Consider the following 144,179-nt stretch of genomic DNA (forward strand, 5'->3'; position numbering starts at 1 on the left):
GCGAAGTGGTTGATGAAAGGTATAGGTTATTATTAGTCAGGGCCATTCTTTTGTAGGTATTACAGAAAGTCAGATTACGTTGCGCTATAAATATTGTGTGTCAGTTTATTGATGAGCAGAATAAGTAAAGAGAGAAATGTCTGAGCATGTTCAGTTTTCCTCACTGTTTGAAAATCAAATAACGTAAGGGGTTTACCAGCACAGTAATTCATTACTTTTTCTAAGGGGACGTATCACCCTTCTAACCGGAAGCAAAACCGCAGTACATACCGTGGCATGGCTCTGAGCACTATGGGACTTAACATCTATGGTCATCAGTCCCCTAGAACTTAGAACTACTTAAACCTAACTAACCTAAGGACAGCACACAACACCCAGCCATCACGAGGCAGAGAAAATCCCTGACCCCGCCGGGAATCGAACCCGGGAAACTGGGCGTGGGAAGCGAGAACGCTACCGCACGACCACGAGATGCGGGCCATACCGTGGCGCCACACCACCTCCGATGAAAAAGTTGAAAGCTGTACCGTCAGCTGTTACTGTCATGGCGATAGTCTTCTGGGACTCTGAAGGGATTATCCCGGTTGATGTCCTTCGTCATGGTGCAACGATCAACTATGAAGTACTGTGCTACCTCAGGAAATTGAAGAAACAGCCTTAGAGTGTTCGTCGGCATAAAAATGCAAACGAACTTCTCCTTCTCCATGACAAGTCTGTACACTCAAGAGGAGGTCACAAAAACTCATTGAATTCTTATTCATCCACTCCATAGCCCGTATCTCACACGATCCGTCTTCCATCCGTTTGCCACAGTGAAGGATGCACTCCGCAGGAAACAGTACATGGACGATGAAGAGATTATCTATGCAGCAACAAGTTTCCTCCGACGTCGACCAGTAGAGCGATACCATGCGGGCATAAACACCCTCGCAATAAGGTGGCGTAAGGCCGTCGGACTGATCGGAGATCCTTTTAAAAGTAGGGTTTTACTGCCAAAAGAGTAGGGAATAATATGGTGTCCTGGAAACCTGAATTAAAACAACCTGTTTCCAGGAGAAAAGTGTCGCGTTACTTATTGAACACCCCTCACAGGGACTGATAAAAGTATATCGACTCTTTTACATGCAGGCGACCAAATGACCTCTGGGAAAACAGGGGATGTTCTGCAGATCTTGGTACGCTGGGTTCCCCAAATTGCCAGTAAACGTAACTGAAGACGAAAGTAAAGGCATTCAGGGAAAAAAATGAAGTGAGAACGTAGCTCGTCATTTACGGAAAAATATTATGTAGGATGTGCTAAATCGTACGATAGAAGCACTGAAGTAAAGAACAAATTAAGTATATGCTTCTGCGTGGAACCTTAAGAAGGACATTAAAGAATATTCGTAAAAAGACTTCAGTGGAGCCGGCTGGTGCACCCGTCGGTTCTAGGCCCTTCAGTCTGGAACCACGCGACCGCTACGGTAGTAGGTTCGAATCCTGCTTCGGGCATGGATATGTGTGATGTCCTTCGCTTAGTTAGGTTTAAGTAGTTCTAAGTCTAGGGGACTGATGACCTCAGAAGTTAAGTCCCATAGTGCTCAGAACCATTTGAACTTCAGTGGATTTTTGCATAACAACAGTAGTCCCTAGTTTAATGTATAATAAGGAATCACGGGTAAAGTGAAAATAAGAACAATAAACACATGCACTGGAAATGTGATATTTAAGATCGGTAAAAGGATGTTCAAGATAGTACAGAATAAGGAATGACTATACTTGTCAGGAGCTGAATGACAAAATAATCGATTACAGGAAAAATGGGAAAATCACATGGATAAAATATAGAAAAACTGACTGCCCAGAGTAGAGTGATTGCACGAACCAGGGGGTGAGAGAGACGTCGATCCACCGAGGAAAAGATGAAAGGAGGCCGGAACGGGTGAAACGCCCTGTCCTTGAGGGAAAGTACAAGAAGAAGCTGTGGACCTATTCTCAGGACATATGTTGACTTCGATGCAGCAGTACAAGTACGAAACTTGATGCACAGTTTAGTTGCATTAATGTGATTACCGCCTATGTTCGACATCAACGTGGAGTAACCACAGTTGGCAAACACCAGCAGTAGAGGATATGCAGGGTGAAGAAAAATTCACGTACTCGGACATCGCAGTACGATTCCTCACATACTAGCAGCACAAAAATGTCTCTCACAAAATTTCGCCTTACCCATTTTTCCGTCAGTAAGGTAGCTACACATATCAGGAGTTACCAGTAGCTCTGTGCAGTTGGTGCAGGGGACAGCGTTTTTGGTTTGCATGTAGGGGGCCGAGGGTTCGCTTCTGTCTGGAGGCGTGTTTGTTTTAAATTGCTAAATGTAGTTTGCGTGGTAAGTTACCTGGTGTCTAAATCGTCATACAGCGATTACAGTTGATCTTCTACAAAACATTTGCACTTACGTACCACGAACACAGAAATGGAAGTGTAATCGTTTTCTTTGCCAGGTTTTAAAGAAGTCTTTCGCACATTGTGGACGCGAGTTGTTTCGTACCACTGCATCTGCTAGTTTCCAAACCAGTTTTTTGTTTACCCTGCCCCAGTGGTCCCATCGATTAATACCAGCTATTAGTCTTGTCACGTTCAGGTCCATTACATTTCGTTAGGACCTTACGTCACCAGTATAGTGCCTTGCAAGTAGTCTCCAAACTCGGTTGCCATTTCTATGTAATATCACCCAGGAACCTATAAATATGCCTTTCAACAATGTACAATGCATGCTGTTTACTATGTCCATGCGTTTCTACCATTATCACTAGAATTATTAATATTACTATAATCGATGGATATGAGGAAACATCACTTCCATTCCCTTGTAAATATAGAATAGGTGTGGGTTATGAAACACTGTGTATTACAGTACTGCATCACAGAATGAAATTGGCAAATAACAACAAATACGTCCTGATCCAGACTCGAACCCTCAATATCCTGCATGCAAACCCGGAACACCATCCACTACACCAACTGCACAGACCTACCGGTCTCTCCTGACTAAAGCAGTAGCCGTACATGTGATTACGGTATTGCCGGGTCTCCAGACTACAACGTAGATATACTGGCGGAAAAATGTGCAGCCCGAAATTTTATGACAGACGTTTTTGTACTGCTAATATGTAAGGTCAAGAATAATATAATAATTCCAATCCCAAAGAAAGTAGGTCTTGGCAGATGTGAAAATTAGCCGGCCGGTGTGGCCGTGCATTTCTAGGTGCTTCAGTCTGGAACCGCGTGACCGCTACGGTCGCAGGTTCGAATCCTGCCTCGAGCATGGATGTGTGTGATTTCCTTAAGTTAGTTAGGTTTAAGTAGTTCTAAGTTCTAGGGGACTGATGACCACAGATGTTAAGTCCCATAGTGCTCAGAGCCATTTGGCCCAGATGTGAAAATTATCGAACTATCAGTTTAACAAGTCACAGCTGCAAAATACTAACGCGAATTCTTTACAGACGAATGGAAAAACTGACCTCGGGAAGATCAGTTTGGATTCCGTAGAAACAATGAAACACGTGAGGCAACGACTCACCATAGAAGAAAGATTAAGGAAAGGCAAGCTTACGTTCCCAGCATTTGTAGACTTAGAGAAAGCTTTTGACAATGTTGACTGGAATACTCTCTTTCAAAGGCGGCAGGGGTAAAATACAGGGAGCGAAAGGCTTTTTACAATTTGTACAGAAACCAGATGGCATTTATAAGAGTCGAGGGGCATAAAAGGGAAGCAGTGGTTGGGAAGGGAGTGAGACAGGGTTGTCGCCTATCCTCGATGTTATTCAATCTGTATATTGAGCAAGCAGTAAAGGAAACAAAAGAAAAATTCGGAGTACTTATTAAAATCCAGAGAAAAAATAAAAACTTTGAGGTTCGCCGATGACATTGTAATTCTGTCAGAGACAGCAAAGGACTTGGAAGAGCAGTTGAACGGAATGGACAGTGTCTTGAAAGCAGGATATAAGATGAACATCAACAAAAGGAAAACGAGGATAATGGAATGTAGTCGAACTAAATCGGGTGATGCTGAGGGTATTAGATTAGGAAATGAGACACTTAAAGTAGTAAAGGAGTTTTGCTGTTCGTGGGAGCAAAATAACTGATGATGGTCGAAGTAGGGAGAATATAAAATGTAGACTGGGAAAGGCAAGGAAAGCGTTTCTGAAGAAGAGGAATTTGTTAACATCGAGTATAGATTTAAGTGTCAGGAAGCCGTTTCTGAAAGTATTTGTATGGAGTGTAGCGAGGTATGGAAGTGAAACGTGGACAATAAATAGTTTGGACAAGAAGAGAATAGAAGCTTTCGAAATGTGGTGCTACAGAAGAATGCTGAAGATTAGATGGGTAGATCACATAACTAATGAGGAGGTATTGAATAGAATTGGGGAGCATAACTTGACTAGAAGAAGGGACCGGTTGGTAGGACATGTTCTGAGGCATCAAGGGATCACAAGTTTAGCATTGCATTGCAGTGTGGAGGGTAAAAATCGTAGAAGGAGACCAAGAGGTCAATACACTAAGCAGATTCAGAAGGATGTAGGTTGCAGTAGGTACTGGGAGATGAAGAAGCTTGCACAGGATAGAGAAGCATGGAGAGCGGCATCAACCCAGTTTCAGGACTGAAGAACACAACAACAAACAAACAGTATGTAAAGAATAGTGCTGCGAAGTCCGAGTTGGCGAATTTGTCTTCACCCTGTTTTATGAATGTCTTGGGTGGGTGCGGAAAGCAGTGCAGTCGAATGAATTATCTGAGTCCAAAGGGGCACGGGCACTGACGTTCGAGCCACGGCTGGAGGCATTTCCGAAAAAACCGGCTCGGAGGCAACTGTGATGCACTGAGGGCCACAGATGACAGGGGATGAACGATGACTGTGGAGATGGGTAAGGGAGAATAGACGTGGAATTTTTCGTCAACTTACGGCAAGTAGAAAAAGACAGGCAGGGAGAGAGAGGGTAATGTATACGTGTGTGTGATAAACCCTTTCCCCCGAAAATTTCCCTCATTCATACCTCCTCTGTGTTACCGCAGATGACGTGTCACTGATCTCATTTGCACTAAGATTGCAGTACACGCGAGGTGTCTACTTGCTCCCACCGCTCTGAGTTGAAGTTCTAATAAATGTTCACGAACCTGCAGTCTTGTACAGTTGTTGTCCCCTGCGCAGAAAACAGCACGGAGGTCGTGAATCCGTTAGCTTCAGCCTGTAAGAAACTCTTAGCGAGGAATTGATATTATGTCAAATATTAAATTTCCAATTTGTTTGTATGGGATGCCACTCGCTTCTTATTGGCACAGCAGGTGAAACTTCAAAATTACATTCCACTTTAGAGTCACAAATAATTTCCGTTCTTCAACAAAATAATGAACTGCGTACTTTCGAAATTGGTATCGCACTGTTCCCAACTGTAAGTTCTTATAACCTTACATTGCTAATAAAGTCTTAACCTGATGCCGAACCAGCTGTGACCTTACAGCGGACCACTTTGCCCACCATCAAATTCAGGCGCGATACGAAGAACTCCGAAGTGCTTCGTCTGCCTTTTCGTTTATCAGTTGTTTGTTATTCTGATGGTTAGTGATACATGTGAGATGATGGAAAGACAACACGCTATTCAGAGATGCTTTAATATGAAATGCAAGTAAATACGCTAGTCAGTTTCTCTGATATTAATAACGGAAGATTATCATTTTGGCGTGCAGCTTCCGAACGCAGTAGCCAACCGCGGAGTAGGATCACAACTTAGGCGGTCTTTCCCACGATACCCGTACCGCACAAACCATCTGTCGTCGGTACCTCACACCACATCACGTCATATTGCCACTGCTGTCTTCTCAGCAGCTCTAAGAAGAGCTCCTTGTACCTCAATATTATGGCTACAAAGCCTGAAATATTACAAAGTGATCGTCCAGATGAACAAAGGGGCTACTGACACGGTCTCCTCAACGAGCGTCCAGGAAACGTGGCTGCGCGCGTGCCTCCGCAGCAGGAAACTCGTTCACGCAACCATGTTGACAGCTGGTCATCGCGCGGCGGAGGCTACAGTGTGCACGCCATTAGCACAACTGGAACTCCACTGAATTACGACAGAAGGCCTTTTCAGATGAATCACGTTTTATGCTCATCCGACATGTGGCCGTTTGCGTGTGCTGCCCTGCAACAGTCGTCGGAACGGTCATGACCGGCGGAGGAAACGTTGTTGAAATTCGTGGTGAAACCAGTAGCTGTATTTATTGTGCGCAATTCGACACTACTTTCCGTCAATGACTATTATTCAAGATAGCTGGCATAAACGGCAGAAGAGATATACCATAATTTGAACAAAAGTAATTTGCTCTTTTAAGACCACCATAGTACGTAAGGATATCAATGATACGATTCGCTGATGACATTGCTATCCTGAGTGAAAGGGAAGAAGAATTAAATGATCTGCTGAACGGAATGAACAGTCTAAGCACACAGTATGGTTTGAGAGTAAATCGGAGAAAGACGAAGGTAATGAGAAGTAGTAGAAATGAGAACAGCGAGAAACTTAACATCAGGATTGATGGTCACGAAGTCAATGAAGTTAAGGAATTCTGCTACCTATGCAGTAAAATAACCAATGACGGACGGAGCAAGGAGGACATCAAAAGCAGACCCGCTATGGCAAAAAAGGCATTTCTGGCCAAGAGAAGTCTACTAATATCAACTACCGGCCTTAATTTGAGGAAGACATTTCTGAGGATGTACGTCTGGAGTACAGCATTGTATGGTAGTGAAACATGGACTGTGGGAAAACTGGAACAGAAGAGAATCGAAGCATTTGAGATGTGGTGCTATAGACGAATGTTGAAAATTAGGTGGACTGATAAGGTAAGGAATGAGGAGGTTCTACGCAGAATCGGAGAGGAAAGGAATATGTGGAAAACACTGATAAGGAGAAGGGACAGCACGATAGACCATCTGCTAAGACATGAGGGAATGACTTCCATGGTACTAGAGGGAGCTGTAGAGGGCAAAAACTGTAGAGGAAGACAGAGATTGGAATACGTCAAGCAAATAATTGAAGACGTAGGTTGCAAGTGCTACTCTGAGATGAAGAGGTTAGCACAGGAAAGGAATTCGTGGCGGGCCGCATCAAACCTGTCAGTAGACTGATGACAAAAAAAAAAAAAAAAAAAAAAAAAAAAAAAAAAAAAAAAAAAAAAATACGTAAGGAATTTCTCACAATAATAACTGAATACAGCCGTTTTCGTCAAGAATGAAGTCCACATCGACAGCTAGTAACACACTGATCGTTATGGGAATTTCTTCGTGGCATTTCCTACGTGGTGTCGTCATTTTGGAAGCCACAATGGAGCAATACAAGTATGATTCTATCTTTGGGGACCTTGTTCACCTTTTGCTAGTTGTTGGGAGCTCCAAAGTTAGGCGCGTAATGGGGCCTCTTAGGAAAATGGCTGCCAAGGAAAGGAAGGAAACCAGTGTGCACTCCGTGTGCATACCGGAGGGAAACATTTCGGATGTGGAGAGGGTGCTTCCGGATGCCTTGAAGAGTAAAGGGTGCAGCCAACTGCAGGTAGTGGCTCATGTCGGTACCGATGATGTGTCGCTTTGGATCGGAGAAGATTCTCTGTGGGTTCGGGCGGCTAACGGAAGTGGTAAAGACTGCCAGTCTTGCTTGCGGGATTAAGGCGGAGCTCCCCATGTGCAACATTGTCGATAGAACCGACTGTGGTTCTTAGGTGCAGAGCCGAGTGCAGGGTCTGAATCAGAGGCTCAGGCGGTTCTGTGGCCGTGCAGGCTGCAGATTCCTTGACTTGTGCCATCGCGTGGTGGGTTTCCAGGTTCCGCTTAATAGGTCAGGAGTCCACTACACACAGGAGGCGGCTACACGGGTAGCTGGGCCTTTGTGGAAGAGACTGGGCGGTTTTCTAGGTTACAGGATTTCAGGAAACCACAGAAAGGGCGTCCGTCTAAAAGGGGACAGGTAAAACACTGTTAGCTGTAGAAGCGATCGGTATTGTAGTTAAAATTGTCGCAGCTGTGTTGTGAAAGAACCAGAGCTCCAAGCCCTAATAGAAAGCAATGAAGCTCAGATAGTTATAGGTACAGAAAGCTGGCTACAGTCGGAAATACAGCCGAAGGATAGATTAAATACAGTTGGTGTTGGAGTGTTTATTGTTGTCAGTAGTTTGCCTTGTCGTGAAATTCAAGTAGATAGTTACTGCGAAATAATGCCCCCCCCCCCCCCCCCGCTCACCCCGCGACTCAGAAGATATAGTTGCTGAACATTTCAAACAAAACTTGAGTCTCATTTCAAATAGGTACCCCAGTCATACAGTTCATGAGCGCCCACTCGAAGTGTAAATGGTTGCGATACCATACTTGATCTCTTAGCAACAAATAATCATTGACAAATAGAATCGTGACGAATACAGGGATTAGCGACCACAAGGCAATTGCTGCTAGGATGAATGCCGTAACACCTACAACCATCAAATAGAAACGCAAAGTATGTCTATTTAAAGAAGCTGATAAAAATGCTCTTAACGTCGCTCTAAGACACAATCTTCACTCCTTCCGATATGATCACGTAAGCGTAGAAAAGTTCTGGAATGATTTCAAAGAGATAGTATCGACATCAATTGACAGATGTATACCAGATAAATTAATAAGTGATGATACTGATCCCCCGTGGTACACAAAACGGGTCAGATCGCTGTTGCAGAAGCAGCGAGAAAAGCATGTCAAATTTAAAACAACGCAAAATCAACAAGACTGGCAAAGTTTTACAGAAGTTCGAAATATAGTGCGTACTTCAATGCGAGATGCTTTTAATAATTTCCATAACGAAACTCTGTCTCGAAGTCTGGCAGAAAACCCAAAGATATTCTGGTCATACATAAAGCACACCAGAGGCAAGACGCAATCAATACCTTCACGGTGAAGTCACTGATGACAGTGCCACTAAAGCAGAGATATTAAACACGGTTTTCCGAAACTACTACACCAAAGAAGACGAAGTAAACATACCTGAATTCCAATCAAGAGAATCTGCCAAGATGAGAAATGTATAAGTAGATATCCTCGGTGCCGCAAAGTAGCTTAAATCACTTAATAAATCCAAGGCCACCGGTCCAGATTGTATACCAGTCAGGTTCCTCTCAGAATATACTGATACAATAGCTCAATATTTAGCAAATATTTACAACCTCTCGCTCACAGAAAGATCCGTACCTAAAGAGTGGAAAATTGCTCAATTAACACCAATACCCAAAAAGATAAATAGGAGTAATCCACTGAATCACAGGCCCATATCACTAACGTCGATTTGCGGTAGGGTTCTGAAAAAAAAAACTGTATTCGAACATTATGAAGTACCTTGAAGAAAACGATTTATTGACGCATAGTCAGCACAGATTCAGAAAATATCGTTCTTGCGAAACAGAACTAGCTCTTTATACTCATGAAGTAATGAGAGCTATCGACAGGGGATGTCAAATTGATTTCATATTTTGAGATTTGCAGAAGGCTTTCGACACCGTTCCTCACAAGCGTCTTCTAACCAAACTGGGTGCCTATGGAATATCGCTCAGTTGTAAGCTGGATTTGCGATTTCCTATCAGAAATGTCACAGTTCGTAGTAATAAACGGAAAGGCATCGAGTAAAACAGAAGTAATATCCGGCGTTCCCCAAGGAAGTGTTATAGGCTCTCTATTGTTCCTGACATATGCCAACGATATAGGAGACAATCTTAGTAGCCGTCATAGATTGTTTGCAGAAGATGCTGTCGTTTACCGTCTTGTAAAGTCATTAGATGACCAAAACGAATTGCAAAATGATTAAGATAAAATATCTGTATGGTGCGAAAAGTGAAAATTGGCCCTGAATAAAGAAAAGAGTGAAGTTATCCTTATGAGTACTAAAAGAAATCCACTAAATTTCGATTACACGAAAAGTCACAGAAATCTGAAGGCTGTAAATTGAACTAAATATTTAGGGAATAAAATTACAAATAACCTAAACTGGAACGATCACATAGACAATGTTATGGGAAGATCAGACCAAAGACGGCGATTCACTGGCAGTACACTTAAAAGGTGCAACAGGTGTACTAAAGAGACTGCTTACAACACGCTTGTCCGCCCTATTCTGGAGTATTGCTGTGCCGTGTGGGACCCGCATCAGGTGGGACTGACGGATGACATCGAAAAAGTACAAAGAAGAGCAGCTCGTTTTGTATTGTCACGAAATAGGGGAGATAGCGCCACAGACATGATACGTGAATTGGAGTGGCAATCATTAAAACAAAGGCGTTTTTCGTTGCGACGCTGACTTCTCATGAAATTTTAATCACCAGTTTTCTCCTTCGATTGCGGAAACATTCTGTTGGCAGCCACCAACATTGGGAGAAATGATCATCACGATATAACAAGAGAAATCAGGGCTCGCACATAAAAATTTAAATGCTCGTTTTTCCCGCGCGCCGTCCGAGAGTGTAACGGTAGAGAGACAGCTTGAAGGTGGTTCATTTAACCCTCTGTCAGGCACTTTATGGTGAATAGCAGAGTAATCACGTAGATGTAGATACATGCGGTTTGTTTTCTCCTTGGCGCAATGGCATCTCCAGCAGGACAATGTAACGTGTCACACAGCTCGGGATGTGCGTGTGTGGATCAACGAGCACCAGGGTGAGTTCACCAACGCACTCTCCTTGCCACGAAACTCCTCGTGTTTAAACCTAATCGAGAATCTGTGCAGTCAGTCCCATGAGGCTGTTCGTGCCAGTGATCCTCAATGGGGAAACACAGCGCAGCTGGTCGCGGCACTGGAGTCTGCATAGCTCCACATCCATGCGGGTAGCTTCCAGAATCTCACTCCTGCATGCTTTTCCTGAGGTCTGCGCTGCAAAGGGCTGTTTTTGGCAGTTGGTCATAGTAATGTGACGGGACAGTATGTGTATTACCCATGTTTCTAACCGACCCGCACAAAACCGAGGTGCTGTCACACCGCCGTCCGGTGTGGCCGAGCGGTTCTAGGCGCTTCAGTCTGGAACCGCGCGCCCGTTGCGGTCGCAGGTTCGAATCCTGCCTCGGGCATGGATGTGAGTGATGTCCTTGGGTTAGTTAGGTTTAAGTAGTTCAAATTTCTAGGGCACTGATGACCTCAGATGTCCCATAGTGCTCAGAGCCATTTGAATCATTTGCCGTCACACCGCGGCTGGTACCGGTTGCTGGAAACCTTCGATCCAGTGGTGCCGGCCTTGGCACAGCAGGTGCAGTGCGACCTCCCACCATTTGGCACCCACGCTGGTCCACCCCCACCGCCGCCCTCGCTCACGGCGGTGTTAATGACTCTCAGGTCGGCGAGTGGGCCTGCGGTTTTCGGCGCTTGCCCCGTGTAATCTCGCGGCCGCAGGCGCCACGACGCCGAGCCTCCTGTTCAGAAACGTGACGACCTCACGAATCGAGATCTCCGCCTATTCCGTCCTCCCCAGGGAGGATGGGCCACCTCTCGCCCCCGCTGTTCGTGACACCACCTGATGCTCCTACCACCTGTTTCCGTTAGCAGGAGTCCCTCCATCTGGAACACCATTGCGAAAATCGCACTGTACTTGAGTGCACGGGAAGGTGCGTCAATTTCCTTGCACTCTGGGTGCATGTGGCTATCGGAGAAAGGGGTGAGCTCGTGCATGCAACGGTGCAAAGCAACGGGCGCCTTCGACTCGTGTGCAAAAGTCACCGTGGGCAGGCGCAATAGTCTCCGCATCCCGAGTGGCGAGACATGTGTCGTGAATCAACCTTATGCCGAGCGGCGGTTCTGTTCGTACAGTGATTTGAAAAGTGGTATCTCCTGAGGTGGGCCACCATGAATCATCTTCCTGTGCCAATCTCTTCATTTCAGAGCAGCATTCGCACGCAATTATTTGTTGGGTGTTCCATTCTCTGTCTTCCTCTACAGTTTTGACCCTCTACAGCTCCCTATGGCAGCATGAAGTTATTCCCAAATGTCGGTGATAAATGTCCTATCATCCTGTGACCTCTCGTTGTGACTGTTTTCCACATCTTCGTGTCTTCTCTGAACTGAAGAAGAACCTCCTCATTCCTTATCTCATCATTCCTCCTAATTCTCAACATCCTTCTGTAGCACCACATCTCAGATGCTTCAATTACTTCTGTTCCGATTTTAACAAAGTCCATGTTTCACTACCATACAGTGTTCTCCACCAAATACACATTCTCAGGAGTATCATCCTCAAATTCCGGCCTATACTTGCAAACCAGCAGATTTCTCTTGGCCAACAATGCCCTCTTTCCTGCGCTACTGTGCTTTTCATGCCCTTTCTCCTTTGTTTGTCATGTGTTATTTTCCTTCCAAAGTAGCAGAATATCGTAACTTCTTCTTCTTCGTTATCACAAAATTTGACGTCAAGTTTCTCGCTATTCTCATTTATGCCACTTCTCAATATTGCCGTCTTGCTTCGGTTTACTGTCAATCCATATTTAGTATTCATTAGACTGTACATATCCTTCAACTGTCATCAGCGAATTTTATCGCTGATAACCTTTCACTCTGAATTTTAACACCAGTCATGATCCTTTTTTTTTATTTCCGTCATTGCTTATTCGATCCATACTTTGAACAGTAGGGGCGAAAGACTGCTTCGTTGTGTTACACTCTTTTTAATCCGTTCACTTCGTTCTTACATCTCCAGTCATACGGTCACGTCTTCGTTCTCACTTGTGTGGCCTGTAATCCCAGAGTGAAGTGGAATTGTCTTCAGTTATGTGTCCCACTCCGAACTGAGCCCCAATTAACAGAGTAGGCGTGTCTTCAGACGCCCTGGACAGCAGTGGATGCCAACCAGACTGTCGCCACCACATGGCCCACGCTTCTCATAGCAGGACCCCCTTGGTTGTCATCCGTGGGACCCTAACAGCACAGCGGTTCGTCGACGATATTCTGCGCCCCGTTTTGTTGCTATTCTTGGTAGGCCATCCTGGGCTTACACTTCAGCAACATAATGCCGGCCCGCACACTGCGACAGTTTCTACTGCTTGTCTTCGTGCTTGCCACACCCTGCCTTGGAAAGCGAGGTCGCCGGATCTCTCGACACTTCAGATCGTTTGGAACATTAAGGCTATGGCCGTCCAACCTGCTCGGGATTTTGCTGATCTAATGCGCCAGTTGGACAGAATTTGGTGCAATGTCCTTAACCCAACAACTCTGTCAATCAATGCCAAGCCGAATAACTGCTTGCATAAGGGGCAGAGGTGGACGAATTCGTTTTTCACTTGCTTCAATAAATTATCTTTTTTCCGAAATTGTTATCATTTGTGTGTCTGTACATAATGTATGCCGTAACTACCCATTTCCGTCCCATTCGGATAACTCCTTCGTGGTGCGTCGTTTCTTTCTTTTATTTTTATTTGTCTTGGAGAATATGTGGTCGCATGTTTAGTGCCAGTGTTGGTGTGCTACGCCATCAAAATCATTTCCACACCTGAATAACGATGCAATAAAAGCAGTACAGAAATAATATGGAAACTGCGACACATGTACACTGAAGCGGCAACAGGTATAGGTATGCGTATTCAAATAAAGAAAATGTAAACAGCTAGAATGCGGTGCTGCGGTCGGCGACGCCTATATAAGACAACAAGTGTCCGTCGCAGTTGTTAGATCGGTTGCTGCTGCTACAATGGCAGGTTATGGAGATTTAACTGAGTTTGAACGCGGTGTTACAGTCGGTGCACGAGCGATGGGACACAGCATCTCCGAGGTAGCGATGAAGTGCGAATTTTTCCGTACGGCCATTTCACACTGTACCGTGAAAATCAGGAATCCGGTAAAACAACCAAATCTCCGACATCGCCGCAACCGGAAAAAGATCCTGCAAGAACGGGACCAACGGCGACTGAAGAGAATCGTTCAACGCGAGAAAAGTGCAACCCTTCGACAAATTGCTGCAGATTTCAATGCTCGGCTGTCAACAAATGTCAGCGTGCGAACCATTCAACGCAACATCATCGATCTACATCGATATCTACATTTATACTCCGCAAGCCACCCAACGGTGTGTGGCGGATGGCACTTTACGTGCCACTGTCATTACCTCCCTTTCCTGTTCCAGTCGCGTATGGTTCGCGGGAAGAACGACTGTCTGAAAGCCTCCGTGCGCGCTCTAATCTCTCTAATTTTACATTCGTGATCTCCTCGGGAGGTATAAGTAGGGGGAACCAATATATTCGATACCTCATCTAGAAACGCTCCCTCTCAAAACCTGGACAGCAAGCTACACCGCGATGCAGAGCGCCTCTCTTGCAGAGTCTGTCACTAGAGTTTACTAAACATCTCCGTAACGCTATCACACTTACCAAATAACCCCGTGACGAAACGCGCCGCTCTTCTTTGGATCTTCTCTATCTCCTCCGTCAACCCGACCTGGTACGGATCCCACACTGATGATCAATACTCAAGTATAGGTCGAACGAGTGTTTGTAAGCCACCTCCTTTGTTGATGGACTACATTTTCTAAGGACTCTCCCAATGAATCTCAACCTGGCACCCGCCTTACCAACAATTAATTTTATATGATCATTCCACTTCAAATCGTTCCGCAGGCATACTCCCAGATATTTTACAGAAGTAACTGCTAAAAGTGTTTGCTCCGCTTTCATATAATCCTACAATAAAGGATCCTTCTTTCTATGTATTCGCAATACATTATATTTATCTATGTTAAGGGTCAGTTGCCACTCCCTTCACCATGTGCCTATCGGCTGCAGATCTTCCTGCATTTCGCTGCAATTTTCTAATGCTGCAACTTCTCTGTATACTACAGCATCATCCGCGAAAAACCGCATGGAACTTCCAACACTATCTACTAGGTTATTTGTATATATTGTGAAAAGCAATGGTCCCATAACACTCCCCTGTGGCACGCCAGAAGTTACTTTAACGTCTGTAGACGTCTCTCCATTGAAAACAACATGCTGTGTTCTGTTTGCTAAAAACTCTTCAAAAAATATGGGCTTTCGGAGCCGAAGATCCACTCGTGTACCCTTGATGACTGCTCAACAGAAACTATACGCGTCGCCTGGGTCCGTCAGTACCGACATTGGTCTGTTGATGACTTGAAACATCTTGCTTGGTCGGACGAGTCTCGTTTCAAATTGTATCGAGCGGATGGACGTGTACGGGTATGGAGACAACCTCATGAACCCATGGACCCCGCATGTCAGCAGAGAACTGTTCAAGCTGACGGGGGCTCTATAATGGTGTGGGGCGTGTGCAGTTGGAGCGATACGTCTTGATACGACTCTGACAGGTGACAAGTACGTAAGCATCCTGTCTGATCACCAGCATCCATTCACGTGCGTTGTGCATTTTGGGCAATTCCAGCAGGACAATGCGACACTCGACACGTCCAGAATTGCTACACAGTGGCTCCACGAGTGTAAACACGTCCGCTGGCCACCAAAGCTCCCGGACATGAACATTATTGAGAATATCTGGGATCCCTTGCAACGAGCTGATCAGACGAAATCTCCACCCCGTCGTAATCTCACGGATTTATGGATAGCCCTGATAGCCCCTGAGCTTTCAGACCTTAGTCGAGTCTATGCCACGTCGTTAGCGGTGGCTCGCGGGGGCCCTCCTCGACATCAGGCATGTGTACCAGTATGTTTGTCTCTTCACTGTGTAAGTCAAAGACGACGATGTACCCTCTACCCAACACCAGAAGGTGGCTTGCCCAGTGCAGATTCACATACGAAAGTACAATGATTTCACACAGGCACAGCAAGTACTCCCAGCCACAAAGGCCGTAATAATCCACGACGAATCCTCGGGAAACTTCTCAGCAATCTGCGCACTATTTGGTGAATCGCAATGCGGCCGCGAAGACGGACCTGAGCGGACAGCACGCGTGACTCGGGCGGGAGTCACTCGACAGCGGCGGGTGCCGGTCGCCGATCACGCGGACGTCGGCGCGCCCAGATCCTGGTGCCGGTGACGGACCGCCAGCCGCCGCGCCGGCTTGAGCATTCCAGGGGCGGCGCGCTGTCAGCGGTCCCTCCGGCTCCAGCAGGTTGCGGTTGAGGCCTCTGCGTGGGCGCGACGTAAAGCCGGCGAGTGACGGCGACAGGCGTCCGATATGACGGCGCCGTCATCCTCCCAGCCGTCAGGCGGCTCGGGTCGTGACTGCTCGCAGAGGTCACGTAGCGTAGCGTAGCCACCGTGCGAAGGCGGCGGCCAAAGCGCCAACGCTGGCTGCGAGCGCGGTCACACTGGTCGTACTAAGGGGTGGTCGCCGAAGGCGCACGGTGCTTACGTGCGACGCGAACGCAGTCTGGGGATCCACTACTCCCGTATGGTGGGTCCAGGCGTCGCCGAACTTACAACTGGTGATCATCATCATCAGTTATCTGCTATATTAGCAGGTCCTTTGCCTCTCCATTTTCTGCGATCCATTGCTTCCTTCTTAAGGCTGCTGTACCGTCCATCATGTCATCCAGTATCTGGAATTCTGTCCTAGTGTTCCTTCCTCGCTGCCTTTTCCCTTCTACATAACCTTCTAAAACTGTTTTTATCAGTCCGTCATTCTTTCTTAATATATGCCTAATCCAATTCCTTTTTCTTCTCTTTATTACATCTGGTAACTGTCTTTTCTCTCCCACTCTTCACAGTACCTCTTCATTTTTTACTCTGTCCATCCAACTTATTCTTTCCATCTTCCGCCATGTCCAGATCTCAAAAGCCTCCAGCCTTTCTCTGTCTTTTTTCCTCATAGTCCATGATTCAACGCCATATAGAAGAACACTCCAAACAAGACATTTTATGAGTCTCTTTCTGAGTTCTCTGTCCAGACCGCTGCAGAAGATTCTCCTTTTCTTATAAAATGCCTCTTTTGCCATTGCTATCCTTGTTTTAATTTCTGTGGTGCACTTCCAGTCGGTGTCTATCCTGCTTCCAAGATACTTAAAATTTTGCACCTGTTCTAGTGTTTCTCCATTCAGCACAATTTTTATTTCCTTATTTCCTCCTATTGCCAATACTTTTGTTTTATTTGTGTTAATTTTCATTCCATATTTTTATCCGTTAGTTGCAATGGTGTCCACCAAATCCTCTAATTCTTTTTCCCCTGTGGCTAGAAGGACCATGTCATCAGCAAATCTCAAGCACCCTACTCTTCTTCCTCCAATTTCTACTCCTTTGTCATCTAATGAGCATTGGTCAATCATATTTTCCAAGTACAGGTTGAAAAGAGTAGGTGGTAAACAGCATCCTTGTCTTACTTCTTTCCCTAGTCTGATCCAGTTTGTACTTTCTCCTCTCACTTTAACTGAAACTTTTTGATTAAGGTATAATGAGTTTATAAGTCTTATGGTTTTCCAGTCCACTCTCTTTTCCCTCATAACAGTCGCCTGCTTGTCCCAAACCACATTGTCAAATGCCTTTTCTAAATCGATGAAGCACATATATAGGTCTCTTCCTTGTTCAATAAACCTTTCTCCCAGGATTCGTAGGAGCCCTATTGCATCTCTGGTGCCCGTATTCCATCTAAAGCCAAACTGCTCCACGCCGAGATTCTCCTCCATTACTTTTTCAAGTCTTTTATTAATTATTCTTAACATCACTTTGGTTGCATGTGAAATGAGGCTGATCGTCCTGTGCTCGCTGCATTTCTTGGTTCCTTGTTTTTTAGGTAATGGAATCATTACTGGTGATACGGCCCTTTAAATTGAGCTTACAGGTCGAACACAACCACTATAGAGCCGAAAAGAGACGCTGTTTACGTCTGCATCTGGAATTGCGTGTCAACCACTCCCATTGTAGGCAAGCAGGCGAATACACTACACTCCTTCGACTTACAGCAATACAACACATACAGGGTGTTTCCGTAAGAGCGAGCAAAAATTTAATGGGACATAGCGGATGCTCCACTGAACAACTAGAAGTAGGGAAGCTGTCAACAGGTGACCTTTTCAAGTGAATCACATTTTATGCTTCATCAGACAGAAGGCCGTCAACGCGACAGTCGTCTGGCGTTGAGGTCTGGAGAATCTTTCGTGGCATTACCTGGGTGATCTGATCATTCTGGACGGTAAATACACACGTATCCTTGGGGACCACGTGCGTCCCTCCATGCAGTTTGTTTTTCCTTGACACTATGCCTTGCGAAGACAGTACTGCCATTGCACAGTTACTAAATACAGCCTTTCGAAATGCCTTCACAAAAGGAGCCGAAGTAAATATTCCAGAATTCGAAGCGAGAACAGCTGCCAACATAACGTAGAATTAAATATTCTTGTAGTACTGAAAGAACTTAAATCACATATTAGGGACGGTATAGCCACCATTGTTGTGCCCCTCTCATCTCTTTCTTTCTCCTTTCCATCATAGCTTCGAATTTTACCATTCTATTTCTTTTCCTCTAACCTTTCTACCTCTTCTATATCTCTTTCACCCCCATTCTATCGTCTTATGTCTCTGCTCGATGTGAATAACTCACAAGCTGCAAGAACATAACGAGAAAATTCCCAACTATCAATAGGACTGACATTCATACAAGAAAAATATGTTTACTTTCATATACATAGTCATTACTATTATTATTATTCTTGATTGTTATAATTTTTTATTGCTATAATTATCATTGTACTACTGTTATAATCCCTATTTTTTCTGTAACATTAATACTGTATAACACGTTATATGTCCTTAATGTTCTGTAGAAACTGAAATTCCTTCAATTTGAATATGCCTGGTTAGGTGTAAGAGAGGGCCTTAAGGCCCTAATCTTGCCAGGTAAAATAAATGCATAAATAAATAAAATAAAATAGTAGAAGCAAGTCTTCTGGTCCAACTGTATACCAATTAGTTTCCTTTCGGAGTATACTGATGCATTACCTCCATACTTAACAATAACATGCAACCGTTCGCTCGATGAGAGATCTGTACCCAAAGACTGGAAAGTTGCACATCAATATTCAAGAAAGGTAGTAATATTCAAGAAAGGAGTAATCCACTAAATTACAGGCCCATATCGTTAACGTCTTATATGCAGCAGGATTTTGGAACATATATTGTGTTTAAACATTATGAATTACCTCGAAGAAGACTGTCTATTGACACACAGTCAACATGGGTTCAGAAAACATCGTTCCTGTGAAACACAACTAGCTCTTTATTCACATGCTGTGTTGAGTGCTACTGACAAGGGATTTCAGATCGATTCCGTATTTCTGGATTTACGGAAGGTTTTTGACACTGCACCACTCAAGCGGCTTGTAGTGAAACTGCGTGCTTATGGAATATCGTCTCAGTTATGTGACTGGATTCGTGATTTCCTGTCAGAAAGGTCACAGTTCGTAGTAATTGACAGAATGTCATCTAGTAAAACAGAAGTGATTTCTGGCGTTCGCCAAGGTATTGTTATAGGCCGTTTGCTGTTCCTTAAGTATATAAACGACTTGGAAGACAATATGAGGGGTCGTCTTAGGTTGTTTGCCGACGACGCTGTCGTTTATCGCGTAATAAAGTCATCAGAAGATCAATTGGATTGTTTTGGGGGGGGGGGGGGGGGGAGAAGACCACACAGCGAGGTCATCGGTCTCATCGGATTAAGGAAGGACGGGGAAGGAAGTCGGCCGTGCCCTTTCAAAGGAACGATCCCGGCATTTGCCTGGAGCGATTTAGGGAAATCACGGAAAACCTAAATCAGGACGCGGGATTGAACCGTCGTCCTCCCGAATGCGAGTCCAGTGTCCAACCACTGCGCCACCTCGCTCGGTATCAGAAGATCAAAACAAATTGCAAAACGATTTAGAAAAGATATCTGCATGGTGCTAAAATTTACAGTTGACCCTAAATAACGAAAAGTGTGAGGTCATCCACATGAGTTCTGAAAGGAATTCGTTAAACTTCAGTTACACGATAAATCAATCTAATCTAAAAGCTGAAAATTCAACTAAATACCTAGGTATTACAATTATTAATAACTTAAATTCGAAGGAACACACAGAAAATATTGTGGGGAAGGCTAACCAAAGACTGCATTTTGTTTGCAAGACACTTGGAAAATGTATCAGACCTACTAAGGAGACTGCCTACACTACGCTTGTCCGTCCTCTTTTAGAATACTGCTGCGCGGTGTGGGACCCTAACCAGATAGGACTGACGGAGTACATCGAAAAAGTTCAAAGAAGGGCAGCACGTTTTGTATCATCGCAAAATATGGGAGAGAGTGTAACAGAAATGACACAGCATTTGGGATGGACATCATTAAAGGAAAGGCGTTTTCTCCTCACGAAATTCCAATCACCAACTTTCTCCTCCGAAGGCGAAAATATTTTGTTGACAACGACCTACATAGGGAGAAACGACCACCACGATAAAATAAGGGAAATCAGAGCTCGTACGGAAAGATGTAGGTGTTCTTTTAGCACGCTATACGAGATCGTAATAATAGGTTGTTCGATGATCCCTCAGCTAGGCACTTAAATGTGATTTGCAGAGTATCCATGTAGATGTAGACGTAGATGGCGTCTAAAAGTAGGACAGCTCAAACAGTGCGCTTGTTGTTCGAAAGGACAGGCGTACTGCCCTCCCTGGCGACCAGTCTTCCGGGATTTAAACGCAGTCGAGAACCTGCGGGACCACCTCTATCGGGCTGTTCGCGTCATCCATCCTCACGCGAGAGACCTGGCACAGCTGACCACGGAACTGGAGTCCTCGTGGCTCCGCATCTCTATCGGTATCTTCCAGCACCTCATTGGCTTTGTTGTTGCACCGCGCCGCCAAAGGTGCTTATTCAGGTGTTTTTCAATAGCACATAATTGTTGCTGTACGGTGTAATTACAAACATTAAAATGTATTTTGTCTTTTCATTGTGAACACTAATTGTATGAAATATTATGAAACAAATTTATGGCAGTTATTTAAAAATACCCCCCCATGAACTATGGACCTTGCCGTTGATGGAGAGGCTGGCGTGCCTCAGCGACACAGATGGCCGTACCGTAGGTGCAACCACAACCGCGGGGTATCTGTTGAGAGGCCAGACAAACGTGTGGCTCCTGAAGAGGGGCAGCAGCCTTTTCAGTAGTTGCAAGGGCAACAGTCTGGATGATTGACTGATCTGGCCTTGTAACACTAACCAAAACGGCCTTGCTGTGCGGGTACTGCGAACGGCTGAAAGCAAGGGGAAACTACGGCCGTAATTTTTCCCGAGGGCATGCAGCTTGCACCAAACCAGTCTCAGGACTGAAGACCACAACAACAAGGAATGCAGTAGACATTTTCGTAAAGTCTTGTTTTTTGCTGTGTATAATAATCTCCAACCTGTGGAAACATCGGCATGGCACTATCATCTATTATATGGGAGAGTGCTCACACACAGGAATCGAAAATTGTTAGTAAGTGAATTCGTAAAGGAAGTCGTACGGGAGTAACTGAGAGAGCGCGCGAAACTTAAGTGTGATAAGGTAATATGATGATGATATTTGGTTTGTGGGACTCTCAACTGCGCGGTTATGAGCGACCGTACAAATTCGCAATATTTTCACAACCCAGTTACGCCACGTTCCTTGAATGATGATAAAATTTTTAGAACAGCACGAGCACCCAGTCCCCGGACGGAAAAAAATACCCAACCCGGCCGGGAATCGAACCTGCGACTCGGAGCTTCGGAAGCAACAACGCTAGCCACTATACGACGAGCTGCGGGCTATAAAATAAGAGGCAAAGCCGTATGAAGATATGGAGCAACAGAATGGGCCACAGTACAGTAAATATTTGGGATGATTTTCAAGGGTCTTAATGGAAGAAGACCGTTGTGTGGCTACATATATTTAATTCTGCTCGTAAGAAGAAAAAGAGCGTTTCTGCCTAGCAATAGATTCCAACAAATCATCAAGCTGCGCCTACAGCAAATCCACTTCAAAGTGAGACTCTGCCATTTCAAAAATTTATAAATACAAACGACTAGACAGCGTATTAGAATCAGCGTCTGAACGTTATAGATATGATGACATTACATTTTGTCTGTGCCAGTAATTATCCTAAGCCGTCACTATCAACACTAGAAGGGTGTTCATATCGTTGTAATAACCGAGTGACACATTATTGAAGAATACTTGCATTTTAAATTCATGAAAGAAGCACAAAGTAAATTTAAAAGTTTGGCACCTCAGTGAAAAGAAAAATTTCACAATTTTACTGACAGTTTTAATTAATTTCCGCAAATTTTGCAACTTTCGTTACCTTTTTTAAGAGAGATACTTATTATTCATTCACATCAGTTTGTTTGGAAAAATTGTAGTACGTAATTTCTTGCAATATTGTTATATCATTTTATGCAATTATTTACGTGTTGCATGATTTTTGGCTTTCGCACGTTGACATCTACCAAGAAAAACAAACTGTGAAGGGGGTGGACATGGTTCCCAAGGACACGTGCATATTTGCATACTGTGGGATTGCCTGTGTGGCTTGTTGCCGTTTGTGACGCATTCAGTGTTCAAGGGCCAGAGGTGGACCAACCCGTTTTTGACTTGCTCAATTTCCGAAACTAACTGACGTTCCCCGACGAGCCTTTTGTGTGTACAGGTCGCTTGAGATCATACTGCCATTACTGATTATATTTCTGGTAAAGATTTTTGCTTGTTAGGAACAAATTGTTAGTGAAATCTGAAGAGAGTAAACATCACAGTGAAGCAACGTTTCCCCATTATTACGGCGTTACGTGTCAATCTTAGTGTGATATCAGCGTCCGATACCACACTTGTTATGGGTTGCAGATATCGACCGCGGTCCGTAATAGATATCGCTGGAACCGCGAGTCGCGACTAGCGCCTCTAGCGCCGCGCCTCGGCTTGTGACAAGCAACCTCTAACAAGGCGCTTAGTCAAGTATGGAATAAGTAATGCCTCTCTAGATGTCTGTCTGTAATTGTATGTATGCCGGATATGAAGAAGCCTGTAACACAAGTTAAGTACAATATATATTATTTTTTACCAACGACTACTAATTATTTGAGTCGTTGCAGATACAGACTATGCAGCCAGCTCCTTACCGAGTTCACTGCCAAAGCTGCAATATATGTTTCTGTTTAGCATTTTCCACCTGTCATCACAACAACTGACGACGAGAATCATAGCACTTAGTAAATGCTTTTGAATTGTTACAAAGTATTCGGTGTGATGTTAATGAACTTTCAAACATTTTAACACGTTTTGTAATTTCAGCAGAGCTCTCGCTAGTATACTGAACGTTACTGTCTACAGAAGTTTCAGCGAATGTCATCAGAATTCACTTTTTCACTCAACATAATCAGTTTCATTACTATTGCCCACACGTCAACCGGCGACAGTATTATTTCATCAGTTTCATCAAACAGTTACAGTTTTACCAAGTTTCGTTTAAAAATTACTAAAATTCTTGTTAACTACTCAAAATCAATTATCACTGTTATGTATTTTTCTCTGGTTTCGATTGTTATTAGCCTAACGTGTTTCGTTGACATAATGAATTCCAGTAAAACACATATTTCCATTCTGACGATACAAAATTCGGCATAATATATGTCTTTTCTGAAAATTAGATGTAGCAGATCGGGGGGAGGGGGGGGGGGGAGATGCCCAACTTAAGGTCTGGATGATCAAAACGTTAGTTATAATTAGAAGAGTAGATTCGACATTAAATTGACATTCCCTGAGTAGCCTTTTATGTGTACAGGTCGGTTGACATCATAATATCATTACTAACTATATGCGTTTTGAATTTTTTGATGAATAGTGTACTTTAGGCATCTCGCACTGAGCGTCTTGGGGAGATGTCAGTTGTATCGGAAGCAGACACTGTGGATTTACTATGCAATGTAGCTAAATAGATAAATCGGAAAGAAAATTTAATGGATTACAAAGACGAAAATATAAAACAAACATATAAATCTATTTAGGAAACTAGCAAATAACACGATTGCTTCCACATTAAATCAGAGCTATTTTGCACAATTATTCTCCTGTACAGGTTTGTGCAACCACTTTTAACACGAGACACACTGAGTCCGGTCTACTCGTGTTCCACTTTCTTCGTAGTAGTTGATGGCACACTGAGCACAATAATCACTGTCGTTTTGTGACCGGCCTAGTTCCATAAACCTAGATTGCCTTGCCGTGGATTTCGTGCATCTAGACAGAATACTCTGCGACCTAGCTCTTCCCTCTTTAATTCGACTGTGTTCTGTGAGAACTTCATCTGTTTTCTTTCTGCCCTTAGATAATAACAGGTCCAAGTTAGGCACAGGAGTAACGTCTTCAAAGGACGTTTCTGGCATCGGGTCATAGTCAATCTCTGCTTCAAATGTGCTGTTGTCTGTCTGTGGGAGAATAACTCGAGCACATCCTCTGCTTACCTCCAACATTCCTGTCAGAAATTTGCAGTGCCTCCTATACAATTCTTTCTGGGTTGAAAGCGTGCAAGCCACAAGCGTAAAACCCAGATTCGGCATTGTATGGAACTGCAGCTTTCCTCCATGCTTCACTGAGGACGAGCGGGAACTGCACTCTTGAAACTTTACGTACAGGATGAGACGATGTCCAGTCGCGCACTGCCCTGTAGAAGGTTTGTTCAGTGATTTGAAAACAGGCCTATCAGCGGGCTGAAGATAGTCCGTTGCACGTGGAGTTAAACAAATCAAGATCACTTCATTATCCTTAGCAAGCAACAGCACATCAGGATTAATAGAGTGTAAGATTTCACCGTCGAGAAGAAAAGGACAAAAGAGGTTTTCCATTAATGTCATGAAAATATCAGAGATGGCATACCCTAATTTCTCATTCATAAATACAACTGAGCCAATCGTACGTCCACCCTCTCTTTCAGGAATATTTATTTTGCTTTTAGAAATGCACGCCGGGGAGTGAAGTTGTCTTTAGCACTGTGACAACTGTTAATTGTTATGGATTCTCGTTTTCCTCCAGAAGCTATTTAGCAGAATACAGTAGAACCTCTTTCTGGTATTTGTCTGGCCTGTATCTGAAAGCCAGTTTCGTCCACATTTTCCAGTCTTATCCAGAAACGAATTTGCTTCCAGTACATGCGGAACTAAAGAAAATAAAGCTGTAGTTACGTCCCTGTTCATTGCCATAGTCCTGTCAATGCTGAGACCTCGCGGCTTTCTGGTAGCTAGATGTCGCCAACGTTTCAGAGAGGACTATAACCAGTCCTAACCAGCAATTCTTTAGAAAGTCTATGACGAATTTCATTTATTTCTGCAAATTATAATGCCAGCCTGCACACAGTTGATGGAAATCCACACATCTGCAAATTCTGTATGTATCAATTGTTTCTCGTTCTCTTCACCAAGGCTACCTGGATATAATAATAATAATAGTAACGTGACAGTTAATCAACACTGAGAAATGTTTGCAGAAATTGGAAACGTGAAGTTCGAAGAACACAGTTAATGTCATAAAAATATGACTTGGTATTTTTAATTTAATAAAATATTACGATTAAAGTCCGCCTGCTTTGCTGAATGGTAATGTGTTTGCTTTCCATGCAGCGGGCCCGGGTTCGGTTCCCCGCGGGGTTGTAGGTTTTCTTCGCTCGTGGATTGGGTGTTGTGTTGCCCTCGTCATCACTTCATCCTCATCGCCGGCGCGTGAGTCGCCCACTGTGGCGTCGACTGCAGTAAGACTCGCACTTGGCGGCCTAACTTCCCCGGATGGGGCCTCCCGGCGAGCATGCCATACGCTCATTTCATTTTTCATTACGACTAAAAACTGGGCTCATCTTGCTTCCTAATAAAGTAAAACATTATAATTAATCTAAGATTACTTACTTTGTGGAGCCCCTTTTTCTTTTTTTCTTTTTTTTTTTTTTCACCGTTCTTCACCAGATGTCGTCTCAGATTTCTGCAAGGGATGCCATATTCTTGGGAAGCTCTAAAACAGTTCATTCCACCGGAGGACCACATTCAACAAATGACCAAAAAACGCGAGGCTCAAACTACTCTATCCTATGCTTAAGGGGCTCCGGAACGCCCTATACTTGCAATGTTAAAATAACGCTTATAAATTACATCTTTCCTCACAAAGTATTTGAGGTAGGAAGTTGAACTTTTTACAGATTATTTATTGGAATATGGGCTACAACTTAACACAGGGATTTTACAAAATTTTAGTTCAGTTATTAAAGATGAATTTTTTTCAATTGTAATGAAAATTCACAAAAATTTTTTGCAATTTTTTATTTATATATTCAAAAATATACAGTTTTTTGGAAAAAGGCTGTGTTAAATTATGCCGAAGGTACTGCGTAACATTTACTGAAAGTTTGAAACAAATATGTTTGGAAGATCCTTAGAAAACATGTAATTAGTATGAGAAAATAAAAGTTTTGGGAATCGAGCGACAAAGATTGGGTTAACTTTTTAGTGCATTCCAGGTCCATAGGATGGATTATCTTCATCCTCTGCAAACTCCTCCTCCAGCTTCCTCTTGTTCCTCCTCCTGTTTACTCTTGCTTGTATTTCTAGACTCTTTACAGCCCTGTCTGCAGCCCGAAGGCGTTCCTTGTCTAAAGCAAGCATCGCTCGTTGTTGTGTTCGTAGATTTTGCTACCATTTTCTTCAGTTGCAGTTACTGCAACACTGTTCCAAAAGGTGGTCATGTATGAACACTTATCACATTTCAGTTGTATTTCACTAGCAAGTCCTACGTGCTTTATTATGGAGAGTTCCAGACCAACTTCACTACAATGAATACATCTTACACAGTTTGAAAAAATTCCTTTGAGAACCGACATATCAAATATTTCATTCACATCCGATTCGCCCATAAAACATTCATAGTTTTCACTCATTGAACCAAGCTTCTTCTGTGAAGTATTTTCTTTCCCACTTTGACTGCTATGGGCAGGTGTACTTGAGAGGTTAGGTTCACTCACTTGGTTATCGTCTTTATTGTTTACAGTAATAACACATACCTTTGGCTTTCCAACATTTCTCCTTTTCTTAAAAGCCTTCAGAGGATTTCTAATAACTTTACTTTTACTCATTATTATACTTCAACAAAACAGAGACTCAAGAAACAGAATTAATTACGAATATTTTCGAGATAACGACAGAGTAAATAAACATGAAACAATCGACAATCACACCAGCGATACATATTGAACCATCACAGGTTAGCCACAACACATACTTTATCTCACATCACTAAAATGTACCTGATGAACACGGACGTTAATAATAACACCATTTGACAGCAGTTTAACAGCGCCACAGTGGGTCACGCCCATGTAGAACACATTTCAAAAAAAATTTAAAAATAATTGTAGTCTTCGGAATTGAGTAAATTATATATCTATTAAAAGGTAATAGTCTGCAGATTCAGAAAACGCAAAAAAGTAAAAATTGAACTTTTCATCATTTTGAGCCTTTCCGGAGCCCCTTAACAGGCGTAGCACACTAAATAGGAGGGTGTCGAGGTCCATGTACACCACACCTATTAGACCTCTTATGACGTATGCTGCTCCCGTCTGGGGATACGCTGCGTCCACTCGCCCGCGCCGTCTGCAGCCCATACAGAACAGAGTACTCAGAATCATAAGCGATGCTCCGGGTTACACACGCACCGCGGATCTACACCGGGAATATCGGCTGGATACCCTCTTGCAGGTATACCTACAGCTTTCGCTCAGATAGCAGCAGCGACGCGTCGTGACGTGGAAGCAGTGAGACCTTGGTCGGTCGCTGAAAGGTATTTGGCACCACATCTCCACACACAAGTCACCTGACTGCCGTAAATTCCGGTACGGGGGGGAGGTGAGCTCTGGCGCCACGTTCAATCACATCCCAAGTGTGTTCGATCGGGTTCAGATCCGGCGAGTTGGGGAGCCAGCACATCAACTGGAACTCGCCACTGTGTTCCTCCAACCGCTCCATCACACTCCTCGCATGTGACATGGCGCATTACCTTGTTGAAAAATGCCACTACCGTCGGGAAAAATGATCGCCATGAAGAGGTGTACATGGTCAGCAACCAGTGTACGATGCTCTTTGGCCGTCATAGTGCCTTGCACGAGCTGCACTGGATCCATGGGTGCCCGCGTGAATGCTCCCAGGAGCATTAAGGCTGCGTTCACACTGCCGGCCTGGACGAGCCGGGCTGACGCGTACTGGCTCGGCTCGTGCCTAGCCAGCTCAGGCCGACGAGTAGTGCATTCACACTGCGCGCCGCGCCGAGCCGGGTCGGCGAAATGGGGGAAAATCCACTTCTCCGATTTTCATGTTCTAAAAATTCTTAGCGGTATATAAGACTGCGCCACATCGTTTTATGAACTCATTTTTTCCTTAAAAGCGTTACTTACGTCGTGAAAAAAGAAAAAGTCTACTTTTCGTTTCGCGTGATTTCTTAGTTTCGTAACGCTTCCCAACCGATTTTGAAGAAAGTATGCGGCTAAAAAATCTTATTTTTGTACACGTGCTAGTGTAACATCTTAGCTTTGTATTGAATCATTTATCTTTTCATATTTCTTAACAGTCATTGTGAAATGATGCTATTTGTCAACGTTGTGCACTTGATTTACAAATCTTGTAGTGAAAAAGTTATGTAGCGGGTAGCTTACTGTTAGATCCGTTTTAGACCATACATTGTTGCGAATGAAATGTAGCTAGAAGTACCAAAAAGTTTTTGAAATGATAATGACACTGATATCTGTCTCTGGTCACAAGTAATGCGAGATATTCAGTGGCGTCAGTGCCGCGTCCGCAAGCCACGGAGTTCGAGCGGTTACAGCTTGGTTTAATGTAGTCATATTATGCAGGACAGAAAAAAATTAATTACTAGTGATCAGTGGTGTAAAACTAATCACAAAAACAAACTGGAGATTTGTGATACGTTTACTGCAGAAACTGAAGCGCAATTCTGTAGTCTCCTTGTCTACTTTAACAGAAAAAATAATGGAGAGTTAATGAAACTACTGTACATCGACACAGATGTGCGTTTCATTGTTCTTCATTGTTTCTTTTTTTTTTCTCCCTTGGCGGGCTGCGCTGCACTGTCAAGGTAATCCCCACTCTTTGGCTAAATGGATGTCAGCTGCCGGAGGCCAAATAAATAAATTTTAAAAAATCCCCACCCTTCGACAGCTGACAAGCAAGTCAGTAGAAAACGCAGCTGCAGCCAACAGCTGCTCGCCTTTAGCTAGTCTGTGCTGTCGTGTAGAAGAATGTCTTCACTCTTTTATTCGTATTGTTTTGAATCTGCTGTAACTCGTCGAGTTTTGAAGTACAGAAGAACTAGAAGGTTATGGATTCATCCCATAAATAGCGACAGACATTTAGGAGAGTTTGTTTCTTTATATGAAGAACTTAAAAACTATCCTGAAAAATTTTATTCTAATTACAGAATGAATCATAATACATTTCAGTATGTGCTGCAGAACATTCAAGACAAAATTTCTAAACAGAACACAAATTTTCGCAGAAGTATAACAGCAGAAGAAAAATTGTGTATAACGATAAGGTAAGATTCGTTAGTACAAAATTTTTGGTTTGCAGTAGAACTTTGTACAGCATTCGCTACCTCCAGTTAATTGTAGTCATGCTTTTGTATTTTAAATTTCACAAACGCTAACCTCTGAGGGGAAGAGAGTTTATGGGACTCCTGAGAATCATTAGGAAGTAATTAGCTTCGTCATTTTGGGTAATGTCTTGCTGTGCCTTCAACGAAGAATCGCAGAAATACTCCTTCAGAATTTTCCAACTTGTTTCTTCTTTTTTCTTCATGATGCAGCGCTTGGCAGTGGTGAGGGTTCATCATGTGGAGCCACTGATGACCTCACAGAATTCTTTTCATTACCTTGTAAGATAGACAGATTGATAGGCGAAGAGTTTTGAGATAATGCCCTTTGACTCAGTGGTTCTATTTCCACTGATAAGGAACTGCCACAGCATGACTTTACAATGCATTATCATCTGGTAGGAACACATTTTCGTCCCTCAGTGACACTCATATCTGTCTCCGTTTACAAGTAACTGCGAACTATTCAGTGGCGGCAATGCCGCGATCGCTGGCAAGCTATTGTTGTAAATGCATGTAAATACGGTAGATTAAATAAATGAAATAAAAGTAATTTCGCATGTATCATCATAATAAACGTAATTTTTCCTCACTGATTGTGAAATGTGAGATAACATCTTAAAATAAAAGACGTGTACAGTCACACTTGTGTAGAAAGCAGAAGGGAGACGTGTGATGCGTGTACTGCAGAAGCTGTAGTGCTGCTCCACAGGCTCGCGCCTGCGGCCGGCGCGCTTGTGATGAAAGCAGAAGGGAGACGTGTGATGCATGTACTGCAGAAGCTGTAGTGCTGCTCCACAGGCTCGCGCCTGCGGTCGGCTCGCGCCGGCAATATTAAACACTCGGAATGTCGTCGGCTCGGCTCCGGGAGGCTCACGCCGTGTCGGCGCGGCCCGGCCGCCAGTGTGAACACCGCAATTCAAAACCATGTGTTTGATACCAAAGCGGGCGGCGGCCCGGCCAGGCTCGGCTCGGCCCGGCCGGCAGTGTGAACGCAGCCTTAATGGAGCCGCCGCCAGCCTGTCTGTGTACAGCAGTACAAGTGCCAAGGAGCTGTTCCCCTGTAAGAAGACGAATTCGCACCTTCCCATCGGGATGATGAAGAAGGTATGGGGATTTATCACGCTGTGCAACGCTCTGCCACAGGGCGAACGTCAAGTGCCGATGGTAACGTGCCCATTTCAGTCGCAGTTATCGATGTCGAGGTGTTAACATTGGCACATGCATTGTCCTTAGACAGCGGATGCACATCGTTAAGAGTGTTCGCTGCACTATGTGTTCTAGACTTGGCCACTGTTTCTATGTTTCGATACAGTGTATCGATACATGGAACTGTTTCAGTGTTTCGAAACGGCTGTAGCTCACTGTTTCGAAACGGTGATGTTTCATTCCGCTCTATGTCGGACGCGATTCGGGCTCGGCACAGGTACTGAAACACAACATACCACTTCATGAAACACTTTCAAGAGTGTCGAAATCTTTTTGACAAGCAATAGCATGAGGCTTAAGATATCCGAAAATAAGAAAATAAAGCTTCGTTTCTAGCTGACTGTCCTATTCCAAAATGGCGTAACATCTGCTTTATAAACACTAACCAAACAATAAAACAACGCATATTATTCACGTTCAAAGTAATAAATATGTGAAAGTCATTGAGTTAAATTACACTTTTTTTATAACATACGTTTCTCTGTTCATGTACAGTAATCATATTAAGAAACGCAAGTAAGCCTACAAAATTTTGAATAAAAAAAGGCGTATATACATAAATTTGATGTAGGTATAATTGCAAGCAATCTGTTTTGCATATCACAGTGTAATAGTGAACGGGAAGAACTGGGAAACAAGGTGAATTTATAGTAACGGTTCGAAACACCTTGCAAGACAAATTTTTTTCCGTTATATTTTGTTATTTATTTGAATTATTTGGCGTTATTTGTGAGTCTATGGTCACTGTGCCTATTATCCACAATGATTCCCTTTGTGTGCAGGGAAATTAGCAGGATGGGTATATTACCCATACTATCGGAATGTGGGAATCCCAGTAGCGTATCCGTTGTTTCTGCAGTTTGCTCTCATCTCCAGTTCCGTTCGTGGTGGTTCTTCAGTCTTCTGCTATGGCTGTCCTCAGCCAATTGAAAAGTATGAAAGTCACACGACACGAAAGCAGCGCATTTGCTGCAGGAAATACGAAACTGCCAAGACGCCCATGTGATAGTTTCATACTTTCTGCGATATGATTAGCGCTCTCGCACCTCATTTGTGTTTATATTGACATACTTATACAGTAGACATTCAAGATGATAAAATGTGTAGGTTTATTAGATTACAAAACACAAACTGTTTCACTGTTTCGAAACAGCGTATCGAAACATTACATTGTACTGTTTCATTTGTTTCGAAACAGTTAGGTGTTTCAGTTTGCCCATCTCTAGTGTGTTCAGACACACTTGTACACTGCCGAGCATTAAAGTCTGATGTTACTTCCGCCACAGTTCGCCGCCTGCCCCATTTTACCCGTCTGCACAGGCTACGACGTCCGACATCTGTAACGAGGGATGGCCGCCCAACTCCGCGACGTCTGGACGTGGTTTCACCTTGGTTTCGTCACGTGCTCAAGACACTCACACAGCACTCTTCGGAAACCGGGGAAGTGGTGCACGTTCCGAAATGCTCGTGCATAATCTCAGGGCCGTCACAATCTGCCCTTGCTCACACTCAGATAGATCGCGCGTCTTCACTATTCTAAATACGGACCGCACGCTCAGCTGATGCTACTCTACCAGTCACTCCTCGTAATAGGTCGGTGGCCATAACGCTCTGGCTGACCATTATGTCTACGTACAATAAGCTATGCAGCACATTTTTTTTTCTCTGCTAATTTCGTTTGGAAACATACGCAATGTATTCCCACACGAGAATCTACAGTTTCATGAAGTTTGGATAGTTGGCGGCGCTAAGCCTTCAAATGGCGTTTGTAACGGAGATAGGTTCCAAGCAGAGAGCTGTGAGCTTCTTTTGGTGGAAAACCAGGGTATCGCAGATATTCATAGGCGCTTGCACAATGTCTAGGTAGTCAACAAAAGCACAGTGATTCCTGGGGCGAGACGTCTGTCATCATCGCAACAAGGTCGCGCAAACTTGTCCGATCTCCCGTGTGCCAGCCATCTTCACACAGCTGTCACTTCTTCAATGTTGGAACGTGCGGACACTCTCATCCGAGGTGACAGACGGATCCCAGTCAAATACCTCGGTGCAAAACTCGACGTCTCTGTTGCTAACGCCGACACACTCGTCCACCTGCTGAGGCATTCAGAGGTGTGTGCCCAAAGGGTTCTGCGACGCCTAACAGACCGTAAGAGGCAACGAAGGACCTTCTGTGAGGAACTGCTTGCTCGTTACGAGGCTGATAGCGGACGTTTTTGTCGAAGGCCGACGCAGGCGATGAAACATGGGTTCTGTAGCGAAAAGTGTAGGGGGTAATATGTTGTATTGGAATCCAGAATGAAACCAAGCTGCTTACAGAAAAAAAAAAATGAGGTACATTACCTATGAAGTTCCTCCTGTACATATAAAGGAGAGTTGGAACGAAAACTAGAATATATGGAATGGACCGCAAAACTTGCATTTTAAGGGGGCATGATTACCCATTGAGCACAGTAAGACATGAAATGTGAGGAACAACAGATTTCTGAATTTATGGGGATTCATGTAAAAAGAAAATCGCACTGTGGAAGGGACGAATACTGACAAAAGACAAAGACAGACTGAGCTCATTGTCGGTAAAGAAAATACGAAGTTGTAAGAATCCATTGCGGCCTTGAAAGAACTGCTATTACTGTTTTTTTTTTAATGTTTTGAGGACACTGGCAGTCTTACTTCGGCTATCGAGCTGTTTTCGAGACCATTTCCCTTTTCAATTGGAAGCGCCCCTGTGCATGTTCAGATGTAACTTATTGATGTGCGGTGTAATTCCCTCCTTACGGACAAATCCTTTTAACTTATTGATCTGCAGTGTAATTCCCTTCTTACGGACAAATCCATTTATATTGTAGTTGCCCACGACATCTGTTTTTCTAAGGTAGAACTTCCACGTCTCCATAATTAAGTTACAAAAGTGCTACAATATTCCAATCGACATTCTTTTCTGAAAGACCTTTTCTCGATTACGAAACTAAATAAGTGACAATTACGTAGCAACCTTACTGCGAAAATCTGTGAAAATATTTGCGTCTATCCGTGCGCCAGGTTTATACCAGATAAAAGTTATGTCTCCAGCGTGCCAAGAATAATTAATTGATAAAGAAAATTATTTTGTTTGCGATTTATGTTGATGAGAAATGTGAAATATGAAACCATGTCGTACGCAGTGCGACTGCATTTCCGTTTAAACGAGACTCGTTTGCTGTTTCTCCTTTCTCCCCTCCTCACGTTCAGAAGCCGCGCCCTGGTGGTAGGGGAAGCGTGTTGCCAGACAGACCGCTGTGGCACTTGCGCGAAGACACGGCTCGCCAGCTGAGTTCTTGCCCGCTCCTGCCTTAGACAACCTCCGACCACTGCATATGCTCCGGCCCTTAGCTTCACTCTGGCAGACGGAGCTCTGTGGTTGCCACCAATTTCTCTATACACTCTGGTCGTGGTAGGACAGCTTAAATTACATTTATAAGGGCAATACAAACAGCATATTGCTGAAAATACAGGGTGTTTCGTGCATGATGTACAGTCGTGGACAAAACGAGCGAGACCCCTCGCCTTTTCGTTATGCTGATCCGCACAGCTTTAAAGTCTACTACACAGCATAACAGGCAAGGCGACGAAGTGCTACCAACATACTATGCGCAGGCGTGAAATGAAAAAACTATCCGAACGTTGTCACATTGTTTTCAATCATGTGTAAGACTATATTAATGCTGATTAGTGCGTTAAACACAACACGTAAATATAAGACATAAGTGAAAGAAGAAACGCTAATTAGTGTGAACTGTACCAATAAAAATGAATTTCAGCATATCCAGATATCATAACTATTGAAGTAAGACAAAGTACCCCAGATTAGCAAAATATTATGCGCATTCGGCCGCGAAACGGTCTGTGTCAACGTTCAGACGAGTCATACTAGATTACAGTTGCTGACCTACCATGAAAGTGTGCAAATTTAGCAATGCGTGAAAATTCATAACGAAATTCAGTTAAAAATCACTCAGTGCCACACTTAGGTCAGTGCAATTATTGACAGAAGTAGAAAAAGTAGACAGTAACAAGTATGAAATTCTGCAAGATTTTCTTATTTACATCCACAGGGCCCCGGTACACAATATAGGTAGCAATAAAACGTATTGGGGGCGCCAGAATTTCTTAAAATTGCTTTACTAATAGTCTATCTGCTTCCATCACAATTAGAACCGAAAACAAATCAGACCTCCCTTGCAGTAAGAAAAAACCTTTCACTACGCTAGCGGACAACATAGGAAAACAGCCCTCTATTATTACCCAAGACATGAATAAGCCGGCAATTTCGAAATGAAAATGGCAAAATGATCTGCAGTTTCTGTTGCATAGAGCTTTCTGGACTCAAAACATAGATAGAGCGTCTGCCATGTAAGCAGGAGGTCTCGGCACCGAGACCCGATCGGGGCACACATTTTCAACTGTCCCCGTTGACTTATATCAACGCCTGCATGCAGCTAAGGGTATCTATTTCATTGTAAAGTTCGGATAGTTTTTCAATTTCACGCCTGCGCATAGTATATTGGTAGCACTTCGTCGCCTTGCCTGTTATGCTGTGTAGCAGACTTTAAAGCTGTGCGGACAGCACAACGAAAAGGCGAGGGGTCTCGCTCGTTTTGTCCACGACTGTACATGCTATGTCCAGCGTTGCAAGTTAACCAACGCCTATACACTAATCCGCAAGGACATATGACCACCGCCCTGCTATCGATATAAACTCGTCCAGTCGATATCAGCATCACCTCGCAAGGAAAGACTTCTAGTCAGACACAAGCACAGAGCATGCAGTATCAGTGAGCATGCTGTGTGTGTGTGTGTGTGTGTGTGTGTGTAGAGTGGGGAAGGTGTGCGTTTGACCGAGGGCAGATCGTGCTGGCCTGGAGGCTTGGCACGAGCATTTCGTAATCTGTACGACTTGTCGGATGTTCGAGCAGTATTATGGTGAGGGTCCCCAAAACGTGAGAAACCAAGGTGAAACCATGTACAGACGTAGTTGGATTGGCCTTACCCTCCTCATTACAATGTCGAACGTCGTAGGCCACGCAAACTGGTAAAACAGGCCAGGCGGTGAACTGTGGCGGACCTAAAATCACAAATCGTTCAAATGGCTCTGAGCACTATGGGACTTAACTGCTGAGGTCATCAGTCCCCTAGAACTTAGAACTACTTAAACCTAACTAACCTAAGGACATCACACACAACCATGCCCGAGGTCTCGTGGTTCCAGACTGTAGCGCCTAGAACCGCTCGGCCACCCCGGCCGGCCTAAAATCACACTTTAATGCTGTGTGAACACAAGTGTCTCTGAACACACAGTGCACAGAACACTCCCAACAATGGGCCTCCGCAACCGACGACCCTTGCGTGTAGCAATGTTAACACCACGACAAGAGCAACTACAACTGAAATGGGCATCTTACTGAGCAGTGTCAAATTTGCTGTTTTGAAGAGCGCGCCGCAGCGCGTAGTGTAGTCTCCTTCCGTTTCTGGCTGTGGCGCCGCCGTGGCAGGCGCAGTTTTCGTGTCTCCCTTTGGTGGGAAGTCGGAAAATTTGTCTGTTCACGTGCCTTTAAGGGGCGCTATGAACTCGGCAGAAGCAGTCTGAGTCAGTCAGTCTGAGTAGTGTCTGTCAGTCTCGGCGAGTCTGGTTAGTTGGTGAGCCGAATCAGTGTGTGACAGTCAGTGTCTGTCTGTTGTCCGGAGTGCTAGTATGTGTTAGGCCGCCAGTCTGCTCGAGTTGTTCAGTTGGCGGTCGGATCGATCGGTTGGTCGGTCGCGCACTCGGACACAGGATGACTTGGGATGACTTGTCCATCTTGAGCGTCTGCGCATGTTAGGTCGCCACGTCAGTCCAGTGGGCCTCGCCGTATACCAAGGGGAGTGGCTTCGCGGCCGACACGAGAGCAACAGGAGTCAACCCACGACATCGGTCTGGCCGGTGCGAGCTGCGACGCCGTGAGACGGGAGATCGGCGCGCCTTCCTGCGGCCGTTGAAGCGCCTAGCAGCGGACGGTTCGGGAGAGCGTTTTGGGGGTGATGCGCCAGGTCTTCGCCAGAAATCGCAGTTTATTAGAAGTTAAGTGATCCGTGATATGTTGTTTCAGTTACTTGTTAAATTCTACTTCTTTCCTTAGTCAGTCTCTTGTCCCGAGCTTGCTCGTTTTGTTAGGCAATTAGTGTTCGTCTGTCTGTATGTCTGTCGGTCTGCTGTACGATAATAGATGCCTCTGTCATGTTTGTCGGATTCGGTGTTAACGAATTTATAGAATTAAGGTAAAGGCCGAACGCCTGAAACATGTTTTTGCCTTTCATCTTGCAAGGCGGTATAAGTGTAATGTAGAGCATGTTGTACATTTTATGTAAGTCTGAATTTCATGGGTTCTATTTAAATAGCCACTTTATAAAGTTGCCACCCTTCCACCGTAAGAGCCCTTTTAAAAACAAATTGCACTTTTGGTGGAAAATAACTTCTTAGTGTCCATCCCTCTTACAGGGTGCATAGTTAATGTGTTTGTGTGAGTTGTTAAAATTTTTAGTTTAAAGTAATCTGGTGAGTTGCAGATTAGCACCAGTGTAGTTTTTCAGAGGTCGTTGTGAGCGGTTGTGACTACGGCCGTGTTGAAAGGGAGCGAAAGCTTCTCAGCCCGAAAGCTCCTACTGTAACAAAAATTTTTTTTAGCCCGCCTCTTCTAACATTCTGCGTGGTGTCTGTTTGTTCTAAGTCGTGTCTCCCTACCACTTTCGCGCAACGACGCCCTGAGCGTGTTTTTTAGGGAATTGTTTGAACGTGGGACCTGTTGCTGGTAAGGAGACGTCAGACCACACGACATGTAGAGTTCAGAAGAGTTCAGTGAGACTAGCGATGATATTATCAAATACTTAATGATTTCAGCGTCAGCTCCACTGCACTCCCTGTAAAAGAATCTTAATACTAGCTAAATTTAGTGGAAGGGGTTCAAGGTTTTCCTATTTTTAGTTAGCTGGTAAAATAACGTCGAAAAAGCAGTTAAGTTTACCATTGGAAATTTTATTCTACTCCAAAAACATTGTTCATAAATTGTAGTATTGATAAAAGGAAATATATTAATACTGGATGATAAAAACCAAATGCGTTCAACAAAAATGGGAATGAATATTCCCTGAATAGGTTTCCAAGTTCTACAATGGATCGAAGGATGACCTATGCCATATCACATCTATAACCTAGATTTAAGTTAAGTTTCATAAAAGAGAAAACTATCAAAATGGTCTACAGTGACTCTCAGTTATCTTTAATTATTTATCTAACTTGTTGTAAATTACAGTGGCTGATGTGGCTTGTCAATAATATATAACAGAAAAATCATCGTGTTTCAGATTTTTACTTCAAGTAGCAAATGTGAACACCATGAGATTTAATTGACGATCGACACTAGTATTACGTAAAAAGGGGATGTAACAGATGAGACTTCTGCAGTTCTGAGTGAAGCCTTATGCGCTCAAAAATGCGGCATCGTGTGCATTCATTACCTTGTCGGTGTTTAGGCAGCGTCAGGGGGCGCCGGCGGCACAGCTCCACGCATCTCGGCATCTCAGAAAAAACTCTCTCCTAACTTCTGCTTACTACAATTTGGTTTAAAAAAAAAAGGTATCTGGCTGTGTTTAGAACTGAGCAATCAGGGTCTCAAGGTTAACCTTAAGCTCCGCCTACAAAAATTCTGTCTATCCAATGAGAAACGTTATACATTTCGTGGTGGGGCAATGGTTTTAACGTTTGCAACAGAACAGAGACGCGAAAAAGTCTCACGCTAAAAATGCAGCTGGTGTGGCCCTTTTAGTGTTATCGTAAGATCTATACTGTTCGTCTGGAGGGCTCTATCTTTTAACATGGGGTGGGGGGCGGGGTGGTCCTGGCGATCAGCCGGAAATGTGGGTGTCCGTCCCTTATCGTAGGGCCTTCTACCTTAACACGGTTCTGCTCTCGGCTTGTTCTCATTTCTTCACTCGGAACTGTGTTTCACGGTGTGAAGGTATGACATGCATTTAGGCATTCTTGTGTTAGTCTGTGGTATTCCATTTGCTCACTCGTTGATCGTATTACTTTGGTTAATTTAATGTAGGATTTATTCGGAGCTATGTGACATACTGCCGGATTTGCTTATCATGTCAGGGTTTTCATGGAAGGTGTTGGATTTGCCTGACACCTTACACTCTGAATAATTGTAATTTGATATTTCGAGGGTGGTTTTCTGCTTATAATTTTAGAACTGTTTTGAAAAGGCTTTTAGGAATAAAATTCACATTTATTAAATTGTAACTTGATATTTCGAGGGTGCTTTTCTGCTTATAAATTTTATATCTGTTTTTGAAAAGGCTTTTATGAATAAAATGTCCATTGGTTGAAATATGTTTCCATCAGTTATTCCTTGGCAACTACTTCCACGCTCACATAGTGTGTTAATGTTCTTGATGGATCGCTAGTAAATAAAGTAAATTCTTTAAGAAAAGATTTTGAAAGTTTAACATTCTTGGTTCAATGATCGTTGGCACTGAACGTTGGCGCAGGCAACGTTGGCGTCGCATCGTCTGATGAATCCCGGTATCTTCATCATGCCGATGGGAGGGCGTGAATCTGTCGTCTTCCAAGGGAACAGCTCCTTGATACCTGTACTGTGGGATGGAAACAAGCTGGTAGCTGCACTATTATACACTGGAAAACATTCAGCTGGTCACCAAGGGGTCCAGTGGAGCTCATGAATGGCACCATGACGTCCAAGGAGTATCGTACACTGGTTGGAGTCCGCAGAGGAACACAGTAATATTGTGTCTCACTGTTTAGAGGCACAAAACACGCGAGTGTTTTCAGCTCGTTACTAAATGCAAATAAGTAGGAGGCCGAGTTGAATAAAACGTTATCGGTTTTCCAGCCGCGTCAATTCCAGTAAAATGCTCGAGCTATCCATGGCCATCTCCGCCATCGTGGTCAGGAGTTCACTGACTGCCGGGGATGTTACGGTCTCTCGCTTATATAGGCATGATGACATCATCAGCAGCCAATCAGATCGATCCAATGTGGCGCGCGCGGAGCTATTGACCGTGGCAGCAGCGGTGACGTCAGGTGGCGCCAGGGGCAGGCGGCCCGTTTGAAACTGCCGCTCCCGCGTCGCCCATTTGTCTCTGCTTTCTTTCGATGTCCAACGCCCGTCCCCATGCCCTGCTGAGTGTGTATCCCTGGTCTGTATTGAAATTGTTGTTGTTTAGGCGAATCTCGGCCGCTTCCTTTATAACGGAGTCCCAATATGTAGACGCATGAGCCAACACTTTTGTATTTTCGAACTGAATTTTATGTCCGTTTCCTAGGAAATGCTCCGCTATGGCCGACTTGTCAAGCTCCCTTTGTTTTATATGGCGATTGTGCTCAGTACAACGCTCCGCAACCGTGCGAATTATCTGTCCAATGTACATGCTGCTACATTCACAGGGACACTCGAAGAGCAATGTCGTCCTTAACAGGGCGCAACATATCTCGTATCTTGGGGGCGGGCCGGAACACTGGTCATAGGCCATGTTTCTGCAGCAGACGTCCTAACTTGCTGCTTGTTGCTCCACAGGATGGCAGGAGTACAGTCCGTTTGGCCTCTTCTTCTGATTCACCAGGTGTCTTTCGTCGGCGGCCGTTTAAAGCGTTTGCAATGTCTCTTTTCCATTTTTCCTCGAAAACACGTTTTAAGTTCTGCAATTCAGACTGTGGGTGGTCGTCGTCAGAGATAACCTAGGCTCTATGAACCAATGTGTTCAGGACAGCTTTCTTGTACACAGGGTGGTGGAAACTATTGGTCTTCAAGTACCCATCAGTGTTTGTTGGTTTCCGGTACACTGTATGACCCAGCTGGCCCTCTGTCTTCCGCTCAACCAGAACATCCAAGAATGGTAGCTTGCCGCGCTTCTCCATCTCGTGGTAAATTTAATCTTGGGATGGACACCATTCATCTCGAAAACACGTTTTAAGTTCTGCAATTCAGACTGTGGGTGGTCGTCGTCAGAGATAACCTAGGCTCTATGAACCAATGTGTTCAGGACAGCTTTCTTGTACACAGGGTGGTGGAAACTATTGGTCTTCAAGTACCCATCAGTGTTTGTTGGTTTCCGGTACACTGTATGACCAAGCTGGCCCTCTGTCTTCCGCTCAACCAGAACATCCAAGAATGGTAGCTTGCCGCGCTTCTCCATCTCGAGGTAAATTTAATCTTGGGATGGACACCATTCATCTCGAAAACACGTTATAAGTTCTGCAATTCAGACTGTGGGTGGTCGTCGTCAGAGATAATCTAGGCTCTATGAACCAATGTGTTCAGGACAGCTTTCTCGTACACAGGGTGGTGGAAACTATTGGTCTTCAAGTACCCATCAGTGTTTGTTGGTTTCCGGTACACTGTATGACCAAGCTGGCCCCCTGTCTTCCGCTCAACCAGAACATCCAAGAATGGTAGCTTGCCGCGCTTCTCCATCTCGAGGTAAATTTAATCTTGGGATGGACACCATTCATCTCGAAAACACGTTTTAAGTTCTGCAATTCAGACTGTGGGTGGTCGTCGTCAGAGATAACCTAGGCTCTATGAACCAATGTGTTCAGGATAGCTTTCTTGTACACAGGGTGGTGGAAACTATTGGTCTTCAAGTACCCATCAGTGTTTGTTGGTTTCCGGTACACTGTATGACCAAGCTGGCCCCCTGTCTTCCGCTCAACCAGAACATCCAAGAATGGTAGCTTGCCGCGCTTCTCCATCTCGAGGTAAATTTAATCTTGGGATGGACACCATTCATCTCGAAAACACGTTTTAAGTTCTGCAATTCAGACTGTGGGTGGTCGTCGTCAGAGATAACCTAGGCTCTATGAACCAATGTGTTCAGGACAGCTTTCTTGTACACAGGGTGGTGGAAACTATTGGTCTTCAAGTACCCATCAGTGTTTGTTGGTTTCCGGTACACTGTATGACCAAGCTGGCCCCCTGTCTTCCGCTCAACCAGAACATCCAAGAATGGTAACTTGCCGCGCTTCTCCATCTCGAGGTAAATTTAATCTTGGGATGGACACCATTCATCTCGAAAACACGTTTTAAGTTCTGCAATTCAGACTGTGGGTGGTCGTCGTCAGAGATAATCTAGGCTCTATGAACCAATGTGTTCAGGACAGCTTTCTTGTACACAGGGTGGTGGAAACTATTGGTCTTCAAGTACCCATCAGTGTTTGTTGGTTTCCGGTACACTGTATGACCAAGCTGGCCCTCTGTCTTCCGCTCAACCAGAACATCCAAGAATGGTAGCTTGCCGCGCTTCTCCATCTCGAGGTAAATTTAATCTTGGGATGGACACCATTCATCTCGAAAACACGTTTTAAGTTCTGCAATTCAGACTGTGGGTGGTCGTCGTCAGAGATAACCTAGGCTCAATGAACCAATGTGTTCAGGACAGCTTTCTTGTACACAGGGTGGTGGAAACTATTGGTCTTCAAGTACCCATCAGTGTTTGTTGGTTTCCGGTACACTGTATGACCAAGCTGGCCCCCTGTCTTCCGCTCAACCAGAACATCCAAGAATGGTAGCTTGCCGCGCTTCTCCATCTCGAGGTAAATTTAATCTTGGGATGGACACCATTCATCTCGAAAACACGTTTTAAGTTCTGCAATTCAGACTGTGGGTGGTCGTCGTCAGATATAATCTAGGCTCTATGAACCAATGTGTTCAGGACAGCTTTCTTGTACACAGGGTGGTGGAAACTATTGGTCTTCAAGTACCCATCAGTGTTTGTTGGTTTCCGGTACACTGTATGACCAAGCTGGCCCCCTGTCTTCCGCTCAACCAGAACATCCAAGAATGGTAGCTTGCCGCGCTTCTCCATCTCGAGGTAAATTTAATCTTGGGATGGACACCATTCATCTCGAAAACACGTTTTAAGTTCTGCAATTCAGACTGTGGGTGGTCGTCGTCAGAGATAACCTAGGCTCTATGAACCAATGTGTTCAGGATAGCTTTCTTGTACACAGGGTGGTGGAAACTATTGGTCTTCAAGTACCCATCAGTGTTTGTTGGTTTCCGGTACACTGTATGACCAAGCTGGCCCCCTGTCTTCCGCTCAACCAGAACATCCAAGAATGGTAGCTTGCCGCGCTTCACCATCTCGAGGTAAATTTAATCTTGGGATGGACACCATTCATCTCGAAAACACGTTTTAAGTTCTGCAATTCAGACTGTGGGTGGTCGTCGTCAGAGATAACCTAGGCTCTATGAACCAATGTGTTCAGGACAGCTTTCTTGTACACAGGGTGGTGGAAACTATTGGTCTTCAAGTACCCATCAGTGTTTGTTGGTTTCCGGTACACTGTATGACCAAGCTGGCCCCCTGTCTTCCGCTCAACCAGAACATCCAAGAATGGTAACTTGCCGCGCTTCTCCATCTCGAGGTAAATTTAATCTTGGGATGGACACCATTCATCTCGAAAACACGTTTTAAGTTCTGCAATTCAGACTGTGGGTGGTCGTCGTCAGAGATAACCTAGGCTCTATGAACCAATGTGTTCAGGACAGCTTTCTTGTACACAGGGTGGTGGAAACTATTGGTCTTCAAGTACCCATCAGTGTTTGTTGGTTTCCGGTACACTGTATGACCAAGCTGGCCGCCTGTCTTCCGCTCAACCAGAACATCCAAGAATGGTAGCTTGCCGCGCTTCTCCATCTCGAGGTAAATTTAATCTTGGGATGGACACCATTCATCTCGAAAACACGTTTTAAGTTCTGCAATTCAGACTGTGGGTGGTCGTCGTCAGAGATAATCTACGCTCTATGAACCAATGTGTTCAGGACAGCTTTCTTGTACACAGGGTGGTGGAAACTATTGGTCTTCAAGTACCCATCAGTGTTTGTTGGTTTCCGGTACACTGTATGACCAAGCTGGCCCTCTGTCTTCCGCTCAACCAGAACATCCAAGAATGGTAGCTTGCCGCGCTTCTCCATCTCGAGGTAAATTTAATCTTGGGATGGACACCATTCATCTCGAAAACACGTTTTAAGTTCTGCAATTCAGACTGTGGGTGGTCGTCGTCAGAGATAACCTAGGCTCTATGAACCAATGTGTTCAGGACAGCTTTCTTGTACACAGGGTGGTGGAAACTATTGGTCTTCAAGTACCCATCAGTGTTTGTTGGTTTCCGGTACACTGTATGACCAAGCTGACCCCTGTCTTCCGCTCAACCAGAACATCCAAGAATGGTAGCTTGCCGCGCTTCTCCATCTCGAGGTAAATTTAATCTTGGGATGGACACCATTCATCTCGAAAACACGTTTTAAGTTCTGCAATTCAGACTGTGGGTGGTCGTCGTCAGAGATAACCTAGGCTCTATGAACCAATGTGTTCAGGACAGCTTTCTTGTACACAGGGTGGTGGAAACTATTGGTCTTCAAGTACCCATCAGTGTTTGTTGGTTTCCGGTACACTGTATGACCAAGCTGGCCCCCTGTCTTCCGCTCAACCAGAACATCCAAGAATGGTAGCTTGCCGCGCTTCTCCATCTCGAGGTAAATTTAATCTTGGGATGGACACCATTCATCTCGAAAACACGTTTTAAGTTCTGCAATTCAGACTCTGGGTGGTCGTCGTCAGAGATAACCTAGGCTCTATGAACCAATGTGTTCAGGACAGCTTTCTTGTACACAGGGTGATGGAAACTATTGGTCTTCAAGTACCCATCAGTGTTTGTTGGTTTCCGGTACACTGTATGACCAAGCTGGCCCCCTGTCTTCCGCTCAACCAGAACATCCAAGAATGGTAGCTTGCCGCGCTTCTCCATCTCGAGGTAAATTTAATCTTGGGATGGACACCATTCGTCTCGAAAACACGTTATAAGTTATGCAATTCAGACTGTGGGTGGTCGTCGTCAGAGATAACCTAGGCCCTATGAACCAATGTGTTCAGGACAGCTTTCTTGTACACAGGGTGGTGGAAACTATTGGTCTTCAAGTACCCATCAGTGTTTGTTGGTTTCCGGTACACTGTATGGCCAAGCTGGCCCCCAGTCTTCCGCTCAACCAGAACATCCAAGAATGGTAGCTTACCGCGCTTCTCCATCTCGAGGTAAATTTAATCTTGGGATGGACACCATTCATCTCGAAAACACGTTTTAAGTTCTGCAATTCAGACTGTGGGTGGTCGTCGTCAGAGATAACCTAGGCTCTATGAACCAATGTGTTCAGGACAGCTTTCTTGTACACAGGGTGGTGGAAACTATTGGTCTTCAAGTACCCATCAGTGTTTGTTGGTTTCCGGTACACTGTATGACCAAGCTGGCCCCCTGTCTTCCGCTCAACCAGAACATCCAAGAATGGTAGCTTGCCGCGCTTCTCCATCTCGAGGTAAATTTAATTTTGGGATGGACACCATTCATCTCGAAAACACGTTTTAAGTTCTGCAATTCAGACTGTGGGTGGTCGTCGTCAGAGATAACCTAGGCTCTATGAACCAATGTGTTCAGGACAGCTTTCTTGTACACAGGGTGGTGGAAACTATTGGTCTTCAAGTACCCATCAGTGTTTGTTGGTTTCCGGTACACTGTATGACCAAGCTGGCCCCCTGTCTTCCGCTCAACCAGAACATCCAAGAATGGTAGCTTGCCGCATTTCTCCATCTCGAGGTAAATTTAATCTTGGGATGGACACCATTCATCTCGAAAACACGTTTTAAGTTCTGCAATTCAGACTGTGGGTGGTCGTCGTCAGAGATAACCTAGGCTCTATGAACCAATGTGTTCAGGACAGCTTTCTTGTACACAGGGTGGTGGAAACTATTGGTCTTCAAGTACCCATCAGTGTTTGTTGGTTTCCGGTACACTGTATGACCAAGCTGGCCCCCTGTCTTCCGCTCAACCAGAACATCCAAGAATGGTAGCTTGCCGCGCTTCTCCATCTCGAGGTAAATTTAATCTTGGGATGGACACCATTCATCTCGAAAACACGTTTTAAGTTCTGCAATTCAGACTGTGGGTGGTCGTCGTCAGAGATAACCTAGGCTCTATGAACCAATGTGTTCAGGACAGCTTTCTTGTACACAGGGTGGTGGAAACTATTGGTCTTCAAGTACCCATCAGTGTTTGTTGGTTTCCGGTACACTGTATAACCAAGCTGGCCCCCTGTCTTCCGCTCAACCAGAACATCCAAGAATGGTAGCTCGCCGCGCTTCTCCATCTCGAGGTAAATTTAATCTTGGGATGGACACCATTCATCTCGAAAACACGTTTTAAGTTCTGCAATTCAGACTGTGGGTGGTCGTCGTCAGAGATAACCTAGGCTCTATGAACCAATGTGTTCAGGACAGCTTTCTTGTACACAGGGTGGTGGAAACTATTGGTCTTCAAGTACCCATCAGTGTTTGTTGGTTTCCGGTACACTGTATGACCAAGCTGGCCCCCTGTCTTCCGCTCAACCAGAACATCCAAGAATGGTAGCTTGCCGCGCTTCTCCATCTCGAGGTAAATTTAATCTTGGGATGGACACCATTCATCTCGAAAACACGTTTTAAGTTCTGCAATTCAGACTGTGGGTGGTCGTCGTCAGAGATAACCTAGGCTCTATGAACCAATGTGTTCAGGACAGCTTTCTTGTACACAGGGTGGTGGAAACTATTGGTCTTCAAGTACCCATCAGTGTTTGTTGGTTTCCGGTACACTGTATGACCAAGCTGGCCCCCTGTCTTCCGCTCAAACAGAACATCCAAGAATGGTAGCTTGCCGCGCTTCTCCATCTCGAGGTAAATTTAATCTTGGGATGGACATCCATTCATCTCGAAAACACGTTTTAAGTTCTGCAATTCAGACTGTGGGTGGTCGTCGTCAGAGATAACCTAGGCTCTATGAACCAATGTGTTCACGACAGCTTTCTTGTACACAGGGTGGTGGAAACTATTGGTCTTCAAGTACCCATCAGTGTTTGTTGGTTTCCGGTACACTGTATGACCAAGCTGGCCCCCTGTCTTCCGCTCAAACAGAACATCCAAGAATGGTAGCTTGCCGCGCTTCTCCATCTCGAGGTAAATTTAATCTTGGGATGGACACCATTCATCTCGAAAACACGTTTTAAGTTCTGCAATTCAGACTGTGGGTGGTCGTCGTCAGAGATAACCTAGGCTCTATGAACCAATGTGTTCACGACAGCTTTCTTGTACACAGGGTGGTGGAAACTATTGGTCTTCAAGTACCCATCAGTGTTTGTTGGTTTCCGGTACACTGTATGACCAAGCTGGCCCCCTGTCTTCCGCTCAACCAGAACATCCAAGAATGGTAGCTTGTCGCGCTTCTCCATCTCGAGGTAAATTTAATCTTGGGATGGACACCATTCATCTCGAAAACACGTTTTAAGTTCTGCAATTCAGACTGTGGGTGGTCGTCGACAGAGATAATCTAGGCTCTATGAACCAATGTGTTCAGGACAGCTTTCTTGTACACAGGGTGGTGGAAACTATTGGTCTTCAACTACCCATCAGTGTTTGTTGGTTTCCGGTACACTGTATGACCAAGCTGGCCCTCTGTCTTCCGCTCAACCAGAACATCCAAGAATGGTAGCTTGCCGCGCTTCTCCATCTCGAGGTACATTTAATCTTGGGATGGACACCATTCATCTCGAAAACACGTTTTAAGTTCTGCAATTCAGACTGTGGGTGGTCGTCGTCAGAGATAACCTAGGCTCTATGAACCAATGTGTTCAGGACAGCTTTCTTGTACACTGGGTGGTGGAAACTATTTGTCTTCAAGTACCCATCAGTGTTTGTTGGTTTCCGGTACACTGTATGACCAAGCTGGCCCCCTGTCTTCCGCTCAACCAGAACATCCAAGAATGGTAGCTTGCCGCGCTTCTCCATCTCGAGGTAAATTTAATCTTGGGATGGACACCATTCATCTCGAAAACACGTTTTAAGTTCTGCAATTCAGACTGTGGGTGGTCGTCGTCAGAGATAAACTAGGCTCTATGAACCAATGTGTTCAGGACAGCTTTCTTGTACACAGGGTGGTGGAAACTATTGGTCTTCAAGTACCCATCAGTGTTTGTTGGTTTCCGGTACACTGTATGACCAAGCTGGCCCCCTGTCTTCCGCTCAACCAGAACATCCAAGAATGGTAGCTTGCCGCGCTTCTCCATCTTGAGGTAAATTTAATCTTGGGATGGACACCATTCATCTCGAAAACACGTTTTAAGTTCTGCAATATAGACTGTAGGTGGTCGTCGTCAGAGATAATCTAGGCTCTATGAACCAATGTGTTCAGGACAGCTTTCTTGTACACAGGGTGGTGGAAACTATTGGTCTTCAAGTACCCATCAGTGTTTGTTGGTTTCCGGTACACTGTATGACCAAGCTGGCCCCCTGTCTTCCGCTCAACCAGAACATCCAAGAATGGTAGCTTGCCGCGCTTCTCCATCTCGAGGTAAATTTATTCTTGGGATGGACACCATTCATCTCGAAAACACGTTTTAAGTTCTGCAATTCAGACTGTGGGTGGTCGTCGTCAGAGATAATCTAGGCTCTATGAACCAATGTGTTCAGGACAGCTTTCTTGTACACAGGGTGGTGGAAACTATTGGTCTTCAAGTACCCATCAGTGTTTGTTGGTTTCCGGTACACTGTATGACCAAGCTAGCCCTCTGTCTTCCGCTCAACCAGAACATCCAAGAATGGTAGCTTGCCGCGCTTCTCCATCTCGAGGTAAATTTAATTTTGGGATGGACACCATTCATCTCGAAAACACGTTTTAAGTTCTGCAATTCAGACTGTGGGTGGTCGTCGTCAGAGATAACCTAGGCTCTATGAACCAATGTGTTCAGGACAGCTTTCTTGTACACAGGGTGGTGGAAACTATTGGTCTTCAAGTACCCATCAGTGTTTGTTGGTTTCCGGTACACTGTATGACCAAGCTGGCCCCCTGTCTTCCGCTCAACCAGAACATCCAAGAATGGTAGCTTGCCGCGCTTCTCCATCTCGAGGTAAATTTAATCTTGGGATGGACACCATTCATCTCGAAAACACGTTATAAGTTCTGCAATTCAGACTGTGGGTGGTCGTCGTCAGAGATAATCTAGGCTCTATGAACCAATGTGTTAAGGACAGCTTTCTTGTACACAGGGTGGTGGAAACTATTGGTCTTCAAGTACCCATCAGTGTTTGTTGGTTTCCGGTACACTGTATGACCAAGCTGGCCCTCTGTCTTCCGCTCAACCAGAACATCCAAGAATGGTAGCTTGCCGCGCTTCTCCATCTCGAGGTAAATTTAATCTTGGGATGGACACCATTCATCTCGAAAACACGTTTTAAGTTCTGCAATTCAGACTGTGGGTGGTCGTCGTCAGAGATAACCTAGGCTCTATGAACCAATGTGTTCAGGACAGCTTTCTTGTACACAGGGTGGTGGAAACTATTGGTCTTCAAGTACCCATCAGTGTTTGTTGGTTTCCGGTACACTGTATGACCAAGCTGGCCCCCTGTCTTCCGCTCAACCAGAACATCCAAGAATGGTAGCTTGCCGCGCTTCTCCATCTCGAGGTAAATTTAATCTTGGGATGGACACCATTCATCTCGTAAACACGTTTTAAGTTCTGCAATTCAGACTGTGGGTGGTCGTCGTCAGAGATAACCTAGGCTCTATGAACCAATGTGTTCAGGACAGCTTTCTTGTACACAGGGTGGTGGAAACTATTGGTCTTCAAGTACCCATCAGTGTTTGTTGGTTTCCGGTACACTGTATGACCAAGCTGGCCCCCTGTCTTCCGCTCAACCAGAACATCCAAGAATGGTAGCTTGCCGCGCTTCTCCATCTCGAGGTAAATTTAATCTTGGGATGGACACCATTCATCTCGAAAACACGTTTTAAGTTCTGCAATTCAGACTGTGGGTGGTCGTCGTCAGAGATAACCTATGCTCTATGAACCAATGTGTTCAGGACAGCTTTCTTGTACACAGGGTGGTGGAAACTATTGGTCTTCAAGTACCCATCAGTGTTTGTTGGTTTCCGGTACACTGTATGACCAAGCTGGCCCCCTGTCTTCCGCTCAACCAGAACATCCAAGAATGGTAGCTTGCCGCGCTTCTCCATCTCGAGGTAAATTTAATCTTGGGATGGACACCATTCATCTCGAAAACACGTTTTAAGTTCTGCAATTCAGACTGTGGGTGGTCGTCGTCAGAGATAACCTAGGCTCTATGAACCAATGTGTTCAGGACAGCTTTCTTGTACACAGGGTGGTGGAAACTATTGGTCTTCAAGTACCCATCAGTGTTTGTTGGTTTCCGGTACACTGTATGACCAAGCTGGCTCCCTGTCTTCCGCTCAACCAGAACATCCAAGAATGGTAGCTTGCCGCGCTTCTCCATCTCGAGGTAAATGTAATCTTGGGATGGACACCATTCATCTCGAAAACACGTTTTAAGTTCTGCAATTCAGACTGTGGGTGGTCGTCGTCAGAGATAACCTAGGCTCTATGAACCAATGTGTTCAGGACAGCTTTCTTGTACACAGGGTGGTGGAAACTATTGGTCTTCAAGTACCCATCAGTGTTTGTTGGTTTCCGGTACACTGTATGACCAAGCTGGCCCCCTGTCTTCCGCTCAACCAGAACATCCAAGAATGGTAGCTTGCCGCGCTTCTCCATCTCGAGGTAAATTTAATCTTGGGATGGACACCATTCATCTCGAAAACACGTTTTAAGTTCTGCAATTCAGACTGTGGGTGGTCGTCGTCAGAGATAACCTAGGCTCTATGAACCAATGTGTTCAGGACAGCTTTCTTGTACACAGGGTGTTGGAAACTATTGGTCTTCAAGTACCCATCAGTGTTTGTTGGTTTCCGGTACACTGTATGACCAAGCTGGCCCCCTGTCTTCCGCTCAACCAGAACATCCAAGAATGGTAGCTTGCCGCGCTTCTCCATCTCGAGGTAAATTTAATCTTAGGATGGACACCATTCATCTCGAAAACACGTTTTAAGTTCTGCAATTCAGACTGTAAGTGGTCGTCGTCAGAGATAACCTAGGCTCTATGAACCAATGTGTTCAGGACAGCTTTCTTGTACACAGGGTGGTGGAAACTATTGGTCTTCAAGTACCCATCAGTGTTTGTTGGTTTTCGGTACACTGTATGACCAAGCTGGCCCCCTGTCTTCCGCTCAACCAGAACATCCAAGAATGGTAGCTTGCCGCGCTTCTCCATCTCGAGGTAAATTTAATCTTGGGATGGACACCATTCATCTCGAAAACACGTTTTAAGTTCTGCAATTCAGACTGTGGGTGGTCGTCGTCAGAGATAACCTAGGCTCTATGAACCAATGTGTTCAGGACAGCTTTCTTGTACACAGGGTGGTGGAAACTATTGGTCTTCAAGTACCCATCAGTGTTTGTTGGTTTCCGGTACACTGTATGACCAAGCTGGCCCCCTGTCTTCCGCTCAACCAGAACATCCAAGAATGGTAGCTTGCCGCGCTTCTCCATCTCGAGGTAAATTTAATCTTGGGATGGACACCATTCATCTCGAAAACACGTTTTAAGTTCTGCAATTCAGACTGTGGGTGGTCGTCGTCAGAGATAACCTAGGCTCTATGAACCAATGTGTTCAGGACAGCTTTCTTGTACACAGGGTGGTGGAAACTATTGGTCTTCAAGTACCCATCAGTGTTTGTTGGTTTCCGGTACACTGTATGACCAAGCTGGCCCCCTGTCTTCCGCTCAACCAGAACATCCAAGAATGGTAGCTTGCCGCGCTTCTCCATCTCGAGGTAAATTTAATCTTGGGATGGACACCATTCATCTCGAAAACACGTTTTAAGTTCTGCAATTCAGACTGTGGGTGGTCGTCGTCAGAGATAATCTAGGCTCTATGAACCAATGTGTTCAGGACAGCTTTCTTGTACACAGGGTGGTGGAAACTATTGGTCTTCAAGTACCCATCAGTGTTTGTTGGTTTCCGGTACACTGTATAACCAAGCTGGCCCCCTGTCTTCCGCTCAACCAAAACATCCAAGAATGGTAGCTTGCCGCGCTTCTCCATCTCGAGGTAAATTTAATCTTGGGATGGACACCATTCATCTCGAAAACACGTTTTAAGTTCTGCTATTCAGTCTGTGGGTGGTCGTCGTCAGAGATAATCTAGGCTCTATGAACCAATGTGTTCAGGACAGCTTTCTTGTACACAGGGTGGTGGAAACTATTGGTCTTCAAGTACCCATCAGTGTTTGTTGGTTTCCGGTACACTGTATGACCAAGCTGGCCCCCTGTCTTCCGCTCAACCAAAACATCCAAGAATGGTAGCTTGCCGCGCTTCTCCATCTCGAGGTAAATTTAATCTTGGGATGGACACCATTCATCTCGAAAACACGTTTTAAGTTCTGCAATTCAGACTGTGGGTGGTCGTCGTCAGAGATAATCTAGGCTCTATGAACCAATGTGTTCAGGACAGCTTTCTTGTACACAGGGTGGTGGAAACTATTGGTCTTCAAGTACCCATCAGTGTTTGTTGGTTTCCGGTACACTGTATAACCAAGCTGGCCCCCTGTCTTCCGCCCAACCAAAACATCCAAGAATGGTAGCTTGCCGCGCTTCTCCATCTCGAGGTAAATTTAATCTTGGGATGGACACCATTCATCTCGAAAACACGTTTTAAGTTCTGCAATTCAGTCTGTGGGTGGTCGTCGTCAGAGATAATCTTGGCTCTATGAACCAATGTGTTCAGGACAGCTTTCTTGTACACAGGGTGGTGGAAACTATTGGTCTTCAAGTACCCATCAGTGTTTGTTGGTTTCCGGTACACTGTATGACCAAGCTGGCCCCCTGTCTTCCGCTCAACCAAAACATCCAAGGATGGTAGCTTGCCGCGCTTCTCCATCTCGAGGTAAATTTAATCTTGGGATGGACACCATTCATCTCGAAAACACGTTTTAAGTTCTGCAATTCAGACTGTGGGTGGTCCTCGTCAGAGATAATCTAGGCTCTATGAACCAATGTGTTCAGGACAGCATTCTTGTACACAGGGTGGTGGAAACTATTGGTCTTCAAGTACCCATCAGTGTTTGTTGGTTTCCGGTACACTGTATGACCAAGCTGGCCCCCTGTCTTCCGCTCAACCAAAACATCCAAGAATGGTAGCTTGCCGCGCTTCTCCATCTCGAGGTAAATTTAATCTTGGGATGGACACCATTCATCTCGAAAACACGTTTTAAGTTCTGCAATTCAGACTGTGGGTGGTCGTCGTCAGAGATAATCTAGGCTCTATGAACCATCTACATCTACATCTACATCTATACTCCGCGAGCCACCTTACGGTGTGTGGCGGAGGGTACTTATTGTACCACTATCTGATCCCCCCTTCCCTGTTCCATTCACGAATTGTGCGTGGGAAGAACGACTGCTTGTAAGTCTCCGTATTTGCTCTAATTTCTCGGATCTTTTCGTTGTGATCATTACGCGAGATATATGTGGGCGGTAGTAATATGTTGCCCATCTCTTCCCGGAATGTGCTCTCTCGTAATTTCGATAATAAACCTCTCCGTATTGCGTAACGCCTTTCTTGAAGTGTCTGCCACTGGAGCTTGTTCAGCATCTCCGTAACGCTCTCGCGCTGACTAAATGTCCCCATGACGAATCGCGCTGCTTTTCGCTGGATCATGTCTATCTCTTCTATTAATCCGACCTGGTGAGGGTCCCATACTGATGAGCAATACTCAAGAATCGGACGAACAAGCGTTTTGTAAGCTACTTCTTTCGTCGATGAGTCACATTTTCTTAGAATTCTTCCTATGAATCTCAACCTGGCGCCTGCTTTTCCCACTATTTGTTTTATGTGATCATTCCACTTCAGATCGCTCCGGATAGTAACTCCTAAGTATTTTACGGTCGTTACCGCTTCCAATGATTTACCACCTATGGCATAATCGTACTGGAATGGATTTCTGCCCCTATGTATGCGCATTATATTACATTTATCTACGTTTAGGGAAAGCTGCCAGCTGTCGCACCATGCATTAATCTTCTGCAGGTCCTCCTGCAGTACGTACGAGTCTTCTGATGTTGCTACTTTCTTGTAGACAACCGTGTCATCTGCAAATAGCCTCACGGAGCTACCGATGTTGTCAACTAAGTCATTTATGTATATTGTAAACAATAAAGGTCCTATCACGCTTCCCTGCGGTACTCCCGAAATTACCTCTACATCTGCAGATTTTGAACCGTTAAGAATGACATGTTGTGTTCTTTCTTCTAGGAAATCCTGAATCCAATCACAAACCTGGTCCGATATTCCGTAAGCTCGTATTTTTTTTCACTAAACGTAAGTGCGGAACCGTATCAAATGCCTTCCTGAAGTCCAGGAATACGGCATCAATCTGCTCGCCAGTGTCTACGGCACTGTGAATTTCTTGGGCAAATAGGGCGAGCTGAGTTTCACATGATCTCTGTTTGCGGAATCCATGTTGGTTATGATGAAGGAGATTTGTTTATCTAAGAACGTCATAATACGAGAACACAAAACATGTTCCATTATTCTACAACAGATTGACGTAAGCGAAATAGGCCTATAATTATTCGCATCTGATTTATGACCCTTCTTGAAAATGGGAACGACCTGCGCTTTCTTCCAGTCGCTAGGTACTTTACGTTCTTCCAGCGATCTACGATAAATTGCTGATAGAAAGGGGGCAAGTTCTTTAGCATAATCACTGTAGAATCTTAAGGGTATCTCGTCTGGTCCTGATGCTTTTCAGCTACTAAGTGATAGCAGTTGTTTTTCAATTCCGATATCGTTTATTTCAATATTTTCCATTTTGGCGTCCGTGCGACGGCTGAAGTCAGGGACCGTGTTACGATTTTCCGCAGTGAAACAGTTTCGGAACACTGAATTCAGTATTTCTGCCTTTCTTCGGTCGTCCTCTGTTTCGGTGCCATCGTGGTCAACGAGTGACTGAATAGGGGATTTAGATCCGCTTACCGATTTTACATATGACCAAAACTTTTTAGGGTTCTTGTTTAGATTGTTTGCCAATGTTTTATGTTCGAATTCGTTGAATGCTTCTCTCATTGCTCTCTTTACGCTCTTTTTCGCTTCGTTCAGCTTTTCCTTATCAGCTATGATTCGACTACTCTTAAACCTATGATGAAGCTTTCTTTGTTTCCGTAGTACCTTTCGTACATGATTGTTATACCACGGTGGATCTTTCCCCTCGCTTTGGACCTTAGTCGGTACGAACTTATCTAAGGCGTACTGGACGATGTTTCTGAATTTTTTCCATTTTTGTTCCACATCCTCTTCCTCAGAAATGAACGTTTGATGGTGGTCACTCAGATATTCTGCGATTTGTGCCCTATCACTCTTGTTAAGCAAATATATTTTCCTTCCTTTCTTGGCATTTCTTATTACACTTGTAGTCATTGATGCAACCACTGACTTATGATCACTGATACCCTCTTCTACATTCACGGAGTCGAAAAGTTCCGGTCTATTTGTTGCTATGAGGTCTAAAACGTTAGCTTCACGAGTTGGTTCTCTAACTATCTGCTCGAAGTAATTCTCGGACAAGGCAGTCAGGATAATGTCACAAGAGTCTCTGTCCCTGGCTCCAGTTCTGATTGTGTGACTATCCCATTCTATACCTGGTAGATTGAAGTCTCCCCCTATTACAATAGTATGATCACGAAACTTCTTCACGACGTTCTGCAGGTTCTCTCTGAGGCGCTCAACTACTACGGTTGCTGATGCAGGTGGTCTATAGAAGCATCCGACTATCATATCTGACCCACCTTTGATACTTAACCCAGATTATTTCACATTCGCATTCGCTAATAACTTCACTGGATATTATTGAATTCTTTACTGCTATAAATACTCCTCCACCATTGGCGTTTATCCTATCCTTGCGGTATATATTCCATTCTGTGTCTAGGATTTCGTTACTGTTCACTTCCGGTTTTAACCAACTTTCCGTTCCTAATACTATATGCGCACTATTTCCTTCAATAAGAGATACTAATTCAGGAACCTTGCCCTGGATACTCCTGCAGTTTACCAATATTACGTTAACTTTTCCTGTTTTTGGTCTCTGAGGACGGACGTTCTTTATCAACGATGATAATGTCCTCTCTGGTAAGCCGTCAGGTATTTTATCGTTTCGCCCAAGGGGGGGTCCCTCTAACCTAAAAAACCCCCGTGTGCACGCCACACGTACTCTGCTACCCTAGTAGCTGCTTCCGGTGTGTAGTGCACGCCTGACCTGTCTAGGGGGGCCCTACAGTTCTCCACCCAATAACGGAGGTCGATGAATTTGCAACCATTATAGTCGCAGAGTCGTCTGAGCCTCTGGTTTAGACCCTCCACACGGCTCCAAACCAGAGGACCGCGATCGACTCTGGGCACTATGCTGCAGATATTAAGCTCAGCTTGCACTCCGCGTGCGATGCTGGTTGTCTTCACCAAATCAGCCAGCCGCCGGAAGGAACCAAGGATGGCCTCAGAACCCAAGCGGCAGGCGTCATTCGTTCCGACATGTGCTACTATCTGCGGCCGGTCACACCCAGTGCGTTCAATAGCTGCCGGAAGGGCCTCCTCCACATTACGGACGAGACCCCCCGGCAAGCACACCGAGTGCACACTGGCATTCTTCCCCGACCTACCCGCTATTTTCCTGAGGGGCTCCATAACCCGCCTAACGTTGGAGCTCCCTATAACTAATAGGCCCGCCCTCTGTGACTGTCGGGACCTTGCCGGAGAATCGGCCACTGGCCCAACAGGCGAGGCATCCTGTGGTGGCTCGGAAACGATGTCATCACCACTAGGAAGCACCCCGTACCTGTTGGAAAGGGGTAAGGCAGCTGCCACGCGGCCAGATCCCACCTTCGCCTTTCGGCCAGGCACGCGCGAGCCCACCACTGTCCGCCATTCACCCTGGAGTGATGGCTGACCGGTAAGATGCTCACTGCCGGAAGACGCAGCGACATCAGGGGTTCCATGTGATTCCAAGGCCACCGAAGTAGGCATAGGTCTCACCACAGTTGCCCCAACGCCACTACGAGCCGACGCCTGCGCCTCGAGCTCGATGAGCCTAACAGACAAAGCCTCCACCTGCCCCCGAAGAGTGGCCAATTCTCCTTGCGTCCGCTCACAACAACCACAGTCCCTACACATGACTATGTTTACCCTACTCTAAACGGTGACAAATTCCCAAGATAATCTTCTGATGAGCTACTCTGATAATCAAGAAACACTCACTGAAATACGAGACGCGAAAGCTACGCTAGGTTTTCCCAGAAAAACTATTTAAAAGCTAAGCGCAGCAAATAAGTACAAAAACGCTTTATACAAACAGTACTCGCTGCTGCTGGTGCTCTCGCTCTGGCTGTCTCAAGACAACTGCTGATTCAAGTGACTAGTGGCTAACGGCCGCGAAACAAAAAAAGGACGGTTTTAGGGCGCTTTCTGTTCTAAACGATCAAGAAAACACTAAGAAATCTAACACGAAAACTACGTAAAGTTTTATCAAGAACTGTTAGTTACTATGCAGAGCAGATAAACACAAATAGAATCCCTTCCTTAGTGGAAGGTCGTAAACAAAATGCAAAATAAACGCTTTATACAAACAGTACTCGCTGCTGCTGGTGCTCTCGCTCTGGCTGTCACAAGACAACCAATGTGTTCAGGACAGCTTTCTTGTACACAGGGTGGTGGAAACTATTGGTCTTCAAGTACCCATCAGTGTTTGTTGGTTTCCGGTACACTGTATGACCAAGCTGGCCCCCTGTCTTCCGCTCAACCAAAACATCCAAGAATGGAAGCTTGCCGCGCTTCTCCATCTCGAGGTAAATTTAATCTTGGGATGGACACCATTCATATGATCGAAGAACTGCCCGAGCATTTTATTAGAATTGACGCGGCTGAAAAACCGAGAACGTTTTATTCATGTATGCCGTCGCGAAAGACTCCGAGGACACAAGAGGCCGAGTTGATAGGAGCTGAAGGAGTCCAGGTTGCAATAATATGCGGTACGGCACAACAAACACATAGTACAATGTAATTACTCATCTTCAGTAGTTTGTAGGACTGCAGCTACGGCTATAACTAATACAACATATTCTCAGGGACTAAGCCTGACGGGCCCTCCTCAGAGAATCAATGCGAACAGAACTGGCTGAGCGCCGATTATGAAAGTGCGTCTGCCTAGGTTGAAATCTAGCTAAGAAGTGCACGAGGCACACTCCAGATAACCTAGGCTCTATGAACCAATGTGTTCAGGACAGGTTTCTTGAACACAGGGTGGTGGAAACTATTCGTCTTCAAGTACCCATCAGTGTTTGTTGGTTTCCGGTACACTGTATGACCAAGCTGGCCCCCTGTCTTCCGCTCAAACAGAACATCCAAGAATGGTAGCTTGCCGCGCTTCTCCATCTCGAGGTAAATTTAATCTTGGGATGGACACCATTCATCTCGAAAACACGTTTTAAGTTCTGCAATTCAGACTGTGGGTGGTCGTCGTCAGAGATAATCTAGGCTCTATGAACCAATGTGTTCAGGACAGCTTTCTTGTGCACAGGGTGGTGGAAACTATTGGTCTTCAAGTACCCATCAGTGTTTGTTGGTTTCCGGTACACTGTATCACCAAGCTGGCCCCCTGTCTTCCGCTCAACCAGAACATCCAAGAATGGTAGCTTGCCGCGCTTCTCCATCTCGAGGTAAATTTAATCTTGGGATGGACACCATTCATCTCGAAAACACGTTTTAAGTTCTGCAATTCAGACTGTGGGTGGTCGTCGTCAGAGATAACCTAGGCTCTATGAACCAATGTGTTCAGTACAGCTTTCTTGTACACAGGGTGGTGGAAACTATTGGTCTTCAAGTACCCATCAGTGTTTGTTGGTTTCCGGTACACTGTATGACCAAGCTGGCCCCCTGTCTTCCGCTCAACCAGAACATCCAAGAATGGTAGCTTGCCGCGCTTCTCCATCTCGAGGTAAATTTAATCTTGGGATGGACACCATTCATCTCGAAAACTCGTTTTAAGTTCTGCAATTCAGACTGTGGGTGGTCGTCGTCAGAGATAATCTAGGCTCTATGAACCAATGTGTTCAGGACAGCTTTCTTGTGCACAGGGTGGTGGAAACTATTGGTCTTCAAGTACCCATCAGTGTTTGTTGGTTTCCGGTACACTGTATGACCAAGCTGGCCCCCTGTCTTCCGCTCAACCAGAACATCCAAGAATGGTAGCTTGCCGCGCTTCTCCATCTCGAGGTAAATTTAATCTTGGGATGGACACCATTCATCTCGAAAACACGTTTTAAGTTCTGCAATTCAGACTGTGGGTGGTCGTCGTCAGAGATAACCTAGGCTCTATGAACCAATGTGTTCAGTACAGCTTTCTTGTACACAGGGTGGTGGAAACTATTGGTCTTCAAGTACCCATCAGTGTTTGTTGGTTTCCGGTACACTGTATGACCAAGCTGGCCCCCTGTCTTCCGCTCAACCAGAACATCCAAGAATGGTAGCTTGCCGCGCTTCTCCATCTCGAGGTAAATTTAATCTTGGGATGGACACCATTCATCTCGAAAACACGTTTTAAGTTCTGCAATTCAGACTGTGGGTGGTCGTCGTCAGAGATAATCTAGGCTCTATGAACCAATGTGTTCAGGACAGCTTTCTTGTACACAGGGTGGTGGAAACTATTGGTCTTCAAGTACCCATCAGTGTTTGTTGGTTTCCGGTACACTGTATAACCAAGCTGGCCCCCTGTCTTCCGCCCAACCAAAACATCCAAGAATGGTAGCTTGCCGCGCTTCTCCATCTCGAGGTAAATTTAATCTTGGGATGGACACCATTCATCTCGAAAACACGTTTTAAGTTCAGCAATTCAGACTGTGGGTGGTCGTCGTCAGAGATAATCTAGGCTCTATGAACCAATGTGTTCAGGACAGCTTTCTTGTACACAGGGTGCTGGAAACTATTGGTGTTCAAGTACCCATCAGTGTTTGTTGGTTTCCGGTACACTGTATGACCAAGCTGGCCCCCTGTCTTCCGCTCAACCAGAACATCCAAGAATGGTAGCTTGCCGCGCTTCTCCATCTCGAGGTAAATTTAATCTTGGGATGGACACCATTCATCTCGAAAACACGTTTTAAGTTCTGCAATTCAGACTGTGGGTGGTCGTCGTCAGAGATAACCTAGGCTCTATGAACCAATGTGTTCAGGACAGCTTTCTTGTACACAGGGTGGTGGAAACTATTGGTCTTCAAGTACCCATCGGTGTTTGTTGGTTTCCGGTACACTGTATGACCAAGCTGGCCCCCTGTCTTCCGCTCAACCAGAACATCCAAGAATGGTAGCTTGCCGTGCTTCTCCATCTCGAGGTAAATTTAATCTTGGGATGGACACCATTCATCTCGAAAACACGTTTTAAGTTCTGCAATTCAGACTGTGGGTGGTCGTCGTCAGAGATAATCTAGGCTCTATGAACCAATGTGTTCAGGACAGCTTTCTTGTACACAGGGTGGTGGAAACTATTGGTCTTCAAGTACCCATCAGTGTTTGTTGGTTTCCGGTACACTGTATAACCAAGCTGGCCCCCTGTCTTCCGCCCAACCAAAACATCCAAGAATGGTAGCTTGCCGCGCTTCTCCATCTCGAGGTAAATTTAATCTTGGGATGGACACCATTCATCTCGAAAACACGTTTTAAGTTCTGCAATTCAGACTGTGGGTGGTCGTCGTCAGAGATAACCTAGGCTCTATGAACCAATGTGTTCAGGACAGCTTTCTTGTACACAGGGTGGTGGAAACTATTGGTCTTCAAGTACCCATCAGTGTTTGTTGGTTTCCGGTACACTGTATGACCAAGCTGGCCCCCTGTCTTCCGCTCAACCAGAACATCCAAGAATGGTAGCTTGCCGCGCTTCTCCATCTCGAGGTAAATTTAATCTTGGGATGGACACCATTCATCTCGAAAACACGTTTTAAGTTCTGCAATTCAGACTGTGGGTGGTCGTCGTCAGAGATAATCTAGGCTCTATGAACCAATGTGTTCAGGACAGCTTTCTTGTACACAGGGTGGTGGAAACTATTGGTCTTCAAGTACCCATCAGTGTTTGTTGGTTTCCGGTACACTGTATAACCAAGCTGGCCCCCTGTCTTCCGCCCAACCAAAACATCCAAGAATGGTAGCTTGCCGCGCTTCTCCATCTCGAGGTAAATTTAATCTTGGGATGGACACCATTCATCTCGAAAACACGTTTTAAGTTCAGCAATTCAGACTGTGGGTGGTCGTCGTCAGAGATAATCTAGGCTCTATGAACCAATGTGTTCAGGACAGCTTTCTTGTACACAGGGTGGTGGAAACTATTGGTGTTCAAGTACCCATCAGTGTTTGTTGGTTTCCGGTACACTGTATGACCAAGCTGGCCCCCTGTCTTCCGCTCAACCAGAACATCCAAGAATGGTAGCTTGCCGCGCTTCTCCATCTCGAGGTAAATTTAATCTTGGGATGGACACCATTCATCTCGAAAACACGTTTTAAGTTCTGCAATTCAGACTGTGGGTGGTCGTCGTCAGAGATAATCTAGGCTCTATGAACCAATGTGTTCAGGACAGCTTTCTTGTACACAGGGGGGTGGAAACTATTGGTCTTCAAGTACCCATCAGTGTTTGTTGGTTTCCGGTACACTGTATGACCAACCTGGCCCCCTGTCTTCCGCTCAACCAAAACATCCAAGAATGGTAGCTTGCCGCGCTTCTCCATCTCGAGGTAAATTTAATCTTGGGATGGACACCATTCATCTCGAAAACACGTTTTAAGTTCTGCAATTCAGACTGTGGGTGGTCGTCGTCAGAGATAATCTAGGCTCTATGAACCATCTACATCTACATCTACATCTATACTCCGCGAGCCACCTTACGGTGTGTGGCGGAGGGTACTTATTGTACCACTATCTGATCCCCCCTTCCCTGTTCCATTCACGAATTGTGCGTGGGAAGAACGACTGCTTGTAAGTCTCCGTATTTGCTCTAATTTCTCGGATCTTTTCGTTGTGATCATTACGCGAGATATATGTTGGCGGTAGTAATATGTTGCCCATCTCTTCTCGGAATGTGCTCTCTCGTAATTTCGATAATAAACCTCTCCGTATTGCGTAACGCCTTTCTTGAAGTGTCCGCCACTGGAGCTTGTTCAGCATCTCCGTAACGCTCTGGCGCTGACTAAATGTCCCCATGACGAATCGCGCTGCTTTTCGCTGGATCATGTCTATCTCTTCTATTAATCCAACCTGGTAAGGGTCCCATACTGATGAGCAATACTCAAGAATCGGACGAACAAGCGTTTTGTAAGCTACTTCTTTCGTCGATGAGTCACATTTTCTTAGAATTCTTCCTATGAATCTCAACCTGGCGCCTGCTTTTCCCACTATTTGTTTTATGTGATCATTCCACTTCAGATCGCTCCGGATAGTAACTCCTAAGTATTTTACGGTCGTTACCGCTTCCAATGATTTACCACCTATGGCATAATCGTACTGGAATGGATTTCTGCCCCTATGTATGCGCATTATATTACATTTATCTACGTTTAGGGAAAGCTGCCAGCTGTCGCACCATGCATTAATCTTCTGCAGGTCCTCCTGCAGTACGTACGAGTCTTCTGATGTTGCTACTTTCTTGTAGACAACCGTGTCATCTGCAAATAGCCTCACGGAGCTACCGATGTTGTCAACTAAGTCATTTATGTATATTGTAAACAATAAAGGTCCTATCACGCTTCCCTGCGGTACTCCCGAAATTACCTCTACATCTGCAGATTTTGAACCGTTAAGAATGACATGTTGTGTTCTTTCTTCTAGGAAATCCTGAATCCAATCACAAACCTGGTCCGATATTCCGTAAGCTCGTATTTTTTTCACTAAACGTAAGTGCGGAACCGTATCAAATGCCTTCCTGAAGTCCAGGAATACGGCATCAATCTGCTCGCCAGTGTCTACGGCACTGTGAATTTCTTGGGCAAATAGGGCGAGCTGAGTTTCACATGATCTCTGTTTGCGGAATCCATGTTGGTTATGATGAAGGAGATTTGTTTATCTAAGAACGTCATAATACGAGAACACAAAACATGTTCCATTATTCTACAACAGATTGACGTAAGCGAAATAGGCCTATAATTATTCGCATCTGATTTATGACCCTTCTTGAAAATGGGAACGACCTGCGCTTTCTTCCAGTCGCTAGGTACTTTACGTTCTTCCAGCGATCTACGATAAATTGCTGATAGAAAGGGGGCAAGTTCTTTAGCATAATCACTGTAGAATCTTAAGGGTATCTCGTCTGGTCCGGATGCTTTTCCGCTACTAAGTGATAGCAGTTGTTTTTCAATTCCGATATCGTTTATTTCAATATTTTCCATTTTGGCGTCCGTGCGACGGCTGAAGTCAGGGACCGTGTTACGATTTTCCGCAGTGAAACAGTTTCGGAACACTGAATTCAGTATTTCTGCCTTTCTTCGGTCGTCCTCTGTTTCGGTGCCATCGTGGTCAACGAGTGACTGAATAGGGGATTTAGATCCGCTTACCGATTTTACATATGACCAAAACTTTTTAGGGTTCTTGTTTAGATTGTTTGCCAATGTTTTATGTTCGAATTCGTTGAATGCTTCTCTCATTGCTCTCTTTACGCTCTTTTTCGCTTCGTTCAGCTTTTCCTTATCAGCTATGATTCGACTACTCTTAAACCTATGATGAAGCTTTCTTTGTTTCCGTAGTACCTTTCGTACATGATTGTTATACCACGGTGGATCTTTCCCCTCGCTTTGGACCTTAGTCGGTACGAACTTATCTAAGGCGTACTGGACGATGTTTCTGAATTTTTTCCATTTTTGTTCCACATCCTCTTCCTCAGAAATGAACGTTTGATGGTGGTCACTCAGATATTCTGCGATTTGTGCCCTATCACTCTTGTTAAGCAAATATATTTTCCTTCCTTTCTTGGCATTTCTTATTACACTTGTAGTCATTGATGCAACCACTGACTTATGATCACTGATACCCTCTTCTACATTCACGGAGTCGAAAAGTTCCGGTCTATTTGTTGCTATGAGGTCTAAAACGTTAGCTTCACGAGTTGGTTCTCTAACTATCTGCTCGAAGTAATTCTCGGACAAGGCAGTCAGGATAATGTCACAAGAGTCTCTGTCCCTGGCTCCAGTTCTGATTGTGTGACTATCCCATTCTATACCTGGTAGATTGAAGTCTCCCCCTATTACAATAGTATGATCACGAAACTTCTTCACGACGTTCTGCAGGTTCTCTCTGAGGCGCTCAACTACTACGGTTGCTGATGCAGGTGGTCTATAGAAGCATCCGACTATCATATCTGACCCACCTTTGATACTTAACTTAACCCAGATTATTTCACATTCACATTCGCTAATAACTTCACTGGATATTATTGAATTCTTTACTGCTATAAATACTCCTCCACCATTGGCGTTTATCCTATCCTTGCGGTATATATTCCATTCTGTGTCTAGGATTTCGTTACTGTTCACTTCCGGTTTTAACCAACTTTCCGTTCCTAATACTATATGCGCACTATTTCCTTCAATAAGAGATACTAATTCAGGAACCTTGCCCTGGATACTCCTGCAGTTTACCAATATTACGTTAACTTTTCCTGTTTTTGGTCTCTGAGGACGGACGTTCTTTATCAACGATGATAATGTCCTCTCTGGTAAGCCGTCAGGTATTTTATCGTTTCGCCCAAGGGGGGGTCTCTCTAACCTAAAAAACCCCCGTGTGCACGCCACACGTACTCTGCTACCCTAGTAGCTGCTTCCGGTGTGTAGTGCACGCCTGACCTGTCTAGGGGGGCCCTACAGTTCTCCACCCAATAACGGAGGTCGATGAATTTGCAACCATTATAGTCGCAGAGTCGTCTGAGCCTCTGGTTTAGACCCTCCACACGGCTCCAAACCAGAGGACCGCGATCGACTCTGGGCACTATGCTGCAGATATTAAGCTCAGCTTGCACTCCGCGTGCGATGCTGGTTGTCTTCACCAAATCAGCCAGCCGCCGGAAGGAACCAAGGATGGCCTCAGAACCCAAGCGGCAGGCGTCATTCGTTCCGACATGTGCTACTATCTGCGGCCGGTCACACCCAGTGCGTTCAATAGCTGCCGGAAGGGCCTCCTCCACATTACGGACGAGACCCCCCGGCAAGCACACCGAGTGCACACTGGCATTCTTCCCCGACCTACCCGCTATTTTCCTGAGGGGCTCCATAACCCGCCTAACGTTGGAGCTCCCTATAACTAATAGGCCCGCCCTCTGTGACTGTCGGGACCTTGCCGGAGAATCGGCCACTGGCCCAACAGGCGAGGCATCCTGTGGTGGCTCGGAAACGATGTCATCACCACTAGGAAGCACCCCGTACCTGTTGGAAAGGGGTAAGGCAGCTGCCACGCGGCCAGATCCCACCTTCGCCTTTCGGCCAGGCACGCGCGAGCCCACCACTGTCCGCCATTCACCCTGGAGTGATGGCTGACCGGTAAGATGCTCACTGCCGGAAGACGCAGCGACATCAGGGGTTCCATGTGATTCCAAGGCCACCGAAGTAGGCATAGGTCTCACCACAGTTGCCCCAACGCCACTACGAGCCGACGCCTGCGCCTCGAGCTCGATGAGCCTAACAGACAAAGCCTCCACCTGCCCCCGAAGAGTGGCCAATTCTCCTTGCGTCCGCTCACAACAACCACAGTCCCTACACATGACTATGTTTACCCTACTCTAAACGGTGACAAATTCCCAAGATAATCTTCTGATGAGCTACTCTGATAATCAAGAAACACTCACTGAAATACGAGACGCGAAAACTACGCTAGGTTTTCCCAGAAAAACTATTTAAAAGCTAAGCGCAGCAAATAAGTACAAAAACGCTTTATACAAACAGTACTCGCTGCTGCTGGTGCTCTCGCTCTGGCTGTCTCAAGACAACTGCTGATTCAAGTGACTAGTGGCTAACGGCCGCGAAACAAAAAAAGGACGGTTTTAGGGCGCTTTCTGTTCTAAACGATCAAGAAAACACTAAGAAATCTAACACGAAAACTACGTAAAGTTTTATCAAGAACTGTTAGTTACTATGCAGAGCAGATAAACACAAATAGAATCCCTTCCTTAGTGGAAGGTCGTAAACAAAATGCAAAATAAACGCTTTATACAAACAGTACTCGCTGCTGCTGGTGCTCTCGCTCTGGCTGTCACAAGACAACCAATGTGTTCAGGACAGCTTTCTTGTACACAGGGGGGTGGAAACTATTGGTCTTCAAGTACCCATCAGTGTTTGTTGGTTTCCGGTACACTGTATGACCAAGCTGGCCCCCTGTCGTCCGCTCAACCAAAACATCCAAGAATGGTAGCTTGCCGCGCTTCTCCATCTCGAGGTAAATTTAATCTTGGGATGGACACCATTCATATGATCGAAGAACTGCCCGAGCATTTTATTAGAATTGACGCGGCTGAAAAACCGAGAACGTTTTATTCATGTATGCCGTCGCGAAAGACTCCGAGGACACAAGAGGCCGAGTTGATAGGAGCTGAAGGAGTCCAGGTTGCAATAATACGCGGTACGGCACAACAAACACATAGTACAATGTAATTACTCATCTTCAGTAGTTTGTAGGACTGCAGCTACGGCTATAACTAATACAACATATTCTCAGGGACTAAGCCTGACGGGCCCTCCTCAGAGAATCAATGCGAACAGAACTGGCTGAGCGCCGATTATGAAAGTGCGTCTGCCTAGGTTGTAATCTAGCTAAGAAGTGCACGAGGCACACTCCAGTTCCGTCGAGCTGGACAGCCCGCTAGAGTGCGCTGTGCTCAGCAGACGACGGGCTGCCAACCTTCCGTTGGCGTGGCGTTGTAGTAGTATCTGTGGTAATGATACTGGAAGTAGTGAGTTCGTTGATGTGCCCTCACCCCAGTTCCCTGATCAAACACATCTAGGGTGTTATTGACCATGGCGTCGGAGTTCATCGCCCCCTCCCCGGAATTTACGGGAATTAGGTGACTTGAGTGTGCAGGTTTGGTACCAACTAACTCAGGCATGCTCTTCCGACTGCTTAAGGTGCAGTCTTTCTGATTTTATATTAACAGAGAATAGGCCAAGGTCTAAAACATGTTTCCATGCTGACACGTTCGTATCGATATTTTAGGGTAAGCTGGCGGCGTTGCTTTACAGTGTTTGCAGTTTCCTTGGGACATCATGAGAGGACGCAACTTCTGCATGCACCGCAGAACACTGGACATTCTGCGAGGAGCCCCGATCACGTGAATTTGGCCCAGGACAGCGGGAAAGCCGCAGATTTTCCTCTTTGGAGGTGATTGTGTGTGGGGTCGTCACGTAAAAAGTTATCGGTGCCTTCATGACATTTCCATTGCTGGTTTGGAGCATTTCCATGCGAAATCCAGTCCTGTGCCCGTTGCGATACCGTTGCGGCAGTTATTCTTGCAACGAAAGTTCATGGTAAGCTTCCGTGTGTTGCATACTTAGTTGGCTCAAAGGCGATTGAACACAGTACTCGGATGCACGAATCTGATAGTGATCTTGGGAACTCGACTGTCTTATCATTTATGTGTCCTTTTATTTCAATTCGAAAGGCAGCACCTGCCGTAACATATGTGAGTTTTGGTGATCAAAATTTGTTCGTAAACATTGCACCACCTGGACAGTTTTTTTCTTGGTCATCAGACTTCTGACACGAATTCCCCTCCTGTGGCAACCTTTTCATCTCATAGTGGCAAATGAAACCCAAGTCTTCAATTTTTTGCTGGACTTATACCAGTCTCTGTCGTCCTCTACCGTTTTTACCCTCTACACCTTCTTCTGGCACCATAGAAGTTATTGGCTGGTTCAAATGGCTCTGAGCACTATGCCACTTAACTTCTAAGGTCATCAGGCGCCTAGAACTTAGAACTAATTAAACCTAACTAACCTAAGGAGACCACACACATCTATGCCCGAGGCAGGATTCGAACCTGCGACCGGAGCGGCGTAGAAGTTATTCCCCGATACTTTAATAGATGCCTCATCATCTTGTCCCATCTTCTTTCCAGTGTTTTCCATACATTCCTTTCCTCGCCCATTCTGCGGAGAACTTCCTCATTCCTTACCTTAACAGTCCAATGAATTTTTAACATTTCTCAATAACGCCACTTCTCAAATGTTTCTAATCTCTTCTGTTCCCCTTTTCCCATAGTCCATATTTCACTTATATACAACGCTGTGCTCAAAACGCAAATTCTCAGATATTTATTCCTCAAATAAAGACCCATGTTTGATACTAGTAGACTTCACCAGGAATGTCATTTTTGCCAGTGATAGTCCGATTTTTACGTGGGTTATTTTGCTGTGCCTAGGTAGCAGAATTCCTTAACTTCGTCTAGTTTGTGATCCCGATTTCTGATGTCAAATTTATCACTATTCACATTTCTGGAATTTCTCATTTCTTTCGTCTTCCTTCGATTCACTCTCGGTCCATATTGAGTCTCCATTCAGCAGATCCTGTAACTCTTATTCACATTCACTGAGGATAACAGTGTGCCACGTCAATCTTATCCTTGATATCTTCCATCTTGAACTTTTATTCAACTCTTGAATCTTTCTTTTATTTCTGTCATTTCTTCTTCGACGTATACATTGAAAATAGAGCGAACGACCTCCTTCCGTGCCTTAATCAGAGTACTTCGTTCTTGGTCTTACAGTCTTATTATTGTCTCTTCGTTATTGTACATACTGTATGTTACCCGTCTTTCCCTTGAACTTAATCCTATTTTTCTCGGAATTTCGAACAACTTTCGCCATTCTACATTGCCGAAAGCCTTTTCCAGGTCGACAAGTCCTATGAACTTGTCTCGCTTTTTCTTAGGTATTGTCTTCCTCTATCAAGAGCATCGTTAAAACTGCCTCTCTTTTGCCGTTACCGTTCCTGCAGCCAAACTGAACATCACCGAACGGATCCTCACTTTTCTTTTCTGTTGTTCTGTACATTATTCTTGAAGGTACCAGCTGTTAAGCTGATTGTGCAATAACTCTCGCACTTCTTGGCTCTTTATATCTTCGGAGTTGTGATGATGATATTCATTCGCAAGTCTGATGATATACCGGCGGTCTCATACATTCTGTATACCAATGGGAGTAGCCGGCCAGAGTGGCCGAGCGGTTCTAGGCGCTACAGTCTGGAACCGCGCGACCGCTACGGTCGCACGTTCGAATCCTGCCTCGGGCATGGATGTGTGTGATGTCCTTACGTTAGTTAGGTTTAAGTAGTTCTAAGTTCTAGGGGACTGGTGACCTAAGATGTTAAGTCCCATAGTGCTCAGAGCCATTTGAACCAACTCCTCTTCTTCTTCCGTCACCTCATCATTCGGTATCTTTACGTAAACAGCGTTTGGGTGGAATGTCCGAGCTGACACTTCGTTTAAATGTGTGTGTGTCTCGGCCAAAGGGGCCGTGTAGTTAACTAAGTACTGGAAAACTGATTTTCATAAATCCAATTATGTCGTGAAAGTGTGGTGAAAAACTGACAATTTCTCTTAATTTTTATGTTACAGTTTTAAGAAGCTATGGTAGGCTGGTAATTTATATTTCGAGCTCTAAAACTTAATTGTACTATTGCGCCTTTAAATTTGGTGTGACGACCTGTTGGGATTGTGATGAATGTGAATATGTATGAAAGCTTTCACGACCGGATGACATATCTTCTGGTAAACCTTCCGGGATGTAAGGTCGTGGTCCATGAAACTCTTCAGCTCCTAACGTTTCGTCCAGAGCTGCGCTGGACTTCTTCAGAGGGGTGTTTCTCCTCCGGTGAGTCTTGGTCGGCAAGACTCACCGGAGGAGAAACACCCCTCTGAAGATGTCCAGCGCAGCTCTGGACGAAACGTTAGGAGCTGAAGAGTTTCATGGACCACGACCTTACATCCCGGAAGGTTTACCAGAAGAAATGTGAATATGCTTGTACGTGTTTCTGAACAAAGTTTTGAGATTGAGGCCTTGATGTCCGTCGTCGGTTGCGGGTCAGCGGTTTTGTTATAAATTACGGATTGTAGCTCAACCCGAGTCACTGCAAATTCGTTTCTATTCTATGTATACTTTGATTATTGGCGGCTCTAAACCATTTCGTTAATGCAGAATACTATAGTCAGGGCAACCACAACTGCGAATTTGCATCGTGGATAATAGGAAACCGCGTCAGCTATACGAAAATCCTTTTTATTCGACTCACGACCGGTTGCGTGGCATTACAACCACATCTTTCAGTCATGATATAGCTATAAACACCTAACCATTTATTTTACCTATAGTATACTATAAGTCCTCGATCTTAAACAGTAGCTGTAACGGCGGGTACTCACACATCTCAGGTCGTAAAACGAGCAATATTGAGCTTATTTGGAAGACCAAATATCCAACGTCAATTTAGAGCAAAAACTAATCCGCTTATCAGATCCCCGATAATTGGCCAGTCCCAATAAAGACAATAAAATGCTGTGTTAGTAATAGATGACTGCTTCATTTGGAAAAAGCTTGAGGTTACTATTAATACTGTCTGCCAGGCCGTTAATATTCAACAATAACAACACATCCACAAACAGACTTCCCTGGAGCACACCTGAAGTTTCGGCTCTTCATCCACGATAACATGCTACGTAGTCCCAAGCAAGAAATCCTCAATCCAGTCTCGAGTTGGTTAGATACTCCGTGTAGTCGTACTTTCGTGAATGAACGTTCGTGAGTTACATTCGGAAATCAAGAAATACTCCATTAAGTTCCAGGATGTCATATGATAAAAGCTCACATCGGGTTTCGTATGACCGATGTTTTCGAAATCCATTGTCATCCGCAAAGTCATTCTGTTCGCGATACAATTTTGTCTAAAAAAATGTTTCATGAGTCTTTTAGCGTTCTGATTGTACCTTTTTTTCCATGTCTTTCATAAATGAATGATACGAATGATTTTCGTTACATTTTTATCCAGGTACATTTGCATTGTTATCTGTGTCACACTGTGCATCCCAAAATGACGAACAGTTTTCATCAGTCTCGACATACTTACTGAAATATCAATAAAATTTCCTAAAAACAGTCTCCATCGCACAAACGTTTTATTTTAGCTGGTGACCAGTTTCGATCTATTGCACGTAGATCATCTTCAGACCTCGTACTCCATGATGGTGAAAGGAGATGTAATCGACTGGAGTCCATTAATCTCTCTAAAGCGACCAGCACAGCCAGCCCAGCCTCTGTCGCCATCACAGAGTACAAGATCTGAAGATGATCTAAGTACAACAGATTGAAACCGGTCACCAGTTTAAACTAAATAATTATGCGATCAAGACTGCTTTTAGGAAATTTTATTGATATACCAGAGATCACTGTTCCCTAGAACAATGTTCCAGAAAATGCTTACTGAAATGACATGCGCCAGACTACAGTCCAGAGACACCGAGAAAGACGCGTGCGCATGCAGCGTGTTCGAAAATTCCTGTCAGAATCTTCTAGGACCGGTAGTTGGGAGTAAGCAGAAAATACGAACACGTCTCCGGAAACATTATCCATGTATGTATATAAAGGAAGATTCTGCGATGATGTTACGAGCTTTCTAGGATGATGGGTACGGATAAGTGTATCAATTTTAATAAATCGTCCCTGTACCTGAAACGAACGAGTCTAGAGCTATAAGCAAAAACCGTTCTGATATCTCTGACAGTGCTGATACTGTTTTCGCTAAGACTGTACGTCAGCCAACATTCAGAGGCGGTAGTATGGGCCAAACAAAAAAAGTTCAGTAAACATGTGCTCTAAAATGTATAACTTAAGAGCTACTAGCATTTGTTGAATAGAGTAGACACATTTCACAATACCAAAGAAGAACAAGTGCTCATAGTTTCTCACGTATGCGGTTTAGAGCCTATGTTTACCGGACATGTTGTCTTGTTTTGATCCACAGTACCATCTCTGAAAGTTGTCTGCCCTGCAGTCGTAGCACAACAGTGCCGGTACGTATTATCCACTGTCAGAGATATCAGAACGGTTTTCGCTTATAACTTTCGACTTGTTCGTTTCCGATAGAGGAACCCATACCTAAGACTGATAATGTAACAGTCTCCATCACCCTTGAAAGTATGTAACATCATCACGGAATCGCCCTGCATATAATACACTCCTGGAAATGGAAAAAAGAACACATTGACACCGGTGTGTCAGACCCACCATACTTGCTCCGGACACTGCGAGAGGGCTGTACAAGCAATGATCACACGCACGGCACAGTGGACACACCAGGAACCGCGGTGTTGGCCGTCGAATGGCGCTAGCTGCGCAGCATTTGTGCACCGCCGCCGTCAGTGTCAGCCAGTTTGCCGTGGCATACGGAGCTCCATCGCAGTCTTTAACACTGGTAGCATGCCGCGACAGCGTGGACGTGAACCGTATGTGCAGTTGACGGACTTTGAGCGAGGGCGTATAGTGGGCATGCGGGAGGCCGGGTGGACGTACCGCCGAATTGCTCAACACGTGGGGCGTGAGGTCTCCACAGTACATCGATGTTGTCGCCAGTGGTCGGCGGAAGGTGCACGTGCCCGTCGACCTGGGACCGGACCGCAGCGACGCACGGATGCACGCCAAGACCGTAGGATCCTACGCAGTGCCGTAGGGGACCGCACCGCCACTTCCCAGCAAATTAGGGACACTGTTGCTCCTGGGGTATCGGCGAGGACCATTCGCAACCGTCTCCATGAAGCTGGGCTACGGTCCCGCACACCGTTAGGCCGTCTTCCGCTCACGCCCCAACATCGTGCAGCCCGCCTCCAGTGGTGTCGCGACAGGCGTGAATGGAGGGACGAATGGAGACGTGTCGTCTTCAGCGATGAGAGTCGCTTCTGCCTTGGTGCCAATGATGGTCGTATGCGTCTTTGGCACCGTGCAGGTGAGCGCCACAATCAGGACTGCATACGACCGAGGCACACGGGGCCAACACCCGGCATCATGGTGTGGGGAGCGATATCCTACACTGGCCGTACACCACTGGTGATCGTCGAGGGGACACTGAATAGTGCACGGTACATCCAAACCGTCATCGAACCCATCGTTCTACCATTCCTAGACCGGCAAGGGAACTTGCTGTTCCAACAGGACAATGCACGTCCGCATGTATCCCGTGCCACCCAACGTGCTCTAGAAGGTGTAAGTCAACTACCCTGGCCAGCAAGATCTCCGGATCAGTCCCCCATTGAGCATGTTTGGGACTGGATGAAGCGTCATCTCACGCGGTCTGCACGTCCAGCACGAACGCTGGTCCAACTGAGGTGCCAGGTGGAAATGGCATGGCAAGCCGTTCCACAGGACTACATCCAGCATCTCTACGATCGTCTCCATGGGAGAATAGCAGCCTGCATTGCTTGCGAAAGGTGGATATACACTGTACTAGTGCCGACATTGTGCATGCTCTGTTGCCTGTGTCTATGTGCCTGTGGTTCTGTCAGTGTGATCATGTGATGTATCTGACCCCAGGAATGTGTCAATAAAGTTTCCCCTTCCTGGGACAATGAATTCACGGTGTTCTTATTTCAATTTCCAGGAGTGTACATTTACAGGCGCCGGCGCATATAACTTTGACGCTATGCAGCGTCGTTGGATGTTGTTTCCGGACATGGGTTCCTACTCAAATTGTTATGTACTCGCTCCCGTCTACAATTCCTAGAATTCTGTAATGGGAATTTCCGAACACCTTGTATACGCTGTTACAACCAGGTACTCCATTTTTGCAGCAAAGGGGTAGATATTTGACTTGTGCCTGGTAATTGCCCTTGGCCACCTGTTTTGCGTCAACCAGCTAGAAGACAGGCGTCTCAGCCATTATCTTATCTTGCTTGCTTTGGTATCAACGGGACTTGTACAGGAGTGCAAGCGAACGGTGTCCTGTGAATGTGCGGATTCCACTTCAGAAACTGTTCGCGTGCAATTGCTAACCGTAGGAACACATGAAAACGGAATGACCGCTACTCGGTTGATTGTTTATCATTCACATCTCATGTGGAAACACATTCTACTCCACTGTCGTGTTCCTGTGTATTTAAATGGTGATGTAGCAGCTTTTTTGCCGGCCGGAGTGGCCGAGCGGTTCCAGGCGCTGCAGTCTGGAACCGAGCGACTGCTGCGGTCGCAGGTTTGAATCCTGCCTCGGGCATGGATATGTGTGATGTCCTTAGGTTAGTTAGGTTTAAGTAGTTCTAAGTTCTAGGGGACTAATGACCTCAGAAGTTAAGTCCCCTCGTGCTGAGAGCCATTTGAACCATTTTTTTGTAGCAGCTTTTTCCTTTATTTCCCTTGTAGTAAATGCTTCCGAGAGCTGCAGTTTGAACCACTTTTCATTCATTCCCAGAACTCGGGTTTCTGAGATAATATTTGACGACGTGTCTTCACAGGTAGTACTTTTGCTATGTGAGAAGTATGTTGTAACAACAGCTCCACACTTTTTCCATTGATCGAATTGCCAGCAAGTTGAACTGAGAGGTCGGCGGACTGCTGACCGAAAGGGTCTGGTTTCGATTCCCGACCGGGTCGAAGATGTTCTCCGCTCGGGGACTGGGTGCAGCGTCGCCCATTCGTCCATATCATCAGAAATGACATTGCACTGTTCGTATCGCCAATAAAGAAGGGAAAAAAAGAAGGAACTTAGAGTTTCCCTCTCTTCTAAACGGTGACTGGTACGGTCTTGAAATCTACACCATATTGCAAAATGACAAAACCGATTACCCGGCCCCAGTTGCAGAATACCAGTCAGCTTCCAGAGGCAATAAGGATATAATTTTCATTATTTCATACAATTATTGCTTAAATTTAAGAGTTGTAATCTTACGCCCGCATCTCGTGATCGTGCGGTAGCGTTCTCGCTTCCCACGCCCGGGTTCCCGGGTTCGATTCCCGGCGGGGTCAGGGATTTTCTCTGCCTCGTGATGGCTGGGTGTTGTGTGCTGTCCTTAGGTTAGTTAGGTTTAAGTAGTTCTAAGTTCTAGGGGACTGATGACCATAGATGTTAAGTGCCATAGTGCTCAGAGCCATTTGAACCATTGTAATCTTACGTTAAAGGTATAATACGGTAAGACAAGTATTGGACTCAGAAACTGTGTAGCCTAAATGTCTCGAAGCATCGTACCTCACGGCATGAAAATTACCCAGACTATACTCATCCAGAACGTGAGAACGACACCACTTAGCGACTTCCAACAAACGTTACATGCAGTTTCTAACTTTTTCGAAATTTTTTCCCCCTACCCCTCAGCCACCCTCCCCTCCACCCCCCCCCCCCTCCCCCGTACCCAACATTCACATATAATGAAAGGAAAAATGTCTATCGATTACTCTGCGGGTCAGTCACATTAATCTTACCACCTGTCAGAGGCCGAACAACCACCATTTGCAGCGCTGACGTGCTTGGAGACTCTGGAAGGCAGTGACAGGGATGTGGAACCACGCCGACTGCAGTACCGTGCTCAGCGGCGTTAGGTTTCATGGTAGAGGATCCGTGGCGCAAACAGCCCTGGCCCACAGATTCTCAATTGGGTTTAAACCTCGGGAATTTGGTGGCCAGGTGAGTATGGTCAACTCATCCTGGTGCTGTTTGATCCACACACTGCGAGCTGTGTGACTCGTTGTATTCTCCTGCCGTATGCGTCATCGTGTGGAGGAAGAAACAAATTGCGTGTAGAGGTGGACATGATCCCCAAGGATAGATGCTTATTTGATTCATTGTGCCCTCCAGTATGACGAAATCACCCAAGGAATGCTGAGAGCTCTCTGTTGGATTACCGCGAGGCTGCTACGGTCGCAGGTTCGAATCCTGCCTCGGGCATGGGTGTGTGTGATGTCCTTAGGTTAGTTAGGTTTAAGTAGTTCTAAGTTCTAGGGGACTTATGACCACAGATGTTAAGTCCCATAGTGCTCAGAGCCATTTGAACCATCACTGTTGGATTCCTTCCATGTTAATTTCTTAAATCTGTTGTCATTTATGGCATAAATATCACTTCTAAATTTACTGTGGTGTTTCTGACTCTGTCTGGGAAGAGACTGAGCAGTGGAACGTGTTACTTTTACACATAAACATGAATGATCTGTCACACTACTACACTTTAAAACACAGTTTATATGTCATTCATGTCACACAGTCTCATATGGAACCTACATGCGCTTTCTTTTATATAGTTTATATGATAAGATACTGTCATCCCCTTCCCTTCTGTGTGAAAGGATGAGTGAGCAAATGTATTTCTAGTTGCATGCTTGATGGTAGCAGACAAGCCTGTCTGCTAGAGAACAGTAGGACCAACGTCAGAACAGGTAGCTACGCTTTCTAAAAGCAAAGAGGTTTTTATTCTTGGTATGGTCCTGTCTGTCCCTTGTCATGTTGGTATAGGAAGCTGCCTCTCTGGTCACTTCCGTTTGTATCTGTGAAGCACCCTCGGCAGGGGCCCACGCCAATGTGTCCGCGACGAGCGTCTGAAGTGGTAAGATCCCCGGCAAATTGCGTCTCTGCTAAGTCCGTAAGACAATGGATTTGTTAAGTTCAGCCCAACTGAAAATTTAATCACCTATATTTCAGGTTTAGATCAAAAATATCTTATGTTATCTTAAATTGCAACGCAGTGTAATTCGAGTGTGAAGTTCAGAAATCTTCCAGCAGTTGCGTTGTCACTACTTTGTGAGTAAAGTGGAACCACGTGTTGATGATACGTAACTCTAACTGAGATCATCAATCTCAAATGCGAATGTGCGTGAGATTATAACATCTCGTCTTGACAATATTTTTCAATATAGCAACTTTTCTTTATGCTCAACCCACGTGGGGTGTACTTTGTGAGACCAGTACCACGTGCTTATACAATTGCTTGAACCATCAGGTTAATAGTAAAACGATAGTAACCAGTTCGAGGTTTTTCTTTTGTAAATTTTGTTTCGATGTAATTTATTTTAATTATCAAAATTATTGTGGAGTTACACTCTTTGTGCAAACCAAGTTGACCACGTGAAGCATGTGGTGTAATCATCAAAGTAGCCCTCAGCTATTCTTTTCGGGAAGATTTCACAGAGAGTTAGTATGAATTCAGTATACCAGTGTGTGGTAACTTCATGACGGACAGGATTGTGCTACGAACGTAACTTCTTTGGGTGAAAATTGAATCGGTTGGTTGTGGTTAATTTCCTCTTGCATATGTTTCAACGTTCTTCGTGTGTTATTTTATGAATGCAGTGTTGTATGCAGTCTCCCAATCTTGGCTCCATATTTGATGTGTTCTGTAAGATTACAAACTCACATTTTCACAGTCCTAAATAAGGCATCAGTTTAGTTATGAATCAAGTATAATATGCTGAAACTTTAACGGAACAATGATGAATGTTAAAAGAAATGTCCAAATATAAACTGATTTATTTCTTTTTATTTAAATTCTATTTATATATATATATCACCGGTTGTCGTAAAATGACTATTAAAAGATTATAATTATGTTAGTCTGGTTGGGAATTTGGTAACCTAGACTGGATACCTGGTGAAATAGTTGCTCAGTAATGCAAGGTTAACTTCCCCAGATAGCTCACGGCTTTTAACCCGCTTTTATTGTCATGAATATCAGCACCGCTTTCAGAACAACTTAATGCATCAACATTACAATGCCACTAAAATATCCACGGATTATATCGCTCGCTTCTCCGTACTGGACACTTCCGACGATTATGCAAGGCCTATGCGCCAGTGGCCATCTGTCCGATGGAGTATGAAACGTGACTCATGCGAGAAGGCCTCCTGACAGCACTCAATGGACGTCTAGCTGCGGTATTGGCGTGCAAATTCCAGCTTTGGTCGCCGATGAAGAATATTCAGCATGGGCGCACAAACCAGGCGCTGCTGCGGAAGCAAGTACTCTGCAACGTTCGCTGAACGGTCGTTGAGGAGACACTGTTGGTTCATCTGGGTGGTGGCTGCTCAACGGTTGTACACGTCGCCGCAGCCGTCGTTCACCCCTGTAGCCCGTGGTGCACCACAGTTGCTCCTGCCGCGGTATTGGATGGCTCCATTTTGCCATGCGCGGTATATTTTAACCATGGGTGCCCACGAAAAGTGTACAAACTTAGCCGTTTGGAAATGGTTCCACCCTCATGCCCTTTTGGACGACAGATATATAGCTCCGTTTCCGTATTACAACTGCACTGTTTTCCCCCCTTCCTCCTCCCTCCACCACCCATAGGCATACTTTATACAGCCCCCACTCCTAGTGCTGTCTTTGAGCGGCTATTGCACGTTGACGTCGGATGTAGGTGGTAGTGACGTAAGTGTCACTGGTTGTTTGATTTGGTAGAGGTCGCCGGTCCCATCGCATTAGAGAAGGATGGGGAAGGAAGACGGTCGTGCCCTTTTTAAGGGGGAGCCATCCCGGCTTTTGCCTGAAGCAGTTTAGGGAAATCACGGAAAACCTAAATAAGGAACCGTCCCGGCATTTTCCTGAAGCGACTTTAGGAAAATCACGGAAAACCTAAATCAGGATGGCCGGACGCGGATTTGAACCGTCGTCCTCCCGAATGCGAGTCCAGTGTGCTAATCACAGCGCCACCTCGCTCGGTAGTGTGACTGTAACATGTACATTTTGTGTGGCGTCCCTGCACTCCAACCGCGTGCTGATATTGTCGACGCCGTAGAGCTGCTACTGCCACAGCTCTCGCAGTGGAGTTGAGACGCGATGCGCGATGGCGTAGGTCCCCCTTGGTGAACGGCAGACAGAAATGCGAACTCGTACGACGGATTTAAGATTGAATGATTCATTGCCCGAATATGCAGTTGTTGTTACATCTTATCTCATCCGCACCGTACACAACACCAATTGCGAGGAAACATTGTAATTATCAGTCTTCTCGTACGTTGTTGGCTCGTTGCTATGGAGCGAGATCAACAGATACTCTTTGATCACATCTGAGTGAACCTACGCCGTAATGTTAAAAAAAAAATTTTCAAAAGTTCTCTTTTCAATTAATGAAGTAGGTATTTTGATATTCAGATTAAATTGTCCCTGCTGAACAGTCGTTGGTTAACTATCATTGATTAAATCACTTAATAATGTAGTCCACGCTTGATATTTCTCTTGGAACGAACAGTTTATTGTTCATTGGCCACTAAATACTTAATAACTTTCGCACCACACGCACACGAAGTTGGTTGGTAAAGTCAGTTCTATTAAAATTAATTTTCTTGACAATAACGACAACTTGACTCTTCAGCGTAATTGTATTATCTTCGTGAAGTCGTGTAATTGTGTCCTACTCGAGAGTAATTGAGTGTAGTCCTTTGATATACTATCCACTCTTCTTTTAGTTTCAACTATCTGAAAGTCAAGTCGAATATTCACTAGTTTCATGAATAAAGTTCAATTAACCCGTTATGCACGGTTAAACGCGTCGATCAGTTCCTGTGTCTGCTTAGAAAATCAGTTTCCGAAGTTCGTGAATCACTTCACGCAAGAAACACTTCTGAACGCGAAACAATCTCGTGGCGTTCCGTACTCTCAATAACTGAGACAAGAACTGTTCTCGCACGTCTTTACAGGACGAGAGCCAGCAAGCGACTTGTTCTGTGAAAGAGTATTGTAGGCGCATTGAATTTCTTCGTTGCGATTACAACTCTCTTCCACATAAAAGTTATCTCTGACTGACATCACCTTGGACTTAGCTTTCAATATATTAATTGCAATTACCACTTGGATATTTGTCCATTAATTAAATCTGAGGTGTCTTCGTCCTCTTTTCATAACGAAAACTCTCAGTAATGTATAGTGTTGTTGTTATCAAAACTTCTTGGTGTTAGCTTATCGGCAAAGATGTCGTATTTGCCAAGATAACTCTTCCCTACTTCATATTATATTCTGTCTTAATTGACTTTAAAAGGGTCGTTGGGGTGTTATAATTTCCGCTGCTCTTGCAGTAGAAGTGCAGTGCCAGGCATTACGTTTTAATTTATTGCTTCTTTACTGTTAACTCTATTCGTAACGCATTTTTCAGACAGTATGCAGATATACTACGAGATATACCCGAGAAATTACATCATTGTAAACCATATCGTTCAACAGATATGGCGTCGTAACATGTAGCGATGCGTGAAATACTACACTGTCTTCAGTCATGATGGTTTTATATGCTTAACGTCAGTTTTTTAACACATTAACTCATTTGTAAAAGAAATACTTCTGAAGCATTTTTCTACGTGAGAATTCCATTCTTTAAGGAATCCTGTTCGGTTGTGCGGGGATAAATTATTACTGTTCACGCTGAAATGTAAAATAATCATATTTCAAACTTGTGGATAGAACGAACTGCCGCGACTGTCCCCGTGAAACTATATTACACAACAAAATGCGAACACTCACAATTTAGAAAATTCAGGTGAATGTTGTACTAAATGTGCGGTTACATCTGTGCTACTTGAAACTAATCGGGGTGTGAACGTGTGTTTTCCTCACACGCAAGAAGAGCCATGCGTGTAAATGCACGCCTCTTCTCAACGCGTGGGCACTCTTGATTCCATTCACGCCGAGACAGAAATGGCACACTGTTTCAGTGTTCGAGATGTCCGCTTTGTTAGCAGCAAGTGGGCGGAAACTATTCACACGGTCGGCTCACCCGCAAGTGACGTCAGGATGAAGTGTACGTATCCAGGAACACATTCCGAGTAATCTAAGCGTGGTCCTGCCACCAGCTTTTCCCGTGGATGGGCGGACCCCCGGAAATCGCAGATACAGCGGCTGTATATTTCACCCGCAGCCGTTTAAGCAGCACTCGTTCGTTCGTGCATAACCACACTCTCGGAAATCGCAATATATTCGTAAATTAACAGCCAAATGTTTGTTACGAGGAAGAATATCAGTTTTATTGCTGCTAGTTTCATTCTCAGGAAGCTGGCCTGTGCACATAGGTTGTTGCCTAATCACACTCTCGAAAATCGTAACATGTTTCGAAAATACCGCAAATATTTATGACAAGCAAGAATGCAAATGCCGTTTTTGGTCATTCACTGGCTGCAATTTCATCCTTTGTTTTCCAGTCAGACCGAAGTCACAAAATAGAAGAAAATAATTCCAGACAGATTGGCTCTTACATGTAAGCAAGAAGGGGAACATCAAGATGGGCCGTGGCGTGCAGTTTGAATTAGGAAGGGAGACGTACTAGGGTAAATCGTGCAGGCGTGTTAGCGACAGGGCCAATGTGGTACAGTGGGCAACCCATCTGCCTAGTGAGCAAAATAGCCAGGCTAGAATCCAGACCTTCGTCCAAATTTTAATTCATTGCTTCGTCTTGTATTCATTATCATATAGTTTTATGACATTCATAAGAAACTCCCGAAATGCGTTAAAAACGCTAAGATGAAAAAAAGAAACAACGCATTCGCATACTGTATGACACGAACCTTCTTCCTTCGACTTTCACATAATCCTCTGCCTTAACCACAATGCCACGCCAAGACATGGAACGTTCAGCTACAATGTTCATCTTAATATCATCGGAGGGCTTTTAGCGCCAATGCGCCATTAACAGATATTTAATTGTAAGGAACCACACCAAGGGTGAGGTGGATGTGATAAATCTCCAATGCAATGATACCTGAAATGTCATACTGCTACTTACAGTACTAAAACAGTTAAAGACGACGGAATCAATATCGCGTCTATCGCATAGAGTGACAAGTAATTTTGACTCTGACATTTCTTGCTGTGCATGGCAGTTACAGTAATTTTGACGTTGCAGTTGAAAGTATCCTACTGAAAAAAAGCATAACCCAACCTAGTAATTTTCCAGTCTTGTGAAATTCCTGGAAACCTTAAGTTCGTGACCACTCAACTTAATGTTTACAGTGCGTCTGTGTGTGTGTGTGTGTGTGTGTGCGCGTGAGTATGTGTGTGTGCGTGTGTGTGTGTGTGTGTGTCTGTGTGTGTGTGTGTGTGTGTGTGTGTGTGTGTTGGTGTGAGATCACCTGGGGAGGGGTTTCTCATTTGTTCATTTTCGATTTTCTCTCTGCCCATCCCCAATCTAATGTGTCTTTCTCCCACTCTCTCTCTCTCTCTCTCTCTCTCTCTCTCTCTCTGCCCAACATCCACCCACTCACCCACCCACCCACTCACACAAACAAATACTCTCTCTCTCTCTCTCTCTCTCTCGACTAGGGGTGGGGGATACGTTCAAAGGTTAGCTCCAATCACAATATGCAGAGAAAACAAATAAATAAACATCTTATAAAAATTGTGCTGCATTCGGAACACGTGTAACTGCAGTAGCTAGTGTTCGATTGTGAAGTTTTACAAAAGTGAGGTGAATTGGAGAAAATCACCAATATAAAGTAAGAAAAAATGGATTCAAAAAAGGTGAAAAAGTTCCAAAAATCATTGTGCAACCAGATTTTGTTTGACACCCGTCTCCGCTAACAACGAAGGAAAAGCAAGAGTTTTCAGATTATTTAAATAAGAGACAAAACATCATGAGAAAACTATACACCTATTTTGTAAGGCAGTACCATTTTTAATCTATAAATACCAAAATGTGGAGACATATTATGTATCCAAATATCTAGAATGACTGCAGAAAATGCTCTGCAAAAAAAATTCGTAACGCATCTGATGACAAAATATTCTTTAATTGGAGTGCTGTTAAGAGGAAGTTCCTAGTAGTAACTGACGTTGCAGTTTATTTGTGAGTTCCCTTTTTGTTTAATTTCAGGCGCACAACAGTGTGACAGGAGGAGAGATTGCTGACATTGGCGTATCTGAAGGGCTGAACAGTAAATAACGGATGAAAGCTTGACAGAATTGTGCTGAAGCGTGGTAAGAAAACATATTGCAAAGTCACATTAAAATTACCGGAGAGAACGGAAAACAGAATCGCAATAAACAGCTTGGTTATTATAAACCCTAATTCAAAAGAATAGCTCTCCTGCTTTGAAAGCATTTTGGTTGTTTAATTCTTTCGCATAGCAGAGGGGGGGGGGGGGGATATATCAACTAAGTGTTTAGATGAGTTTCTTTACCGGCCGACAGAAATCTCTGCGGGCAGTATAGTGGAGCAAAATCATAATAATGGACAGCAGAAATCACGGGAGCAGAATATGGATGTCAGTACTGATCAAATGGATCCGAACAGCTTTGTGTAGTGCGTAATTGATCAGTAAATGTTGCGAGAGGCGGATGCGCCGCTAGAAAAGGAGGCGGGGAGTACTGTGTTTTCAACAGAGAAAGAGGATCGATAGCAGCAGAGTGTGTCGGCGGGGAGCACAGTGACTTCGAACGTGATCTAGTCATTTGGTATCAACTGACCAACATATCCAGCAGGGAAATTTCAGTCGTTCTAGACGGACAGGAATCGCCGAGCACTGCGGAGGGTGGCTGTAAAAACTCGCATGCACTCAGTGGACGGAACCAGTCACGAGTTCTAAAGTAATACCAGCAGTCCAGCCAACACAATAAATTTGTGAAGGGCGCCAAATATGATTTAATTTTATCCATTTTTGTCACTGTTTCTTCTGTAACTGTATTACTTTTGTAAAATAAAGAACAAACACCTTCACTCACAATCGTGATTTTATTTCAATGCACGAAGCATTTCGAACACTCGGGGCTCATCTTCAGGTGTTTTGACACTCTACACCTGAAAGAAGAAAAAAAAGGATGCAAACTGTCACAGCACCTGAAGATAAGCCCCCAGAGCTCGAAATACTTCGTATTGTCACTGAAGACAGTCGTTCGTCGTTTTAAAAATAAAAAAATTAGGTAATTTTTTCAATATAACAAGTTTTTATAACGGACTACAAAGCATAAAATAATTTCTCCTAGCCCCATAACGATTCATAGCCCCATACAGATAATCCTGAAAATTTGCCCTTGTGAATTACTAGTAGCTACGAAAATAGTTGTGGAATTTAAAAAGAAAAAGGTAAGGTGCATGCGATAGATAATAGCAAGAAGCTAAACTATTCAGGCATCAGTTCTGTGCTACATGCGCCACACATCTTTCGTTTTATGTTCTATTATAAATTCAAGAGGCTAAATTTTCAGGATTATCTGTACCGGCATTAGTTAGGATTCTGTATGAGACTAGGAGAAATTATTTTATACTTTTTAGAAGCAGTTTTATTAAAAAGTTTTTTATTTAAATAATTATTTTCTGCTTATTATTCTTGCATGGGTCAAATTTTTTAATCAGTTTCAAACATTCTGATAAGATTACAACAGTGGGATGTGGTAAGTTTAAGAATTATTTCAGTCCCGCTTCATCTGAGTCAACCAATACATTGCTGCCTCCCACAATTATCTCATGAAAAGACTTCAAAGGTAAAGATTAGCTCACATGGACACTTACCAGCACCAGTTCTTACCACGAAACATTCGCAGTGAAACAGCAGTGCTACACTCGGCACCCTCCGCCACAAACCAGACCCGAAAGCTGGTTAGTATAGCATTGTCATCAAGTTATGAGCTACGTGGAAAATTTCAAGCGTCTAACTCATCTGAAAATGATAGTGGTAAACAAAGTACCGTCTGTCACACACCATACGCAAGAGAGAGTTAATATTGCAGTGTCATCCAGTGCTGAGCTGCGTTGAAAGTTTCAGATCTATAGCTCACTGGGAAATGATATCTGTGAACAAAGTATCCTCCACCACACACCAGACAAGAAGCGAGTTAAAACTTCATTGTCACTAAGTTCTGAGCTATGTTAAATGTTTCATGCCTCTGTCTCATCAGAAAGTTAGCTTAAAATCGATTGCAAAATTTGTACCGAACGAACAGGCAAAAAGGCAGCTAATAAAGGCGTGTGGAAACAGGGCAGAGTCGTCGAGCAGGTTCTCGTAAGGCACATACACTCCTGGAAATTGAAATAAGAACACCGTGAATTCATTGTCCCAGGAAGGGGAAACTTTATTGACACATCCCTGGGGTCAGATACATCACATGATCACACTGACAGAACCACAGGCACATAGACACAGGCAACAGAGCATGCACAATGTCGGCACTAGTACAGTGTATATCCACCTTTCGCAGCAATGCAGGCTGCTATTCTCCCATGGAGACGATCGTAGAGATGCTGGATGTAGTCCTGTGGAACGGCTTGCCATGCCATTTCCACCTGGCGCCTCAGTTGGACCAACGTTCGTGCTGGACGTGCAGACCGCGTGAGACGACGCTTCATCCAGTCCCAAACATGCTCAATGGGGGACAGATCCGGAGATCTTGCTGGCCAGGGTAGTTGACTTACACCTTCTAGAGCACGTTGGGTGGCACGGGATACATGCGGACGTGCATTGTCCTGTTGGAACAGCAAGTTCCCTTGCCGGTCTAGGAATGGTAGAACGATGGGTTCGATGACGGTTTGGATGTACCGTGCACTATTCAGTGTCCCCTCGACGATCACCAGTGGTGTACGGCCAGTGTAAGAGATCGCTCCCCACACCATGATGCCGGGTGTAGGTCCTATGTGCCTCGGTCGTATGCAGTCCTGATTGTGGCGCTCACCTGCACGGCGCCAAAGACGCATACGACCATCATTGGCACCAAGGCAGAAGCGACTCTCATCGCTGAAGACGACACGTCTCCATTCGTCCCTCCATTCCCGCCTGTCGCGACACCACTGGAGGCGGGCTGCACGATGTTGGGGCGTGAGCGGAAGACGGCCTAACGGTGTGCGGGACCGTAGCCCAGCTTCATGGAGACGGTTGCGAATGGTCCTCGCCGATACCCCAGGAGCAACAGTGTCCCTAATTTGCTGGGAAGTGGCGGTGCGGTCCCCTACGGCACTGCGTAGGATCCTACGGTCTTGGCGTGCATCCGTGAGTCGCTGCGGTCCGGTCCCAGGTCGACGGGCACGTGCACCTTCCGCCGACCACTGGCGACAACATCGATGTACTGTGGAGACCTCACGCCCCACGTGTTGAGCAATTCGGCGGTACGTCCACCCGGCCTCCCGCATGCTCACTATACGCCCTCGCTCAAAGTCCGTCAACTGCACATACGGTTCACGTCCACGCTGTCGCGGCATGCTACCAGTGTTAAAGACTGCGATGGAGCTCCGTATGCCACGGCAAACTGGCTGACACTGACGGCGGCGGTGCACAAATGCTGCGCAGCTAGCGCCATTCGACGGCCAACACCGCGGTTCCTGGTGTGTCCGCTGTGCCGTGCGTGTGATCATTGCTTGTACAGCCCTCTCGCAGTGTCCGGAGCAAGTATGGTGGGTCTGACACACCGGTGTCAATGTGTTCTTTTTTCCATTTCCAGGAGTGTATTTCTGCAGTCAGTGTTAAGAAACGCTTGAGAAGGTGTATAGAGCGACATCACTAGACAGTGGATAACTGAAAATGAGTGATTTTCAGTGATAGATCACGCTATACCACATGTCAATCCTCTGGAATGGTCTGGAGAACACCTGGAGAATGGTACTTAACATCACGCGTCGTGAGTGACAACAGTGAAGTATGGGAGGAGATGGTGTTACGGTATACGGGTGTTTTCCCTAGTGCTCGATAGGATCTAAGTGGAGGAATGTGCACGCCAGTCCATTCGCCGAATATCACCGTTCAAAGTGCTTCACCTGCAGTGTTCGGTACAATCGCGCAGTCTGATCCACAGAAACCAAGTCATGGACGTTGCAACCCCGGAAATACGAACTTGGCGAGGGAGCACAGTGTCACAACAACATTTACAGGTGAGTATATAGTGTTCAGAGATCTGTAGGACCGTACCCCCCTCCCTCCCCTCCGCCCCTCCCACCCTGCATTATGCCTCCCCACGCCATAATATTACTGTGTGCATTACGAGTAGCGTTGATAGAGCATTTTTTTAAAAGTAACTCAGAAACTTAGGGAAAACGATCATAGGAGATTCCTACCCCAGCGGGAGGAGTCTGATCTTCGCTAAGGTGGGCAGAGGAACATCTGCCCCACGGACATAAATAAAATTTCTGACAGGCGGTACGTTTCATCTTACAGCCACGTGAATTTGGGTTGGTTTAATTTTCCTCTGGCGCAGTATAGGACAGGCGGGGCGTGGTTGCCGGAAGCCCGGGGTGTGGCGCGCGCCGCGGCGAAAGCTGCGACAAAGGCCAATCAACAGGTCGCCCCGCAAATTTCTCCGTTTAGCGCCTACTGGGCGGCGGCGTCGCGAAAAAAAAAGAGAGGAAGAATGAGAGAGAGAGAGAGAGAGACAGAGAAAAAACGAGCGCCAGGGAAACAATCCGCGGCCCTGCCCGGAATAATGGCGCCGTTCTGCAAACGGGCGGCTGGAGAAAGCTCCGGAGCTGGAGCGGCCGCTAAGCGATGCAAAGTGGCGACCGCGCCAGGACACGCCCCGAGCCGTGGCGGAACAGCTGGGGGCTGACGGCTTGCGAAACCTGCCCACACGTATCACTGTCACTCCCATAGCAAGACTTCAGATAAAAGAAACATGCGTTCATAGGATTTGTCGACATGGAAAAAGTGTCAGACAAAGCGAAATGGTGCAAAATGTTCGAAATACTGATATGAGCTGGTGTGATTCCAAATCTGACTGTAAGTTACAACTATTTAGCACTGGGTCAGATGAGTGGTGAGCCACAAGTCTTTGTTCTGAAATTGTAACTCTAACCTTTCATTTGTGAAGTTCTAACTTTATCTAATGCTCTATGTATTTGTACTTGGTTGGATGAGCAATGACTCAAGAAGTTTTAGTTTGTAAAAAAAAAAAAAGAAAATGTAATTCTGTGCTATGTTGAATAGCCAATTTTCTCTGCAATGGATTTCAATTGGTCAAATTTTGACAGTGTTGCATATGTATGCATACAGAAAGCCTTGCAAAGAATTTAATACGTTGGTTTGTGATAGCATGTCACTTGAATTTTTATAAGTAAGATAGGTTCTGTGCCTGTGTGTGTGTGTGTGTGTGTGTGTGTGTGTGTGTGTGAGTGCGAGCAATTTTTTAAGTGTTTTTTACTCTGACAACCACTTTCAGCGATTGTTTCTTAAAAATTTATATGTAATACCTACATTGGCAACGAATCTGTGTGGTGCTCTTTAAATGTGCATCAGTACAGTTACGCCACCTGGTATGATGAAGCCGTCCTCCCAGCACATTCAGTGAACTAGCCATAGCTTTATGGTACTACAACAGTTAGGGTCAAACTGAGCAACTACTGGTGCTACGTGTTATTCTAAATGTTAGTAATGTCGGTACTTGACTTCTACATTAAAGACTAATTTATTTGTATTTAAATGGTATGTATTTCTATACCAAAAAGTGTATTGTCTTCGAATATTGTTCGTTTAGAACTAACTTTTATAACAAATTTGCGTTTCTGTAAAATCTGTAACATAACGTCTGTTACTTTTGTCTGTTAAAGGTGTTGAGTGAAACTGAAACGCATCATGACAGTTAGTAAAAAGAATTCAGAGAACACAGGCGACTGTTTTTAAGCAACCACACAGCCTTTCTAAATTGTTTCCAGTAATTATAAGTGGGAGTAAACTATAGGGAAATGCGAATAATATACAATGTGAACAAGACCCACGAGTATTAAGTGATAATGGAAGATCAAGAACGAAATGCTGAGATTGGAAAGGGTATAAAACAATAATTTAGTCCTTCGCCCCTTCAGTTGAGTCTATAGAACGAAGACGTAGTGGCAGAAATAAAGGAAAATGAAGAGCGGGATTAATATTCAAGGTAAAATGATGTCGACAATAAAATTCATCGGTCACACTGCTAACCTCAGTGATAATTAAGATGAATTCCAGGACGTAATGAATAGAATGAACAGACTAAGGAGAACAGAATATGATATGAGATTAAACAGAAGGAGGAATAGCAGAAATGAGATTATCGATAAACTTAACATGAAAATTGTGTACTTCGAACGAAGGAATTCTGCTACCTTGGAAGCAAAATAAGACGAGACAGACGAAACAAGAAGGATGATAAAAGCAAATTACCAAAAGCAAAGAGGAAATTCATGAGAAAGAGGAGTCTATTAATATCAAACATAGGCCATTAATGGGAAAAAATCTGATAATATATGTCTGGGGCACAGCATTGCACGGTAGAAAAGAGATACGCTAAATTTCGATTACGCGATAAGTCACAAAAATCTTAAGGCTGTAAATTAAACTAAATACTTAGGGATTACAATTACAAATAACGTAAATTGGAACGATAACATAGATAATGTTGTGGTAGAGCAAAGCAAAGACTGCGATTCATCGGCAGAACTCTTAAAGATGCAACAACTCTACTAAAGAGACTGCTTATACTACGTTTGTCCTCCCTATTCCGGAGTACTGCTGTGCGATGTGGGATCCGCATGAGGTGGGACTGACAGATGACATCGAAAAAGTTCAAGGAAGGGCGGCTCTTTTTGTACGATAGAAAAATAGGAGAGAGAGTGCCACAAACATGATATGTGAACTGGAGTGGCAATCATTATAAAAAAAAAAAAGCGTTTTTCGTTGCGACGGGATCTTCTCATGAAATTTCAAACACCAGTTTTCTCCTCCGAGTGCGAAAAAATTCTGTTGGCACGCACCTACATAGGGAGAAATGATCAGCACAATAACATAAGAGAAATCAGGGCTCGCACAGAAAAATTTAAGTGTTTTTTTTTTCCCCGCGCGCCATTCGAGAGAACGGTAGAGAGACAGTTTGAAAGTGGTTCATTGAACCCTCTGCCAGGCACTTTATTGTGAACAGCAGAGTAATCGCGTAGATGTAGTGAATCACGGAATGCAGGGAAATATGAAAACAAGAGATTCGAAGCGTTTCAGGTGTGCTGCTGTACAAGAGTGTCACAAATTAGCTGGACTGACAAGGTGAAGTATAAGACGGTTCTCCGCGGAATCGGTGATGTAAGGAAGAGAACAGAAAGTAGAACCAGAAGGAGGCACCTGTCGAGGGTAAAAACTGTAGGCTACTTGTAGATCAGAGAGTGTAATATATCAAACAAATAAGTGAGGACGTAACGTGTAAGTGCAGCTGTGAGATGAAGAGAGGGCGCAAGAGAGGAATTCGCAGCTGGCCCTGTCGAACCAGTCAGAGGACTTGTGAGTGCAAAAAATGAAATAATATAAAAATTATGTGGGTGCCCAAATGTGGAGCGAGGTTGGCGAGCAATAGGGGGCTCGAGACACCTTCACAGCTTCCTAGACAACATTATAATCAAGCTTTTAATAAGGCTATGAGTATTGTAATGCACTCTTCGAAAATACTAATAAGAATATTACTCAGTCAAATTCACAACAAAACTAAAGCCACTTTAGCTGAAGACCGATTTTGTTTCCAGGAAGGCAAATGCACAAGAGCAGCTATCCTCTGCCTTCACCGTATTACTTTGGTACAAATGGCTCTGAGCCATATGGGACTTAACTGCTGAGGTCATCAGCCCCCTAGAACTTAGAACTACTTAAACCTAACCAACCTAAGGACATCACACACATCCACGCCCGAGGCAGGATTCCAAGCTGCGACAGTAGCAGTCGCGCGGTTCCAGACTGAAGCGCCTAGAACCGCTCGGCCACCGCGGCCGGCTCACCGTATTACTGAAGAGAGGTTGAATGACTGCCATTTCGTAGCGAGCACCATTCATGCATCGCGGAACCGCACTCTGCGTAAATCACTTGTTGATTCACAGGCAGTGAGTCACAACCACCTCTTCCTGCGCATCTTCGCCAAAACAAGGAAGTGAGGACGAAGCCCTAACCGAAGCCAGCGAATGAGAACACTGGGCGGCCAGCGTTTTTTATTTCCATTTTGTTTCTTCAGTGCACAGACATTCTCGTTAAAGCGTTACCTTTTTTTTTTAACGGATGTTCAGAATTATTATTAGAGAACAGACAATTTATTCCTGAACATGTTCGGTGAAATATTTTACCGGTGCTATTTCTTAGAAAACAAGCGAATATTTTAATGACCACGTGGACGTTTGTGTTTAACGAAATTATTCGAACAATCTAAGATCAGAGTTTATGTTTCTGAAAACAATGTGACTTCGCTTGCCTTCTTCCTGCCACCTTACTTTCTGTCTGACTTTATAGTGATAATATAACTTGTCTGCAACTCTTGGCGCAATAACTATCTCATTTACTGTAATTAGCGGTGTAAATTTTTTTAAACGTGCATGCTGGGCTGCCCCCTTGTCATAGTAATATCTTTTGTTGTGTTTTAGAAGTATTTTTCAGCGGCAAAATACGAGAGGCTACAGGTGGATTGTTCGACGGTGAACGACCGAACACTATTCGTGTTCTTTCGTTAGCTGCTTCTTTAACGGAGACTTGAACTCCCGTGAGATATTTTTAGTGATCATTTTCACTACATTATACAACTTTTTTGTATAAATTGTACAGGAGTGATCGGCCACCTGCATTCGAACAATGACGCCAACTTACCTACTCACTGGCTTGATGCGTTCCCAATTTTGTAGGGTAAACGTTGGTAAGTTCGTGGCATTGCTTATTTCGTGATACTTTGTTAATTCCTCTTCACGGGTTTATGAACCACGCTAGAAGTGCAGTCGGTGACCCACAGATAAGCAGCACATGTCCCCTACCTGCAGCGGCATTTCACGCCTCGCTACCAGCGGTCTTGGGGGCACAATGAGTTGTTTTCTGCCGTTGGAGGTAGTTGTCTTCAGCTTTCGCGCTGCAGAATCCCACGTGTAATCTTTTCATATTTACCACGTTACTGGCTTAAAGGGTGAGCGAACGCATTACTTTAACAACAGAGTGTGTGTCAGTCAAATGCTGAAGTAAATTTTTTAACTATGTACTTCTTGGCCGATGGCTGCATAGTAACTTCCTAGGATATAATATTTCCGCTATAGTCCTGTTAAGAGACTGTAGTATGAGTCTCAAAGAAATGTGGCTTGACGATGTACGACGCGGCTATCGTCCAAGAACTATTTATGGTCTATTGTTACCGACTAGCCATTCGAAACCAGGTTAGCCACTAAAGATTTTATAAAGCCATTTGGCTGACACAAACTTTATAGAAACAAACCTAATTGATATAGACATTGTTAAGACATTTTAAAACAGTAATATTTGAGCTTTCACGATGTTTCACTTTGTAGAAAACACATCGAAAGAGACAATTTTGTAGACACAGTTCGCACACAAATTGTCTAGTTGTGTCTTTTAATACTACAGTATGCCATCTTAGGCAATGTATAACACTTGTAAGTAAGCGTTATAAACATAGATTCTTATATGGTTATATCACTTGTTATGTATTTCACTATTATTATCTAATCTGCTTTCAGAAAACACTTGATAATGGCACTTTGAAGCCGAAATCATGATTGTGTAAGTGTAAATGTAACACTGTAAATAAACAACAGTGTAATGGCGGTACTGACTCTAAAGAAATATGACTGTGGCCCCGCATTATGAAAACATTATTATTAAAAGACAATAGGACAAACTGTCTTTTTTTTTTTTTTTACTGTTAAGTGTCCAAGAGCGACAACGTTCTCAAGAAGAAAATGAGGACTCAAATCCTAAAAGACGAAGATTATTGCCGTCTCAATCAAGTCACAAACTGTAGCCGATATGCCAGAGTTGGAAAATAGCATGAGGGGCAAGAACACTGGCTGCACGAAGAAGACCAAAATGAAGTGCCGAGGCTGTTCAACTTTTCTCTGTCTAACATCACAGCGCAACTATTTCTTGAGTATCTTCAGGTATAACATTTCCAGAGTTTTTTTAGGGTTCCGTACGTCAATCGGTGAAAACGGAACAATTGCAGAATTACTTTCTTGTCCGTCTGTCTGTCTGTCTGTCTGCACGACCGTTACAAACCCTTTTTTTTTAATCAACGAGCGGACGTATCAAGTTCAAAAACTGGTTCAAATGGCTCTGAGCACTATGGGACTTAACATCTGAGGTCATCAGGCCTCTAGAACTTAGAACTATTTAAACGAAACTAACCTAAGGACATCACACACATCCATGCCTGAGGCAGGATTCGAACCTGAGACCGTAGCAGTCGCGCGGTTCCGGACTGAAGCGCCTAGAATCTCTCGGCCACCGCGGCCGGCGTATCAAATTCAAATTTATGTCGTATACTAAGGTGTGCCGTTCCTTGGTGGGGCCCGAAATTGAAGTTTCTAAATCAATGCATAGGAAAGATACGGCCATTCATTTCACATAATTTGATACTAGCAAATTCCCTCATCAAAACCTATAGGATTTTTTCCGTCGGCCTAGAATCATGGAATTTGGCATGAAGCACTCTTTCACAATACAAGTGAAGGAAAAAATCCCGAAATTTTAATTGTAATTAAATCACATGAAAAACTATTCTCTTTGTCATTTGTTATCCGGCTTCAAACTTAAACGTTTTTCGAACACCGTGGACGTATCGAGACAGATGTATTGCCAGTATCAGTGTCGATAACAAGAAAAAATCGTCGAGCTTCTCATTCCACGGGATTGATGAAATCCCTACAACTAGAATTAAGTTTGTACGGAAGCATTAAAGCGTGAATCCTGCTGGCAGCTGGCCAGTTATTTTAATTTATATCTGCATAATGAAACTGTGTTTTACTAAGTAAACTATCAATAGACAACTTTTTTTACGTATAAAATGCATGTTTGACCATCAGCTGCTTTTATTTTGAACCCAAATATCGACCCGTTTCATTCACAGACTATCTGTCATTACTTAAATAATGACCACGTCTCAAAAATGGCTCTGAGCACTATGGGACTTAACATCTTAGGTCATCAGTCCCCTAGAACTTAGAACTACTTAAACCTAACTAACCTAAGGACATCACACAACACCCAGCCATCACGAGGTAGAGAAAATCCCTGACCCCGTCGGGAATCGAACCCGGGAACCCGGGCGTGGGAAGCGAGAACGCTACCGCACGACCACGAGATGCGGGCAAGACCACGTCTCATGTGTATAGCATGTCATCAATTCCAGTATACGACACGGGACTTTTAAAAGCAAACGTACTAATAACAAGTGGAAAGAGAGCTGTACACATTTTTTTTACTTTTCTTCCATGCTTCTAATGCTTAGCTATGTGTCACCAAGTAAAAGAATTCCTTTCCACCATTTGCTGTTTTCACCAACTGCGACATAATCGCGTGTACAAACTGTGATCCAATACTGTAAAATGCTTTTTTATTCCAGTGTATGATCACAAATAAATTTTTTGGACGATGACCGGTTTCAGTCTGTAATGACCATCCTCAGATCTAAAATATATAAATATATACATCTAGCGAGCAGTGTGTCTTTTAACTTAAAACAGCAATATGTATCACAATGTACTGTCATACACCAGGGAAATGCACAGATAAAATGTGGTATAAAGTACCATTTTTACACCATGTCCTAAATTGATACGGCCATAATGGCATCGTCAAAACGTATAATCAGCATAGCATCGTCACATAGATTTAAGATACGGTGTAGAATAGGCCACATCGTCCACATAGTGATTATTGCCAACTAGCTACTGAGGTACAGTAGCATCCAGAAACCTGTTTGCCTACACCATATTTTACCTGTACATTTCCCTGGTGTATGAGAGTATATTGTGATGCATGTTGCTGTTTTATGTTAAAAGACACACTGCTCACTAGACGTACAGGGTGTTACAAAAAGGTACGGTTAAACTTTCAGGAAACATTCCTCACACACAAATAAAGAAAAGATGTTATGTGGACATGTGTCCGGAAACGCTTAATTTACATTTTAGAGCTCATTTTAGTTTCGTCAGTATGTACTGTACGTCCTCGATTCACCGCCAGTTGGGTGGGCTGACGAGAATCCGCACGCAATTGTGCAATCACGTCATCAACACAGATTTTCTGTGATCGTTTGGGCAGGCATTGTTGGTGATGTCTTGATTGGGCCCCATGTTCTTCCACCTACGCTCAATGGAGCACGTTATCATGATTTCATACGGGATACTCTACCTGTGCTGATAGAACATGTGCCTTTACAAATACGACACAAGATGTGGTTCATGCACGATGGAGCTCCTGCACATTTCAGTCGAAGTGTTCGTACGCTTCTCAACAACAGATTCGGTGACCGATGGATTGGTAGAGGCGAACCAATTCCATGGCCTCCACGCTCTCCTGGGGGCATTTGAAAGCTCTTGTCTACGCAACCCCGGTATCAAATGTAGAGACTCTTCGTGCTCATATTGTGGACGGCTGTGATACAATACGCCATTCTCCACGGCTGCATCAGCGCATCAGGGATTCCATGCGACGGAGGGTCGATGCATGTATCCTCTCTAACGGAGGACATTTTGAACATTTCCTGTAACAAAGTGTTTGAAGTCACGCTGGTACGTTCTGTTGCTGTGTGTTTCCATTCCACGATTAATGTAATTTGAAGAGAAGTAATAAAATGAGCTCTAACATGGAAAGTAAGCGTTTCCAGACACATGTCCACATAACATATTTTCTTTCTTTGTGTGTGAGGAATGTTTCCTGAAAGTTTGGCCGTACCTTTTTGTAACACCCTGTATATATTTATATATTTTAGATCTGAGAATGGTCATTACAGACTGAAACCGGTCATCGTCTAAAGAATTCATTTGTGATCATAGACTGGAATAAAAAAGCATCTGCTGTTTTAACAGGTGCATAGCATCTGTGCCAGATAAATCCACGACAGTTGCCGCCAGCTCTCAGGAGGATAAGCTGATGTGTCCGGCCAGCAAGGATCGGCGTCCAGTGCGAAGTGTAAACAGGGAGTCGCCAGCGGTCAGCTGTAGGGCTGCTCTGGCTTGGGGTGGTGCTGGGTGGGGTGGGTCGCTGACCGCTGGCCGCCCTTTGTGTGGGGCAGAGCTGGAGCCACTAAGGGGAAGGGCGACCACCTGAGCTGACCTGCCGCCTCCCCAGAGCCACCCCCTGGCGGCGGAGGCGCAGGTAGTGGATAGCGGGGAGCTGCAGATACTCATCTGGCCAGAGGCACCGTGGGAAAGCCGGCGCAGAGCTGGCCCGCCGTCCTCGCTGCTGGCCGGCGCGTTGTGTGGCTTCCACATTAAATGGCGAGATCCTGCGACAGCGTCAGAGGACGCTGTAGTGCGGCCTGTAATCCTTCCTCAACCGGAGCTTGTGCACCCTCTCTGATGACCTCGTCGTCGACGGGATTCCAATCACCGATTACCCTCCTCTCGATCGAATATCTCTCTACATTAGCATCTACACTGTGCTGTGCTTACTGTAAGACCTTCGGTACACACACCATCAGATTATTTGACTTGTCGCTCTAACGAAGTAGGCGAGTGTCAGCAATATGTCTCGTGGTCTTATCGTGGCGTGTTTATCTTCTGCCGTTAGGTCAGACGATAGAAATGCCACTTGCACGCTTAGAGTAGCAGATTGACGGTGACCAACTTTAAACAGAACTTGATTAATTTTCACACACATTTATTAAAACATAACAAGCATAAAAATTACTTAACTTTGTTCTGGATGCTATTTACACTTGACAGTCTGAAGTTCCTTTGGTATTGGCACGTTAATCTTATTCTCACATATATCTCTGATACTTGACAAAAGTTGGTTCAAATGGCTCTGAGCACTATGGAACTTAACTTTTAAGGTCATCAGTCCCCTAGAACTTAGAACTACTTAAACCTAACTAACCTAAGGACATCACACACATCCATGCCCGAGGCAGGATTCGAACCTGCGACCGTTGCGGCCGCGCGGTTCCAGACTGTGGCGCCTTTAACCTCTTAACCACCACGGCCGGCTTGACAAAAGTGTCTATACATTTATCTTCATGGCTATGTACAGGAATATGGTAATCTTATTAGGCGCAGACTGAAACTTGACTATAGACTGGTACAGACAATGCAGACTGGTACAGACTGGTGCAGACAAATGCAGACTGACTAATCGGAGGTCTTTACACTCGTTATAATACCTCGCACGTTCAGGTATCACTGTGCGAGTGTGATCCGCGAGGAGAAAAGGTTCTAAGTTAGCAGCAATCTTATTCGCTGCATTACATATTAATACGGGTATCGACGGAATCACAATTTGGTCCGTCTCTATGGCAGAGCTATCTCGTAGAGCGGAGACGGTCGAGCGCTGCGCCTGCGCTGTTGTGCTTAGCGGGGCGCACTCTAGTGGGAAAATTGTGTACCTGCTGACTACGCGGAACTATGTACACAACATACATGATTACTGTGCAATTCACAATCAAGTGCCTAACAGAGCGTTCATCGAACCACCTTGCAGCTGAAACTCTACTGTTCCTCTCTGGAACAGAGCGCAGGAGAAACGAACACTTAAATCTTTGCGTGTGAGCTCTGATTTCTCGTATTTCATTATGATGATAATTTCTCTCTATGTAGATGAGGGCCAGTATTCGGAGGAGAAAAGAGGAGATCCAAATTTCATGAGAAGATCCAACCGAAAGGAAAAACGCCCTTTCTTTTTTTTTTAAAAAAAAAAAAAGTGTTTGCCATCTCAATTCGGGTGTCATATCCGTGGCACTCTCTCCAGTATTTCACGATAACGCAAAACATTTTGAACTTGTTAGCACTTTTCCAATTGCTCCGTCAGTCCTATCTGTTGTGGATCCTACACCGAGCAGTAGTACCGTAAAATGGGGTTACTTTGTGACAATTTTTAAGGTTTTGCTCGCATTGGCCAGACAGTGTAAATTATGAAGCTTAATAAGTAATACCAAGAAGTTGCTGAAAGCTTCCACAATGTGGCGACACGTTATACAAATAAATATGTTCAACAGAAAACCATTATACTGGATGGGGTAACTTTGTGACAAGCTTTGTTTTTGCATCGAAATGCATGGAAAATAAACATTGACACAAAGTTACACCATCAAATGTTTATTTAAAGCAATATACAAAACTTTGGTTTATTGTTTGACAACATAAAGATTTTACAAAGGTACCTACTTAATCTAAAAATAAATCTTTAACATCAAAAAGACCTCGCTTTTCTACTGGTGGTGGAGGCGCTATTTTATACAGAACTTCCTGCGTTGAATAATAAATGCAGTTATCTCGTTCTGGCCAGTTCCAGTAAATCTTTGACCTTTCCATGTCGCATACCAAGTAGCCTCCTGGCTTGACATCAGTCACTCTTTCAGGGAACATTTCACTTTCGAAGTTCACTACCATAAAGTCATCAAGTTTGAATCTGCATTCAGGGGTCTTCTTAGTGGCCCTTTTTGAGTGGTGAACGTTTCTTGTGTCTCGATGTAATTTACCAGTAGATGAAGGTGCGTCTCTGTCTGATGGCTCATCTGATGAACTTTCACAGAGAGCTTCCGAGTCACTGCCAGCCGTGGTGGCCAAGCGGTTAAAGGCGCTACAGTCTGGAACCGCGCGGCCGCTACAGTTGCAGGTTCGAATCCTGCCTCGGGCATGGATGTGTGTGATGTCCTTAGGTTAGTTAGGTTTAAGTAGTTCTAAGTTCTAGGGGACTCATGACCTTAGAAGTTAAGTCCCATAGTGGTCAGAGCCATTTGAACCATTTGAACTTCCGAGTCACTCGGATCTTCATCGGTCCACTTGATGCTTTCGCTCTCATCCGAGGACTCCATCTTAACAGTGACAGAAAGGTAAAATATTTACACTTTAAAACACAGTGGGGTTACTTTGTGACACCGCGAAACTGTCACTAGGAAGCCCCTTAACATGCTGATGTTATGGTTGTATAATTATACTGCTTACATAAACATTACAATTAACATCAAATCACGCCATAACGTAGCCAACATATTAACAATCAGGCGTACATATCTGTTTTCTGCAGTTCTTTCACATGACCGGCTGCAGCACACGAAGTTTACAACAATTCAAACAATGGCTCCAAAGCAGGTGTCAATACGAACGCACTTCCGACGAACAAAAGAAGCGCGGGAGACTCAGCCAGCTGCCGCAAGATAGTGCAGCACTACGGGCAAGCAGCTGGCGCTAATATTTGGTTTCTAGGCATCTTGGACGCAGCGGGAGATTCTAAATAAGCGAAATTGAACGTATGTCACAAAGTAGCCCCTACAGTCACAAAGTAACCCCGTTTTACGGTACTCCAGACGAGGACAGACAAGCGTGGTGTAGGCAGTCTCTTCAGTAGACTTGTCGCGTTTTCAAACTACTCAGCCAATAAATCGCAGTCTCTGGTTTGCTATCCCTACAACATTATCGATGTAATCTTCCACTTTAAGTTATTCGTAACTGTAATCCCTAAGTTGGTTCAAATGGCTCTGAGTACTATGGGACTTAACTTATGAGGTCATCAGTCCCCTAAAACTTAGAACTACTTAAACCTAACTAACCTAAGGACATCACACACACCCATGCCCGGGGCACGATTCGAACTTGCGACCGTAAAGGTCGCGCGGTTCCAAACTATAGCGCCTAGAACCGCTAGGCCACCCTGGCCGGCCAATCCCTAAGTATTTAGTTGATTTTAAAGCCTTTCGGTTTGTACGTTTTACCCTGTAACAGAAATTTAGCGGTTTATTTTTAGGACTCATGTCGATGACCTCACACTTTTCCGTGTTTGTGGTCAAAATGTTCAAATGTTTTTGAAATCTTATGGGACTTAACTACTAAGGTCATCAGTCCCTAAGATTACACACTACTTAACCTAAATTATCCTAAGGTCAAACACACACACACACACACACACACACACACACACACACCCATGACCGAGGGAGGACTCGAACATCCGCCGGGACCAGCCGCACAGTCCATGACTGCAGCGCCCTGGACCGCTCGGCTAATCCCGCGCGGCTTTCATTGTTTAAATTGCTAGTTTTCGTGCCATAAAACTATCTTGTCTACATCGTTTTCCAATTTGTTCTGATCACTTGATGATTTCATAAGACGGTAAACGGCAGCATCTTCTAGAAACAATCTCAGAGCGTTGCTCAGATTGTCTGCTAAAACGTTTATGAAGATCAGAAACGGCAGAGCGCGTATAGCACTTCCTTGGGGAACGCCGGATATCTTTTATGTTTTACTGGATGATTTTCCATCGATCACTGAGAGTAAATCACGAATTCAGTCCACAACTGAGACGATACTCCATAGGCACGCAATTTTATTAGGAATCGCTTTCGAGAAATGGTGTCAAAACCCATCTGGAAATCTATAAATATAAAATTAATTCGACATGCGATAGGTCTCATTACTTCGTGAGAATAAAGAGCTTGTTGTGTTTCACAAGAACTATATTTTCTGTATCCGTGTTCGCTGTTCGTCAACAAATCGTTTTCTTCGAGGTAACTCATAAAGTTATGTTATGTTAACCGGGGACCTAGAAACGGCGGAGAGGCTCCGTGCCCGCCGCAGCTGCAGTGGTCCACAACCCCACGACGACTACCCCAGTCCACTTCGCCCCACCGCCGCCTCACACCGAACCCAAGGTTATTGTGCGGTTCGGCCCCCGGTGGACCCCCCAGGGAACGTCTCACGCCAGACGAGTGTAACCCCTATGTTTGCGTGGTAGAGTAATGGTGGTGTAGCGTACGTGGAGAACCTGTTTGCGCAGCAATCGCCGACATAGTGTAGCTGAGGCCGAATAAGGGGAACCAGCCCGCGTTTCCCGAGGCAGATGGAAAACCGCCTAAAAACCATCCACAGACTGGCCGGCTCACCGGACCTCAACACAAATCCGCCGGACGGATTCGTGCCGGGGATCGGCGCTCCTTCCCACCCGGAATAACTCATAATACCCGAAAACAGGTCTACGTTTCAAAATCCTATTAAAAATCGACGACAGTAATATTGGCCTGTAATTGAGTGGATTACTCCCAGTCCCATTCTTCGGTGTTGGTGTGGCTTGTGCAACTTTCCAGTCTTTAGATACCGATCTTTCTACCTGCTCCGCTAAAAAGAGGAACTAGACTGGAACTAATTCTTTCGTTACTTTACTCTCCTGTCCGTGAGATAACATTATAACACTCTTCTTCTAAAACTTAATGGGCTTGTCACGGCTCAAAAACGCATCTTACGCTGTGCAGACGAAGTCCGTCCTTCGGTACATGAGAAAATGCTCCAGTCTGTGTCGCTCAGCATTGATACTCCTCATCTTCAGAGCAGCCCCACTTAACCATATTTACTCTGCGTTTTGGACTCCTGAAACGTCCCCTTAGAAAAATTATAAATGACTGTGCTTAAACTGACACACAATATTTTTAGTGCAACACTATCTGACTTTCAAAAATCCCTACAAAAGAATGGCCCTGACTAACCATAACCTATACCTTTCATGAATCACTTACCTCACAAAAATCTTCGTTACTCAAACTACTGGAATACAGCGTGCGCCAATACTGCCAGCTGAATAAAAGATTCTAACTACTGAAGGCACTAACTACTGATAGGCATACTTAGCAAATGAAAGATTTTGATAGAGAACAAACAATATACGAGGGCAGTTCAATAAGTAATGCAACACATTTTTTTTCTCGGCCAATTTTGGTTGAAAAAGCCGGAAATTTCTTGCGGAATATTTTCAAACACTCCCGCTTCGTCTCGTATAGTTTCATTGACTTCCGACAGGTGGCAGCGCTGTACGGAGCTGTTAAAATGGCGTCTGTAACGGATGTGCGTTGCAAACAACGGGCAGTGATCGAGTTTCTTTTGGCGGAAAACCAGGGCATCTCAGATATTCATAGGCGCTTTGCAGAATGTCTACGGTGATCTGGCAGTGGACAAAAGCACGGTGAGTCGTTGGGCAAAGCGTGTGTCATCATCGCCGCAAGGTTAAGCAAGACTGTCTGATCTCCCGCGTGCGGGCCGGCCGTGCACAGCTGTGACTCCTGCAATGGCGGAGCGTTCGAACACACTCGTTCGATATGATCGACGGATCACCATCAAACAACTCAGTGCTCAACTTAACATCTCTGTTGGTAGTGCTGTCACGATTGTTCACCAGATGGGATATTCAAAGGTTTGTTCCCGCTGGGTCCCTCGTTGCAAAGGAGAACCATCTGTGCGGAATTGCTTGCTCGTCATGTGGCTGAGGGTGACAATTTCTTGTCAAAGATTGTTACAGGTGGTGAAACATGGGTTCATCACTTCGAAACCTGGAACAAAACGGCAATCAATGGAGTGGCGCCACACCCACTCCCCTACCAAGAAAAAGTTTAAAGCCATACCCTCAGCCGGTAAAGTCATGGTTACGGTCTTCTGGGACGCTAAAGGGGTTATTCTGTTCGATGTCCTTCCCCATGGTCAAACGATCAACTCTGAAGTGTATTGTGCTACTCTTCAGAAATTGAAGAAACGACTTCAGCGTGTTCGTAGGCACAAAAATCTGAACGAACTTCTCCTTCTTCATGACAACGCAAGACCTCACACAAGTCTTCGCACCCGAGAGGAGCTCACAAAACTTCAGTGGACTGTTCTTCCTCATGCACCCTACAGCCCCGATCTCGCACCGTCGGATTTCCATATGTTTGGCCCAATGAAGGACGCAATCCGTGGGAGGCACTACGCGGATGATGAAGAAGTTATTGATGCAGTACGACGTTGGCTCCGACATCGACCAGTGGAATGGTACCGTGCAGGCATACAGGCCCTCATTTCAAGGTGGCGTAAGGCCGTAGCATTGAATGGAGATTACGTTGAAAAATAGTGTAGTGTAGCTAAAAGATTGGGGAATAATCTGGTGTATTTCAATACTGAATAAAACAACCCCTGTTTCAGAAAAAAAATGTGTTGCATTACTTATTGAACTGCCCTCGTATTTACCTTAATAGCCCGAGGCAGGATTCGAATCTGCGACCGTAGCGGTCTTGCGGTTCCAGACTGCAGCGCCTTTAACCGCACGGCCACTTCGGCCGGCTCTTAATAGTGTTCAAAAGTCATTTTATATATATATATACACATATATATCTCCAGTCTTACAAATTTACTGTCTGTGATGGTCACACGTCCAGATCATCCGCTCTCAAAACTCCGCCATCTCTCTCCCCACATCCACCACTGCTGGCGGCTCAGCTCCAACTGCGCAACGCTACGTGCTGTTAACAGCCAACTGCCCAACACTACAATAGCAAATTCCAACAATGCAAACCAGCCGCATACTGCACACAGCACAGTCAGTGATTTTCATATAGAGCGCTACATGGCGTTACCAACATAAAAACCTAAACATGCTACTTACACTCCTTAATATATTAGAGAGCTCGGAATGTGCTATACTCTAGTTACTGCCCTTGTGTCACATCCTCTTTGGCATGCAGGTTTGTATTTTGCAAAAAATCCAACCACAAATTTACGCGGCTGGTCTCAAGCCGGCCTTCAAAGGTACTGTCTGTTGGATAAAGCTCTTCCTTCACTTGAGACTGTCTCGTGGTTATATGTTATGATGTTTTGTGCACCACACGCATCCGCTGCTAATCCTGATAGTCTCACTTAAAGCAACGTAAGCTTACGTATAATATTGCTTCTTGCACTTATTTTTCCTTATAGCTTAGAGCAGTGTGTTTAAATGTCACTGTATGGTCTAGGCTGAATCAGAAGAATTTTGGTTTGTTGCAGTGGTGTAGCATATGCCGTCTCCATTCATCTCTATTACGCAGGTGGAACATGCATACTTGAGTTATTCTAGAGAGGGCCAAGATGATTTTCTTGACAGTAGTTCTTCAAGGTGTACAAAGCCTCGAGTATACCTTTTAAAATTTTCTAATTCTTGAAAATTAAAGTCTAGATTGAGGAGTGATTGCTTCAGTAAGAGGATTTGGTGTGGCACATCGAAACTTCCTGCCAAACTAAAACTGTCTGCCGCTCTAGGAGGGAACCCAGAACCCTGACTTTTTCGGGCAAAATACATGAAGGCACTTGTTTGTGTATGTGTGTGAGAGAGAGAGAGAGGAGAGAGGGAGACAAAACAACTTAGATAATATTGATGGGGAAGTTAGGAAGAGAGCGCACAGACACAGAAATTATAAAGAGAAAATACCTTCTCACCATACAGGATAGCTACCACATTCACAAAAATTTCTAACAACTCATAAAGAACCACACTTCATTTCGATTTCAACCTCCACTACAACGGAAGAAAATGCATATGCTTTCAGAATATGCAACACGAGGCAGTAAAAACTTAAGTAAATTGTGCCCACATATTATAAAGGAATACTGTTTGTAATCTATACATCCCATAATGTATAGACGTATATATACGATACCATACATGTAGCATTAGCAAAGAAGATGCGTTATAAATAAAAGCGAAGCGAGTCTGGTCAAAAATACTTCTCCACTGCCGCATGTTTATGAGGAGAAACGCATATTAATTTATTATAACAGCTTCTGAGGAACATTCCCACGCACAAAGAAACATAAAATAAAGTAAGTGTGCCCAATAATGAAAACCGTAGGCACACGGGGAAGCTGTCTACGAGAAAGTATTACTGCCGCAAGAGTGCCAGAAACGGCCCAGGGCGTACACGGCGGTCGCAGTCTTCCAGAGGTTATATCAGGATTCCGCGTAACGCTGGCTGGACACAGCAGTTGCGTTGACTGTGAGACGACCTGAACTGGAAGCTGTGGACAGCAGCCTCCAGAAAATACACTCCTGGAAATGGAAAAAAGAACACATTGACACCGGTGTGTCAGACCCACCATACTTGCTCCGGACACTGCGAGAGGGCTGTACAAGCACTGATCACACGCACGGCACAGCGGACACACCAGGAACCGCGGTGTTGGCCGTCGAATGGCGCTAGCTGCGCAGCATTTGTGCACTGCCGCCGTCAGTGTCAGCCAGTTTGCCGTGGCATACGGAGCTCCATCGCAGTCTTAACACTGGTAGCATGCCGCGACAGCGTGGACGTGAACCGTATGTGCAGTTGACGGACTTTGAGCGAGGGCGTATAGTGGGCATGCGGGAGGCCGGGTGGACGTACCGCCGAATTGCTCAACACGTGGGGCGTGAGGTCTCCACAGTACATCGATGTTGTCGCCAGTGGTCGGCGGAAGGTGCACGTGCCCGTCGACCTGGGACCGGACCGCAGCGACGCACGGATGCACGCCAAGACCGTAGGATCCTACGCAGTGCCGTAGGGGACCGCACCGCCACTTCCCAGCAAATTAGGGACACTGTTGCTCCTGGGGTATCGGCGAGGACCATTCGCAACCGTCTCCATGAAGCTGGGCTACGGTCCCGCACACCGTTAGGCCGTCTTCCGCTCACGCCCCAACATCGTGCAGCCCGCCTCCAGTGGTGTCGCGACAGGCGTGAATGGAGGGGACGAATGGAGACGTGTCGTCTTCAGCGATGAGAGTCGCTTCTGCCTTGGTGCAAATGAAGGTCGTATGCGTGTTTGGCACCGTGCAGGTGAGCGCCACAATCAGGACTGCATACGACCGAGGCACACAGGGCCAACACCCGGCATCATGGTGTGGGGAGCGATCTCCTACACTGGCCGTACACCACTGGTGATCGTCGAGGGGACACTGAATAGTGCACGGTACATCCAAACCGTCATCGAACCCATCGTTCTACCATTCCTAGACCGGCAAGGGAACTTGCTGTTCCAACAGTACAATGCACGTCCGCATGTATCCCGTGCCATCCAACGTGTTCTAGAAGGTGTAAGTCAACTACCCTGGCCAGCAAGTTCTCCGGATCTGTCCCCCATTGAGCATGTTTGGGACTGGATGAAGCGTCGTCTCACGCGATCTGCACGTCCAGCACGAACGCTGGTCCAACCGAGGTGCCAGGTGGAAATGGCATGGCAAGCCGTTCCACAGGACTACATCCAGCATCTCTACGATCGTCTCCATGGGAGAATAGCAGCCTGCATTGCTGCGAAAGGTACTAGTGCCGACATTGTGCATGCTCTGTTGCCTGTGTCTATGTGCCTGTGGTTCTGTCAGTGTGATCATGTGATGTATCTGACCCCAGGAATGTGTCAATAAAGTTTCCCCTTCCTGGGACAATGAATTCACGGTGTTCTTATTTCAATTTCCAGGGGTGTATTTACAGTAAGTATTGTAGACCCCCAGACCCCCCCCCCCCCCCCCCTCCTCTGCAGCAAAGTCTGCCATGATTTGGAACGAATGTCTAAAAGGAAAAAATAGTTGGAGCCACAAAGCTGGAAATACTAACAACCTGCACACAAAATCAGTGAGTAACTGTAAGCACTTCGCTGAGTGCGGAAACCGTGATGACTGTAGCGACCGCGACAAACGCATGCTTGAACATAAAGGCAGCTGCTAGCTAAGCCTGCAGGTCGCGTATTTGTAGAGAGTGGATATAATTTAACTTTCGCTTCTTGAAAGGATCCCCATGAATAACGAGTGACTGTAGGGCAATGATACCTTATCGAAGCGTTTAAGGCCATACGAAAGAGAAATAATGAATAAATCATTGAGAGAAACACATTTCCATTTCTACATGCCAGAGTAACCTTTGATAATTGCTTACCATATCTGCGGTCCAGGTTCAGTGTGAGAACCATATGCGTCCACGGGAGCCTGACTAGAGATACCACATAATAGTGGGGCGGCCAAGATTTCGGCTCGCGGGCCGTGCCCGTGCACGAGTGCCAAAGTGCGCAGCCCCACTTCACGTTCCCCCCTTCGCCACGCCACGCTGTCTGAGCCCACGGAGGGGCAAAAGGCCCTAAATTTAAATGGCAGTACAGTCGCAGTGTAGGCAACCTTGTTTTCTATTTCGCATTTCTCAACAACGTAGATCAGAAACAAGATACAAATTTTCGGTATTATTTAATTATTTTCAGCGCGATGAAGACAGAACGCAATTTTTATCTAGGACAAACTGTTGGCATACGGGAATATGCAGACAATTTTAAAGAGTTTCGCATTCAAGCTGCCACGTAAGCGCGAGTTATTTAGTTTCGTAACCGAAAAAAAGGTCTTTCACGCAGATAATGTAGGTCGAAATATTGCAGCGCTTGTGCAACCTCGCTATGGAGACTTAGAAACTCTAAATGAGGACAGCAGTATAGACATATTGGACAGTCTTAACGTACAAAGACTCGGCATTAAAACTGGATTTATTGTACCTTGGAGGTCAATCAGTTACATAAACCAACGCGCAGGGGCGCTATCTATTGAAACGGCCCACGGTTTCAAAAAAAGCACGGAAAAAGATGTAAGACACTGTCCTCAAACTCAAACTCTTTATAAAAGTATCCTTGTAATTCGTATAATTCAACAAACCTCTCGTTTCGTTCAATGCCAGTGAGCTTAGGGGAGTGGAATGTCTTTGTTAGAATATGACGGTTCTACTATCGATTTTCTTTTTAAATGCATTCCCATCAAATCAGAAAGAAGTTACCTTGCAGTGTCTTACTGTGAGCAGTGTACAGTCAAGTGCACTTAAAATTCGACGTCTGCAGTCCATTCCAGATGTTCTAATTTTCGTTCCTGTGTGCCTTTTGCTGTTATAAACTCAACATAGCGAATTTTAAATCCAAAAATCATTCCACGCATGCCCCTTGACTTAACCAAACTACATTGCAGTAGTACATGAAGTCCCCGTGCTCTTCGTTCAGTTAAAGTGAAAAGGGTTGCAATGGAATAATGATTCCGACTTCACAAATTTTACTATTCGTTCCATCAATTTCTTCACGTGCTCCAAGCCTGCAAATGTAACACAAAGCAGCCGGTGTGGCCGAGCGGTTCTAGGCGCTACAGTTTGGAACCGCGCGATTACTACGGTCGCAGGTTCGAATCCTGCCTCGGGCATGGACGAGTGTGATGTACTTAGGTTAGTTAGGTTTAAGTAGTTCTAAGTTCTAGGGGACTGATGACATCAGCAGTTAAGTCCCATAGTGCTCAGAGCCATTTGAACCATTTGTAACACAAAGTGCTTCTTTATATACAGAACAGCAAATCCCGCCTGTAAACTGTTGTAGTTTTTTGCTCTTTCATTGTCAAATAAACTTTTAAAATCCTTCTGCGCGGTCTTGTAATATCGTTGCATAGCAAATATGCAACGCCTGTCGTTTTGCGAACTGAAAAGTCTCATACGTCTCGTCTGTCATTCTCACTAATTTAAAGAATTGCGATGACAGATGGCTAGATTGCCTCTTTTCCTGCAAACAGCCACTGGGCCTGTGAATGTTCACAACTCGCGCACTGCTTTAGGATCGCACATTGTGCCCATCACTCTCAGCCATGGCCTCAGTAACTCCTTCAACAATTTGTGACGCCATTGGCCGTCGGCCTACCCCAGTAGCAATTCCCATATCGCCAACTAATTCGAACTTCCGAATCAAGTTCTTCAATCTCGGTGAGGAAAGAGAACGTTTCGTTTAATGCGTCGATACTTGTGAAGAGTAACGGCGCTGTTGCCGTTGTTTACGAGTAGAGCCCTGCTCGCTTCGTCCAGAACCGTGTTGACTGTCTGTAACTCTGATCCACACTAAATGTAAATGTCGTGTCACTAGGGCCTCCCGTCGGGTAGACCGTTCGCCGTGTGCAAGTCTTTCGATTTGACGCCGCTTCGGTTGCTTGCTCGTCGATGGCGATGAAATGCTGATAATTAGGACAACACAACAGTCGCTGAGCGGAGAAACTCTCCGACCCAGCCGGGAATCGAACACGGGCCCTTAGGATTGACATTCTGTCGCGCTGACCACTCAGCTACCGGGGGCTAACTGATCCACACTGACCCTTATGTTTCAACCCAACGCCGCCGTACCAGTAACGGCGCCTAGCAGCAAATAATTACACAACACTATCAACAACGCAAATTCTGGAGCGCACAGTCTCAACAGCATTTCTATACAGTTGGCTACTCATATGGTAAATACACTCCTGGAAATTGAAATAAGAACACCGTGAATTCATTGTCCCAGGAAGGGACACTTTATTGACACATTCCTGGGGTCAGATACGTCACATGATCACACTGACAGACCCGCAGGCACATAGACACAGGCAACAGAGCATGCACAATGTCGGCACTAGTACAGTGTATATCCACCTTTCGCAGCAATGCAGGCTGCTATTCTCCCATGGAGACGATCGTAGAGATGCTGGATGTAGTCTTGTGGAACGGCTTGCCATGCCATTTCCACCTGGCGCCTCAGTTGGACCAGCGTTCGTGCTGGACGTGCAGATCGCGTGAGACGACGCTTCATCCAGTCCCAAACATGCTCAATGGGGGACAGATCCGGAGATCTTGCTGGCCAGGGTAGTTGACTTACACCTTCTAGAGCACGTTGGGTGGCACGGGATACATGCGGACGTGCATTGTCCTGTTGGAACAGCAAGTTCCCTTGCCGGTCTAGGAATGGTAGAACGATGGGTTCGATGACGGTTTGGATGTACCGTGCACCATTCAGTGTCCCCTCGACGATCACCAGTGGTGTACGGCCAGTGTAGGAGATCGCTCCCCACACCATGATGCCGGGTGTTGGCCCTGTGTGCCTCGGTCGTATGCAGTCCTGATTGTGGCGCTCACCTGCACGGCGCCAAACACGCATACGACCGTCATTGGCACCAAGGCAGAAGCGACTCTCATCGCTGAAGACGACACGTCTCCATTCGTCCCTCCATTCACGCCTGTCGCGACACCACTGGAGGCGGGCTGCACGATGTTGGGGCGTGAGCGGAAGACGGTCTAACGGTGTGCGGGACCGTAGCCCAGCTTCATGGAGACGGTTGCGAATGGTCCTCGCCGATACGCCAGGAGCAACAGTGTCCCTAATTTGCTGGGAAGTGGCGGTGCGGTCCCCTACGGCACTGCGTAGGATCCTACGGTCTTGGCGTGCATCCGTGCGTCGCTGCGGTCCGGTCCCAGGTCGACGGGCACGTGCACCTTCCGCCGACCACTGGCGACAACATCGATGTACTGTGGAGACCTCACGCCCCACGTGTTGAGCAATTCGGCGGTACGTCCACCCGGCCTCCCGCATGCCCACTATACGCCCTCGCTCAAAGTCCGTCAACTGCACATACGGTTCACGTCCACGCTGTCGCGGCATGCTACCAGTGTTAAAGACTGCGATGGAGCTCCGTATGCCACGGCGAATTGGCTGACACTGACGGCGGCGGTGCACAAATGCTGCGCAGCTAGCGCCATTCGACGGCCAACACCGCGGTTCCTGGTGTGTCCGCTGTGCCGTGCGTGTGATCATTGCTTGTACAGCCCTCTCGCAGTGTCCGGAGCAAGTATGGTGGGTCTGACACACCGGTGTCAATGTGTTCTTTTTTCCATTTCCAGGAGTGTATTTTCCTGTCTACACTGACTCGACAAGCGAAAGTTTAATTGGAACCGCCCTGTATTTAACCATAGACGACACCTGTACGTTCCTTCCAATACGTTGCAAGTGTCAGTGGTGGTCACAACACTTTGCATGTAGTTGTGAGCGCTTTATGTCTAAGCTAAGTGAAATCGAAAAGGGACAGAGCAGTGGTGGTCAGTTGGGTGCTTCTCTAACCAAGCTAGCTGAAGTGTTTGGTTAAAAAATGACGTAATTCCTCCAGCTGTATTAAGGTGTTGGTTTTATTGGCAATACTTGCTGACAGTAACCGTATGTGTCTAACACTAGTAGTCAGTGGTGAGATAGGCGTGTTCCAAGCGGAAGGCAGGTAGTTCAAATGGTTCAAATGGCTCCGAGCACTATGGGACTTAACATCTGTGGTCATCAGTCCCCTAGAACTTAGAACTACATAAACCTAACTAACCTAAGGACATCACAAACATCCATGCCCGAGGCAGGATTCGAACCTGCGACCGTAGCAGTCACGCGATTCCAGACTGTAGCGCCTAGAACCGCTCGGCCACAGCGGACTGCGTATATTAGGTGTGATGATGTGTTAGTTTTTATTTTTTCCTTATTTTTGTTCACCCTGTGTTCAGTTCTGTTTCTCTTATGAAATTTACGGAAGTGAGATGAAGTGGGAAGAAAACAAATACAGCGTAAAAAGAGCAGGTCCATAAAAGACGAAAAAATAGTGAAAAGTGAATGTGCAAAAACGTTATTTTTGTATTTAGACCTCTGTCAACAACAGCCAGGCGCTGTGGCCGAGCGGTTCTAGGCGCTTCAGTCCGGAACCGCGCTGCTGCTACAGTCGCATGTTCGAATCCTGCCTCGGGCATGGATGAGTGTGATATCCTTAGGTTAGTTAGGTTTAAGTAGTTCTAAGTCGTGGGAGCTGATGACCTCCGATATTAAGTCCGATAGTGCTTGGAGCCATTTGCAGCATTTTCTGTCAACAACGAAGAACAAAGGGATGGAACTTCGCCGCGCGGGATTAGCCGAGCGGTCTGAGGCTCTGCAGTCACGGACAGTGCGGCTGGTCCCGGCGGAGGTTCAAGTCCTCCCTCGGGCATGGGTGTGTGTGTTTGTCCTTAGGATAATTTAGATTAAGTAGTGTGTAAGCTTAGGGACTGATGAGCTTAGTAGTTAAGTCCCATAAGATTTCACAAACGTTTGATGGAACTTCAGAAAATGTAGCAAGGAACAGAAACGCCGTAAATAAACTGTGAGCCAGTTTTATAACGAGCCTAACGTGCGTTGTATGACGCGAGTGTAGGTGCGAAAAAAGAACATATCTCACCGGTCTGTTACAGTGAGTTGTCTTGTGAAATGGCAGCGTCGCGAGTTAACCGACTCTGGATGCGCAACACGCGTGGTTCTCTGTATATCAAAGGTTATACAACATCTCTGTTCAGAATCGCAGGGCCAATGAGAATTCTTCCGGATTGTATGACCGTGGTCCATGCAACTCTTCAGTTCCTGACGTTTCGTCCAAGGCTGCGTTGGACATCTTCGGAGGTGCTCCTGGTTGTGCCGAGTCTTGCCGACCGCGGCCATACAACCCGGAATAATTCTCAGCAGCTGAAACATCCGGTCGTGAAAGCCTTCATTGTATGCGGAGGGGCGATGTTTCCACACGCGTTGAACGCCGCAGAGCACGACCGCAATCGTGTGACGAACGGGTGTCACGTCGCCTTCGTAATGCCATATAGGATCATAGAGGATCTGCTGTCAGACCGCTGCCGATTTTAATGTGGACCCCAGCAAAGCATTTTCAGTAACCCGCTTCTATCAGCCCTGTATGAAAACAAGTTCATCGCATTCGATTCAGCAGCCGACGAGCGACGTCACATCCATTGCCTCGCCATAACTTTGGGCCACTCGGTGTATACTTCTGTCTTTCTTCAGTTGACTCACAAAGACAATTACTGCACTGCCCAGTCACATTAATGTCAATGTCTATCAAAGGCCTGAATAACCACCTTTTGCACCGCAGACCTTTTCGAGTCGTACAGGCAGAGTGAATGAGGTTCTAGAAGGTACCGACAGTGAAGTGGAGCCGTGTCGACTCCAGTGAAGTGGGCAACTGCGCTAGGTTGTGGATCCATGTTGCCAACAACCCGATCGATGTGGTACCACAGAATCTCGATTGGGTTTGGTGCCCAGGGAAGTAAGGTAAACTCATCCTGCTGCTCTTCAGACCACTTACGTGCACTGCGAGCTGTGTGCCACGTTGCATTGTTCTGCTGGTGGATGCCATCGTGCCGAGGGAACATAAACTGCATGTAACTGTGAACATGCTTCCCAAGGATAGATACATACTTATGTTAGTTCATTTTGGCTTCGAGAATGACGAAATCACCTACAGAATATCACAAAAACATTTCCCAGACCACAACACTCACTCCTCTGGCCAAGACCTTTCCGACTATTGCTGTGTTTGCTTTAAGATGTTTCGCAACGATGGCGCATACAACCTCACGCATCTGATATTGGCACTTGTCGCTACTCAGTGTACTTCCAGTTGCGGCACTCGAGAGCAAATTCCAGCCTTCGGCGGCAAAGAAATGGCTCTGAGCACTATGGGACTTAACTTCTTAGGTCATCAGTCCCCTAGAACTTAGAACTACTTAAACCTAACTAACCTAAGGACATCACATACATTCATGTCCTAGACATCATTCGAACCTGCGACCGTAGCGGTCGCGCGGTTCCAGACCTTAGCGCCAAGAACCGCTCGGCCACCCCGGCCGGCCCTTCGGCGGCGCTGAACAGCGGTCAACACAGCTGGCTGGCTCTGAGCACTATGGGACTCAACTGCTGAGGTCATTAGTCCCCTAGAACTTAGAACTAGTTAAACCTAACTAACCTAAGGACATCACAAACATCCACGCCCGAGGCAGGATTCGAACCTGCGACCGTAGCGGTCTTGAGGTTCCAGACTGCAGCGCCTTTAACCGCACGGCCACTTCGGCCGGCGGTCAACACAGCTGCGTGAACCAGGCACCTGATGCGAAGGGCCATACGCAGCAACGTTTCCTCAACGGTTGTTAAGGAGACAGTGTTGGTAGCCCCTTGATTCATTTGGGCGGTCATTTGGTCAACAGTTGTACGTCTGCTCACCTGCACACATCAGCGCAGCCGTCGTTCACCCGCATCATTCGTGGCCTGTGGTGGACCACAGCTGCCACGGCGCCGGTTTGGGACACACTTTTTTTTTTTCACTGCTGCTACTCTTTGTAACAATCCGCCATCTTTATCCGTAAGAGGGGTCCTTTCTAGCCTATGAGCTGGTCTCTTAGGCGACAGACAGAGCACTACGACCATAATCTGTGTGTCGTTGCCTGTGCCCCACCAACGTGGACGTGGACCACTATGCCCTCTTTCTGAGTATTGATTTGCAGCCATAAATACTTATTGAAAAATGAATATACAAAGATTTGACAAAATTATAATTCTAGAGTTTAAAGTTAGTTTTAGGTTGAGATATTGTATAAAGTTAGTTAAAGATTAAAGATTTATGACTTAAACATGCAGAGTTCATTGATAAAATTTTTGTTGAAGTTAAATATGCTTACAGTTCATTTATCAAGAGTACAGACTTTAAATTGAGACAAACTTATTTCGTGCTCATATTAATTTGCTACTTCTATTATGACCATTGAAACTTTGCCATTTTGCCATGTACGGTATACTTTAACCACTGCGGCACGCGAACAGTTTAAAACGCCGTTTGGAGATGCTGCGACCCTTGGCCCTTTTGTAGATCACATAAATCAGTCTGTTTCCGCATTACGACAACGACTGCAGTGTTTGCTGGTTTCCACCGACACGGTTTACCTTGTACATACCTTCCACTGATACAGCTGCCACCTCCCTTCAGTGAGTGATTATTGGACGTTAACGTCATGGTCACATTAATCTGACTGCACCGTGTTTTATCAGAAACACCTTGTATCATTGTCAAAGTCGCTTATTCGGTGTGTGCACTGCCATCGTCCGGAGTATTTCGCCAGTATCGTGTATCTTGCACACCTGGTGGTTAGTTTTGTCGTGACTACCTCTCCCAAGCATCTCAGTTATTCTGAGGGAACGTCACCAGCTGCCGGTCGGAGTGGCCGAGCGGTTCTAGGCGCTACAGTCTGGAACCGCGCGACCGCTACGGTCGCAGGTTCGAATCCTGCCTCGGGCATGGATGTGTGTGATATCCTTAGGTTATTTAGGTTTAAGTAATTCTTAGTGCTCAGAGCCATTTGAACCATCTTGTCACCAGCTCCAGGAGCATTGTTTCGACTTAGGTCTTTCAGTGCTCTGTCAAATTGTTCTTGCCTCATATTTCCCATCTCATCTTCATCTACTTCCTCTACATTATAAGCTTTTAAATCGAAACTTGCTCTAAAACCTTATTTTTGTGGGTTAACTATTGCCCTGGTACGGCTTGCCCCCCATGGCCAGTTCTACAAACCTACGGGGCTGCTTATCCCTGCTTGATAAGGACGCCAAACGTTGAAACGGTACTCTAGAATTGGTCGCACTTCTATCTTCTGCTCGATTTCCATTCGCCTGCCCTAGTACTGAGCTTACGCGTTTGCTGATTTCATATTACAGTACTTCCTATTATTACCTTTCCGTGTCTATAGCTGAGTGATGAGCACTGTCGACAGCTATGCGGGAGACTCGGGTTCGACTCCCGGCACTGCCAAGTATTTTCCCTTGCTGGGAGTACTGGAGCGTGGTGAACTCAGTCTTGTGAGGCCAACTGAGGTGCTGCTTGAGCGACAAGAAGCGGTCCAAGGTCAAAGGAGCCGTCAACGACCGGAAGATCGGCGTGCTGACTCGACGCCCCTCCATACCGTATCGAATGACGCCATTGGTAGAGAACGACACGGCGGTCGGTCGGAGCCAATTAGGCCGTGTGGGACCATGCCGTGGCGCTTTACTTTCTTAGCTGAATTTTCTCACTCTCAAAAACTTGAAACCGGCCGGAGTGGCCGTGCGATTCTAGGCGCTACAGTCTGGAGCCGAGCGACCGCTGCAGTCGTGTGTTCGAATCCTGCCTCGGGCATGGTTGTGTGATGTCCTTAGGTTAGTTAGGTTTAATTAGTTCTAAGTTCTAGGAGACTGATGACATCAGAAGTTAAGTCGCATAGTGCTCAGAGCCATTTTTTCAAAAACTTGAAGAGCGATCTATTTTTCGTGCTAAAAACATTCTAAAGGCAAGATCCCATAAATATTTCTTGCTTTACAGACGACCGATTTCGACACACTTCGTTGTTATATTGTAGATTGTGTTCATTTTAAGTGAGGCCGCATGCAAAGACGTCATGTAGATATAGATAAAATGTAGCACATAATGTGCAGGTTGTCACACATAAAAAATTTAAAATCAAGAAGCACCTTCTCAAAACGGTCAGAACTTGTATCTTTACGCTTTCTTTTGTGGATGGATAGAACATGTTCAGCTAACGCTAAGAGATGTCCTACTCTGTTTTTTTATTGTGTACCGTGTTTTTATGGCGTGACAATCATCTGTGAGCGCTACGTGTGTGGACACGGTGGACGTGGCCAGGTACTTCTTGATTTTAAATACTTTATTTACGGCAAAGCTTCATATTATGAGCTACATTTTGTCTACATGACAACTTGGCGTGAGGTCAACTCAAAAGAGACACATTTTATAATATACATTTTTGAAGACCTGAAGATGACAGCAAAGTCTGTCGAAACCGGTGGTTTGTGAATAAACAAATGGTTGGTTCAAATGGGTCTGAGCACTATGGGACTTAACATCTATGGTCATCAGTCCCCTAGAACTTAGAACTACTTAAACCTAACCAACCTAAGGACATCACACAACACCCAGTCATCACAAGGCAAAGAAAATCCCTGACCCCGCCGGGAATCGAACCCGGGAACCCGGGCGCGAGAAGCGAGAACGCTACCTCGCGACCACGAGCTGCGGACATTAAACAAATATTTATGGGATATTGGCTTTAGGAAGTTTTTACTTTCTTAGTATTACTCGTAAATACTTACAAGATGTGTCACACTCATGACGTACACCACAGCAAATAGTGGGGCTGCAGAGTTTCTTCCGCTATATGGATTCGAACACGGTATCTCCGAGGCGATCGCCTTCGCGGTGACAATAGTCAGTAGCCCTGGCCTCCAGGTCAGTGCCCCCACAACTCCTGCCGTCCTGCGTCGTGTATACAAGTCGTGTTGCATTCACCGCGCACTTAGGTTCTTGGAATGAATATCAGAAAGGCCGATCGTACGGCCACCCATCAGTCAAGCTACGGCGGTAACCGCACGACAATAAACGACGGCCTACAGACAGCATAGAGAGAGCTATGCGGATGCTTATCAAAGCGGCGGCAGCTCCCTCGTCCTGTAAGGCTTGCAGTTAACTCCGACCGCTCCTGTTGCGGTTTTTCTTGCTCACGTGACCATCGATTAATTCCGTCACGTATCATACCTATCATTATAAGGATCGAAAGACATGAAAGGAAAGCAGTAGTTGAGAAAGGAGTGGGACGGTGTCCAACCAACCGCCAGTGTCATTCAGTCTGTGCATGATCGACCTGATGAAGATGAGCGCTGACACAGCTGAAACAAATGTAATGGACTGTAGTCGAATTAAATGAAGTGTTAGTGAGGGAAATGGATTAGGAAATGAGGCATCAACGGTGGGAGACATGCTGTACAAGTCAATTAAAATATCTATGAATCAAGAAAACATGCAACATAAAATAAACATGGCTGTTCTGTTCAAATGTTCAGATGTGTGTGAAATCTTATGGAACTTAACTGCTAAGGTCATCAGTCCCTAAGCTTACGCCGGCCGCGGTGGCCGTGCGGTTCTAGGCGCTGCAGTCCGGAACAGCGGGACTGCTACGGTCGTAGGTTCGAATCCTGCCTCGGGCATTGATGTGTGTGATGTCTTTAGGTTGGTTAGGTTAAAGTAGTTCTAAGTTCTAGGGCACTGATGACCTAAGATGTTAAGTCCCATAGTGCTCAGAGCCATTTGAACCCTAAGCTTACGCAATACTTAACATAAATTATCCTAAGGACAAACAAACACACTCATGCCCGAGGGAGGACTCGAACCTCCGCCTGGACCAGCCGCACAGTCCATAACTGCAGCGCCTGAGACCGCTCGGCTAATCCCGAGCGGCAATGGCTGCTCTACTTGCAAACTTGACTCAACACTACACAAAGGAAAGAAAGACTCAAACAGGAACCACACCACTCCGAGCGAGCTGTCGCAGTGGTTAGCAGTTGGCTCGCATTCGGGAGGAAGACGGTTCAAACCTGCGTCCGGCCACCCTTGTTTAGGATTTCCGTGACTTCGCTAAATCGCTTCAGGCTAATGACTGGATAGTTCCTATTAAAGGGCACGGTCTACTTCCTTTCCTAATTGTTTTTGTTGAACTACTGAATGAAATATTAGCGCAGATTTCAGTGATATTTTCATTCATATTGCATTAATTAAGTGTTCTACGGGTCAAATAGCACTCTGAAGTCATAGACAAAGAAATAGTCGACCAATCTGCAAAACGTAGCATAGTGGAAGGAATGCCTTTATTCGTACTCTCTATGTTGTAAAGACTGTTTGTGAACCTACAGTAAAGAAGTAGGGAATGCGGTGAATGGTACGGATTTAAGTAAACCTCTATTGTGACAGAACGGCAATACTTTGCACGGACGTAACCGTACTGTCCTAAAAGAACATGAAATAAGGGAACAAAGACATCGACGATTTTTATGTTGAAACCCATTCAGGACACGCCCTAAGTTAGAAGACTTTTTCTAAGTGTTCTCTACATACTACTGGTTCAAACAGTAATGAACACAATAAGAAAAAAATATAGCTACACTATCAGTTAGCATTACTAAGTACCATCATCAGGCCATCGTCTGGTGCACACTTGTCAAGTTTTGTTACCGAAACAATTGTGTAATATAGTTTATAATGTCTCATTGTACACAACAAAAAGGAAAATGACTGTATGAACATATGTTTACGACTCTGGGTATACGTAAGAAAGTCAATGATCTGTTTAATTGAAATCCGGGAAGAAAAACATTTAATACAGAAGAATTATTTTAACGGCTCCGTAAATGTATAATTTCTTTGATGTTGTATTACTCTGCCGAAAAGTCGTCGTGAATGGTTGCAGCGATGGACCAAGGACTATTGCTGATCTAGGCATATTGAATTGCAGAGACATATCAGGAACTGGATTACAGAGAGTCAGTATTGGCCGCCTTTAAGAATAGTTCTTCGTTGAAAGCATTTGAATGAAATATAAAGAGATTATCTTGTAAGAGATCTTCCAAGAAAACAGCAGTATAATTTCCTGAATGCATTTCAAGTGACTTAAAGATGTAAATCTTTATTTTGTTTTCCATATAGTAGCTTCTGTGAACGTGAGAAATCGTCAGAGACTTTCTGTGATTTTATTGCTGAAGTGACTCCTGTTCGGAACCTGCTGTCACGTCCCTGAATACTTAATTTCATGTATAATCTGCAATAAACCTATATTAACAGCTGTATCAGTTTATCAATGTTACAGATCTGCCGTAGCACTACCGACAGAATCCGCTGTTTCTCTCCGGTGGTATAAGTTACCTTACAGGCAATCGTGAACTTCGAGAGCTGCGACAGACAAAGCCACGAGATCTACGGAGACACTACTCTTAATTTTTTGTGACCTTAAAATACAAGTAGCAAAGACTTGGTTCTGTCAAAATTCAGAATAATAATTCAAGTCAGTTGAAGGGCTTTTAAATAATCTTATCTAATTTAATAATTAATGCCAGCTATCTATCTGTAGGACAGTATCATAATCATAATTCTAAATCAATTAATTACCTGTTAAGGATAATCATAAATGAAATAAATCATAAATAAAACCGTAAAAAAATAAAAATAATAATAACCATCCGCTATTTGACTTGCTGACTCTTTTAATGAGTCTATTTATATGCCATAACTTGAGCTCTTGAGTAAGCGAGTTTGTGATGGCCTTGTACTGGGTTTGGTACCGAAGGCGGTAGTTATTAGGGAAAAAAGTGCCATCATAGTTTTAGTTCTCTTGGTTCACTGCAGGAGTTGTCGCAAGTGTTTACTGGACTTGGCCCTTAAGGGCATCGAAGTGCGGTGCGCCTGCAGGGTATGCCCTCCCGCGACGCGCTCCGCACCGTGCGACGCCGCGCCACCTACTGGCCGGCGGTGGCTAGCGCGACGCCGGACCGCCCGCAGCGCTGCCCCGCGGCCGCACGCCGCACTAGCCGGCGCGCCGCCCCTCCCCGCTGCTACTGTCCACGCCAATCGCCGCGCCCCTCCAGGCCACCCTCCCCTCGGCTGCTCCAGGGAGGGGAGGACGCCTCGCGGCCGGCGGCGCCCAGACCTGCGGGCCTAGCCTAGTAGCCAGCCCCCCGCGTGGCCGCGCGCACTGACCGAGCCGAGCGCACCCGAGGGCACCCGAGTGCCTCCGATCGCCCGGCGGGCAGCGAGCGGACGCGCCGCGCTCAGTGGGGGCTGACCGAGCGAGCCGCCAGCGCGTGCGACTGCGTGTGCGTGCGTGCGTGCCTGCGTGTGAGTGCGTGCGACGCGCCGACCGCGGCGACGCCGACGCCGGCTGCCAGTCGGACGCTGGCCAGCCCAGCCATCACGTCGCGGCCGCACCTGTTTACGTTCCGCCGCTCCACTGTGCGGACGCTAGCGCGTCGCTACCGAGGCAGACACCTACGCCACCCCTCCTCTCAGGGGGTGGTGGTGACGCACCACCGTTTATTTCTCCTCCACGCTCACCGCCAAAAATCACCAGGACCGAAAATGACTGACCACTGGCGAGTAGTGGGAGGACACATTTACAATCGACAACACGTCAAGTGATCTGTTACTTTTTGTTTTTGTTGTTATCCGATTTTTTTTCCTCATCGGGTGTTTTTTTGTGAAAATTTTTGTTCCGTTTACCGTCGGGAGGGTCTGTTATTTTCGGAGGGGGACGACAATTTCTCATTGCTGAAGACACGCAAGAAGGATCGCCGACGGACCGACGATGAGGATTAAGATGCCTGCTGTGCGCATAGCGCAAGGTAAGGAATATTACTCTCTACTAGAAATTTTAGCTAGTTTCCTAAGACTGCTTCGCATATTTGTGGAACCATCCCCGCGTTTGGCAGTGGTTCAGTTCTAGCCCTCTGTGCATCTCACCCACCACACCAGTAGATGGTCGGTAATGCTCGACAGCAGCATAGTGTTTTCGCATGAGTAGTAAATGAGCGAAGTTTCGTTCTTTCTTATCAGTACCTTCAAACTGGAACAGTAAGTGGAAGTTGGAAATGACAGATGTACACTAGGCACTCTGCGCCATACAACTGCATAGTAGATGCATCTATGCAAATTCCTTTTTGGTGTTTTCTTAAATTTTCTCCAGGCTTGTGACATATTTAACACGTAAAACGAAGCAACATTGAGGCTGCTGTTGCAGACGGTCATCTTACATATCGCTGTGCATATATATTACTAGTATATACTTCAAATTTCTCCCAGGCTTGTGGCGGAATTATGATGTAAGATGAAGCAACGTTTTGGCTGTTATTGCAAACGATCATTATCACGGAGTACATGTATCAATGGTCTCTCTGATTGAGTACACTTGTGATAGTGGCCGGAACTTCCCTGCGTTTTACATCGCGTCCGGGTCACAACACTCGTAAGATATTTGGATTTGCGTGGATCAACGGTAACTTAGGTGAGAAGTACGAGGGTGTGACAGTTATTCTGCCTTGAGCTTGCGCGCTGTCGATCTTCGGGGAAACAACGAATGTACCAACTGCGATACGTCCTGTCGTGACCCGTTAGTTAAGCTGAAGATCTGCTTTGTTTACTGTCACCGGTCGTCCTACACACTGGAAACGTTTCGATAACTGGGTGTGGTACAGCGCACTTTCGTGGGTCGCGAGACAAACTGAACACTTGCGCGCCGCCGTGGTTCTCGCGGGGGATAAAAACTGCGCAAGATTCGCACAGTAGCGGGCAGGAGTGGGGGAGTGTAAGAGATGCGTAGCGCGAAGTGGGGGCGGAACCTCCAGCCACGCCGAGAACGTCTTCCTCGAAAGGACGAAAATAACAGCGAAAGAACAAAAAATGTAGGGGAGAAGAAACGGAAATGAATGAGACAAAAGGTGTTCTGCTTAGCGAAGTGAGGAGGAGACAGGACAAAATTTGAGGGAGAAAAGGATCGGGGAGCTCGAATAAAGATAGAGAGGGCGGTACGGCGCCTGCGATGTCGCATCCAGCTCACGTGACTCGGGCTTTTTTTTAATTAACGAGCGAGAGAGACAGTGAGAGAGGAAGGGAGAGAGGGAATGAGCCTTCTTCTACGCCACGTCTGTGTGCCGGTAGGCGTGTTCGTGTTGGTGGGCGTCTTGAGCGGGGCGTTTGAGGGTAGACGCGCCGCGCCGCCTCCACCCCCGCACCTGAACGTAAAAGAAAACCGAGAGTCGGAAAAAAGAGGAGAAGAATTTCGCGCAAGAAGAGACGACGAAGGAGAGCAAGTACTCTCCGGCAGAAAAGGGGTGCGGAGATGGGGGAGGAAAACTGGGAAGAGAATAGACGCCGCCTTGCAAGATAAAGACGTCGGTGGCGGCGGCGGCGGCGGGGGTGGTACGGAAGAAAAGGCGGTGCGAGGGGGTGAAAAAGTTATGATAATTATCTGGCAGCTCAGCTCTGGCGCTCCGTGGTGCGCCTGTGCTTTTCCGAGGCCCGAGGGGGGTGTCAGTGGAGGCGGCGGGGGTGGGAACGGGGGCGGGGGAGTCTCGTAAGGAAGGTTTGAGCGAAAAAGAAGGGAAAAAAGGAAGGGCGATAGGGGGTGGCGGGGGGCGGCGAGTACTTAGAAAAGAACGGGTTGGCCGTGCCAGTGCCTCATCAGACATCTGCGGCGGTGCAAGGTGCCGGCAGCGCAAGCCGCCCGGCCGATCCGTCTTTCCCCGCGCGTGCAGCCGCGGCCGGCTTGGCACCGAGGCGTTCCGTGGCTGTCAACTGGAAGAGCGCGGGGTAGTCGAACTTGTGTGCCATAACAGCGGCGGAGTGTGTGTGCGTGCGTCCGGTGCAAAGTGGCAGTTCACGTCGCTTGTGGTCGGTTGCTCACACTTTGTTACGAACGTCAGCGGGGAAAAAAAAGTGCGAGAAAGCTCCACTAGTTTTAAATATAATCTCCGAACACAATACATAAAATGAAAGAAAGTTCTAAAAACTTTCTCAGAGGCAGCACTGGTGAAATATGTGTGAGAACTTTTAAAGTGCTCCATCAAAAGGCTATTACTTGGACAGACGTACCAGCAGGTTGACTGTAAATATTTTAAAAAAAACTGCAAATTATGAGTTGTGCTGCGTGTGCCTGTTTGCATACCGGTATTTCCATCTGATGCACTTACGATTCCATATTTCTGTTCATCACACGCCATTTCTTCTACGAAAGTCGGAGAAAAAAAATTGCAGAAACATGTGTAAATGTTGCCGTAGCTATCTCGTTTCATGACCATTGAGTATAATCTCCGAACACGAAGCTAAAAAGTGACAAAAAAATAAAAACAGTTTTCTCAGAGAAAGCACTTGGCGAAATGTGTGAATAACTCCTGAAGCACTCCATCAAGAGACTGTTAGTAGGATATTGCACCAGCAGATTCATCGCCAAGATAAAAAAAAAGAAGATGGCAAAATTTTGAGTACTTCTGTGTGAGTCTGTTGCAAAGTGCTGTTTCCGTCTCCTGCGCTTGTGGTTTCACGTTTCTATTGAAAAGTCAACGCAAAAAAATAGGGAAAACGTGTGTAAATCCTTCCGTAGCTACTTTACACCGTAAAGGTTGCATTTAATCTACGAATACAACGTGTAGAGTGCAAAGAAAAGTCGCAAAAACTTTCCCGGCGAAGGCACTGGCGGAATGTGCCAGAGTTACTAAGGCGCACCATCAACAACAATCTGAAAAGTGCGAAAAACATTTTTCCCCAGATACTTGTCATCGAACACATTAATTTTTTCCGCCCTGGAGGTAGATTCGAATCTGTGAGAGAACTGCAAGAGCGTTCTTTCGAGAGATTGCGACTTCTTCATATATAACATTCCCTAGGGGTAAAACATTCGCCGTTTTCTTTTCCAGTAGGCACTGCTGTTTAATCGTTAGTATTCAGTGTGAAATTATGTTCAGTGTCTGTGGTTTCATGTTTTCTTCCTAACACACAGCTATACTGGGCATTGGGAAAAGAACCCGCAGAAAAAAGTGCGCAGTGCTTTATCAGTGAGGGTTTAACACAGTCTCCAAAACAGTCTGCGAAAAAAACGCACAAAAACGTTTTCTGAAAGACATTGTGATGTGTAGGAATACCATCACATGCCATGCATAAAATGTTTGGAATTCCGGTTCCGTTTCCTTTAGGTACTTAACTCACGTTAAGTCTGTGACGCGCATTTTCTGCCTGTGAAACAAGCATACCCCATCCCTCGTAGAGTTAAAATATTTAAGTAGTATTTAGTTTCTTTAGTTGGTATCTGTTTTCAGTTATAACAAACAGTGGACAGAATCCTGGAAACGGAAAAAGACACAGAAGGGGTTGATTGTTTTCGGAACCGCTTAAGTTTTCCCTGGAAACAGCTTCCTTAGCTCTTGAATCTAATTTCTTAACGTAATCTGAAAAGTATATTCCCGTTCCGTAGGAAACATTTATCTTTCCATCAAGAGAAGCGCTGCAGAAATCTACGAAAAAACTGTGTATTCTTTCAGAAAAATTAAATGTGACTTGCCTAGCCGTTTCATTTTGTTCTCCGCAAAGTTTGTAAAGTTTGCCAATTGTGCTCTGATTAAGCGCTGTTTTGTTCATCTTAGACCGTGGAGAAATTCTCATGTTTCTTATGTGTCAAAGTGAAAGAGTAATTAGGCAGTGAACGTTTGTGAATGGATACATTTGATTTCTGCTTCGAGCAGTTGTGATACCATGTTTGATTCCTCACACGCTATTTACTCGAAGAGGAAAACACCGGAGAAAGTGTCCTGGCAAAACCTTTGTAGTCCTTTCACAGGAAATTCAACGCAAGAACCTCGATTATGATCTCCAACCGAATCAGAAAATGTCTTATACGCTTGTCCAAAGTTCTCTTCTCCAGACATTACTAAGGCACTGGAAAAAATAATAATACTCCTTTACACAGACAAGCCACACATCTCCTGAAAAGTGAATACATATAGCGGAATTTTGGTTTTCAAGTAAGACTTCGGTGCATAATTTTGTAAAAGAAATTGTTTCCTCATAAACGCAGTATATCTCAACCTCTTCAGTATACGAATAAGTATACGAATAATTGCATTGATAGTGGTTTCCTATCCAGTGGGCGTAAATATGTAAATTAGAAAAACGATCTGTTTACGGGACTTCATAAGAAGGCGCCAGTTCGCCGTATTTCACAAACTTTCTCCTCATGATTTGTATTGACTTGTCATCACGCCCTCTCGAAAACAAAAAAGAATAACAATAATCGTGGGTTTCGAATTTAGTCGCTAGTTTGCTCAGGTAAGCCTTCGCAGCACTCTTTCTAAAGAAAAGAACCCAGCATCTTTTACCTGTTACTCTGAAAGAGGACGAAAATGTGAATACGTGTCTGCACACGATTGTGACGTTTGTGTGATCTCCAGTTCAATAGTGATTTCAAGTTTTTGTCCCTTTCCTAGCTTTTTTGCACTGTGGGCAGACATCGGAGGAAATCTGTGTATTGCTTCTGAAGGAAGAAACTAGTTCCATGGACGATGTATGTAAACTCCGTCACAATGTAGGAAGTGCAAAAAACAACATTTCCAAATTCCTACTGATGCACTGGTGAAATCTTTGAAGAGAACTACATAGCTTTTCAGTAAGAGATTTTTTTTCCGTAATAGACATATCAACCGTTACGATACAAAGTGCACAAGCGTAGTTATTTTTAAGCACTACTTTCCTCTAATGAAACTATGGATAGCTTCATGGGGAAAGAAATTTCGTAAAACTGGAAATTTTTTGAGACTTTTTTTTTTCAACGTTATGTTTGTCGGAATAAACAATTGGTGAATACGAAACCGCGGAACTGGAAAAAAATGACTATTGTTCAGCGAAAAATTCCTAAATACTGGTAAATCTGTCTAACTTTCCTGAATTTTGGCTTTTGTTCACTATAATGATGGCAGAAAATAGAAATGTGCAAAAACTTGTCATCCGTTTCCCCAACGAAAAACATCACAGAACATCCACAGAAAAGTGCAATAAAATTCTGAGTTTTGTCCTTGAGCTGCTTTTTTTACTAGAGAAAAAACGACATTGGAAGACACTCGTAGAAATTATTTCTGAAACATATCTTTCTTGAGTACCTTCGGAAGAAACTGTGCAAAGAGAACTCATATTTCGTATCTCACAATTTCTGCCGGTGTTCCTGACGTGAAGGCCATGGAGAAAATTGTGAAATTTTTTTCCAAATGTACGAATGTTGTTTCTTTAGACTCTAGTTTGCTCATTCCAGATAGTGAACTATGAAAAAATATATGCAGAACTAATATGAACGTGACTGCTTATACGCTGTTGTTGACCATATGTAATGCCAGATAGAAATTTCTAAATTTGGTTCAAAGAAGTTCTGATAAAAAACTGTTTTACGTTTTGGAAATGAAATTTTTTTTTTTCAGAACCGTTTCCAAATGAGTGCAAAATATATCTTCCAGTTCTGTAGGGTCTTTTAATTCTTTTTTTCTAAATAAAACACTGATGAAGAACAGTAGAAAAAAATGCTGAGACCGCATAGAATATGCTCTTATCGCCCGCTGTGTCCATGAATTTTACGAATTTTATTTCTTTTTTTTTCTGCTGCAATGAGTGAAGACAGCACCGAAACAATTAAAGGAGCTGTAAAGCGATACAACAACACATAAACGTGACTGCATCAACGTTTCGCTTATCTCTTGCAGCGAGCAAAATTTTTTGTAGATTTTGTTTTTAAGGTGCATTTTTTATTACAGACAGCAGTGTATAAATTTGACAAAAATTGCAATTCTTTTAAAGAGCTGCGATATGTGAAGATCACAAACGGCAATGTGAACGATTCTTTCAATGAATCTGTTACATCGTCAATAGGAACTACCGTACATAATTACACGCCGATCAAACCACTGACACGGCGTACTGCGTCTTTGAAAAATCTCACGAACCGCATATTTTTTGGGAGCGAAACTTCTGGTGCATCTGTTGACACATGTGAGGGGCCTATGAATGAGTGTATCAATTGTGGCAACGAAGTTAGGAGTCAAAAGAGGTTTTAAACCTTCCGAAAATAGCCAGTAGCCATTATGTTTTTGTGTCTGCCATTATTGCACCAAAGATGTCTGTACATGGAAAAGAAATCAGTTAAAACGAGAAGTTGTGTGTTTATCATTGTAGCTACAGAACGTTTCTTTTCGTAGTACGAACAGAACTGTTTCGTACGCAAATTTAAGGCAGGAAATTGAAATTTGCTTCTCAGATTTCGTAATAAGGCTCATACAAAGCTGATGCTCTGTCTGTCTGCCTCTTTTATCCAAACTGTCTTTCGTATTTCCTCCTTGCAGGAAATTGCACTTACATTAAGCCAGTTCATGGTAGGTGATATTTGTTTTATCTCGTACTGAACACCAAATAAATAAATAAACACCACAAAAAGCCACGGTCTTTTCCGACTAACGAGGGAGAGTAACATAACTGTGAAAAAAGGCTCTAAGTTTCAAAAAAATGCATGTTAAGAAAACACAAAAATATTATGGAATAATTCCAGGAAGTAATCTACGAATATTTCCACATATCTCTGCCGTAGGAATAGTGAAGAGAAAAATCGGATGCTTAAGAACAGTAATCGTACTTCATACGCTGGAACCGAGAATTGTGCACAAAGAAATACCGGTATGTACTGAACATAACGCACGTTATAGATATTTGTAGACTGCAGCTTCATTTCTAGACTACCGCATTTCTGTTACGACGTCAAAAGCAGATTGCAGAATTCAGTGTGCTGACTGATCATACAAAATACGACGGAGACCTGAATATTTGGCACAAGATATTGCAATTTCGAAAGTTGTAGTCATATTTTGTGTCAGTAGTAAATTCTGCCTTAACAGCAAACATTCTAAATGTTACTACATTGCTTTTTTTTCGTAGAGATCGTAGATTGCAAAACCAAATCAGAAACGCAAAATCAAATCAGAAACTGCATTGTTACCTTTGCGACAGGAAAGTCTGTCAGTGTGGAAGATAACAACATTTTCGGCTTATACTATACGCTGTCATCATCAGGGTCACAGCATAAACTGAAAAGGCGCTCAGAATAATTTTCTTTTTATGTACGTCTACGAGAGCTTTGGCATAGAGTGAGGTGACAGATCAGAAATCGAGCTGCGGTCAGCAGCGAACGACGCCAAGTTTCTCAAGCGGCGTCGGCGCCCCTGACGCCTGCCGGGTAGGCCACACGCAGCGCCGGCGTCGCGACGGCGTGGATTAGATGCGTCGAGGAGTGATTTGTAGGGAGCCAAAGTTTCCCCTCCGTCGCATCGCCGGCCAACTGCCTCTAAGCGCAGAAATCCTGCCCGGTGTTTTCACGACGAGCAGCTCAGTATATATTCGTGTAGTGCAGGTGGAAACCCACGAACTAAGTAGGTGTGTAGTTATTGTTTAGTAGATATTTTTTCAAAAATTTACGAGGTAGGACCAATGAATCTCTACGGCTACATGGGCACTGCATAAGCGTTTCAGAGAAAACGACGCAGGCACTTTCATATGAACTGTAGGAAAATAGCTCATTAGATGCCCCTGTACACAATATGTTCTGACTCATGTTATTCCCACGAATTCTACGCGAGGTGTGCGACAGAATCTGTAGAACTGATGCTCTCACCACTTCAGATGCCGGTTCTCTATAATTCACCAACAGCGTTTCGAGAAAACCACGTGGCATTTCTTCAGGATATTACGGTTTACAATGGAGGGGAAACTCTGGCTCCCAACAAATCACTCCTCGACCTTTGTTACAATATCGTATGTTACGATCCCAGTAGCGCGTCCCATGATTAGTTCGTCGTTTCCTATGTCTGTTTAGTAAGAACTCAAACTCGAAAACAATGCTCAAGAATCGCTCGCTCAAGCGTCGTGTATGCGATTACTTAGGGAGACTCAATTCATTTTGCCGGAACACTCCCTGAACAATTTAAGTTTTTCGTTTGCCTTCCCCTATCGTTGATTTCAAATGCTCTTAACGTCTAATATCGCTTCGTTGTCTCAACGCTAGGATTTTAAGAGCAGTATTAGACTCCAAATATCTTACACAAGTGTGCAATAATATGAAATTATGCTTTCTATCTTCGCACCCGCAATCTCACTAGATATTTTTGTCTTTCCTACAGCTCCTTACGCTCTAAGTTATGGAGATAAATTGAAAAATTTAACCTCTTTGCAATTCAATATACAAAATAGAACTTCTAACAGATTTCTTCGAACTGCGGCATATGTTGCGAACTTTCCCGGTGAAAGCAATTGGTGTGTCTCGAATACATCCACCACAGGGACCCAGTTTTTTTAGGTGGATATGTTCGCTTGCGTAGCTGCGATCGGCAATCAACCGGCAATAGCCATCTTATTCAACAAACGTGTTATTCAAGCTGTGTCAGTCCTACTATTGAAACTACGTCACTGATTCAATAGACTTTATCTCTACGTTCGTACTAGGGCAACATATAAGGCACAATAACTTACAAAATAAAATAAAACAGTTGTTATTGCCGATTTAAATTTTTAATGTCACTCCGGCGTTTCCGTCCTTGGTTGCGTATAGTAGAATTCGAAATCTGTCATGCTGTTGGAAATACAGATGATTGCGCTAACTTTCTAAACCCTTCGTGGGTGGAGTTATTTTTGTTTCTATCATAAATTGTTGCAAGTTACACAGTAAAAAATCCTGCGACAAAGGAATAAAGTTACCAAATGTGTTAATAGTTCGGATTGAACGTCTTGAAGCTAATTGCATGTAAATAATAGACCCAAATGCAAAACTGTACACCATTTGAAACAAATATCTCATAAACACTAATTAATGAAGTAGTTCATTCTAGAGAGCTCTTCTTAACCTCTACTAGTTTTGAAACTATAGATAATGAACGAAGAACAAATGTAGGCGGTGTAAGTCACCACTGTAAAATATATTGTTCATTACACATTTTCTCCAGTTTTATGTGCCTACGGTATGTATAAGAGATGTTAACTTTCTCGGAAGCGAAAAATCAACAAATTAGACATTTAGGGCTAGCCAAGTTAACGAGGTTGAGGAAAGAAATTAGATATCTTGCCGACGGCGAACATTCAAACATTCCTGTAGGAAAGCTAGTGTGTGGTTCCTGTTACAGTGTTAGAAGAGATTCGAACTCTACTCCCTGATGAAGTGAACTCGGTTGTCCGCCCCAAGTTCCACTACCCCATACAAACTCTATCGGTGCCTTACATTAACTACCGTTTCATCCGAATGAAAACTCTTTATGCATTTTCGACAACTGAAATATCTGTGTACGGTATTTATGTTCATCCCCAGAATTACATTCCACTGTCCTGTAGTTTAGTGTAGTCTTAATTTTTCTTTCAACGTGAATCTGACGTAGTTTCTCCAGCTTGATCTTTTTCCTGCTCAGTGCATCTTTAGCGAACCAGGCTTAGTCGCTTAGTTTTTTCACCTATTTCGTACAGTGGCAAGTGGAAAAAGATGGAAAAGGGGCTAAAATGTTTTTAAATCTTTCAATTGTTTCTGCTGTTTTTTAAGACAGTTCCTAATTTCTAATTTTCCTGCCTTTGCTTGAAATAGTTGTAACGGCGAACCTCGCAATTTTTCTTGCATGCATTTCTCTAGATCTCTTACTGCACAAGCAAATGGTACTTCAATTTAACATGAAGTACTAATGTTGTCTCATTCTTGCACTGGTTAGTATATGTCTAATATGCTAATACTGGTTGAAGGAGCATTCACATAAGAAGCAATGCCTGTTCGCAAGTCGCCGATAATCAGCGGATGATACATTTTTGTTTCGAATGCGTCTTGCTAAATGAGATACGTTACATTTATTACCATTGCATACAATAAGCGATGACGTAAATCAACAAACCACGCAGCAGTTCTCAACTTATCAACAACACAAATACGGACAAAGCAAAATGGTTACGCCCTTGTTCGTACCAGTTATAGAGAGTATCGGAATCATTTCCAGTTTTCAACTAAAGAACTCTAGAACATCATTCGGAACTTTAATAAAATTGCCTGTAGTAAAGTTTCGTGGCAGAAATTCTAACATTGTTACGCCTTCGTCCTCTCTCTTCCGTACGACATGTGAGTATCATATTAGACGTAATAAAAGTTTTCACAAAGGCTAAGAAGAAATAATTCTTACTCCGCTCTACACGTGAATGGAACATAAAGGAACCAAAATACAGGTACAAAAGAAAGTACCCTCTACCTTGAAATACAGAATGGTTTGCACCGTGTACTGTATATGTAGATTTATATATACATTCAAATACAACCATTTACTTCAAGACCGATGACCTCGCTGTTTGGTCCACTCCCCCAAATCAACCAATCAACCATTCACTTCAACGCTCGCAATTCGTTCGAAAGGAACTATTAAAACTTTGTTTCATAATAATTGTAACTTTAATACAACAACCAGCCACTTTGCTGTAGCCAAATTGTACTCTTTGTAATCGGCTACAGCCACCTTTCCCATAATAACGGCTTTAGATGAAGGTAGTGTTAATACTTCATCACGTCCTTCATTGATCTGCATATACTCCATTATTCACAGTTACCCGCGAGAATCTTATCTATTTGCAAAATAACTATTCCGTAGCCAAAACTGAAACACAGTGGGGTGTTGGTATTCGTAGCCTTTCGACCGCGTATTGCCGTATACCGGCCTGCGACTCGGCTACCGTTACAAATAAGACCGAAACATCTTTCTCTGCCATTTCAGCTGTAACTACGTTGAGGAATAAATTGTCTCACAATTTGAGGATAGTTTGTAACTACTATATTCATATGTCTTGTTCCTGTAATAGTTATCGATGTGTTTGAGAGTAATGCATATTGAAGATAACTGATTTCCTGTCAATTTCCATTTCTCGGTGAGGCGTACTTCGCATATGAACGATTTATTTTCGATTTTGCGAAGTAACTGCCTAGGAAGGACAGAGTAGCAATAAGATGAATTCGATCGATTTTACACAAAAAAGAAATACTTGACTTTGTAAGATTTTGTTTTCATTCTTTTTAGAGCCAGACACATTTTGGTCATCACTCTTCCGACTGCTTTCATATGGCCGCTGTGACAACGTCTTCATTTCCGAGTAGTACTTTTGCAACCGACGTCCGCTATTACTAGTTGTATGTTTTCCAGTCTCTATTTTCCCCTACAGTTGGTGCACACTACAGCTCCATACAATGCCACGGAGGTTATTCCCAGGCACTAGCGGTCAAGGGGGGCGGTAATCTTAATGTTCGTGAGCTAAGATTGCGCCACTTGCACGGTTGTGTTGTAATGTTGGATGTTCCGAAGAGATCCATCGTTAGATCGTTTCCTGGGAAAAACGTCGCAATTGTTTCGTGTTTGACGCGGGAACAGCGTCTAAAATCGAGGAATACTAGAATAGAGGAAATTCCCGGTAAGGTCTCGCTCGCCTGTACACCAGCTACGGACGCGCCTCAGCAAGATGCTCCGTTTTGCCGTAAGTGTGTCCGCTCTCCCCGAAGCCCCTCTCAGTTCGGTTGCTTTATTTATATAGACAACAGCTGTGCCTAATTTAAGATAGCAGTCAGTCAACTAACGGCCTAAGCACGCCCCAGGTGCGGCCGAGAATGGGCGGGGAAATACGGGCGAGGGTTGGATAAAAAAATAAAAATAGAGGAATAAGACGAAGAATACGACGACGCCTTTATAAGAAAATGTACGGGAAAATAAACAGCCGCTCGTCGGAAGGCGTGTCTGATGCGGCGATTGCACGCAATGTGCGGGTGTTCCACGTCCTGTAATACAGAGACCGCTGTCTATTAGTTCTGATCATCAGCCGCTGATTGCCAGCCAGTAGCAGACGAGCTACAATTAAGTCCGTTCTTCCCCTTCTCGCTCTCTTCGAATTTCATTTTCTCCTCTGCTATTTTTAGATTTCTCTGACCATCTTTAAACTGCTTGCTCCATCTCTGTCTGAACTCTGACCCTCAGCTTCCGGGAACGATTCACGGTGTTCCCACTTTTCTCATTCAATTTGCTTCCCTAATATCTGCTACATTTTTAACAAAAAATATTCCCTCTCTCGCTGTGCGTCGTAACGGGAAACTATTAAGGACTTTAAAACCCATATGATGCAATTTCTTTACAACTAACAATGTTTTCTTCACATAAATCTCTTCTATTGCTTCGCTCTCCGTAGTCCTTCACACTTTCTCCTCTACTATTTTCTGTTTTCGCTCATTGCTTGTTCTGTCAACCCCTGAACCACGATCGCCAACTCGTGAAAACGACTAATGATTTCACGACTAACGCGTATGAATTTTTCATTTGAATCTGAAATATTTGCTACATCTTTTAAAAAAATTTTCTACCCTCTGTGCTTCATCTGGTCCTAAATCCCTATCTTGGTATGGAGACAATATTAATGATTTTCCCACTTTTGTAACACAATTTTCCCTTTGATATCAAGAATGTTTAATACAACAGAGTCAATTTCTTCCCTTCTCTCTGTCTCCAAATTTCCTCACATTTCCTCTGTCGATTTACTTTTAATTATCGCTGAACATGTTTACTCTGTTTGCTCCATACATTTCCAAAGCCCCATCACCAGCTCTGAAGATGGTTAACTAATTTACTGTTCTCGCCTCGATTTTTTCACTGAATATTTACTACTATTTAAAAAAGAAATCTCCACTATGTGCTTCATCTGATTTTGAACTAAGATCGTCTTGTTCGTGGGAAACTATTAAAGACTTTGTTACTTACATGGCGCAGTTTTTCCTTTACAGTTTTTAATATTTCCTACGCTTTCCTCGGTTTATTTAATCACTGTTTCATTAGGACCTCTTCCACTGATCACCATTTGCGCCTGACTGCGATCACCAACTCATCCTGTTAAGTAACTAAACTTTTCCGCTCAATATATTTTCCTTTCTTCTTAAATATCTATTATTGTCTCATCAACTCCCACCCAGACGTCCCTACAGTGGTTCATTTGGAACACACTCAGATAAATTGTAAACTGTTTATTTAAAATTAAAGTTATTAATGTTTAACTCTCTTTATCACTATTAAGTACTATAGATGAGACTGCATTATACATTCTGTGGTTGTGTGAAACTTCGCAATTATTTCGGAAAATCTGTGTCTCACTGAATTGTACGGTGCGTTTAGGAACCTGCGCTTACATCTCAGACGAAATCAATTGTTTCATAAGGCTTATTTTTGTTTTGAGCGAGGCGGACTAGCGAAATTGACATTGCTTTGTGAAAATACCCACAATCTCACGAACGACATTCGTAATCTGAACCTGAGTTTTATAAACGATCCATTCCCATTTAATTTACAGTCCTTTAATGTTCGTTCAGAACACGTTACTTCATCAAATGCCTTCCCCGAAAACTAGATTTTAGGCGGTCATCGAACGTTACATCCGTGCGGATGGATACCCCTCAGATAATTGACGGTCGCGGTGGATTCCGGTGATGGATCGCGCCGATTGTGTTATCAAGCAATATCGCGACTTATCACCTATTTGCGACATTACATTGTATTTATTTGTACTGGAAGTTAAGTGAAAGTCTTCCGATGAGAAGTCATCACGTGTATTTGGCTACAGTTCTGAAATGACGCAGAAAACACAGCTACGTCGTCCTAAACCGCGCAATTGCATTTTTTTTTTTTTTGTGTCGTGTGTCTCCCTATTAGTTTGATGCGGTTCTACCTTTATTCGTATCTTGTGGTCGTTTTCTCATCTCTAACAATAATTTTATAATGAAGCGTATTTTTTTCAAGGAAGATAAACTAGAATACTGCAGATGTTATTCTAAATTTACTTACTTTGTTACACAACTGTTACGAAAAGTAATGCTGCCACAGGTATAACGCTGTTGAAGGTGGTACAACGATGTCTTCCTGCTACATTTGAACTGATTTGTGAAGCCGATTATAAGAGGATTTAGCATTTAACACAGAGCATTTTTTCACATTGACAAATAATCATCATACTTATAAGTACCGATAACTGAGGTTAGAGACTGAAGCTAAACACCTTTGATACAGTCTGGCACTCACATACTTACATACAGAGCGTAAAGTAATAAAAAAATACTTACTAAACAACCAGTTAAAGTGAAGAAACAAAGAAAAGGAAACAAAATAGTTTGGAATAAATTAACCGAAGCTATAGAAATGTGAGTATTTCGCTAACACCCTCCATATCTCATATTATAACCTTTGCTGCTCCTACCATTTCTGCCCTCTAAATTTCCTACCGGCGCGTTGTTAACCGTTACTGAATACAGTATCAAATATCCAACTAATCTGTCCCTTGTTGTGTTAAAAGTTTCCTATAGAATGCTTTACTTGCCAAAGATTTTTGTTAATTTTTCATTTCGTACCCTATCTGTGTAGTTAGTTTCTTTTTTAACTTTCTTAGATTACTACCCCTTCCAGCTGCGTCCTTTATCTTCAGCTCGGAAATTCTCTGCGTTCACTTCTAGTTATAGAGTGCTGAGTTTCAACACATACACTTCCACCCTCAATTTCATCCGCAACCATGTTGCTCAGCAATCATTATCAGGAATGGAATAATGTTGTTGTCAGTACCTGACAGTAAAGAAGTTCTTTTATTTAAGGAAGCTATCTTCTCGTATGCCATCCTCTTTCAGATATTACTCTTACTTCAGCCATTACCTATCTGTACAGTGGACGATAGGGAGAAGTAAAATTTATCGCTTCCTCTACTGCTTCATCTCTGCCAGTTCCGTAGAATCATGTCTTGCAACCAAGAGCTAGTTTTGGACTTCGAACTGCTTACCTGACGAGAAGTATTTTTTTCTACTTTAGGCCTTGTTCATTGGTCATGTTTCTTGATTGCTCGCCATTCCCCATACGTATGCTGGGTTCATGAATATAGGTCCTCCCTTCATTATGACACTCTGACACGTATTTCTGATATGATATCATCTAACTAGTATACAGACTCATAACTTCATTTTACCGCTGTTGAAAAGTGTCTTTACATTTTACAATATATTATAATGTTATTATATTATAATATATTCAGTGTAAGTAAAAAATCTGTAATTTTCTTTTTTCTTTTTTTCCGTCTCAGTTGCACTGATAATTTCCGCTAACTGATTACTTAGTGTGAAGTAGGGACTTCCGTTAAGGCACAGAATGTTCGGAGTTGAATGTTATTTATAGCTGACAATGTGCGAATGTCATCATTAATTATTTCAGAACGACTCCGATAATAGTTTGATAAATCCGAAACTAGTCACCATGGCTCAAACTATCAAAGCGAGACGGAAAATTGAAGAAATAATTTAACTGAATACAACAGCGGACCTTTTTACCAACGCAATGTTGGAGTTCCACAAAGGATTATTATGTATTGACGGAAGTCCGATGATGATGTCATTTAAGAATTCCCAATTTGGTGATTTGCTGTCAGATTACAACTGTGCGCCCTGTCGAGACTCGAACCCAACACTTTACCTTTTCAGGCAGTGATCTTCGGGCTAAGCTATCCGGGCACGACCCTCTTCGATACAGTTTCAGTTCTGCTAGCATCGCTTTCGCACTTTGCAGTTCTCACATTTTGTTCGTACTAGGTAGAGATACACTTCCACATCCTATCCACTCGGTGGTTCACAGCTCTTTGGGAGGGAACTGTCTTTAGTCACTACAGTGTAAGCCGGGATAGGTTCCTCGTGAGTGGGGAAACACACATCGCCGGTCAGGAGTTACGAGGAAAGAGCCGTGAGGAAGAGGAGGTGGGGAATTGTTTTTCCTTTTGCGCGGCGGCCGCGAATTTGAAAAACAAGTCTGGCGGCTGACCCGTGAATAATTCTGTCAATCCGTCGGGCTATTAGCCGCGTTCGGTGCCGACTTTTTGCCGCCTCCTCAGGAGTTATAACTCAACCGGCTCGTAACTCGAGGCCGCAGGTGTGTTTAATCTCGACCCCGCGAGCGTTTTCGCCGGCGTCCGTGGAGACGAGTCGGCGGACCGTAGTAACTTCAGCTACCGGCCGCGGAAGCTTCGCCCGTGGGAATTGCCATACCGGACTTACCGGCGAGCTCTGCCGAAAGACGGAGAGTTTAAAGAAAAGCTGAGTCTGGGTCTTACTGTGTTTTGAGGAAAGGGGCGAAAATGCCGATCCCGCAGCGAGACTAATAGAGGCATATTTCTTTTACGTTACCATCAAAGGGCTCGTACAGTCATCTCTCCCGCTAATTCTATGCTCGTTAAATCGAGTTTCTCGACAAAACTTGCTGCCAAGTTACTCGAAAACTCCTTGATAAATCAAAGATATGCTATGTGTTTTGGTACAAACGACAAATTGAAGCGATTGTCGTGACAGAACGCCGAGACAAAACTTCACAATTCGAAGTCAATAGCAGTCTGAAACTCTCAAATGTTCAGAAAACTGTTCCGTCATTCAACTCTTCGTGACACTCCCTTATTTTCTCCACAATACGTAACTTCCTCTTCTTCTCCTGCGTCTTCTTCACTTGATGTATTGGGCAAATTGCCTGTTACGGTACTCCATCTATTTCTTATTCCAGTGCATTTGTAACTGACAGCCTTTACCAGGAGCCTTTCTTCATACATGGGGTCTACTCAATCTAGGCTGCCGGCCGGGGGTGGCCGAGCGGTTCTAGGCACTTCAGTCTGGAACCGCGCGACCGCTACGGTCGCAGGTTCGACTCCTCCCTCGGGCATGGATGTATGTGATGTCCTTAGGTTAGTTAGGTTTAAGTAGTTCTAAGTTCTAGGGGACTGATGACCTCAGAAGTCCCATAGTGCTGAGAGCCATTTGAACCAATCTAGGCTCGTAATCATGGCGGATTTTCGGGATGCCTCGCTTACTACAGCACATAAGTCAGCCGAAAAATTACTTCGGACAAGTGTAAGAGTGGTTTTCGCGCAACGCAAGCAGCTAACTGAAGCTGTGAAATGTAGAGTGGAAACAAAAATGAATGATGTATCGATAAGATTTGGGTTTCCATTATGCAGGTTGTAGAAAATCTTGAAGCATAAAGATAATATTACCGGAAACTTGGCATCGAACACGGTGAGGTGAGTTCCCGTGTCTCGTGCTTACCGAAATGGCTTTGTCAATGTAAAGGACAAAACATTCCTGTCCCTATTTGTCTGAGGATTGACGGATAGGTCACTGTGGAGCGTGGCTCACTAACTTAACAAAAGGACATAACTTTGTTTTTAACTAGATTTGTTGGTCACGAACGTTTGTTTAGCATGATAAAATGAAAGAAATTGAAGTTTTCTGATTTATTCAGGGAAATCTGTATGTGGCTCACGTTTGAAATGTCTCCTAAGTGAAAGATAAATAAGTACCATAGGCAAACAAACGAAGTCTGTCTTAGTTACAGTTCTAGTCATTACTTTCTGCTTACCTTTACAAAGAATTTTCTGGCGGGCTTTGAGTTACGTTACACCGCTTGGAGTGTCCTGAATCACCTAGGAATGGGCGAATACCGGTGCAAAGAAAATCTGAAGAAATGGGGCTACGTTAGAACCGACGAGCGCTTCGAATGTGGCGAACTGCAAGATAGACGCCACTTGACGATCTGTAGAATGTTGGAAAAACAGATCATCTTAGACTTTTTTTTTGTTGTAGCACTATGGGACTTCTGAGGTCATCAGTCCCCTGGAACTTAGAACTACTTAAACATAACTAACCTAAGGACATCACACACATCCATGCCCGAGGGAGGATTCGAACCTGCGACCGTAGCGGTCGCGCGGTTCTAGACTGTAGCGCCTAGAACCGCTCGGTCACTCCGGCCGGCGCTTAGTCGGTTTGGTTGCAGTTAATTATAAGGCTCTTCAGGCTATTTTCCGGGCTAATTTTGGAAGCTCCACACCTGGAAACTTAGCTGGACACCATTACCATTACCACGTTTCATATTGTAGTAATATTTAGCATTCTTTTAATGTGCTGAAGCGGTTTTGTTAACTTTGTTTTAATATTGTAAATTATAATTTTACTTAATAATTTTTATTCTTCCTACAGCCTCATGCTTTGGACAAGAATAAATAGACAATGTCTGTTACCGAACGTAGAGTACGATTTTTTGTTATTTTGACATCACCTCTTTTCGACAAACCTTCAGAAAAGCCTACTATCAATTATTCGATTTCTTTGTATTTTCAACTCAAATTGTTGACAGTCGACAATATCGCGAAGCACGTATTTTTTCTATTGTTTCCGGGAAAAGACTGTTGAATGTTCCATACGAATGTCAGGACTGAGAATAACGCAGTAGCGAAAGATGTAGCGCTATCGGAGAGTGTTAGAAATATAGTGGGTATATAAAGTGGGAATGAGCAAGTACTACAAAGAAAAGGTGAGCAAAATAAGTGTGGATGGCTACAGTTCCGAGAGGTTACTGAGACAACTGCTGTCGCGTCTGGGAGTAGTCAACATGACGCTGAAAAGAGCTATAGAGGGAAAAAGAAGAAAGAGATCACTAGAGACGGAGCACGAGCTTGGATTACGAAAGGATGGGGAAGGAAACCGGCCATGCCTTATCAAAGGAACCATCCCGTCATTGCCTGGAGGGCTTTAGGGAAATTACGGGAAAACTAATTCAGAACAGTCGAGCAGGGATTTCATCGGTGTCCTCTAGAATGTGAGTGCAGTGTGCTAACCAATACGCATAGAAGGGCAGGCAGAGAATAGAAAATGCAATACCTATTAATGAGGATACTGGGTGTACTATTTACCCAGAGACAAAATAAATTTGGATAAGATGATTGAACAGCATCAGACAAGTCGAAAAGCTGATGACGAAGCAAGTAAAACATATTTTTCAGTTTAAAGACTATCGGACGAGCAAATAGGTAAACAGCTCTTAAGACTAACACACGAAGAGTGGTATTAAAAATTGGTGATGTTTTCAGAAGAGGTGAACGGCGCTGGTTTTGACAGACAGGTCTGTTATTTTAGACGAGTTGTAGCGATGTACGACAGCGACTTTACTATACGTACTGTGTATTGATAAACTTTGCAATAAATTCTACAGAGAGAAAACATCTTTTCCACACACGTTGTCCCGTCAGATTGAATGTTTTTTATTGTAATACGTATTCTCTGCGTGTTACAGCATTTGAGTCGTTCTCAAGTGCACGTGGGTTATACGTCCATACGCTGATAGCTCGGCAAAAATAAAACCACGTACTTTTTGTACATAAGCGCTCACAAGAACCTGTAGATTCGCAGTATTTTCATTACGAAATTAAAAAGTCTTTCATGGAAAAATGTGAATATTTTTTCTTAAGTATTGCAGATGCCAAACATAGGTTCCGTAGTAATAGATGTCTTTTTACGAAAATCTGTTAGCCGGTGGATGTAAATACAGATAACTATCAGCGGAATTAATACATAAGAAGGAAATAATATTGAAGCTTATCCGTAATGTCGAGCAGAATACGTGTGGTACTGCCGTCGACCTGGCGTGGAACACTTGTACGGTATAGCATGTTCGGACTACAGTTTCGGAGAAATTTACTGTGGAGTGAATGCGCGACGAATTTCGTGCTCACTGCTGAAGCGGACAACCTCTCACATGCTAATTTAGGTGGCGTGGTATGAGGACTTTGGATTAATTGTAAAAGAGATTAAGGAAACCAGTTTACTATGGAGCGTATGTGCGAAGAATACCGCGGTCACTGCTGAAGCGGAAAACAGCGAACATGTTAATTTATGTGGCATGGTATAAGGACGTTAGATGAATTGTGAAAGAAAGTAAGGAAACCAGTTTACTATGGAGCAGATGTTAGAAGAATATTGCAGTCACTGCTGAAGCGGAAAACTTGGAACATTTTACTTTAGGGAGCGTGGTATGAGGACGTTGGCTGAATAGTAAAAGAGGTTAGGGAAACCAGTGAATAGTTATTTGAAAGTCTGTCACGAGGTAAATTGCTTTCATGGCTCCAGTAGTTTCTGTGCTACTCAAAGAACTGAATGAAAGCACTTTATAACACATTTTTGTCGTCTTAGTTACTTCATCCACCCTGGCACTGTATACTTCACATTCCTACGGGCGAATAGTTTTCAAATTTTTTATTATTTGTTTATTTTTATTTTGCTATGCTACTTTCATGTCAGTTCTGCTTTATAGCAAAGTCTCTTTGTTTTTCACAGCAGCTAATGGTGAAAAATAAGAATTTATTTATCGTCTCAATTTTAGTGAAACACAGAGAATTCCTGGCGTCCTACATGGATGCCAAAAAAATGTTCTCGCCCTTCCGTACTATTTTTTATTATTTCTATCAGCGAGACTGGGATATACGCATGATGCGCAGAGAAACTAATATAAGTATGTCGGCTGAAACTCGGTAATATATTAAAAATTCGGGAAAAATTTTTAATTTTATCGGAGGCGATATTGTCTCCTATTTTAAGACAATATTATTACACCAAAATCGAGAACGGGGATATATTTTCAATAAATTCTTACCTCTGGCGAGATTCTTCCGTACTGCTCTGTTCGTCACATTAGAAATTAACAAAATGTTTTCAAACAAAGGTGTTCGTTCTCTTTACGATTAAAACGAGGTAATGTGTTTATACACTGTAGATATTACGGGACGCTGTATTCAAATTTGATTGAATGGGGCACGAGCTAATGGTAGAGATCTGAAATGATAAAACAGCAATGACTTTTTTCTGCAGTTCTTCGTTGTAGACGTCTGAGACCACTGATTTTATTTTTCGTAGGAAGAAACCATAACAAAGAAATCTGTATTAAGCTGATAGAGATTTTTTGATGATTCTTTTTTTTTCGATAAACGTATGCGTGTCACTTATATGATTGACGAAGAGTTTGCACTAACCACTTTACACGCTCACATAATTATTTTTCACATTGACCTACAGAAGGTGTAGATTTAGATTTACTACATTAGACAGAAATTGCAGGTGCGAACAATCATTTCAAGTATTTAATTATACAGACTTACATTTAATGTGTTAAGTTCAAGACAGACACGTTGGATTGAAGTGGTACGATGCCTTGCTCGCGAGAGGGTGGAGTTGACACTCGTTCATTGAAATCACACGCTCCACTTGTCAGTTAACTTGCAGTCTCATTCGCACAACCGGTTTCGCCTCGATTATGCGTTGTCTTCAAGTATATCGATGTTTTTGCCGAAGAAGCACGACCACACAGTAAACGTTGCTTACGTTAGAACGACATGCGCCCTTCACCGGTGGAAATAAGTTCTTCACTCCGGCCAGAAACGTATGATTAATAGATGATAGGCAACTGGACTTTTGGCTTCGATAATCACTGAGGAGGTACCTAGTGTGTGTCTTGACTGAATTTATCACATTCGCAAATTGTGTTGGTCACAAGCCGCCATCGTCTAACGATTGGTGGTATTACCCCGATGTCATCGTGCTACTAAAATTTCAAAACATCTGCATCATGATGAGAGTCGTTTCTCAAGGAAAGAGAAAATTACTTCCTAATTGCTATAGAGTAAAATAACATAAAAAAGCAGAAACTAAATAACGTATGTTTCCTCATATATAAACAGGCCAACTAGGGAGAAATTAGGCAGCAGAAATGAAACAATTTATTAAATTCCACTGCGAATTTCAGCAATAATGCGTTGATGAATAACGTTATTCAGAACGTTGCAGTAATGTCTCGCTAATTTTGTGAAGTAATAATGTTGCTAATTTGTCGACTTTCAGTCGATGGTATACCACGCTTCAGTGTACTGCCTACAATCGGAGCTTAAGTTTTTAACTTAACAGTACATAGGACTTGAGTCAAAAGTTACGGCCACTTCTTAAAAAATGTCACTTAAAATATTCTTAATTTGGAATCAAGTGTGTCATCGTTGTCTCGTATAGTACGTGTTTGTGATGGGTCATAAAAATAGACTCAATTTTATCTCACACGTATTTGGTTAAGCATCTCGCAACTCACACACAAACCGACTAGAATTTCAACAATTCCACTAGCCATCACCACCATCTCCAAAACTAGCAGCTTCACCATGCAAAATATATTCGACAGTACCTATAATGCTCAGTCGGTAAACATCAAATAAAATAAGACTAATATGGCCTCGTCGGAAGTTACCATATCTTACCGGAAATAAAACTGTACAGCAGAACAATTTAGCTCTCTAACTAATAGTTTCTTAATGTTGCCAGTCTTCTACTTCAGTCTGTTCCCTCGTTACAATAGCAGAGTTCACTCTGAAGACTTCTCATTCCATTTAAGGTGCTAGCCCGTAAGAGTCTATTCGTAATTCCCCACTACAGATGATGGACAGTTTACTTTTACCTGTCGCTAAGAGAATTCTGGTGGTGATCGTGTGTGGCTGTCGCACAGTATACTTCTCAAATCCTTCCATTCGTCACATGTTGCACTTTCGAATCGCCAACCTGAGTAGAGGATGCTAGCGAGAATCGCCGCACTACACGCGTGCTCTTAATCACAAAATGCCGGCGAAAGGCTTGAAAACATGACGCAAAAGCATTTAAATGTCAATAAATATTCCTAAATACAGGCAGAATATGATAGTCGATACTTGTTTGTTGCACTGACTCACAGAATTCACAAACAAATGTGGAAATATGGGCAGGGAAACCGCGTTCACAGAAGTAAGACGAATCGTTGCAACAGCTAGCCGGACGCATATGAGAAAAGGTCGCCTTGTGTCATCCTACGTTTCAGATGACCGACCCAGTGAATTTACGTCACCTCGCTTTTAAGACTTAATAGCCTCAAGGAGAGTCGCCAAACGTTTCTGCCCATCCCAAACCACAGACAGTGTTGACACAACTAGATTTAATATTCCGAACCACCTGTTACGCAGAAAAGACATTTCGGCAAAGGCTGTTGAGTACAAATAAATATTTTTATTTTGTTCTGCGTTACTGATTGGTTTCATCATTGCCAAAGATAAGGGAGAGAGCTTATTGACAGACAAAATATACATTCAAAAATTGATTAATTTACTAAAAGCAAAGCAAAGCGATAAATATTGCGACGCAATAAAAAATTGGAATTCATACTTTCACTGATGTAATGTACCTATACATATGGCCGTATCAGTACTGTGCGTTTCAGTACTAAATTAAAAGCAAGTTTAGTAATTATTGGAGACTCCCTTGTAGAGCGAAGATATTCGAAGAAAGTTTTCATCTCAAAAATAGCAACAGACTTCTTTTTCTATGTTTACCTGAGATCTATATTTTGTCTCCAAAGCAGCCAACGTAGAAAATCCGGTTTCGCAAATATGGGAAGTTGAAAATGATAGTAGTAAACGAAATACTCTCGTAATTATTGAACGAAACTCATTATCCACCCGTACCCAAAATTCGACGAGCGATTTATTACTGAACTGTTTTTGATTCCGCCACTTGCCATGAAGTATATGAAGATTTCTTCATCGGCAGGTATGAGACCATCGTGAGTATTTTGAAATGGATCCCAAACACACTCGTTAAGTGCCGCCAACTACTTACCAGCAAGAAAATACTTTTTAAAATTATTTTCCATCGCGTTTAAATGATTTACAATGGTTAAGAAAACAAATCGTAAACGTTTTTCTTCGGACATATACGTGCTGTTAACAGTTTCATCGACATTTGCAAACATTTCTAGCTTTTTTTTCACTTTGAATTTCTCATCGACAGTT

The sequence above is a fragment of the Schistocerca serialis genome, chromosome 10 (genome assembly GCF_023864345.2).
Source record: "Schistocerca serialis cubense isolate TAMUIC-IGC-003099 chromosome 10, iqSchSeri2.2, whole genome shotgun sequence".
NCBI classification, from domain to species: Eukaryota; Metazoa; Arthropoda; class Insecta; order Orthoptera; family Acrididae; genus Schistocerca; species Schistocerca serialis.